Source organism: Dermacentor albipictus, chromosome 3 (genome assembly GCF_038994185.2).
Source record: "Dermacentor albipictus isolate Rhodes 1998 colony chromosome 3, USDA_Dalb.pri_finalv2, whole genome shotgun sequence".
NCBI classification, from domain to species: Eukaryota; Metazoa; Arthropoda; class Arachnida; order Ixodida; family Ixodidae; genus Dermacentor; species Dermacentor albipictus.
In genome coordinates this window covers 1,430,211-1,564,129 of record NC_091823.1, presented here as the reverse complement: position 1 = coordinate 1,564,129, position 133,919 = coordinate 1,430,211, and the positions used below count along the sequence as shown (strand labels likewise).

General features: G+C 47.2%; 1 protein-coding gene and 1 pseudogene across 2 annotated transcripts; one reads left to right on the top strand and one right to left on the bottom strand.

Moving 5' to 3' along the window:
* Nucleotides 1–28,584: 28,584 nt before the first annotated feature.
* On the bottom strand, nt 28,585–124,731 carry larp (La related protein). 2 transcript variants are annotated; one of them, XR_010570108.2, is made up of 13 exons: nt 124,239–124,731; nt 113,419–113,450; nt 96,064–96,114; nt 95,885–96,002; nt 95,770–95,826; nt 87,747–87,890; nt 74,378–74,556; nt 71,680–71,769; nt 71,287–71,627; nt 47,006–47,691; nt 42,084–42,469; nt 41,565–41,672; nt 28,585–28,777 (listed from the first exon to the last, which is right to left on the bottom strand). XR_010570108.2 is itself a non-coding variant. In XM_065453944.2 (12 exons), the coding sequence occupies exons 1-12, from the start codon at nt 124,549–124,551 to the stop codon at nt 28,742–28,744; spliced, it is 2,433 nt and encodes an 810-aa protein (XP_065310016.1). In that variant the 5' UTR covers nt 124,552–124,726; the 3' UTR covers nt 28,585–28,741. The 2 variants fall into 2 exon arrangements, 1 of the variants encoding a protein (XP_065310016.1); XM_065453944.2 differs by lacking the exon at nt 41,565–41,672 and having other exon boundaries at nt 124,239–124,726.
* LOC139057158 (tigger transposable element-derived protein 6-like) lies at nt 28,785–41,549 on the top strand (annotated as a pseudogene).
* Nucleotides 124,732–133,919: the final 9,188 nt, after the last annotated feature.

Sequence of the window (133,919 nt, the reverse complement as noted above, 5' to 3'; positions counted from 1 at the left end):
CCAGGACCACAGGGGATGCCCACGGGCTTTTCGAAGGCTGGATGATGTCGTCGCGGAGCATTTCGTCGACTTGTTGCCTAATAGCTTCACGTTCTCGCGTCGAAACACGGTAAGGGCTCTGGCGGAGTGGTTGAGCGCACTCTTCGGTTATTATGCGATGCTTTGCAACTGGTGTTTGTTGAATCTTTGATGAAGTCGAAAAGCAGTCCTTGTATCGTCGGAGTAGATTTCTGAGCTCTTGCTGCTTGCTTATGGGGAGACTTGGATTTACGTCGAAGTCTGGTTCGGGGACAATGGTCGGCGGGGTAGAAGCGGCAGAATCTGTGAGGATTAAGGCATTGCTCGTTTCCACAATTTCCTCGATGTACGCGATTGTCATGCCCTTGCTGATGTGCTTGAACTCTTGGCTGAAGTTGGTTAGCATCACTTCCATTTTCCCTCCGTGGAGTCGAGCGATCCCTCTTGCGACGCAAATTTCACGGTCTAGCAGTAGACGTTGGTCGCCTTCGATGACACCTTCTACGTCAGCGGGTATTTCAGTGCCGACCGAAATAACAATGCTGGAGCGAGGCGGGATGCTCACTTGATCTTCGAGCACACTCAAGGCGTGGTGACTACGAGGGCTCTCCGGCGGTATCGCTTGATCTTCAGACAGGGTTATCGACTTCGACTTCAAGTCGATGACTGCGCCATGTTGGTTTAGGAAGTCCATGCCGAGAATGACGTCGCGTGAACACTGTTGGAGGATAACGAAGGTGGCAGGGTAAGTCCGGTCATGAACGGTAATTCTTGCCGTGCAGATTCCAGTCGGCATAATCAGGTGTCCTCCAGCGGTCCGAATTTGAGGGCCTTCCCATGCAGTTTTAACTTTCTTCAAATGGGCGGCGATGTGTCCACTCATTACGGAGTAATCGGCCCCTGTGTCCACTAAGGCGGTAACTGCATGGCCGTCGAGAAGCACGTCGAGGTCGGTGGTTCTTTGTCTGGCGTTGCAGTTGGGTCTTGGCGTCGGATCACGGCTGCGTCGTGTAAAACCGAAGCTGGAACGTCGCGTCATCAGCTTGTCTTTCGTCGTCGTATTCTTTACTTCCAGACTTCGTCGGGACGGCGGCGTGTCGTTATGTCGTCGAGGTAGTTTCTTCGGCGTCTTCGACGGCGGCGGAGGATCTTCGTCAGTTCGACGAACAGCAACCGCACCTCCATCGGTTGCTGCTTTTAGTTTTCCGGGTATGGGCTCGCAGAGCGGCCCCGAGCTGGGCCGCTGTATGGTCGGCGCTGCGGTGAAAGGTAGCGGCCTGGTGACGGCGAACGGGATGGTCGTCGAGGGTTCCACTGAGTGGCGGCGAGGTAGTCGGCGATATCGCGAGGGCGTTCACCTTGCTGCGGGCGCGGAGCGTTCACGGCGAAACCTCGCAGTCCCATCTCCCGGTATGGGCATCGTCGGTAGACGTGGCCGGCTTCGCCGCAGTGGTAGCAGAGCGGGCGGTGGTCGGGGGTGCGCCAAATGTTCGTCTTCCTCGCGTAGGTGCGCTGGGCGACGGGTGGTCGTGCTGGCGGTGGCGGCGGCGGCGGACGACGGAACTGCGGCGTGACAGGGCCCTGGCGCGGTCGCGGCGGGGGACCTTGACGGCGTGCGACGGCGGCGTAGGTCATCGCTTCTGGCTGGGGCTGCGGTAATTCAGGTTGCACCTCAGGAGCTCCCAGTGATCGCTGAACCTCATCTTTCACGATGTCAGCAATCGAGGCTACTTGAGGCTGCGACGAATTCAAGACCTTGCGGAGTTCTTCGCGCACAATGGCCCTTATGGTCTCTTGGAGATCAACGGAGCCCAGCGCTTGGACGGCGCACTGAGGCGTGAGCACTTGGCGGTTATATTGCCTAGTACGCATTTCTAACGTTTTCTCAATCGTCGTAGCCTCTGTCACGAACTCGGCTACGGTCTTCGGTGGGTTTCGGATTAGTCCGGCGAAAAGTTCTTGCTTTACGCCTCGCATCAGGAAACGCACTTTTTTCTCTTCGGACATTTCCGGGTCGGCGTGCCGGAAAAGACGGGTCATCTCTTCTGTAAAGATAGCGATGGTCTCATTAGGTAGTTGGCCTCGGGTTTCCAGCAGAACTTCGGCCCTTTCTTTTCGGACAACGCTCGTGAACGTCCTCAGGAAGTTACTGCGGAACAGGTCCCATGTTGCTAGGGTGGACTCCCGGTTCTCAAACCAAGTCCTCGCGGCATCTTCCAAGGAGAAGTACACGTGTCGTAGCTTATCTTCAGAGGTCCAGCTATTGAAGGTCGAGATCCTTTCGAAGGTTTCGAGCCAGGTTTCAGGATCCTCCGACGTAGCTACACGGAAGGTAGGGGGCTCTCTGGGTCGTTGAAGTACGATGGGTGAGACTGGGGCAGCCATTGTGGTTGTCTTGGCCACAATCTTGGTCTTCTCAGGCAGAAGTCCGTGCTCCGGGGGCAGCTGTTGGAGACGACGGCTTACTCGATGGTCCGTGACTACGTTGGTGCTCTCTTTACGGTCCGGGCTTGGATCACGGCTTGTCGGGGGCGTGCGGTACATGGACCAAAAGCACCTCCACCAGATGTCACGTGGTAGTGACGGCGAAGAAAGAAGCAGTATGGTGGAATACAAAACTAGCTTTTATTGGGCGAACCTGTGCCCACAAAACAGGCTACACTTATAGCACAACGAAAGCGGCGAACACAGTCGGCGATCGTCGAAAATCTGATCTGCGGGTCAAGCGCGTCGGCTTTTATACAGCAGTCATCGAATGTTCTAGACTAAACGTTGGGACCCGCATGCCTTCTACAAAGTTCTACACCATTCGCGTCAAGCGATGAAATCAGATAACACAAGGTTCCGCGACAACAGACAGCGGATAGAAGCATCGATAACTTTCTAGAAAGTTCGGATACATGCAAGCGCGTCCCGCGCTGTGCGATAACATTTGTTAGGCGGCTAAACGTGGTCGCCCGATAGAGACAAGTACACGTGTCAATATTTTGGCCGGACCTCGTGGCGGGAGAGCCGCGAGGCCACGCGCCGGAGCCGGCTTCCTCAACATTTGCCGATCATTTTCTCAATGATGGAAGTCACCGTAGAGGGGCGCAGCATATCCCAGGAAGAAATGGATACAAGCAAGGGATGGAAGGAGGTCAGACACAAAAGATCAGACCGGCGAACCTCCCAACATCGCGAGAGCACCTTGTCGCCGACGCGGCTCGACAAGCGCAACAATAACCCATGGAAAGGCCGGCTAGAGCAAATACGCAAGGCAAGCAAAATGCCACATTTGCCAAGAGGGGATTACAAGGTTGTGATCAGACCACGTGGAGGACTCAGATTATCCGAGCACGGTATAGTTCCCCTCACAGCTGCGGTACAAGATGCGGCAGGTATTCCTCGAGACGAAAGGGAGGAGGACATTGTCTGCCCCAACAATTATCAAAATATCCTCATCGTCAGTACCTCGGATCAAGAGCGGGCAAACAAATATCAGGAAGTAGCACGTATCAAGATTCAAGACAAGTTTTACGAGACCAATGCTTACGAGACAGCGCCTGACATGACGGCCAAAGGAGTCATCAGAGGAATCCCACTCGACGAGGGCCCAAGAGACATCACAGCAGCGGTGGTTACGACTAAAAACCCAACGGCGATAGCAGCAAAAAGACTCAGTAATACTACCACAGTGATTGTGCTCTTTGAAGGACACAAAGTGCCCACGTACGTCCGATACAGGGCAGCGCTACTCCCTTGCTCCCTGTACAGGAAACAAGTGGACTTCTGTCATCAATGCAAAAGACTTGGACATAGAGGAGATGTATGTCCCAACCCTGACAACAAGATTTGTGCGGGTTGTGGAACATCAAACCCAAATAAAGACCACACGTGCCAACCTAAATGTCAGTTATGCGGCGAGGACCATCCGACCGCAGACAAGACGTGCAAAGCCAAATTCAAGAAACCCTTCATCGTTAAACAAAGACAATGGCACAGACTGCAACGAGAACGACAAGAGGAACATGAAGACGCTATCTCAAGAGAAAACAGAGCAGAGTCTCGCGGAACGCTTGGCCTCCTAAACGCCAGGGAACGACGCTCCAGATCGAGAACAAGGTCTCCATCCACCACCAGATCCTTATCCCGGTCCGGCTCCAGGACACCGGGTACACGATCCAGATCCAGGTCCAGAACTAGGCCATCCTCTTCAGCAAACCAGACTAACACGGTGAGCTGGGCAGACGTGGTCGATGGCGTGCGCCCGGGGGCTGGTGGGGAGACTGCCATTAATAACGAGATAAAGCAACTAAAACACGAGAACGCACAGTTGAGGATTTTGCTAGCACGTATGAGCGATGAAATCAAAATTCTCAAGGAAGGAAAAAACCAAATAAATCAGGTAACTCCCGCTCCACAGGCGAGCACGAAAGAGCCATTTGAAATTCCGGACAATAAGATGGACGAAGGGGATGACCCCCCTCCACTCAAACGCAAGGCCCAAGCCATCAGTGATAAACAAGATAACGCAGTGGTAGATAAAGCATTAGCCGATATTCAAAAGAGCCTAGGAGAAATACAAAAGTCAAATGAAAAACGGGACGAAATGATGAATCAAATGGCTAAGGCAATAGCAGCAATTATGAGTAGATTAGACATCCTAGAGGCAAACCACTCACCAGGTAATGGACTCCCCTCCGTTGCGTCAGAAGCACCACCATCCTTACCCACTTCACAACCACATAATTATATAGGATCAGCTTCTCTCCAACCTCCCGTCTCCCTCCCATGGTCGCACCCGAAATGAGGCGCGCTAAAGAAGGGTTCAGGATATGGCAATGGAATTGTAGAAGTTACGAAAACAAAAAGTCAGTTTTGCAGCAGTATTTGAAAGACAAGGATACACCAGACGTCATAATTCTGCAGGAAACACACGGGATTGCGAAGCTAGCAGGATACAGATCTTTTGGCTATGCCGAAGGGGACACCAGGGCATTAACTACGCTGGTAAAAAGAAACATAACTTGCATGCAGCACAACACAGGAATAACGCACATTGACAATATTCTATTGGAACTCATCCCACAAAAAAAGACAGGACATAGCTTATTTATTCTCAACATTTATAGTAACCCCATGCTACATAAACACAAATTCAAGAACCTATTCCAGAAAACACTCAGACTTGCTGGAGAAAATCCGGTAGTTATAGGAGGAGAATTCAATGCCCCACACACCACGTGGGGATACTTATATACCAGAGCAAAAGGAAGGGACTTATGGAACGACTCGCAAGAATTAGGCCTCACGCTCGTCACAGACCCCGCCACTCCAACCAGAGTAGGCACGGCGCTAAACAGGGACACAACCCCAGACCTAACCTTTACCAAGAATATTGAAAAGGCGACCTGGCACAACACACTGGAAGACTTGGGTAGTGACCACCGCATATTAGAGTTACACGTCAGAGAAGGGCCGAATAGACCCAAGGAACGACAGATCAAATTAGTAGACTGGGAACTATTTCGTAGAACGCGAGAGAAGACACAGCAACGATCAATCGCAGACATAGAACAATGGACTAGGGAGCTCAGTGATGACGTCAAAGCTGCCACAAAAAGAGCACCACATGAATCTAACTTGGATAAATGCGACAGCAGACTTCTCCACATGTGGGAAGCTAAGCAGTCGCTTCAGAATAGACTTAGCGGTCAGAAGCATAACAGAAAGTTAAGAAAGCGCATAGCACTCCTTAACAAAAAAATAGAAGAACATGCTAAGCAATTGACCAAACAACAATGGGACGAGATATGTAATTCCATGGACGGACAATTAAGCACCGGCAAAACGTGGCACATGCTCAGGTTCCTGCTTGACCATGACAATAACAAGAAAAATCACATGCAAGCCATTAATAAGTTAATACACGCATATGAGGGTACAGAAGAGGAATTTCTCAATGAATTACAGCAGAAATACTTAAAACAGGCACCCCCTTGCATCTATCCTATCTACAGCGGGAATACAAACGCAAAATTAGACGAGGAACTCACGGAGGCAGAAATCCGCGCGGCCCTACAAAAGTTAAACACCAAATCCGCCCCAGGCCCGGACGGTATAACCAACAAGACTCTCAGGAACCTGGATAATGAATCGATAGCCAAACTAACAGAATACATAAACGAGTGTTGGGTAAAGGGAGAAGTGCCAGCTCAATGGAAGAAAGCGACGATAACGCTTATTCCGAAACCTGGTAAGAAGCTTGAGATAGACAACCTCAGACCAATCTCCCTAACATCCTGCGTCGGAAAATTAATGGAACATGTCATTTTAAACAGAGTAGACAACTTCTTAGAGGATAATAACATATACCCAGATACAATGATAGGATTTCGCAAAAATCTTTCGACACAAGATGCGATGCTCCAACTTAAGCATCAGATAATCGATTATAACACGCGCTCGACAAGGGCCATCTTGGGCCTTGATCTTAAAAAAGCTTTCGATAATGCCAACCACGCAACCATATTGGAAAACATCGAACGAATAGGACTAGGGCAACGGACGTATAACTACATCAAGAGCTTCCTATCAGACAGGAAAGCAGTCATCTCCGTCGGAGGGCTCAAGTCGCCCGAGATCGACATAGGGGGGGCCGGCACGCCTCAAGGCGCTGTCATTTCGCCGATGCTGTTTAATCTCGTCTTGATGGGACTCCCCGGAAAATTAAATCACATAGAGTCCCTGAATCACACAATCTACGCGGACGATATTACTATCTGGACCTGTGATGGCAGCGACGGATCAATAGAACAACGACTCCAGACTGCAATTAACACAGTAGAGGAACACCTCATAGGAACAGGCCTCACATGCTCTGCAGAGAAATCTGAACTTCTATTGTACCGCCCCACACTTAGAGGCAGGCCTCCCAAAGGATGCGACAGAAACAAGGCTCATGAGGAAATCAAGCTACACACCAAGAACGGGCGGATTATCCCAATAGTCAACCAGCTCAAAGTGCTGGGTCTGGTAATCGAGAACAAAGGCACAAATAGGGAAACCATAAAGAAGTTAGACACAAAGGTAACAAACACCATGAGATTAATCAAACGAATTACTAACAAGCACCAAGGTATGAAGGAAGAAAGTATCATACGGCTTATACAATCATTCGTAATCAGTCCGATCACATACATAGCAGCCTTCCACAATTGGTTTGCAGCTGAAAAGCGTAAAATTAACAACATGATAAAAAAAGCATACAAACTAGCTCTGGGGATTCCCATCAGTACGAGCACGGATCTCTTGCTAAAGTTAGGACTCCACAACACACTGGACGAACTCATAGAAGCACAACAAACATCTCAAGCAGAGAGACTAACCAAAACCAAAACGGGACGGCATATACTAAGCAAACTAGGAATGAATTATCACAATCTATACGGGGAAAAGAGGACGATAACGATAGAAATTCGTGACAAACTCCTAGTACCAAATATACCCAAGAACATGCATCCAGGTTACAACGACGGCAGACGCAAGAGTAGAGCAGAGAAAATTATCCGAAGCTTTGGGTCAGACGACAGAGCAATCTTCGTAGACGCGGCTGAATACCCAGACAGAAATAGCTATGTAGCAGTAATCGTAGACCACACCCAAAAACCCCTTACAAGCGTATCAGTTAATGCCAAACATTCCGAGACCGCAGAGGAGGTAGCCGTTGCACTAGCATTGGTCTCCACGAATGCTCAGTACATCATAAGCGATTCTCAAGCGGCCATTAGAAATTATGCAAAAGGTAGGATCTCTCCTGAGGCATGGCACATCATCAGAGTCAATGAAGCAAAGTTCTCCGATGCAGAGAAGAACGGCAGGCAATTGCTCTGGTTCCCAGCGCATACGACTCCAGACATTCCCGCAGTCAACCTCAACGAGGTAGCACACCGCGAAGCTCGAGGTCTTACTCGCCGAGCTGAGCAAAGAGTGACTTCCATCGGTCAGGAGAACGCGGAGGAAGAAATCTGGAGAGAAAAAGATATATTAACAAGATTTAGTGATATTACCAAATTCTATCAAAATCGGAGGCGAGTATTACCACCGCCTCACACTAAACTGAACAGAGCTGAGTCCGTTACTTGGAGGCGACTACAAACAGAAACTTATACGAGTCCCGCGCAACTAAAAACTTTCTACCCCGATATATACGAGAGCGATATGTGCAAGCTATGCAAGTCTGTTAGAGCCACCCTTCAACACATGTTGTGGGGATGTGAAATATGCCAAAATAAAATGGCAGTCTCCCCAGAAAATCTACGGGCGCGGTGGTCGGCCGTGCTGCTCAGCTCAGAACTCCAAGACCAACTTTGGGCCGTCCAGCGAGCCAAGGAAGCCGCACGGGAGCAGCAGCTCCCAGTGGCCATCTAGGCGGCCCCAGGCCCGGGCCTCCCAATCGCCGGATTCCAAATAAAGTTATCACATCACATATTTCCAGATTAAACATACAGCTAAGTGTCGAAACCATCACCCGAGCGCATAGATTGGGCAGGTATGTCCCGCATGAGTGTAGTCCGGTGATAGCCAAGTTTTCAAGCTTTAAGATCAGAGGCCATTTTTTCCAATAGGTCAAAACTAAAATCGTCGGGCGTCACTGTCTGTGAAGACTACTGCTTGGCTACTCGGCCAGCACGTAAGAAAACTACACGATTTTGGTAAGGCCAGCGGCCAGCAGCTTTAGCGCAGCACCAAGCAGCAGCAACAAGCGATAGATCAACAGACAAAGCTGCGTCTACCTTCCCTCTACGGACAGTGGCTGCGAATGTGAATTTGAAAATCCCAATGATGGTTCTGCGCATGTGAACGCTGCCAAATCCGCTTCTGCGGGTAACGACTCCTCCTTATCTTAGCAATCGGCATGTGTGCGCGATTCTGCTAGAAATGTTTGCTTTCTTTTTTCAAACATTCGAAGCCTTGTGAACAAACATGATGACCTGTGCTCTCTCATTGACACTTGTAACGCTGATTTTTGCATACTTACTGAGACTTGTCTTAACGCAAGTATTTCTAACAATGAAATTTTAAACACCGACAATACTTTTAAAATCTACCGATGTGATCCTGCTTACAGATCTGGAGGAGGTGTTCTCATTGCTATTGCAGATTACATTCACAGTTATCATATTCCTGTCGCCTCCGCTTTAGAGATCGTATATGCGCATGTGTACGCTACCCATTAACCATAATGACACAGTTTTCTACGGCTGCTACCGCCCTCCTAATGTCCCTTCCTCATTTTACGCTGAGTGAGGGCACGGGAAAGCGGCAACCGTGCAGTTGCCGCTAAACCCTTTTTGTTTCTACATGCAGTTGCGTGCCTCATAATCAGAAAGTGGTTTTGGCACGTAAAACCCCAAATATTAAAAAAAAAATTACATGCAGTTCATCGCGCTTCTTGGAGCATGGCTGTATCCCTCGACCTGCGCATATGCGGATTCACCAGTGCTCATCTTAAATGACTCACCGACACCGCTGCCAGTCCTGCTATCTGACGCAAGTTAAGATCTTTGGTGCCAGCAAGTAATCCAGGGCGCCATCTTCATACCTTTGAACACGGATTCACAGCCGCCAGGAGCGACATCTCCCTTCTGGCTCTACTTAAGGGGAAGCTGAAACGGTTTTCAAATCCCATGAATTGCTGGGATTGGGAAGAACCGACCTATTAATTTATGGTTCTGAATTTTTTTTCTTCGTTTTGTTATTATAAGGGGCGGAAATTGCTTTCTAAATCCTCCCCGCGTTCACGTCCCTGTCGCTTCCCGGAGTGCCGGGCGAGGAGGCCGCCGGAGGAGAGAACCGGCGAGAGTGACGTCATTCCCGGGGAGCGTGCCGGCGGACCGTCTTGCTGGCATGTGCTGGCGTGTTTCTTTCCGTCCTGCGCTTTACTAGACGACGCTACGAGAGATCTGCCGCCGTTGACGTTTGCTTTCTTTTGCGATTTGCATGAACTGTGCTTCCTTTCTATGCTGCCTGAGTGCCTACAGCCAAGGGCGCCCAACATGCCCTCGTTCTGTGCAGCATTCGGGCGTGCGAACACAGGCGGGCGAGACGATGTGGTGCTCTACATGTTCCCGAAGGACAAGAAGCTTGCAGCGCAGTAGGTCCGTGCGGGGAGGAGAATTTCGTGCCGACGAAATCAACTGTGCTGTGCTCGAACCATTTCCGCGACAGTAATTATCATCGGAGCTTTACATCGATGCGGGCAATCGGTATTCCAATTCCGGTGTTCCGGTGCCCACATTGATGCACTCGAGAAATGCGAACATTTGCAGCCATGAACGTCTGGTAACACAGTTTTAGTATAGCCGGATAGCCTTGCGACCAATGCGGAAACGTGTTGTTGCTAGCGTTGCTAGGCTTGCCCAGCAACATTCGATGTACGGTTGCAGTTACCGTAAGGTTACCGTGTTTACCACACGGCGGTGCTAAAACTTCCCAATATCTGTATGTCAGCACTAGCATGCAGCACGCATACCGATTCTTGATCGAGCCACAATGGCAAAGTCGTCGAACCACAGTCTGAATATTGCACATATAATCCACCTGGCCATCTCGATCTGGATGTGTATGATGAGCAACTTTCATGACTGTACCTCGCAGCACTGTATGTGCGCGCTTTGAAACGCGGTACTTATGTTCGCGATCGTGTATCAACACGCAAAAAACCACCGAAGTTTAGGCAAGCAGCGGTAACGTGTTTGACATCGCGGAACGTCAAAGAGGGCAATGCCTTCATGAAAGCGGTCGTTTGAAGGAATACACTTCACTGAGAAGTGGAATGGGTGTACCTTAAGAAAGCAGAATGTGCAATTTACTCAAAGCCTAATGCTCACTGTCTATTCCTCGTAACCACTACACAGTAATGACAAAAATAAGTTGCGTTCGCAAATGTTATGCCGTGACTGAAGGGGATATTACGAGATTCGTAGTTTGTTTCTCCGGTGTTCTCGGTGAGCTAAAGAAGGCATCTTGTTTATTTCTAGGGGAAATTAAGGACATGGTATGGATGAGGTATAGGCAATGGTCCAAATGGGTGGGTTAAATGCGCATTTTAAAGTAGAATAGGTATGCAAGTGGTCCATAGCCTTATTAGTCTGTTTTACGAGCGGTGTAAGACTTAGACGGCTGCGCTTGCATAATTACAATAACAACTGAGATAAAATTATCCGAACATAAGGCGAACAATATGCCGAGTTTATGTGGGATGGTAAATACGTGTTGGATGAAATACAGCATCAAAAAATTGTGAACAAGTGCTCGAAATTATCACACTACTGCTATTGCCCCAGAGAGTTTACGATACTTTGTACTTTGAAGGAATAGGCAGCAATTCAAGTGGAATGTGTCGCATAGTTTTAATATTTCTGGGTTATTGTGAAGGGTTACGAATAATCATTGAACCCTCTTTTTTTTGTTCTTCCTTTGTCATGCGTGACATATTAATTTCGGCTGGTGTTCTCACTGAACTACAGAATAATAATAATAATATTTGGGGTTTTACGTGCCAAAACCACTTTCTGATTATGAGGCACGCCGTAGTGGAGGACTCCGGAAATTTCGACCACCTGGGGTTCTTTAACGTGCACCTAAATCTAAGCACACGGGTGTTTTCGCATTTCGCCCCCATCGAAATGCGGCCGCCGTGGCCGGGATTCGATCCCGCGACCTCGTGCTCAGCAGCCCAACACCATAGGAACTACAGAAGGCAGCTTCATGAGGTTTGGTGACTGTAAGGACAAATTAATGGGTGGTGTTGAGGTGAAGTTCAAAATAGATGGCTTTCGTAATAAATTACGTATGCAAGCACTCCAGAGTGTTTGAGCATGTCTAACGAGAGCGGAATAATTGAGCCCGCTGTTCTGGCAGCAATATACAAGCCGCCAAGACCAAATTTAGTGAAAATTGGCGGTGCCCAATGGAAACTTCCTGTGCGAAGTGGTTGGATCAAATACAGCCTTTGTAAAATTTTCTTATTCAAGCATTAGAGCGTGTCATATGGCCGCTATCAACAATGCTTCCCAGTGTCTCGACATAGCTGTAGTTTACAACAGGTTCACATTTTGTGGAAAGTGAAGGGGGGCCATTGTAACTGCAATGTGTGACAAAATTTTTACGTTCCTGGTCCGGTTAAAAGTGTATATAATAATGAGCCGTCGTTTTTCTTTCCTTATTTTCATGTGTCATAACACCTACCGTCTTTGTTTCAGCGATGTCCTCCATGAACTAAACAATACATTTTGTTTATATTTGGCGAAAATAAACATCTCGTTATCACCAATATGTAGGCAAACTTCAAAGATAGAGAACTAATTATGATATTTTTAGTACATTACGCATGTAATCTATTCGGAGCTTTATGAATGTGTTTTGCGAACAAAGAATTTATCCAAGTGCCCTTGAATAACTATGAACTCAACAGATATCAAATCTAGTGGAAATTGAGTGTGTGGGAAGGGTAGGGGGGGGGGGGGGGAGGCGCTATAAAGCACTAAAGTACTGCATACTCTCCTCAGCAGTTGTAGTGGTGGTTTTTAACAGCTTCGCTGGTCATCCACTGTCGCAGGGCCGGGATGGCGAGTCAATTTTTTTGTGTGTGAACATTACAAGTAATTTATGTTGATTGCACGCCGTTACGTATAACCTTGACAGTACTATTACCTAAACTAGCGATACATTTATGTTGTAGACTTAAACAGCAATTACAATTCTTTGTTGAATTATTTAAATTCTTTGTAGCAAGTGTGTCTTTTTGTGTACTGCTGCTAGTGGGCGCGATTCGAGACCACTGTGGGTGCACTCATTGCCTTTTGCCCCTGTATCATCTTGAGATGTTATATAGTTGCAAGAGATAAATGCAAATTCAGCTCATTTTTCAGGCCCTCATAGTTCACCATGTGTGATTGATAAATAGGTCCCTGTCAGTTAAATATACATATAACAAAAGCATTTCCAGGCTATTTCACTTATTGTAATAGTATTTGGCAATATATATATATATATATATATATATATATATATATATATAGAGAGAGAGAGAGAGAGAGAGAGAGCGACAGGTTTGACCGTCTGCGGTATGCCCTCGCCCTTCCCCCCCACACACTCTAGAAATAGTTGGTGCGCCACTGCATGTCTTTTGCTACCGCAGCACATCAGAAAAAGCTCTGAAGGCATGTCAGTACACGTATTAGGCATATCGGTGCTCATCCTGCGACAGGACGGCGCGGGCTCACGCGCGTTTAATTAAGGAATACATACTATGTCCCATGCACGGTGCAAGTATGGTATATTCTTACACCGTGGTCCCATGACAATTGCCCCTTCCCGCGCTTGTTGAGCTTCACCCCAATAATTTACGCACACTTCACCGCGTAATATTGCTGTTGTGAGGCGAAGCTGACTTTCGGCAACCAGCATTATGCAACGAGTCGTGTTTCCAAGCTTCGAAACCAATCGCGAGGACCACAAAGGCAGAGTCAGTGCCATTGCTGACAGCGGAGAATTCTTTCAATGAAAAACGCGGCACAGAACGGCAAGAAGCTTAATAGCCATAGAGTTTCATATTAGTATACCTAGAGGAAAATCTGGCGCTGCGATCGTTCAACCATCATGGAAATGATGGGAAGTACAGGCTTCGGATTGGCATTCCGATGACTGGCAAACTAGTCTACAAGTATTTTTTGGTAGTTTTGGTTTCGGTCCAAGCGCAATTGCTATAACCTGCAGTGTGCGACAGTGCAACGCAAAGCTCTCTGGCTTTGCTATGTTGCTCGAAGTGGTAAGCGACTGGGACGATGTTTCTGTCGCGGTGAGGTGCCGAAATCCTGACGGGAAAGCGACGGCATCGTAAACATTGAAAGAACATGTTTTGAGCGTTTGGACCTTGGTTTGTGAAGTGTGTTAGGCTGGCGCTGTAGCGTTACGTGCTTTATGAAACTTCAGAATAGGAAAAAGAAGGCACTACTGGTACAAGACATATACAGTTGTACTTTAGTGGCTTGACAGTCAAATTTTATTGAGGGCTTCATTATGCATTGCTCGTTTATGTGCTCATTGAAATGCGCGTTTTAGGACTTTGAGAACCCAAACTTACTTGTAATAGAAAAGGTTGCTGCTTCCTGGCTGTAGTGTAGTGTCGCAAAATGGGTACGTGCAAAGCCACGCCGTAACGCTTCGTAAGCGGTACGTCAATATAAAATATGATGAAACATACTCGTAGGAGGCCACAGGCGTTCCAGCTAGCAGTGCAGCAGATGTGCTTAAATCTACTTGAAGACGTTCAGCACTCGTGACAGCCGACGCAGCCTTCCGAAAGAGCGACAGAGTCCGCAAGTGCCGGTCGTCTGCGAGAAAAGTCTCGCATTTGCAGCGAGCAGGCGTCGCAGCAGACACTTGTAGCATTCCGCTCAAGGGCGCAACACTTTCTCACAATACATTTCTATTTCCATAAGTACTTGATGAGTATCTTTATATAAGTACATGCACGGTTGTTATTGCTGTTGCAAAAATAAATAATTATTCTCGGGCGTTAAATCGGGAACAGAATTGCACGAGTATGCATACCCTGGTGTGCTCTGGTGACAAACCATAGTAAACCATGCTTCCATCTCAAAGTCATACAACGTTTATGTAGGGCGTTGTACATTATATAACATACTGCAGAAATAAAATTAGATTTTACGCGATAATATTTGAGTATAGCTTTGTTTACTGCGCCGCGAGCAAACGCCACTAGTGTAAAGATTGAAGTCAATCCGAAGCCTGTACTTCCCATCATTCCCATGTAGGTTGAGGTAGAGTTGAGGCAACGCTCATGAGAGCCCCCGTAGACACTAGCGCCACATTTCCCTCTAGGTTCTCTCATAGGTTCTATGCTTAATAGCCACGGAGGAAGGAAACTAAGGAGAGGCCCTACCCCCTCCGCGCGCTAGGAGAAAAGCGTGGCGGAAATGACGTTTAAGTTCTCATTTTTTGCTGCTTTTTTATTTTTTTTTTTGCTGCATGGCCACGCCTTTTGGGCCACAATGGCGGCGTTCTGATTTTTTTGAGCGCTCACACGTGTTGCTCTGGTAGGTTTCGTGCCGTGGCAAAGGCGCTGTGTGGGCGGGTTTGCGTTAGTCACCGTGTCTTGTTGCGCTGTGTTACCTGCGCCGTGCTCTGCCGGATGTTGCGCGAGCGCGAGCGCTCCGCGCGCGAAACCACGCGCAGCGCGGCGTGGTTTCGCGAACGATGTAAACAAGAGAGGAGGGTGGCACAAAAGGCGGAGCATCGCCATGAGCAACGCCAACTTCCGGCTTCACTTTTGCTTCACAAAGAGTGACGTCAGGGCCTCTCCTTAGTTTCCTTCCTCCGTGTTAATAGCGAACGCAGAAGCAGCGAGGCCTAGCGTGGCTGCGGTGGTGGCTACGGCTTCTTGCGGATCTGCGTGCGAGCGCCGGTTCGAGGAGCGACGAGGTAATCAAAACTGCGGCGGCGGTGGTGGTTTTATTAATGCCGTTTCGGACCAGCCATGTCGGCAAAAAGTCCAGAAAATCGGATGGCGAAGGGTTCTTGCATCCGAAATTTCAGACGTTATTATACATAGGCTCTATGGGGCACGTGGTGGTGCCGCGAAGCTGTCCGAATTATCGGGCATCCGGAAAGTCGGTCGTTGACTAAACACTGACAACTCCTCCTACTCAAGCCAGCTTTACCGCGACTTTCTTTCCCTTTCAATAAAATTACGGATAATTTTCCCTGATAGAAGCGCAAATTCCTTGAGTTTTCCCTGAGCTTTTCCAGACTTGGAAATCCCTGAGAATTCCCGGTTTTCCCGGTTGGCAGACACCCTGACAACGGATGTCTGCCGTAGAATTCCGGTGTCGGTCATCAAGAAAGCCGCTGAAGATGTGATAAAACGGACACAGTATTGCGTAGCTGCAAAAGGAGACCTATTTGAACACTTCCTCTAGGCTGATGTTCAATGGAGCTTATGAATTCATAAATAAGGGCACACGGAAGTGTTTTTTTTTTTTTGTGGAGACATCCTGATCGAGAATTCGGCTCATTTAGTAATGGTATATTAATTTTATTTGAAATATTGCAAGTCAATGATTTGGCCCGAGCAGGAAGGGTTTCATGTACAATACAAAAGTACATAAACAACGCAAGGGATGAACACAGGAAGCAAATACATATAATAAAAAATGTCATGAAATTTGTTTATTAAATGTGGTCATTAAAAGAGAAGAGCACAATACACAAGTAGTAGGAATGCTTAACAAATTCACCAGATGCGTAAATAACTAATAAGGCTAGGAATTTCAAACATGGCACTGCATTTCACTAACAAAGTCATCAGTTGTAGATATGCTAGGTGGCAAAGAATTCCATTCCGCGACTGCGTGTGGGAAGAAACTATATCGAAATGCGTTTGTGCGAGTGAAGATTGGTGCTAAAGAATTTTCATGACTGTCACGTTGTCCTCCTACTAAGACGCCTAACAGATTTTGGGAGAGCTAGTTTAATTTTTCCGGAAAGGCAATAGTGAAGAAATGATAGGTGACTAACTTTTCTACGAACTTCCAACGTTGGTATATTCTTGAGTTTCATTAAATCTGAAGGGGAATTTAGGTGTTTGTACTTTCCAAAAATAAATCTAACTGCTTTCCTTTGAATTGTTTCAAGTTGCATATATTTTTTGTAAAGCAGATCCCATACGACAGAAGCATACTCGTTTTGACCTTATGCAAGCATTGTAAGCTAGAAGTTTTGTATTAATAGGTGCATTTTTAAGTTTTCTTTTGAGGAACCATAGTTTTCTGCGGCCGGCTGTACACAGATATCCTATATATGTTCCGACCACGTGAACTTGCTTGTTAGCGTGATGCCACAATATTTAAACTTGTCAACTTCTGAAATGGGATTGTTATGAATTGAATATGCGAATGTGCTAACTAGCTTTTTTCCAGTAACACGGAGTAGTACTGTTTTTTTCAGAGTTTAAAACCGTTACCCAACAGATTGCACCAATCTCCAATTGCACAGTTAGTGTTTTGTAGCAAGATGTGATCATTAGCCGAGGATATACCTTTGAATACGACACAATCATCAACAAACAACCGCATAGACATTGTACCGGGAACTACCTCAACTAAATCGTTGACATAAATAAGAAACAACAACGGGCCTAAAACACTGCCCTGTGGTACTCAAGAGGTAACAGGCAGTACAGAAGATGTGTACTTTTTTATTTCTACAAATGGGCTTCTATTGGAAAGATATACACTAATCCATCGGATAATGAACGAAGGCAGGTCGAGGCATTCTAATATGTACAATAGCTTACCATGTGGCACTTCATCGAAGGCCTTCAATAGAGTATAGGAACAGAATATCAACCTGTCCAGCGATATCAAGTACACCCAAGATCTGATGTGCAGTTGAAACGAGCTGAGTGACTGTGGACAGAGCTTTTCTGAAGCCATGCTGATGTGATGACAGCACTTTACGCTCGGCAAGAAACTCTTGAATGTAACATGCAATAGCATACCTGCTAACCTGGCAAGTTCAAGAATCAGGAGATTCTTTACTTGCGCCAAGGGGGGGGGGGGGGGGGGGGGGGCTGGGTTGGATCACTGTTCAACTTTTGGTGGGACCAGGGGAAAGGGAGGGAGTGTTTTGCTCAAACTTTCAGGCAGTGTTCGGTGAGTCCTTTTGCGTAACCTTGCAGTAATAGACTTTGCTCACTTCAAAAATTTGTCAGAGTAGCTTTGCTCAAAACATGGTCCAGATGAGCCCTTCACTAGCAGCAGGTGTTGGAGGGTTGTGTTGCACATTGATGAGCGGAACTCGGTCCTAGTTTATTGCACCACGCTAAAAATCCTCTCACACTCTGCGTTGCTATGTGGTATCATGAGTAAATCCAGCATCGCCTTAGCAACTCTGTGAAACATGTTTTCCATCAGCGTTTTTCATTTTTCCAACCATAGACCACTGCATGTCCCACCTTTCTTCATTCAGAATGTCCTCTGGAAGACTGTACGCCTGTAGTGTGGCAAACTCTGCTTCAAGGTAATCTAAAGCATATTCAGCAAATTCATTGGAATCTTGGGGCAGCAGCTGAGGTAAACTCTGAATAAAGAAACGAAGACTTGAGAGCAATGCCTGTAAAATAAATTTCAGGTTGGCCACCTCCGCATTCTTCATGGTTGCATCCACATCCATAGTGCTTCGCCTCATCACATTTCAGAAATATTTTCCATAGGAGAGGCCCAGCGTAGTCGCTGACAGTAAGGGGTAGGTTGTGTTCGATGACGAATCCTGTAAACAAGCACTCCACAAGTATGACACCGTCGTCGCACTTGTTCCAGAGAAAGTTCACCATGTTGCCTTGCTGCTCAGCGGTGCAAACATAGCTTTTATGCTCCGCCGTGGAAATGTGCAAGTTTCAAGTTGCCGTTGACACCGTGAGACATGCTGACGTCCCATCCAAACATTGTACAAAGTGCAAAATGTTCTCCTTTTCTTGATGTCAAAAAGCACGGAAATTCAGAAGTATAAGTTCGCAAAAACTTCTGTAAATACATTTTCTTGGGCTTTGATAATGCCATGGCATCAAGCACACGAGAATTCTAACTTTACGCGGCGCACCGCACACAGACGGCCTCGCCAACACTAATCATACACACAAGCAGCAGCAACAAGATGCACCATGGAGGAAGGCATGCATGAAATGCAAGAACTACATTGGCTCTGGCTTTGGTCGGCTTACTAGGCACTGTAGTTGGTTGCTTAGTCGATGATACCGATGGTGCTAGTGCTGCCGTTGTTGGTGATGCTGACGATTACAATGTGGCTGTAGATTCCGCGATGCCGGTTTCGCAAAAACCCTTATTGCGCTAACAGAGACCACTTTTCGGGAGATATAAGATAGTGATCGTACAATCGGAAAGTTCAGTAAAAAATCGGGAGTCTCCCGGACGAATCGGGAGGGTTGGCAGGTATGCAATAGCATGTTCCAACAGCTTGCAACAAGTACTTAGGACCGAGACAGGGCAGTAATTATTCACAGAAAGCCGGTTACCTTTTTTGTGTTTGGGTGTAACATTTGCAATGCACTAATCACTTGGGATGACAGTTGTAGTTACCAGCAGGTTAAACATGATGGTCAAAAATCCAGAAATCTGCTGTGTAGCATCTAAGAAATGCGTTTGCAATGCCATGAGAGCCTGCTGACTTTTTAATATTTAATATTTAATTAAGAAACATAGCAGTGGCACCTCCACGAGTAATTACTAGTGTTTTCCCCATTGTCGCCAGAGATCCTTGATAATCGTATTCGTCTAGCTCAGGAAATAGTCTGACAAATACCGATTAAAAATTTCTGCGATTTCCCTTGGTTCATATATAATTCAGTCATTTACTTTTATGTACATCTTCATTAGTTTCACTTATGTGGCACCATGTTTCTTGCATGTCTAACTTTTTCCATTAAATCATATTTTAATTCAATGAACTGAGACGTAGAAGTTTTGTGCCGTTTTCTGAGGCGTTTTATCCGCTGTTTTGTCTGTATTATAGCTCTACTGATCCAAGCGTTTCTGCAATGTTTGTAAATTTTTTTGTAGGAATGAAATGACCAACACAGTAGTCTGTAATTGAGCGAAAAATTTGCCACAAACGCTCAACATCACGACTGAGAATCAAGATGAGTGTCCAAATAGTCAATTACGGCTGTGTTGTCAGTTTTGATATCTATAATTACAGTTGAAGAAAAAATTTTCTTATTTTCAACAGCTTTTTAAAAAAGTCCAGTTATACGATACTAAATTATGGTCTGAAATTCCAGTTTCCACGAGAACAGTACCATTGCTAGACACTTCGGTAATAAATAACAGATCCAGAATTGAATTTCCGCGAGTGCAGTGTTTTACAATTTGCCCAACATTAAGAGAGTGCATAATATCCCCTAGAATGTCACTGCTAGTGAAATAGCCATACTGTAAACTCTTCCATTGAATAGAGAGTAGATTAAAATCTCCAATAACAATCTGGTTTCTACCGGACAGTTTTAGGAGATGATAGTATAATTTATTCAGAAAGGCATCGCTAGTATCCGGAGGTCGATAAACAGCACAAAGAAAAAACATGATTCCCCAAAATGACACCCTCGAGATTAAATGTTCATGTTGACTGATTTGATCTGTAACCGCTATCTCAATACCATGTTTTACAATTGCTACGCCCCCACCTCAAGATCCCTTATCTCTTCGGAACTGGTAACACTGCGGAACAATTTCATCATCGCGAATCAAAATGTGTAACCATGTCTCAGTGATAATACAGAAATGAGGATTATGTAACAAAAGCAATTCTAAATTCTTTACTTTGTTAACAATGCTCGTAGCATTAAAATTGAGCTGACGAAGATGATTTAGTTTTGATTGCTAGGCGTCTGGTGGTGATCTTTTTTGGTTTTGCTGTCAATTTAAGGGAATTAGAGGCGTCGTCCCATGTGCACATCTTGCCATCAATACGGATCTTATCATGTACAAGCGACACTTTCTTGCTCGTGACTTTATGTTCCCTCGCGCTTTCCCAAAGCAGTTTTCTCTTTTGCAGTGTCTGCACAGTAATCATTTTGAATGCTTACGCCCGTCTCTTTGAGCTTCTTTGAATTTTTAAGGACTGCTTCTTTTTCGTTACAATACTTAAAAATAGAGGATAACTGGTCGCATTGAGAAAGGTCTACCAAGCCTATGGATTCTAGCAACCGAGGTGCAGCTTAATCCTAAATTTATTTCGAAGATGTCTTTAATAACGTTTTTACACAAAACAGATTGTTTCATTTGGCTGATCAGTTTTACCGAAGATCACCAGGTTAGACCTATGGTTGCGATCTTCTAGGTCCACAAGTTTCATTTGTTGCAATTTTAGCGTCTTTTGCATAGCTTCCATGGATGCGCCGATACCTTCAATTGTGGAAGCCTCAAGTTGCAGTATTTGCACATTGCCCTCTAGGTTTACTAACCGTATGCCAAAACCGTTTATAGCCTTTTCTGTAGTTTCAAGACGTGATTTCATTTCGTTATTTCAGATAGAATAACCTGTTGGCCATTTATTATAGTTTTGAACACATCTTCCACTGATGGCCCTGGGTTCACCTAGACATCACCGTACAAAACAAGTTTACATACACATAAACAATCATACACAATATGCAAACCTCTGCGTGGGCACGGCAGAATGACAAGAAACCGATTGTCGGTGCGTACTGAATGGCAATGACCAACCTGTACAAGAAGTAGACGCATGGTGAACACATGGCGTTTACGCCGGGCCCACTGGTGTAGTTGATGAATGGCGGTTCTTTTATAGGGCTCGTTGATGACGTGGTGAAGCCCCTTGGTGACGAGAGTAGCATTGGTTTATCCAGGACGATAGTGTCGCTTCCTATCTTCATTGCGCTGACTGATACTGCTGTAACTGGTAGTTGTGAGGCCAGCGCGACCGAGCAGGCTTCGCTGATTTGACGAGAGCAAAGCCTGTATGAAAAGATACCGCAGCCGTGGTCTAAGAAAAGAACTAGACGCATGGCGAACGGTGTGCTCGTGGCGCATGCGCCGTGCGGACTCATTTCCTTGAATGCATCAGTTTTTCCTTTTTTTCTACACGTTGGTCACTTCCCGGTCTGTTTATTACGCTTTTATTTTTTTGACGTGAACCTGTTTTTGCAGCACGTATACACTTTCATGAAAAATAAAACGGTCACTATAATTTGGCTTTGGTCTGAAGTAAGTTTCTGGTGCGAAATATAGCTTCGCGCACACTTTTTTGATGTGGTGCGAGCAAAGCCGGAATTTCGAAACCTTTTATGCCTATTACATTGCTTCTCGCATTTCGTGCGTGGTCGGAGTGGAACTTCAGCCGCATTATCAAGGGGCTTTTGTTATTAATGTGATCAGTCAGCCTTGAGAAACGGAGAATAAGTGTGACATAGAAATAAGAGGAAGGAATAGCTTCGAAGCTGCGAAACCTGCTGTTGGTGCTCCTTCTGTACCATTGTCAAGAATATGCGCCGTCTCTTTGGGTTGGCGACAGGCAGTGCAGTTGCTTTGAATCAGCTTATTTGAGGGCGCTGCTTTATGATGTGGGTGGGAGCGCACTCACATGGTATTTTTCATACTTCGCGAGGTTTCTTTGCCAGTTGGAAAAAATTGTACACAATTAGTATGTTGCTGAAAACACCGCAATTAGATGTTACTTTGGGGTGCCTACAAATGCATCATTGACATTCTGAAAATTAGGGCAGTACTTCTCGCGTTAGATAATTATTTGCATTACCAAATTAAAGCCGCCAGTAACGAAATTACCAGGGGCTACTCCACTTTACTAGAAACAATATGCACTAGCTTTTCTTCGACTAACGCAACTGCTCTTCTTTTAAGCCTTCCTACATGATAGTTGGGGAACTGTATAATTCACTCAGTAACCGTAACGAGGCCAAGCTGGATTCACTCGAAATTAGAATCGACAGCAGTCATGCGCATCAGTGTTTATACTCAGAATCACAGAAAAAAAATATAGAGAGAGAGAGCGAGGCTGCAGTTTCGCCGGAATAACGAAGCAGTATTAGCCAACAGTATCAGCCGAGAGGACTCGGACTGTGAAACTGAACTGTCTCCTACTATGAGGTCTTGTATATACTCATATAACACCATCACTTCAGTGCTCAATTCTTCGAGGTGACACGGAGTTTCTTCAAGTGCAAGAAATTTATTTATATTGTACCAGAGCACTTCGGCGCCAGTTCTGTGCTAACACATGCAGAGAAAGAAGTTGATGTTCATGTGTGTTTCGCTCTGTCAGTTTTTTGGGCTGTGGCTGCCTTGTGTTGGTGGCCCTTTTCCAGATGCCGTGCCCATGTTGCCGACACGAACACAACTGTTACATTTGGTAGAGGTGCTGGGCAGTCCCCTTCCTCATCCCGGAGCTCCGCCGTCGTACTTTACCATCTCCCGCTGCAATGACTGAGGATGCCACTACCTCTCAAGCCGTGCCCATCCCTGCGCCTGCCATGTATCCTGGTGTCGTTCGTCAGCGTGACCCTCCGACATTCAACAGTACTGACAATCGCGATGTCAAAGATTGGCTGTCCGAGTATGAACGCTGTAGCGCTCATAACATGCGGGATGACACTGCTAAGCTGACTCACGTCATCTTTTATCAGACTGATGTGGCCAGCTTACGGTTTAACAATCATGAAGCCGATTTTACGACCTGGTTGGTTTTCAAGGAAACCATCACTTCGTTCTTCGGCCGGCCAGCCATACGAAAGCTTTGCGTTGAACACCACCTGTGCGGCTGTGCTCAACAAAATGGTGAGACCTTCACGAGCTATCAACCTCTGTAGGCAGGTGAATGCTTCAGTGGCAGAAACCAAGAAAGTAAAGCAGATCCTGAAAGGCATAGACGATGCCTTCCCAAGGTGTCTACCAAGTTGACATTTCTAAATTCCCTGACTTTTCCAGGTTTTCCCTGAGTGCCATTGCAAATTTCCCGGAGTGATGCAGAACTATGTTTTATGTCAAGACGGACTGAAACTATATCGCCTGATGCTGTCTCTCTCTAGTAAGCACATAAAAAAAATAAAAACGTGACTTAATACAATTTGAATACTAAGGAGCAGTGTTTATGTTATTCAAAAAGAGAATAGAAGGCATGGGTTAGTAAAATGCACAGCAAATAAAGTGTCTTAAAAAAAATTGCAAATGGGGTCGGACATTATCATATACTAATAAAAAGGAGATGCATATAGAAGCTTTTCGAATATGAGCTGTTTCTATCAACGGATAGCAACCTCAGCGGGATGAGGCCTGAACTCTGTCGCAATTGAGATTTTCTCTCAACAGCTCGTAAGTCAACCTCAACTGTCCTGACAAACTCAGCCCGCGCACGACGCCCGAGTGTTCTGTTTCACTGCCTTAAAGAGTTTATTTTGGTTTGGATGAGGGACACATGCATCTCGGCATCAGCCAAAACTTCATTTTTTGAGCTCAAGCTCCTTCAAAACAGCGGAAGCAAGCTTCCATTCCTGTTTATTCCTCAATGCGTAGGTCATTTCTGTTATTGTCCGCCTTCCGCCACTCATTCGCCCCAAGGACCATTTGAAGCATCTTGGTCATTTGCACAGTCCACGACCGATTTTTCGAACTCCCAAGGGGCCGTGAAAACGTCCGAAAAATCGGCCAGTTGGAAAAAAATAAATCTGTGTCATTTACTGCCCTTAAGGGCTCAAACCGCCACAGGCACGTTCGAAAACGCTCTCAAGGCCTGTCGGTACACATATTAGGCATATCGATGCTCGTACTGTGACAGGAAATACCGGGTGCCTGCGTGTATAATTAAGAAATACATACTGTATTCCGTGGCCCCTTCTCACGCTTGTTATGCTTCACTGCAATACTTTTGCGTAAGCTTCACCAAGTAACATTTCTGTACAGAGACGAAGCTGACTTTCAGGAACCAGCATTATGCAACGCACCATGCTTTCCAAGTTTCTAAGCCAATCGCGAGGACCACAAAGGCGGAGTCCATGCCATTGCTGACAGTAGCTAATTCTTTCAATAAAAAACTCAGCACCCAACGGCAAGAAGCTTCATAGCGAACGTCGAAGCAGCTAGGCCTAGTGTTGCCGCAGTGGTGGCAACGGCTGCCAGCGGATCTGCGTGCGACAGTGCCGGTTCGAGGTGGTGAAGTAATCAAAACGGCAGTGGTGGTGCCTTTGATTACTGCTTCAGACCTGCGGTCACGGCAGAACATCCGGAAATTCGGATGGCGAAGAGTTCTTGCGTAGGAAATTTCACACATTTTTATACGTTGACTCTATGGGGTATGTGGCGAGGCCGCGAAGCCGTCCAAATTATCGGGAATCCGGAAAGTCGCTTGTTGACTGTACACTGGCAACTCCTCCTGCCGACGACAGGGCATCAAAGACGATTCATTACGATTCCTGTCTGTTGCTCGATCCAGCATTACCGCGACTTTCGACCCTTTCAATAAAATTGCCGCTAATTTTCCCTGATAGAGGCCCAAATTCCCTGAGTTTTCCCTGACTTTTTCCCGACTACTCAAAATCCCTGAGAATTCCTGTTTTTCCCGGTTGGTGGACGCCCTGCTTCCATATGCTGGTAGCCCAGAACCCTCGGACAATCACTCAAGCAATCGAATTGTGCCAAAGTTTTGATGAGCTGTGCAAGGAGCGCCTTTTCACGCGTCGTACCACTATGCAATCCACGGAAATTTCAGCCTTGGAAACCACATGCACTGGAGCTGAATATTCTGCCCTGCTGCTGCAAATTCAGCAGTACATCTGCGAGGAAGTGGCCTGCCAGCTCTCCCTTGTGGCATCTGATACTGAGACCCCTACCAAATTGGACAACCCACTCCGTCATGTCATTCAGACGCAAGTCGCTGAGGCACTGCCATACCCTGCGGCATCAACGCATGTTACAGTGCCTCTGACTTACGCTGAAGCCATGACTCGCTCATATGCGCGACCGCCGCCAGCCCTAAGCAGCCCAGTCACCAGCTTCTACTCGCCGCCATGTTCTGAACGCTCAGTTCACGTACTAGCGTACCCACCTCCCGGACCCTCTCCCAACCCATGGCATACTCCAGATAACCGCTCTGTCTGCTACGCCTGCGGTATTGCTGAGCATGTTGCGTGCCACTGTCGCCGCCATGTAGGGTAACATTGTGCCTCGCTTTGAATACATACTTCAATGACCAGAATGCAATGTTGACGCTGACGCTTCGAACTCTTATTCACATCGTGCCACCTTCAGCTCACGTTAGTCGCCTTCATCTTGCAGCCGCTCCATTTCCCCCATGCTTCGGCGGTCCAATTTTCTGCCAAGGGAAAACTAACAGCCGCAGTTCCTGAGGCAAGAACTGCGCTGTCGCCGAAATTTTTAAGGCCTCATACTTTACCCCCTAATGAAATCGCAGTGTTTATAGATGTTGTCGCGACCAAAGCTCTTGTCAACACAGGAGCCGCCATTTCTGTGATAAGTGAACTGCTGTGCCGCAAACTGAAGGAAGTGACAATACCGGTTCCTGACCTGTCCTTGCAGATGGCGAGCTCGCAGCACGTTAAGCATTTGGCCGCATGCACTGCTCGTGTTTTGATTGAAGACATACCATATGTTGTTGAATTTGTCATTCTCTCGCATGCATCGCATGACGTTATCTTAGGCTGGGACTTCCTTTCCAAACATTATGCTGTAGTCGACTGTGCTCGTTTTCCCTGTATCCGTTCAGTATGATAACCGCAGGCCCTAAGTGCCCGTCTCCTAAAGTGGTTGTTGCTGCCGACGTCTTCATTTCTCCGTTCCCAGCCGCCTCAGTGTTCATCCACTGTGGCTCTTTCACTGCTTCAAGTGCTTTTTTTATGCCGTCTGAAGACTGCCCGTCGCCGAAACCTCGTACTTCCGTTTCCTTCCTTTCCCTGCCCTTGAACTTTATTACACGGCGAATCCCTCGGCCATCTGGACACTTTTCATGCCTTTTTCCCATCCCAGGCATCTTCTGATGTGGCACTACTGCCTCTTGATGCAGTCACTTCTGCCACCGCACCTGCCAAACGTGACCTGGACCTCTTGTCGCGCAGCATAGATAACGCCCTCACTCAAGCCGAGTGCACTCAAGTCGTTCAACTACTTGAATGTTTTCGTGCGTCTTTTGACCTTGATCAACCTTCCTTGGGGCGCACGTCTGCGGTTGATCATTGTATTGACACTGGTGACCATGCTTCACTGCGCCGGCCTCCCTACAGGGTCACCGACCGAATGCCACATTATCAGCGACCACGTCGACGATATGCTGAAACATGGCGTGATTCAAGAATCCCACAGTCTCTGGGCTTCTACGGTTCTGATGGTGTGCAAAAAGAATGGTTCGATCAGGTTTTGCGTCGATTACCACCGACTAAACAAGATTACACGAAGGATGTCAATCTGCTACTGCGTAACTTTTCGGTCCCCCTTCCAAACACTCCTGATGGCGACTGATGGGCCATTGTCGCCGTTGCTGGTTGCTGGAAATGGAATTGCTCGCCGTTGCTGGAAATGCTGGTTTGGCTATGGGTTCCATCCACCACTCTCGACCTTTCTACCAAGCTCTTGTCCAAATACTACAGTCCTTACAGTCCTAGCGCAAACGTCGCCCGTGAACTATGTCATCAAGCCGATCGAGCCAGCTCCCAACAATCGTTTCTGAGGGCGCAAAACAGTTCATGTCACACGGCTTAAACCGTGCTATGACCTGCCTGTGCTGTCTTCTGCATAGATCGCCAGGTTGGCTCATTTCTACCCAGGGAGTGTTGTATCGGAGCACTTCGGCGCCAGTTCTGTGCTAGCACATGCAGAGAAAGAAGTTGACATTCATGTGTGTCTCGCTCGGTTGGTTTTTCGGGTTGTGGTTGCCTTGTGTTAGTGGCCCTTTTCCAGACGCCATGCCCACGTTGCTGAGACGAACATGCCTGTTACAATATATATACATACATGCCCATGCAATATAGGGATTGGAAAGCTGATCCCCCCCCTCGGAAAAATGAAAACTCTCCATCTATGCAATCACGCATACAATAGACAAAACAGCATGTTGAAAACTCATCAATGGCTCAAACCCCCATAAGCATGCAAAATATGCAATGACTCATAGTCCTGTAATGTTCATGGCTACTCACTTTGTGTAAATTAGCTGTGATGACGTTACCCCTGTTGTCGTCAGTGATTTCAATGTTGATGTGTCGGTATTGAAAAGGAAGTGGTTTATGTTTTCCGTGTTACAGACATATCCCTTGTGATGCCACACCGATCCGGCCCAACCGACCACCCAGCGGTGTACGTGCATCGATTTGACATTATCAAAGAATGTGATTGCAGTAGCGAGTGAAATAATGACCACCAATCTACACAATAAATGAGTGTGCGTACCTTTCGTGACGATAACCACCCATCAAGAGAATAAATAAGTTCGTACCTTTGTTTCAAATTATGTGTCACCTCCATGTCATGTGCTAAACAGCTTCACTGGTCAACCACCACCAGAGTGGAATGGCTCATGATAATTTTTGCCTCTTAGTTCTAGTAGACTTTGGGCTGACCGAGGGCCTATAGGTAAAAACGACGCAATGCACTTGAAATGAGAAGCATGGTTCTGTCCCCTCTGTTTGGACACATACAGGTGCAAGAATAAGCCCAACAATTATCCTCATGAAACAAAATAATGGTACGATTCAAGATGATTTTTGCTGTTTGCCTCATCTTTTAAAGCCTGTCCTGGGCACGATGCCCTCAGTGATATTTATTACATTTTCCTTTGTACGGGTGTTCTTTCCATCCAAAACCAGCTAAAAGTAACAGCACTGTTTTTGTTTTCTTGCCTTGGTTCTTGTTCATGGTGTTGCTTGAAATTTTATGCAGAGGAAGCAGAAGAAACAATTTAAAACAATTCATTTCTAAAGCCACCAACCAGCTCGCAATATACGAAAACTAAAACAGGCGTTGGCATTTATTCTTCTGAGCACAAAGAAGGGTATTTTATACAATGGCGTGAAAAAAGGCTCTACCACCCAGGAAATAGAGGAGGAGGCTTGCAGCCTGGCAGTGCCAGGTTGGGCCTACAACAAGGCACACATTTCTCACAGGGCTCCAGTACGCTGACGTGGCCTCTCCACCTGCAATTATTGGAAATAGGCGGTCAGTGAGACATACTCCGAAAGCTCCACTTCAATGGAATTTCTGTTACAGGTATTTTGCTTCCCGAACGGCATTTTAGCAATTAATACACCTAGATCGATGAGCAATTCTCGCAGTTCGCCAATAAAGCAGAAGTCTCTCTCTGTGTGTGTGCGTACACTTATATAGCCTAGGTTAATTGATTCCTACTTTTGAACATTGTTTATACGTATTTTAACAGATGTCCTAATATTATTATTACTATTGTTTCACTTATTTTTTAGCCCATGTTAATTTATTCATGCTGAACTTCGTTTATACAGGGTGTTCCACGTAACTTTAGCCAAACCTTAAAAATATGTGAATGCCACGTAACTCGGCAGAACCAAGATAATGTTGCTTGCCGTTGCTTGGAGATACTCAAATTATTTTTTAAATTCTACCTAATTACATGATTAGCCTTAATTAATTAATCAGCTTCTCAAATATTATAGTAAGTTTAAAAGTATCAATGAGAAAATTATGGAGCAACATGAAAAACTCCCAATACAGCTTTCTGTTGCTCAATAGGTGCTACATAGAAGTTATTCTGAATGTGAATGAAGCCCGCAAATACAAGCAAAGTGTCTCGAGAGGTGAGTCGCGTGGCATGGGAACATGTCTGCAGTCAAATCCCAGCACAACAAAGTCTACTTCAACAAAATTTTTGCCACATCGAATATTTTTTAAATTCCATTTCGAAATTCCCTCCAAAGCAAACTACTTCACAGACACATTTTTACTTCAACAATGTTTTTACAGAGCAGCCATGAACAAAATTATTTAAGCCTTTTCATGCCTTGACAAACCATCGACCTTGATAGCATAAAAGAAACACAAACTGGAGCTGCTCGGCCCATGATGCAACATAAACAAAACAGAAAGCCGCCATGCTGCATTGGTAATGGCGATGCAACGTGCTCTAATGGAGGAGCATCCAAGCTCCGAGGAAACCTTTTAGGTCATATTGGTTAGGAAAATGCTGTGCGTACAACTAACATACACGTAATAGGTTTATTTTTATATTATTTCTAATTGTTCATTTTGTACGTTTTGTGAAAATGGCTCCAGTGTACAGCACCAATTACCATACGAAGTAGTGGTTGCGAAGTCAAATCCCGGTAGGGTGCGACGAGGTGTTCGGGCGACACACGCTTGACAATGAACGACTTGCACGTCCTTTAGTTATCGTCTCTCGAAGCTGCTGGATTGTAAGCTGAAGTATGTTGCAGCTGACAAAGAAACGCAGGTTTTTGTCAACAGAAGAGAAGGCTAGAGTTATCGCCCAGGCTCAAGCTAGAAAGAAAAAAATCAGACTTCGCAGAGGAATTTGGAATTCCGGCAAGCTACCTTTCAACAATTTAGCATTTCGCCCTCATCGAAATGCGGCCGCCGTGGCAAGGATTCGATTCAAGAGCAAGGATGCTATAATTTTTTTTTAATTATGGGGTTTTATGTGCCAAAACCACTTTCTGATTATGAGTCACGCCGTAGTGGAGAACTCCGGAAATTTCAACCACCTGGGGTTCTTTAAAATGCACCTAAATCGAAGTACACGAATGTTTTCGCATTTCACCCCATTGAAATGCGGCCGCCGTGGCCGGGATTCAATCCTGCAACCTCGTGCTCAGCAGCCCAACACCATAACCACTGAGCAACCACGGTGGATAGCAAGGATGCTATAGCCAAAGCGCTAGCTTCAGGGACGTCAGCAAAGCAGAAGAAAGCGACTCAGCCGGTGCACGAGGCCTTGGTCAAGGCAGGTTACACCTGGTCCGTGGAGACAAGGGCCAAGAAAATCAGCCTTAGCAGTAATATTGTGCATCAAAAAGCACCTGATTATGCCTGCATGTTAGGAACATGCAACCTTAAGGCCAGCATAAGTTGGCTGAACAAATTCAGGTCACGCCTAAGCCTCATCAGCAAAGTTTTATGCAGTGAAGCCGCTTCGGCAGATATCGACGACGCCACTGCGTGGATGTCAGCAAACCTTGCACGCATCCTGAAAGACTACACACCATCGGATATTTATAATGCCGATGAGACCGGGCTCTTCTACGCGATGCTGCCCACCAGGACCCTGTATTTTAAGGGCCTGTGCTGCCATGGAGGCAAGCACAGTAAGAAGAGAATAACCGTGCTCAGGGTGTCTACCAAGTTGACATTTCCAAATTCCCCGAGTTTTCCAGGTTTTCCCTGAGTGCCTTTGCCCATTTCCCTGAGTGATGCAAAACTATGTTTTATGTCAAGACGGGCTGGAACCATATCGCCTGATGCTGTCACTCTCGAGTAAGCACATGAAAAAAATTAAAAAGCGACTTAATCCAATTTGAATACTAAGCAGTAGTGTTTATGTTATTCAAAAAGAGAATAGAAGGCAGGGGTTAGTAAAATGCACAGCAAATAAAGTGTCTTCGAAAAAAAAATTGCAAATAAGTCGGACATTCACAAATACGAATAAAACGGAGATGCACATAGAAGTGAATATATTTGAATATATGAGCAATCTCTATCAACTGATAGCAAGCTCAGTGGTATGAGGTCCGAACTCTGTCACAATTGAGATTCTCTCTTAACCACTCGTAAGTCAACCTCAACTGTCTCGACATACTCTCAGCCCGCGCACGACGCCTGAGTGTTGTGTTTCACTGCTTTAAAGAGTTTATTTTGGTTTGGATGCGGGACACCTGCATCTCGGCATCAGCCAAAACTGTTTTTTGAGCTCAAGCTCCTTCATAACGGTGGCAGCAAGCTTTATTTCCCATTTATTCCTCAATACATACATCATTTCTGTTCTTGTCCTCCTTCTGCCACTCGTTTGTCCCAAGGACCATTTGAAGCATCTTGGTTAGTTGCACAGTCCACGGCCGATTTTATAACTCCCTAGGGGTCGCGAAAACGTTCGAAAAATCGGCCAGTTGGAAAAAAATAAATGCGTGTCATTTACTGCCCTTAGGGGCTCAAACCTCCACAGGCACGTTCGAAAACGCTCTGAAGGCCTGTCGGTACACATATTAGGCATATCGGCGCTCGTACTGTGACAGGAAATACCGGGTGCACGTGTGTATAATTAAGGAATACATACTGTTTTCCGTGGCAATAGCCCCTTCCCACGCTTGTTATGCTTCACTGCAATACTTTCGCGTATGCTTCACCATGTAACATTTCTGTACAAAGGCGAAGCTGACTTTCGGGAACCGGCATTATGCAACGCACCGTGTTTTCTAAGTTTCTAAGCCAATCGCGAGGACTACAAAAGCGGAGTCCGTGCCATTGCTGACAGCAGCTAATTCTTTCAATAAAAAACTCAGCACCAAACGGCAAGAAGCTTCATAGCGAACGTCGAAGCAGCTAGGCCTAGCGTTGCCGCAGTGGTGGCGACGGCTGCCAGCGGATCTGCGCGCGAGAGTGCCGGTTCGAGGCGGCAAAGTAATCGAAACGGCAGCGGTGGTGCCTTTGATTATTGCCGTTTCGGACCTGCGGTCACGACAAAACGTCCGGAAAATCGGACGGCGAAGGGTTCTTGCGTCCGAAATTTCACACGTTCTGATGCGTTGACTCTATGGGGTACGTGGCGGTGCCGCGAAGCCATCCAAATTATCGGGAATCCGGAAGTCGGTCGTTGACTGCACACTGGCAACTCATCAAGCCGACGACAGGGCGTCAAAGACGATTCACTGCGATTCATGTCTGCTGCTCAAGCCAGCATTACCGCGACTTTCGACCCTTCCAATAAAATTGCCGCTAATTTTCCCTGATAGAGGCCCAAATTCCCTGAGTTTTCCCTGACTTTTTCCAGACTACTCAAAATCCCTGAGAATTCCCGGTTTTCCCGGTTTTCCCGATTGGTAGACACCCTGGTGCTCCTCTGCACTAATATGGATGGTTCAGACAAGCGGCTGCTTTTGGTCATCGGAAAAAGTGCCAAGCCATGCTATTTCAAAGGAAATCGTGGCCTTCCCGTGAAGTACATGACTAACACTTGGGCATGGATGACCTGGGCTATATTCGAAGAGTGGGTCGAACCCTTTGACCTGGATATGGGCAGGCAAAGCCGAAAGGTTTGTCCACTTTTAGACAATTGTTCCGCCCACATCATAGAGGATGCCGAGCTGGAAAACGTGCAGTTAAAGTTTTTCCCACTGAACTGCACCTCTATCCTTCAACCCTTGGACCAAAGGGTCATCCAGAATGTAAAGTGGGCCTAGAGTGACTGCCCTATTCAAAGGCTGCTTCTGAACACGCTTTTGAGCCGTGAAACAAAAGTGGATCTTTTTATGGCGCTCCAAGTGATTGCCACTTCGTGGTGCACAACGAGAAACGCCATAATCTGCAAATGCTTCCACCATGCCGGGCTCGCTGCGCAGGCTGCAGAGACTTGGGAGTCTGAGAACAATGGAGACAGGTCGCTGTCCTATGAATTTGCAGCCACGTGGGCAGCCCTGCAGGAAAGTGGAGATGTGCCTGCCGATGTACATCCCAACGAGTACATCCAAGCCGACTCGCGCGTGGTTGTGCGTGAAGAATTGACAGACCAAGAAATCCTGAAGGGCATCTGGGAAAACTGTTTCGTCAAAGATGAAACAGTTGCGCTACGTGAGCCCGGACCACAGACTACATCGCAGGTCATGGACGCATTCGAATACAATCAGGCGTTGATTGGGTCCCAGGACAACGATGAGGCAATGGCTCTGCTGGCAGCATGTGAGAGTCACATGCATGTGAGAGTTGTGCCATCGTATAGCAAGTGCACATAAGCTAAGCTGACCAATTTTTTGAATTAAAGCTTGCATTTTGTGTCAGCGAGTCACATGTTGCCTATGTATTCGATAATATCACGACAACGAATTTCTGCGACAACGAAATTTTTCGTGCACCCTGTCAATTTTGTTGTAGCAGGATTCAATCGTGTAACGATTAAACCTGGCTACTGGATGTCTGCAGTGAAAAGGAAAAGAATGCGAAATCTAGGGGGAAAAATACAATTGAAATTTAGCAGTAAATGTGAGGGAAATGCAATAACATTTCATCACACCTCTTTGTGGTCCTGGATTTGGAGTCCTGGATTTAAACCACATTCATTGCATTGCTAAGTAAGAAGCTCACTCGATGCACGTTTTGCCTCTTTCGGGAGTGAAGTGCAACTGACGGTGGTCTGGAGCAGATCCACTATATATAATGCATATAATGTGTGTGTGCATGTGAAGTGCAGAAAGCCGGTCATGCAGTAGAGGTATATCTACATCTACAGTAAAACGTTATTTCTGATTTCGCGGGACCCAAAAAAGAAATGTCTGAATTAACTGAATGTCGAATTATCAAGGCTATCAATAAAACAATAAGCGAATGCATACTACGCCAACATGCTTTAATTTACTGAATGAATCAGCAAACCTTGTTTCTATTTTGCAAAAAAGCAGTGCAGAAGCTGCAATTCTCATCTCGTGACTGATGAGCGCTCGCAGCAGCTAAGGCCTCGCGACTTCCTTCACAGTGCGGCCTCAGCGCAACAACGAGACACTCAGCGCGTCTTCACCTGAGACACTTTTCACTACAGTGCGCGCATCCCGATTATTTTTTCACCAGTGGCACCAAGTCGCCACCCATTGCGATGTAGACGGTGCTCTTCACCCTCGACATGGCAGCTCTGTACCGAGTAAAAATGAAACTACTATTTGCTGCAACCGCTGCGGGCGAAACCATGGCTGCTATCGATGCAATGATGGTGACTATGCACTCATGAAGGCACACGGGCAACAAGATGCTATGCGCGGTGGTAAGCACAAAAATTAAGTGCAGTGCAGATTGCGCTGACGCGCGCTTGGGGAAGAATAGGTGTAAAGGCTTTAAAGGCACAAATAGGCATGAAGTGTTCTGGTGTTACTATAATTCATGTACCATTACCACTGATGACTATGGCAATGCAAACTCTGCCGCATTGTTTTGGGTGGACGCTAACGACATTTTTGCTCTTCTTTTTTAACGAGAGTTTCGTTGCATTAAAGAATGCATATGTCTGCCGAGACCAGAGGACAAGTCTGAATTATTTGATTTTCCAAATTAACGAGGCTCGAATTAACGAGGTTTTACTGAGCCAATTTACACTTAACCCACAAATACTTTCTTCCGTTTTGACAGTCCTATTGCTAATGCATTAAGCAAATAATGCATGCTGCTTTGTCGCGCTCGCCTTTGTGCTCGGCATCACACACTGCATTTCAATTACAACTTGAACCAGTTACTTAATACATTTAGATGCTGCTCGCCATTTGTGGAGTAAAAATTAGGCCAGGAAGTCCCCATTGGGGAACCGTCATTCTTTGTAATCATTACTTATGAAGCCAATCCTCTACCTTTGAAACCAAGGCTGCCGTATTTTGAAACAAGGAATTTCAAAGAATACCATGCATACTATGACAACCTCCCCAGTAAGCTCATTTTTACCACCAATCTTGTATTTGGTCAATGAAAGAAATGTTGATGTAGTACTTCTTTTTTTACAATTTTCCCGCCGACATGCTTGCCTGCGTTCCAATGCATCCACTTCAGAAGCTTCTCCCTGTTGTTGCAGACGCAACTCTCTGGTTGCTTGCGTTTTCCGTGTGTTCCTTGCCCATGCAACGTCTTGCCTGAGTTATAACGGTGCCTCGGTAAGGCCAAATGGAAACGCGCCAAGCGTTTCAATGTGCTCGCTTGCTCACGAGAAATTCGTAAGGGTGTTTTATGCTGCTTGACAATGCATGCAGCCGTCGCGCAATGGTTTCAATATCAGGTTTCAGTACTAGACATGTGCTCGAATCTTGCCGTCGGACAATTTTAATAGCCTTTATTTAATTATTAATAAAACAGTGCTTTGTTTAAAAAGATGACTTTGACAAAGTCACGAAGCCGTTTGAAGCCAGACTAAGCACAATGTCGCAGGATCGAATCCCGGCTGTGGGGGCCACATTTCGATGAGGGCAAAATGCACACACCCATGTCTCATGCATTGGGGGCACATTAAGGATACCCAGGTGGTCGAAATCTGCAGAGACCCTTCGCTACAGCATGCCTCATAATCATATTGTGACTTTGGCACGTAAAATCCCATATATTAAGTTTGTTTTGTTTGAAGCCAGAAGGTCAAAGTTTAGGCAAATATATTTACAAACCATCACGCCATGCTAGTTTACAAAATATTGCATTGGAGGCCCTCGGTGCCTAGCCAAAGAATGATATAGATTATAACAATATTTTTCACAATAAGTAGGCCTGAGTGTAATTATATAGGTTAGTTGCAAACAAAAAAACTACCTTTGTTAATTTTTTACAAGTATGCCCACAGTTGTGTTCAAAGTGTCATGGCAATCACAAAATTTAAAACAATGCGTCTCAGGTGTTAGAACTGTAGAAGCAATTGCGGCTTTCTTTTAAACAGAGTCGCATATCTTCGATGGACCTCTGTAGCCCTCTAACTTATGGTGAGAGGGCTCTTAGCTGGCTTTGTCTCTGACAGCAATTGCGAGCTTCTGGCCGTGGTCTTCTATAGCCTTCTGAGGAAGCAATGTTCAGGTTTGCGTGTTTTGCTTGAATGTTGTAGGTATTTGTCTCTTCAAAAATAACTTTGAAGATGAACTCAGGCATGTGCCCCAAGAAGTGTGTGGTGCTGGGGTGATGTCCGCATTGTGACGTTTTGGCGTATCATCAGCTAAAGAGCTGAGGCCGGGGCCATGGTGGCGTTAAATTTAACTCAAAGTAGACACCGAGATGCTGACAAATTCGGCATTCCTACAAGAGGGCACCTCTCCATTCCACTCCAGCGACTTGCTTGTGATGATTATCGGATTGTTTCCCCAGCCAGTGACCTGGGGAAGACGGACAGGATACAAGCCATCAAGTGCGCTGGCACGTGTACTCTCTCAGAATGATTTAGTCTGCTCTATCATCACGTAGAAGTGCTCCAAGAAAACTGAAGCTGCATGCGATGATGTAACATGCTGTGCTTCGAAGTCCTGCAAGTATGACTTTGTCTATACCTATAAGCAAGTTTGGTGTAATTCTTTTAATTCTCCTACGTAAATAAATTTCATTACTCCAAGCTCTTGTCCTCGCAACTCAACATGAAGTAACTCCTGTCGAGGAGGCACAAGACGCCATGGGCCCACTTAGCCTCTGTACGACACCCTGGTAGCATAGGCCAGCTGCCCCTTTGTAATACACGCTTGTGGTTGTGCTGGTTGTGCTAGTGTTGTTGGCGTTGTTTCCTACTGGTGTGCTCCTGCGCCTATCCGAGATGGCGGATTCGCCAGCGTCTACTTCGACAGTGAAGCTAAAAGCTTTGGACCTGGCCACGAAACTGTTGATTTTGAAAGACCTTTGCCAAGGCGCGAAAAACCGTGAACTGGTGGAAAAGTATGGTTTCTCGGAATTGACAATATCCATGATACTGAAAGAGAAGGACAAAATCTACAAGAGTGCCGCCACGGACTCCGCGACGAGGAAGCGCCTATGGAAAGCCACATATGCAGACATTGAAGACCTGCTTCTAAAGTGGTTCCTTGATACTTGAGCACGCAATGTTCCCATCAGCGGGCCGCTGATGTTGTCCAAAGCAAAGGACTAAGCGTTCCTCCTGGACTTTCCAAATTTTTCCCCTCGCAATGGCTGGCTCCATCGCTTCAAGCTCCGCCACAGAATTATTTTCCAAGACCATCAACGGCGAACCGGAATTGGTAAGCGACGAAGACATCAACACGTTGATGTCTAAAAACTTGGCCCGTGTATCAAGTTATGCTGAAAGGGATGTGTATAACGCCGATGAAACGGCCCTATTCTATCCAATGCTGCCTGGCAAAACGCACACTATGAAGGGTGACAAATGTGCTGGCGGCAAGCACAGCAAAGTTAGCATAACTGTGCTTTTGTGCACCAACATGGATGGAAGCGATTGATGCTTGCCATTTGTCATTGGCAAATCAAAGAGGCCACATTGCTTCCGCACATATGTACCAGTGCGTTACAGGCATAACTCGAAGTCGTGAATGACACACGAGTTGTTTGCGGAATGGCTAATTGATTTTGACAGCAGCATGGCAAAGAAAGGGCCCAAAGTTCTTCTGATTCTCGACAACTGTACCGCCCACCACGTCCAAGCTGTCTTAACGGCAGTTGAGCTGCTTTTTCTGCCGCCAAATGTAACGTCAAAAGCACAACCGCTGGACATGGGCATAATACAGTCGTTTAAAGCGGCCTACAGGCGCCGTGTTGTGCAGCGGATGCTGATTGTAATTGATCGCCCCACTGCCAATGTGCCTCTGCAGGTCTCGCTGTACTCGGCGGTAGAAATGATCAAAGTGGCGCGGATGGAAGCGACACCCGAATGCATCCAGAATTGTTTTCGCAAAGCCGGCTTCGCTCACGCACCTGAGGCATTGAAGACGCTCAACAAAGCCTGCCTGACGGGTGACGCGTTGTTGACGCTAACCTGGCTGGCTGCGATCTTGATTGGCAAGATTTTGTTTATGTAGACGACGCTGCTGAAGTAGTGGAGTCGTTTTGCGACGAGACCACCGTCCCATCAAGCGACGCCGAAGCATCAGACGACGAAAACAATCCATCGAAGCCAGCATCCGTAAGCACAACCACAGCAGTGAACCATATTGAGGCACTTAGAAATCTTGTGTATTTTAAAGGCCTTGGGTGACGAACACATCGCAGCTTTGAACAAGCTTGAAACCGCCGTCATGGATGTGCTCTGAAGAGGCAGACAACGATCACCTATTTTTATTTCGCAATAAATTTTTGTTTTGATTGATGTCAATTTTTGTGTGTGGCCCACATATCACGAACTTCTGGATAGAACGAACGAATTCCGCTTGACGCTCGGGTTCGTTATAACGGGCTCAGCTGTACACTCTAAACCACCAAACTCAATATAGTCACTCAAACTAAAACACAATGTTAGAAACACTAACACTTATGCAGCCTACTTAATAATCACTAAACATGTCCTCACTACTGGCTATGTTAGTCCTTGGCGTTTGCTACGCAAAGTCAGGCCACCCTAGCCTATGGCTGCGACGCTGCTAGAAGGGACTGTACTGTTCTTACTGACTTTTGTCGTCGCACACATCTTCCGAGTACGAAGTGTGTCAGGTCTTCATCATAGTTGGTGCTCCATACATGTTTCTACCTTCGTGTTGGCCAGTCAACTAGTCTATCTCCGATGCCGGTGTCTCAAACTCCGTCGGTGATGTGGCACCCTGGCCTCACCGGTTAGGCGTAACTCTGGGTTGCGCTGCTACTTCTTCAAGTGCCGACGAGACGCCCCGGGGACTATCGTATGTGCTGGTCTGCCTCTGAAGGGGAGTCCTTCCTCGAGTGCCCAGCACTGCCGTGAGAGGCTGCAGCAGGTCCAAGGAGCCTTGCTCAAACGTTGCCTAGGTCGACAGCCACACCTTGGACCATCAGCGTCACGGACTTGACCAAACCTCCATGGATCCCGTCGCCAGTGCAATGGTGATGCTACAACCTTCTTGACCCAGAGCCATGTCAATAATCCCAGCTCGGCGCTGCTTCTCTCTCGATCACAGCTCAGGTCACAGGCCTCGGGGGCTCGTGCCATTCGGACCAATACGTGCACATAGCCCTCTTCTTCCTTTCTGCACCGCATGCCTCTTACATATGACAGAAAGATAACTCACCTGGCACGGCCAAGCCACCTGCTGCCATGCTTCCTATGTTACGCATTAGTTTTGTGTGCATTCGCTATATGACACAGAACTTGAAAGCGCTAAAGACAGGATGAGGAGGAAAAGCACAAGCGTCATGTTCGTCTTTTCTTGTCCATCATGTTGTCTTACCTTCAAGTTAAGATGTGTACCAACCAGCCCAAATGAACAGGCTATTAGAGTGGACAACTTTGCTAAAACTGTGAAATTGGGGCATCTGTAGCATGCTTGGAAGAAAAGGTTCACAATGTACACAATTCTGTACACAGCATCTGATAGAGTGAAAACTGCAACTTGCGGGAATTTGTGAACACCCAGTGCAGCATGACAAATGCCACAAGAGCAATGAATTTTCAAGCTTGTTACAATCAAACAAGGATTCTCTTCACTCACCATTCCATCTGAATTTCTCTAAAAAATGGGAAAATTACCTGCATGGTTTCCTTACATGACAATTTCATTACATAAACAATGTTGCTTTGTGCCACCATCATCCGTCGAGGAAAAGTTACAAGAGTCACTAAATGCACCTTGTATCCTTGAGCACGAACCATACTGCAGCTGTCCATTAGTGTGCCAGGTATATCACTGCTGGTAGACCCACATACGACACAGTGACCCCACCCCCAACTTGTCACTATCAACACATTAACAAGCTTCTCACAAATTCCCTGCTGACTGCTTGTAGTTTCAATGTAAAAATATTTCAGTACTACGAACTTCAGAATACTGAACTTTCAGAGTAACAATCGTTATTCAGTTTCCTAGTCGTGTTAACACCTCAGTACTACGAACTAATGTTCTGAAATGTGGGGCTTCTCATATATCCATGTGTCCTTTATGGCAGCCGTAACAGTAGGCTAGCAGATGTTAAGAATGGCGAGCTGCAATGCAGGATTGCCACCCAATTACGACTGGGGAACAAGACGCGCATCCCCCACTCTCCGTCGCTTCAGCTAGGATGCATTCGATGAAGCGGGCTTTGTGCTGAAACCGCCGCCATCCTCTAGCCCCATCGCTGTTGTGACGGAATGAGTTCGGCGGACGAACTATTGTGCCCGAACTCCCCAGCGCGGACCTGATCTGCTACCCGTGCGCGAGCTGCCGCGGAAAAGCCGTTTTTTGTTGCTTCCCACGCGCCAACCGGGACGCAGGACAACGAGCTACCCAGAACGGCTCCGAGTGCTACGGGGCCCCTATGACGTCGGCTCCGGGCATTGGAATGTGTGTGCCTTTGTGTGCGTAGGCCGTCCTGCGGGAGGCGGCTAGTTTTGCTATGACGAAACGAACATTCGCCGCCTTGTATCGCCGGAGCACCGAGTGTTTAAAAATTGCTGTTGTGCGGGTGCTCGACACACTTCTCTTGAGCAGTCATGTTGGACTGACACTTCTCTTGAGCAGTCATGTTAGACTGATGCACTTTTCTCAAGCAATCATGTTAGACTGATTTAAATACTGTAAATAAACCCATATTCCTCGTTCTCTATGAGAAGCAGTTCTTCCCTTCATCAACGTCCTCAGCGTGGATAAGTTGGACGACGGCATGGGCCAGCTACCTTCGAATTCCTGCCGGACTCCAATCTTGACAACGGATCACGAGCGATGGGATTGAGCCCCCTATCCTGACACAGATGACAAGGCGCAAAAAGCGGACGCCACAGCACGTGGGTTCGGAAGACTCGAGATGGTGGCATAGAAAAAAATGTGCCAAAAGGAGACTCCACCCCTCCACCTGCCTCCTATTGTGGAGGCAACGATGCATCAGGTCTTGCGAGCGCATATTCCGCCCAGACAAGTTCGCCTAAACGAAACCGCGTCTCTTCCGTCTTTCGCCCTTTTTTCTGCAGCCGTACTTAACTGTGCGCACGGAGGATTGCAACCTCCATGCTCGTGGAGATGCCACATGGTCACACTTTCTGGACAGTGTTGTTTACATGCACTTGTGCTTTGGAACAGTTCAGGTGTCTGCCTCGAGCAGGAAAGTTGCGGTGTCCACAGCAAGCAATGAGAAAAACAAACAAACAAAAAGAAACATTACGCTTTAAAGGTGATATGGAGCTTCTTTGTCAGTGGCAGTCTCGGCATCAGCATCTCTCTTGCGCACGCCACTCTATTACGGTGCTGTGGTGGTGCCTGGTGGCGGAATCTAGGGAAAATAGGAACAACGCAGGCCAAGAGCCAACAGCGACGTTTTTTGTGTATAGCTGTTACGGTGACAACTGATGAACTGGCGGGTTGATGATCGAAATGATTAATTTTGGGGCTTTCACTACAACAACTTTTCAGAATAACGAACAATTTACTATAGTCCCCTGAAGTTCGTTATATCGAGATTTCCCTGTACTTAAGATAATAATGTGCTTCTGCTGCCAATACTGTCTGTGCTTACGGCATGAAAGCAATGCCTTGCGAATGCTGCTAGTTCAGCGTGAATGTTGTATGGGAACATATCATTTAAGTGCAGATAAGATCTCTGCCAGTAGCTACACTCATTGTATTCCTGGTCTGCACGAGTGGTGCACCATTTAAGATGAGAACATGAATGATTCACACATACATCTATCCTGAAGTCGTCGATGCTGCGGTATCCCTGCAGGAGGGACTCCAGCCGGGGCTCAACGTGGCACTGGTGGCTGAGGCGGTAGTACTTGCGGAAAGCCCAGAACTTCTCGAGGCCATAGAGCTGTCCCTGGTCACAATCGCGCAGTGTCTCCTGCTGGAAGTCCTCATACAGGTCTGGCCGGAAGTGCTTCTCCAGGCCATAGCTGTAGAAACGGAACAGACACTCCAGGCCATACCGGTAGCCTGCGCGTGCATCCTCCAGAGCCAACCGACGGAACTCCTCATACATCTTGCGGTTGAAGTGCTCACGCAGGAAGAATGACCAGAAGCGAAACAGTGTGTTCATCTCCTGGCTCTGGCCTGGCCCAAGCCGCTTGCGCTCTGCATGCCCCGTGCGAAAGAAAGACGTCATTTTCCCAACAAAACTTCTGAGCACAATCCGTTTTTAATAAATAAAGCTCTTTGCATTGGTAAGCACTTCCAGCATCACATTTGGAGCATTACAAGTAGCAGAAAATTTTGCCACATGTGTTTCATGTTGCTAGGAAAAGTTTAATATGCTTTTAAAGCTGTACGCTGTGTGCAAAAGATACTGCCGAAGTACACTTAGCAGTATCCCCATTGAGATATGAGCACTCACTTATCTCATTGCACAAATGCAAAATAATCTTGTGCAGTGGCTTTGCTGTGTATAAGGTGCCCATATGACCGCATCTTCATGCACTGGTTGCTAACAGCATACTAACATTACCACAGCTGGCTGTACAGTTCAACTGCGATGAAACCAATGGAGCTTCCATTATCCTCATGTTCTGGCTGGACCATGATGCATGCTACGATCTCAAAGGAGGCCACGCTTACTGCAGCAGCCCTTATGTTTTGAAATGATTGAACGCACTGGATATTTAAACTCAGCTGACAGTGCAACCGACACAGGTGTCAAATCAGCAGGCTCTTACAACAGTAATAACAGTTACTGCACTGAGCTTGCTAAGGCCTGATTTAAACCCACGAGCAGTGGAACTGTTTGTCTATATATAGTACAAAGCAAGGGACCACCATTGATGATGGCTTCAGGAATTTGGAAGAGAGGTGCACGCTAAATTAGATGTGTGGCTTCAAATGGTGTACAGTAAAACCTTGTTAAAGCATACCCACTTAAACAGTAGTTTCGTTTTAAAAGTAGTAAAGTCAAATTCCCGACTCAGTGGCCATTGAACATAATGTGTTTTGTATCTGCATAAACCGTACCAGCTTATTGTGTACGTGCCGGTTAACACATAGTGTTTACACTTTTCGTCGCGCAAACACGACGTCCATCGGGCGGCTCGGCAGAACAATAAGCCTCAGAGATCGGAACGGCCTCCAATAGAAAAATAGGAACAGGGAACAGGGTACTATCACGTGCCCTGTGCGTTTGCGCGTGAAGCCACATCAATATCAACATCATTTCGGCAACGTGCCAGAGAGCATTGTGGCGTCCTGCAAACGAGGACTCGTGTCATGCCGAAGCTCGGATAAAAAAGACGCCGGGTGCTCAGCATAGAAGAAAAATTAGACATTGTTCGTGCTATCAAATGTGACACGAAGAAGTCGGCACTGGCACGTGACAGGGATCTGCTGTTGACTACGATGTCTGGCATTTGGAATGCGAAGAAGTTACTCGGCAGCGCTGCTGCGACCGCAAAGAGATGTCAGCTACAAGGTTTGACTTTTCGCCATTGTTGCCTCTGTTGTTGCCGAAGTGCCGACTAGCAACAGTGATGAGGACGACACGGAAAGTGACAGCACAGGCGATTCAGGCCCAACAGTGGCAGAAGCTGCGTGTTACGTCAGCCTCATGAATGCAATCGTAGCGACGAGAATGAAATGAAAAGGCACCCCGCGACTTCTGCAGCGCTACCGCATGCGTGCACGGAGAATACGTAACGCCAACGAGGAATCTGCCATGCCAGTGTTTGCCGAGAAGAGGGGGCTGGCTGAAAAGCTGGCACGCAGCTTCAGTAAGTTTGAGGCCGCTGACGTTCTGCTAGGCCGCTGCGGTATCAAACGAAAATAACACTTTTGTCGCGCGAAGTGAATAAATACTACATGTTCTTTTTCCCCTTTCATCGCACTCTCTCTGAGTTCCGTTTTCAACAGGTAATTGGGCGATCTCATGCTAATTCGGTTAAACAGTACGACCGTGTAGTACATTTGCCGAGCTCCGGCCAACTACGGTTTAACGACGTTTCACTGTATTCAAATAGCAAGACAAGATTCCATTTGCATCTGTGGTGAAGCCCATGGGTACACCAATGCAAGCACATGCAATGCCACACCCACCAGCAAATGTGTTACAACATCTGGAATCTCCAACTGCCCTTGTTGTCAACTTGCATCTACAGCAACATGTTTCCCCTTGAAAGCCATTGGCACCTATTAAACACATCAAAAGCTGTGGCAGTGCACTATTGAACCATTACTGCCTCTTTATTATGGAGTCAAGTGACAAGGATTCTAATAGCAATGTCTTCCCCAGAGTATTTGGTACGAATTGTTGGCTAGGATTCAAGCTGAAAAAAAAAAAAGACACCTTATTAAAGCGCAGTCTTCCACCGCTGTCAGACTGCACAAACCTCGTAGTTGCGGGTGCACTTAAATAGGCAGCAGCATCCACTATCCCAAGGTTTGTTTATAGCCTCTAACCTGCTTTCGGAAGGGTTGCTATCTCCACACCTTCATCAAGCCCTAAAATATTATTTGATTCTGAGGCATACTATCTACAGTGGATTTTCTGACATGCTCCAAGCTGAAGCATGTGGTGTGAATACATCAGGGCAAGCAGAAACGGGTGAATGTCCAGTGAGTAAAGGCACAGATAACAATGTTTCAGTACTTTTCATGCATCCATATTTCTTTTGTGACAGTATAACCTCATAATAACAAATATGAATGGGGAGCCACAATTACTTCATTATATCCATTACTGCTCGTTACTGCAAAATATGCTTACTGGGATGCATAACTTTAAACATGCATAAAAAAAAATACGACCTTGCCATCCACGGAACCGCTACACGGCCACGTTTGCAATTAAATTTTGATAAAACAGCAAAAGAATCTTCGGCGTACGCAACACAAAACTTCTTAGCTCCCGATGTGACTACATTTGTGATAGGTGCCTTCTGTTCCAATGTGATGGCCTTTCATTTCTACTTACCACTTGGCCTATATCTAAAGTGTTGTGAAACCGGGAAAATGCCGATACGGTCAAAGAAAACAACTTACCCGCTGGTATGCGAACAAAGTCTATCATGGTATCATAGCAGCACACGGCACATAACACTGTTATGCACCTGAGCCATGCTGATCTTGCATAGCTCCATTGTGTGAATGCCAATGAACCTTGCCGCGCCAAATTGGCTTGGCCGACTCATGGCCTCCGAAATTGTACTGGCGCTTTGACGTTGGCTACTAAGCTTCCTGCTGTTTGGTGAAATGTTTTTCTTTAAATGAGTTCTTGTCATTGAGCAGGATTAATCAGAAAGCAGACATCACTAGCATGAGAAATCGGAACACATATTCAACTAAGTAACAAAAATGGACTGATTCCTGATTAATTACTTCAAGGCACATCGCAATTTACGAATTGTAACCAGTGAGATTGCAAGATGTATCTGCTTGAAATAAGATTCCAGGATGGCACCAGTTTCAAAATATTATTTCCCAAAGTGTTGGATGAAATATATTGGCATTCTAGTTACTATTGTGGCTCAATGCATAAAAGAACTTTTTGTGAAAAATTAAGTGAAACAACAGTGCATTCTTACGGCGAGTTTGATGGCGGATATCTCTAAACTGGTGTCCTTCTGGAACTTCATTCCATGTAGATATGCCTTGTAAACTCACTGGCTACAATTCATAAGTTGCTATATGTGGTGTAAAGTAATTAAACGAGCCAACACAATCAGAAGCCGGATCGAGGAAGAGGGTGGGGAGAAGAACTGGCCTCCTCACCATTATAGTTTTCTCGGAACAGCTGCTGCATTTTGAAGGGGGATGGCGAGGAACCCAGTTATAACAATGATCGGTTTTAACAATAGAATTTTTGTGGCACTTGAATATTAGACAGTTTTAGTTTAGCGTACGCAACTATAGCGTATGCTATACGCTATAATATAATGTATGCTAAGCAGTGCACGCTTTCTACAATTTTAGTTGGCCGGCGATATCTTCAAATCTCAGAGGCCATATGCCGTCGTTGCGGCTATTTAGCGCCTGTAGCGATAGGTGGCGCTGACTTCTCGAACGTTTATTTCGTTAGGCTTAGACTCGTTCGAAACGAGAAGCGATCTCGAAAAAACCACGAGGTTATCCATAATACTCTGTCGTCGAAGCTGCCTGAGACTAAGCGAAAGCCGTTTACACAGTCATTTGCTACGAACGAAGTGCATTGTACAAAAGCAACGCCAAATTAAATTCGAAGCGGGCAGCCGGGACCGCCGCCATGTTTCCCGCAAACTCCTCAAACCATGAAAAAACGCTAACGCTAACTCGTTTGCGTTACGTACGCCCGCTATTTCGTTTAGCGTTCAGCACATGCGCAGTGACGACCCGCTATTTTTTAGCGTACGCAATGGTATAGCGTACGCTATACTAAAACTGTCTATTGTTGTAAGTGGGTTCGACTGTATTAAGGTTTAATTGTATCATCATCCCTACTTAGGAGCCAAGGAGGCAGTGGGAACATGGTGCATTTATTTGCTACTAAATCCCCGATTGTACAAAATCTGTCTGCTCAAGTTTTTGTGGCAATTTGCTAAATTGGGGTTTGGCTGCATAGAAGGAAACTTGAGATTGCTGAAGTGGCACTAAGTTTACAGAAAACCAGATACGTGTGTACTCTTGCAGGAACAACAAGCATAGCAAACTAACCTTTGAGGCAACGTGACCGGTACTTGTGGTAGACTAACTGGGTGAAGCCATTCTCCTTGAGCAGGGCGTGACTTGGGTGCTCAAAAGTGGGCAGAGAGTGTGGTGTGCTGCCATGCACCACATCGGCGACTGCTGCTTCCCCAATGGAGGCTGCTCGTGACCGGTGTTCCCGGACGTCCAGCACCCAGCCTACATGGTGCTCTGTTGGAGGGTTGCTGCTGTGCCGCGTCTTCTGCTTGCGCGGTGTGTCCGGCTTGCCCTCCTTCACCACAGGGTAAAAGCGGGGGGCCACCCGGGGGTCCTTGCGCGGTGTGCGGCCTGCCGCGCTGCGCGGTGTGCCCTCTGGTACGGGCGGAGGTGGTGGGGGTGGTGGTGCCTGCCCACCCGCTGCCCGCTGCTGTGGGCCTTGGCGTTGGGCAAACTCCTCCTCACTGACTACCTCGACTGTACGGTATATCTGCTGCTCCTGCCTATCCACCTGGTTCCACAGGTCATCCTCGTAAAAGTAGAGGCCATCGTTAATCACCTGTGCTAGCTCTTGGGTCATTTTCACACGGCTGGTCCAGTCACCTGTCCGATCGTAGCCTTCGTGCTTGCGTAGGCCAGATGGCGGTGGTGGCGTCTGGGTCACAATCAGGATTTTGTTCACCTCCGTGTCACTGAACTCATAGTCCGAGTCATCAGACCTGCATTGCAATGTGTGCACTTCAATGCTTGCCCAGAACACATCTCCACGAGAACACCACGCACTGCCACAGTGGCTAGAATGCCGACCAAAATACATGAGCATTGTGTGCTCTGTCCCCATGGGAATGCGGCCGGTAATTAGAACTGCGAGTTCTTGTTTGGCTTCATTACGAATTACAATGCACACTGTCAGAATAGACCAAGACAAGTGCTGTTAGCCTGGTCTCAAAGCTTGTTTAGCAGCAAAACACACCAAGGTATCAAGGCATTTAGGCCACTCAGGTTTACACATAAAGGTGAACTTCCATAAATCTCCTGCCTTTCCTAAAGGATTGTAAAAAACTTTCACTGCCTTTGATGACCAGGCTGGCAACATTTTCTTAATATTAAGAAAAAGCAAACTTGCCTTTCTCGTGTTACTGTGCAACCACTGTACCATGTTTCCTGTGTGCAAAAGCGCTACTTTATTGATAGTGGAGGCCGGTATTACAGCCTTTCACATAAACAGAATATGAGGCAGCCATTGAACCTTCCACTGCCCAATGCTGCGACTCCAGCTCCGCAAGTGTAGGCACAGAAAACTTTGTCATTAGACTGCAGGAGCAAGGCGCTAAGAAGCATGCACAATCTTCATGCATTTTCAGTGGTGCTTGTGGCCTTAATCAGACTGTGTAAAAAAATGGGTCGGCAACTACACTTTGCATCAAAAATACAATTTCAATGTAATGAAATTTCAATACAAAGAACAAAAGTGTCAATTTTACTAACTTCGTTATATTGAGGTTAGCTACTGGAGTGGTACCTTTTCTCATGCTCAGCATGCCACTGCCGTAAGTCTCCTGCTTACCATTATTGTGGTTCCTTTCCTTGCAGCCAAATTCTGTGACCTCATCAACCATTTAACTGAATTAGAATTCATCTTTACAGGCCTCTTTCCTGCCTCTGTTAGAAACCACTGCATTGCTGTCGCTGCAGACCATCTGACATGGCACAAGAAGTCACCGGCTTGTATGGCACACACAGTCACAGCTGTGTAAGCTGGTGGAGCAGCTCCACAGGAGCTCTATTTTCGGCACCATGCACTGCAGCGTCTTCGTGGTGAATTCTCTTCACTTCGTTTTCATGGGAACGATCTGAACTGCCTGCCTGGCGTCGATGGTGAGCTTGTGCTGCAGCTTGTCCTGCTCTCTGCACAGCAGCTTGCTGAGCCCATGTGGCCTGGTTGCCACCATGCACACAGTTCCACGATTTGCTTCTTCAGTAGCGGTTCTCACCTTGCGAGGAGGTGCCATAATGTGTACCAAAAAGTAAACACAGGTATCCAGACTACGTTGCGCACATGTCAAATCTATTGACCCGTGGCACGGTACGTTGCTGATGTTGTTAATTATGGTTTATTGGCCTCTCCTTCGAAACGGGGGGGTGCCATCATCATTATCATCAGCCTGGTTAAGCCCACTACAGGGCAAAGGCCTCTCCCATACTTCAACTACCCAGGTCATATACTAATTGTGGCCATGTTGTCCCTGCAAACTTCTTAACCTCAACTGCCCACCTAACTTTCTGCCGCCCCCTGCTATGCTTTCCTTCCCTTGGTATCCAGTCCGTAACCCTTAAAGGGACACTAAGGTGAAAAATGATTTCTTCTGCATCAGTAAATTACCGTTCTACAACACCAAAAACACCACTCTTACAACTAATTATATATAGCCGTACAGGCTGACTACATTGTGTTCTAAAGGAACGAAATATGAAACGTGGCAAGTTTCGGGAACCTTTACTCAGCCAACGCGGCCCAAAGGCGAAAACATACTTTGGAATCCCTCACGTCACACTGACGTAGCGGCGTCGGGGTTTCGGCAACAAATTCAAATACTGATACTCAGACCTTCATTTCCTCATCTAATAATCAAACTATTTTTTTGAAATGACTGCCTCCAGGGTTCTCAAAGAATGCTTCATTAGTCTAAACTGATTTATTGCTTTGCTTTAGTGTCCCTTTAATGACCATCGCTTATCTTCCCTCCTCATTACATGTCCTGCCCATGCCCATTTCTTTTTCTTGATTTCAACTAAGATGTCATTAACTCGCGTTTGTTCCCTCACCCAATCTGCTCTTTTCTTATCCTTTTCTCGCTTTTCTCTTGAGGGATAACAGCAACCTGCTGTTCACGATCTGAGAAACGCACCTGCCAAATGCACCCCAACCCATTCTTATTCTTCTGATTATGTCAGTCTCATGATCCGGATCTGCGGTCACTACCTGCCCTAAGTAGATGTACAGTAAAACCTCGTTAAACCGTACCCGCTTAAACAGTAGTTTCATTTTAAATGTAGTAAAGTCAAATCCCCGACTCAGCGGCCATTGAACATAATGTGGTTTGTATCCACATAAACCGTACCAGCTTATTCCGTACGCATTGGTTAAAACGTGGCATTTCAACTTTTCATCTCGCAAACTCGGCGGTGCGTCGTCTCCATCGAGTGGCCCGGCAAACAACAAGCCTCAGAGATCGGAACAACAGCCTCCAAGGGCCCTGTGCATTTGGGCATGAAGCCACATCAACATCAACATTATTTCGACGCCATGCTAGCGAGAACTCGTGTCATGCTGAAGCTCGGATAAAAAAGACACTGGGTGCTCAGCATAGAAGAAAAATTAGACATCGTCCATGCTATCGAATGTGACATGAAGAAGTCGGCACTGGCACGTGACAGGGATCTGCTGTTGACTACGGTGTGTGGCATTTTGAATGCGAAGAAGTTGCTCGGCAACGCTGCTACGACCGTGGAGAGACGTCGGCTACAAGATTCGACTTTTCGCCATCGTTGCCTCTGCTGTTACCGAAGTCTCGACTAGTGACAGTGATGAGGACGACTCGGAAAGCGACAGCACGGGCGATTCAGGCCCAACAGTGGCATAAGCTGCGCGTTGCATCAGCCTCATGAATGCGATCGTTGCGACGAGAACAGCACCTGGCAATGAAAAAGGTGCCCCAGAACTTCTGCAGCACTACTGCGCGCGTGCACGAAGAATACGTAATGCCAACGAGGAATCTGCCATGCCAGTGTTTGCCAAGAAGAGGGGGCTGGCTGAAAAGCTGGCATGCAGCTTCAGTAAGTTTGAGGCCGCTGTCGTCGTGCTAGGTTGCCGCGGCATCAAACGAAAATAACACTTTTGTTGTGCGAAGTGAATACTGCATGTGTTTTTTCGCCTTTCATCGCACTCTCTCTGAGTTCCGTTTTCAACAGGTAAGTGAGCGATCTCATGCTAATTCGGTTAAACAGTACGACCGTTTAGTACATGATTTTTCCGAGCTCCGGCCAACTATGGTTCAACGGGGTTTCACTGTATTAGCATGTGCCATGCATGACGTAATTATTGGTTTTGACTTTTTACAGTACTGTGGAGCAACATTACAGTGCAGGGCTGGTGAAATTTCACTCAGCTGAGATGTCAGACCAGCACTTGACGAAATTCCATTCGATTGTCAAGAAGTATTTTCTGTGTCCACTGATGTATGTGTGCCTGCTCACACGGCAATGTTCATCTCAGTGACCTCGTCGCGCATTTGTGCTGGTTTCTGCTATGGATTAACTGAACCAGAATGTGTCAACACTCTAAAGAAGAATGTACTTGTCCCCTGGTCACTTATCAAAGTCATAGAAGGTTATGCTCATGTGTAGTCGGTGAATGGTGTCCTCCGAGTCATTTACTTTGCATGCTAGACTGAAGGCAGCAAGCTTTGAAGATGGTGTTGTCAGCATTCGTGCGGTTGCTACTTCTATGGATGCAAGCTCTTCACTTAGTGACCATTCTTCAAAATTTAGGAACACGATTTATAAATCGCACCCTCTTCCCACCAACAAGCACTCCAAGAGCTCCCTGCCTGGTATGTGTCAGTGTTTGACTTTGCACAAAGGCGTCTACATTCACCACCAAACCCCTGCGTACAACACAGCATCATTACTGGAACAGCGTCGAAAATACAATGGAAGCCATACCGCGTTTTTCCTTCTGAGCACAAAGTGATCGCCAAACAAGTTAGAGAGAGGCTACAGAAAAGCATCATCCAGAAATTAAATAGTCCCTGGGCAGTTCTGGTTATACTAGTCGTGAAGAAATATGATTCGTGGTGATTCTGTGTGGACTACAGACACCTAAACACAGTGACGAAGAAGGATGTGTATCGTCTCCCACGTATAGATGACGCCATTGACTGTTTACATTCTGCCCCGTACTTCTCCTCTTGATCTGCACCAATGCACCCAAATGCACCCGCCAGAGAAGGAGAAGACTGCCTTCATAACACCAGATGGACCCTTCCATCTTGAATGATTGAATCTTGAATGATTCCCGGACACGATCCTGCATGGACTTTGATGGGAAATAAGCCTGTGTTACCTGGATGACTTCATTTATGGCAAGGCATCTCACGAGCACAACCAACGACTCGATTGTGCTCAACTGCATACGACGAGTAAGACTGATTTAAAATTTTAAAAAGTGCCACTTTGGCGAACGACAAACACTTATTTTGGGCTTTCTCGCCGACAAAAAACGGCATCATCACAGACCACCAGAGGCTTGCAGCTGTTCGTGACTTCACCCAGCCGAAGATGGCAAAAGACCTCCGCAACTACCTGGGACTAAGTTCGTACTTTTGCTGTAATAATAAAGACACTTAGCACGCCTAGCTCATCTGCTCAAGTCACTCCTTCACGAGGACACGCCATTTACATGGACCTGAGCAGCCGCGGCACCATGGCTGGCCAGCTTAAATAAATCGTGGCTATGGCGGCTACCTCTTCGTGCCATCTCCCACAGCTTCCACTGAGCTTCTAACCGGTGCTAGTGATCTGGGCATTGGAGCAGTACTTGTACAGATACATGGGGAACGCCAGCAAGTTGCCGCCAACACAAGCCGTACTCTTACCAAGGCTGAGCGGAATTATACAGTAACCGAACTGAAATGCCTCGTAGTATTCTTTGCACCCAAAAGTTTCGACCATACTTTTATGGCCGCCACTTCCCGATAGTGACAGACCGCCATTCTCTTTGCTAGTTGGTTGGACTATGCAATCCATCTAGCCAATCAGCTCATTGGTATTCCGACTTTAAGAATATGACTTTTCTATCACCTACAAGAGTGGCCCCTGTCGGACCGATGCCGACCGTTTATCTCACCTTCCGTCAGCACGCATACGAGATACAGACGATGACTTACTCTTAAACCTAGATGTAACGAACCTCTATGAAACGAGTTCCTGGATTTAACAATTTTTTTTGTTCCCCAGCGCCACCCCCATAGAAGCCCATTTGTTTCTGACCTCCACGTAGCAAAGGCATTGTGGCAATTGACCTTGCTGTAACGAATTTTCAATGCTTATCATTTATAATTGTGACTAGTAGCTCTACCGAAAATTCCGGTAAATAATGCGTAACTTTTGGAATTCAAAAGTAAGGCAAGCAGCCGACCACGAGAGGGCCGCATGCGATCCAGAGAGCAAGCGATCCAGTGGGCCGCAATGACGATGATGAAAGCCGCTAGCTCCCCTAGTGCCGCTCTGTGACAAGCTGATCAGCCTCTGCATTTTTCACTTATGCGTCATGAAGCCAGGTGTCACTACCATGCCTGCCTGTCTTAGTTTTCTTTTTTGGCTTATGCATGCTGGCATGGCACGGTGCCAGGTGTGTGAATGTGAGAGCTGACGTGACGCAAGTGTTTACTTCAGCAGTATATTGCACATTTCTCACACTGTTTGTTCACTTCCTGTTTGTTCACTTCAAAAACAAGTTCGGTGAGCAAGCACAAAGTTATGTCTTTCGAGGACAAGCTTTCAGCTGTGAATGCAGTTGATGAGGGTGAGAAAAAGGATGTCGCTGCGCGGTTCAACTTCCCAGCCAGCGCCCTGTTGACTATCTTGAATGCAAAAGAAAGCATTCACAGTGCAGTGGACTCAGGCACAGGTTTGAAGAAAAAAACGATGGCGTTGTTGACTTATGCCGATGTGGACAAAGCCGTGTTAACGTGGTTTTTGGACATACGAGCCCGAAACGAGTCCATAAGTGGCGTGGTCTAGCAGCAGAAAGCAAAGGATTTTGGGGGCATCCTGGGCCATGAGGACTTCAAACCTAGCAAAGGCTGACTGCAAGTATTTAAGAGCCAAAAGGCAGTTGTCAGGAAAATCATTAGCGGCAAGTCCGCCACTGCTGACAGTGATACTTCTGCATCGTGGGTTGCCAAAAAGCTGCCTGGCGTTTTCAGCTGCTACGAGGCTGCCAACGTCTACAACGCTGATGAGATGGCTGTTTTATCAGGTGTTGCCAAATCGCACACTGGAGAAGACTGCCGTGGTGGCAAGCAAAGCAAACTTCGCGTGACAGTTTTGCTTTATGCCAACAGCGATGGCAGTGACAAACGAATACCATTAGTTATCGGGAAAAGTGTCCAGCCCAGATGCTTCAAGGGAACGAAGCGAATGTCAGTTAAATATGCGGCCAATTCTAAACCATGGATATCGCGCGGGCAATTTTTTCCGACTGGTTAAAAGAAATCAGCGAAGACAAAAAGCTACAAAGCAGCCAAATCTGCTTGCTGCTAGACAATTGCTTAGTGCACCACATCGATGGCCTTCGGCTGTCAAACATTGAGTTGATATATAGACATGTGATCTTTGCCAAGTGACCACTTTTCATCATCATCACCATCATCATCTGGCTGGCTACGCCCACTGCAGGGCAAAGGTCTCTCCCATACTTTTCCAACTACCCCGGTCATGTGCTAATTGTGGCCATGTTGTCCTGTTAGGTGGTGAAAAGTGGTCGACCACTTTTCACCACCTAAAAAATGTTATCACACAGCACATGGCGCGCCTGCATGTATCGGAAGTTTCTCGAATGTCACCACTGGTTCTATCTGCTGTCTGTTGACACCGAACCTTGTGTTATCTGATTTCATGTATGCACAATGCGAATGGTATAGAAGTTTCTGGAAGACATGCGGGCACCAGCAATTACTCTGGAACCTTTGATGACTGATGTACAAAAGCCAACGCGCTTGACCCACAGATAAGATTTTCGCCGATCGCTGGTTGTGTTTGCCGCTGTCGCCATTCCTTGAGTGTAGCCTGTTTTTGAGGGCACAAATTCGGCCAATAAAACGCTAGTTTTATCATTCCCAGTTTTGCTGCTTTCTTCACCTTCACTACTACGCGACATCTGGTAGAAGTACTAGCCCGTTCATGTGCCGAATGCCCCCGTAAAGCCGCGATCTAAGCCCAAAGCCAGAGGACAGCACTAATGTTACCCAAGACCATCGAGCTAGCCACAGACTGCAAAGATTGCACCCAGAGCACGGTGCGTGACACCACCAGGAAGACCATGGACAACTCAACAACCACAATGGCAGCCCCTGCGTCACCCATTGTGCTTCAACAACCCAGAGAGCCCCCTACCTTCCGTGGAGCTACGTCAGAGAATCCGGAAACCTGGCTCGATACCTTCGAAAGGATCTCGACCTTCAACTGGACCTCTGAGGATAAGGTATGCCATGTGTACTTTTCCTTGGAAGATGCCGCAAGGACTAGGTTCGAGAACCAGGAGTTCACCCTTACAACGTTGGACCTGTCCCGCAGTAACTTCCTGAGGACCTTGAGGAGCGTTGTCCGAAAAGAATGCCCAATGAGACTATCGCTATCTTCAAGGAGGAGATGAGCCGTCTATTCCGCCACGCCAACACGGAAATGTCCGAGAAGGAAGTCCGCCTACTCAGGCGTGTTGTGAAGGAAGAACCTTACGCCGGAATGGTACGAAAACCACCGAAGACCGTCGATGAGTTTCTTCGCGAGGTCACCAGCATCGAGAAGACACTGTAAATTCAGCACCAGCAATTCAACCGCCGCACGAACTCAACAAGCTACGCCGGAGTTCAGTCACTGGCCACCGATAACCTGCGCAAGACTATCAGGGCAGTCGTGCGGGAGAAACTTCAGAATCTGTTCCCTTCATCACAGCCTCAAGTGGCTTCGATTGCCGACGTCATACGCGAGGAGCTCCAACAATCATTTGAAGTTCCTCAATCGCCATAGCCTCAGCCGGAAGCAATGACGAACGACGACGCAGCTCGCCGTCACGTTCCCCCTTCGCGTCTTCACCAGGGTTCGGTAACGCTCCAGTTCTGTCGTCCATCACCGCGGCCACCTACATGCCAACCCATCTCCTCGCCCCGCGCAGCATTCCAAGGAAGAATGACGTTTGGCGCGCCCCCTACCACTGTCCGCTTTGCTATCATTGCGGAGAAGCCAGCCACATCCACCGCCGATGTCGTTACTATGAGATGAGGCTGCGAGGGTTCGCTGTCAGTGCACTGCACCCGCAGGAAGGTGAACGCCCACGTGATATCGCAGACTACCTCGCTACCACTCAGTGGAGCCCTCGACAAATGTCCCGTTCGTCGTCACCAGGCTACTACCTGTCGCCGCAACGCCAACTATACACTGGCCCCGCCCGGGGCCAGTCTGCGAACCCGTATCTGAAAAACTAGAAGCAGCGACTGATGGAGGTGCGGTTGCTGTTCGTCGAACTGACAAAGCTCCTCCTCCGCCGCTGAAAGCACCGACGATATATCAACAAGACGCCGCCATCCCAACGAAGCCTAGAAGCAAAGAATATGCCAGCAAAAGAAGACCTGACGATGCGATGTTCCAGCCACATGTCAACACGACCCAGCCGTGATCCGACACCGAGACCTAACTGCAACGTAAGACAAAGAACGACTGACCTCGACGTAATTCTCGATGGCCATGCAGTCAATGCCTTAGTGACCACAGGAGCCGACTACTCCGTGATGAATGGACCCCTTGCCACCCAGTTGAAGAAAGTTAAGACTGCATGGTAAGGCACTCAAATCCGGACAGCTGAAAGACACCTAATAACTCCGACTGGAATCTGCACGGCAAGAATTGCAGTTCATGGCTGGACCTACCCTGCCAGCTTCGTTGTCCTCCAGCAATGTTCACAAGATGTCATTCTCGGCATGGAATTCCTGAACCAACACCTGAAGTCGAAGTCGAAACACCTGAACCAACACCTGAAGTTTGACCTGAAGCCGAAGTTGATAATGCTGTCGGAAGATCAAGCAATACCACCCGAGAGTTGTCGTAGTCACCACGCCTTGAGTGTACTCGAAGATCAAGTCAGCATTCTGCCTCGCTCCAGTATTGTTATTTCCGTCAGCACCGAAACACCCGCAGATGTAGAAGGAGTCATCGAGGGCGTCCAACGACTACTGCTCAACCGTGAAATTTGCATCATAAGAGGGATCACTCGACTTCACGGAGGGGAAGCGAAAGAGATGCTGACAAACTTCAGCCAGAAGTTAAAGCACATGAACAAGGGCACGACGATCGCGTACATAGAGGAAATTGTGGAAACCAGCAATGCGTTTGTCCTCTCGGATTCCCCTGCATCTACCCCAACAACTGTAGTTCCTGAACCAGACTTCCGACATAAAGCAGCGACAGCTCAGAAGTCTGCTTCGACGATACCAAGGCTGCTTGTAGACGTCATCAAGGATTTGAGAAACACTAGTTGCAAAGCATCGAATAACCGAAGAGTGCACTCGACCACTCCGCTAAAGCCCTTATCGAGTGTCGAAGCGAGAACGTGAAGCTATTAGGCAACAAGTTGATGAAATGCTGCACAACGACATCACCCAGCTGTCGAATAGCCTGTGGGCATCTCCGGTAGTCCTGAAGAGAAGAGCGGAACCTTACATTTCTGCTTCCATTGTCGTCAACTGAACCAAGATACTCCCAAGAACCAAGATATGTATACTCCCTACCATGGACAGACGACGCAGTTGATCGGCTCTGCAACGCTAAATACTTTTCGTTGATGGATCTCAAGTGTGGCTACTGGCAAATAGAAGTCAACATATTGCATAAAGACCCTCTTTATCACGCCAGAAGGCCTCTACGAGTTGAAGGTCATGCCGTTCTGACTGTTCTCGGCGCCTGCAACGTTCCAGCGCGTCATGGAAACGGTGTTAGCAAAATTGAAGTGGCAGACCTGTCCAATTTTCTTGGATGACGTCGTCTTCACCGGAAATTTCGACGATCACCTTCGGCGGCTTGCGACAGTACTAGAGGCCACCAAGTCATCGGGCTCACTCTGAAGCCAGAAAAGTGCTGCTTCGCTTATGATGAGCTTCTGTTCCTGGGCCACGTCATCAGCAAATCTGGAGTCCACCCCGACCCACAGAAAACAGCCGCCATCGCATAGTTCCAGCAGCCCATCGACAAAAAGGCAGTGCGTAGATTCCCTGGCATGTGTGCCTACTACAGGCGCTTTGTCAAATACTTTTCATGCATCGCTAAGCCATTGACACATCTAACTAAATGTGATGTTGAGTTCCAAGTGGGAAGCGCCGCAGGCTGACGCATTTTAAGAACCCAAACGACGCATGCAGTCGCCACCGATACTTGCGCACTTCAACGAGTAGTATGCCGATACAGAAATCCATACTGACGCCAGAAGCCTAGGTCTCGGTGCCGCTCTAGTCCAGAGGAAAAATGGACTTGAAGAGGTCATAGCTTACGCTAGCCAGTCGCTGTCAGAAGCGGAAGGCAATTATTCTACAACTGAAAAGGAATGCCTCACCATCGTTTGGGCTACAGCAAAATTTTGCCCTTACCTATATGGCAGGCCACCTAAAGTCGTCAGCGACCACCACGCGTTGTGTTGGCTAGCGAATTTAAAGGACCCTTCAGGACGGCTGGCGCGGTGGAGCCTGAGACTGCAAGAATGTGATATCACTGCAACCTACAAGTTCGAACGAAAACACTGATGCCGATTGCCTATCACGCACCTCCATTGACGCACCACCGCAAGATGACGACGACGACGACGACTCAGCAACGAGCAGACCCGGAGCTAAAAGGACTCGTTGAGTATTTGGAAGGGCACACCGACGTTGTCCTTAGGGCATTTAAGCGAGGATTGTCTTTGTTCTCACTTGAAAACAACCTACTCATAAAGAACTTCTTAACAGTTTGCGCAAACTACCTTCTTCTTGTTCCCTCAGCGCTGCGTCCATAAGTACTGCACGCCTTATATGACGATCCAACTGTTGGGCAGCTCGGATTGTCCTGGACGCTATCGAGCATACAGGAAATACTACTGGCTGCACCTGAACGCCGACGTCGTCCGTTACATTAAGACATGACGAGACTGTCAGTGATGCAAGACACTACCGGCAAGGCTATCGGGTTTACTACAGCTGATCGAGCTTTCTTGCCGACCATTTCAGCAGACCGGGATCGACTTGTTGGGACCCTTTGCGGAATAAGTGGATCCTCGTGGCGACAGACTATCTCATCCGCTTTGCTGAAACAAAAGCTCCGCTGAAAAGTAGCGCAGCTGAAGTGGCGAAATTCTTCGTCGAGAACATCCTGCTGCGACATGGCGTGCCAGAAGTCCTCATCACCATGAGAGGTATAGCCTTTACAGCGGAGCTCACTCAAGCCATTCTGCAGTACAGTCAGTCAAGGCACAGGAGGACAACTGCCTACTGCCCACAGACGAATGGTCTTACGGAGCGCTTGAATAAGACCCTCGCCGACACGCTAGCAATGTATGTCGACGTCGAACACAAGAGCTGGGATGCCGTCTTGCCGTATGTAACTTTCGCTCACAACACAGATCACGCCGTTCAAGCTGGTTTACGGAAGGAACCCGACGATGACTCTCGACACCGTGCTGCCGCACCTCAGCGACGAAGAGAATCTTAATGTCGCCACCTATCTCCAGCACGCCGAAAAAGCCTGACAGCTCTCCCGCCTACAGATCAAGAAACAGCAGAGTACCGACAGCAGACCCTACAACCTCAGATGACGCTACCTCGAGTACAAGCCCGGCGACCGTGTTTGAGTTTGGACCCCGATATGACGACGAGGACTCGGTGAGAAACTATTGCGACACTATTTCGGACCCTACAAGATCCGGCGTATTGGCATACTGGACTATGAGGTCGTGCCAGATGGCATTTCGCATTCACAGCGGCGCTGCGCACGATCTGAAGTGGTCAACATGGTGCGTCTTAAGCCCTTTTACGCACGCTGACGAACTTCCTTATTTTGTTTTTTCGTTGCTAAGGGTGTTTTTTTTGTTAATACTTTTGTTTGTTTGCAGCATCAGATCGATGCTATTTAGGAGGGGGGTATTTACACATGTACTTGTTTATCATTATCGAGTGACCATGTTTCACCGCCTAACAAATGTTATCGCACAGCGCAGGATGCGCCTGCATGTATTGGAAATTTCTTGAATGTTACCGATGGTTCTATCCCCTGTCTGTTGTCACCAAACCTTGCGTAATCCGATTTCATGTATGCGCGACGCGAATGATGTAGAACTTTCTGGAAAACATGTGGGCACCAACGATTAGTCTTGAAGCTTCGATGACTGATGTATAAAAGCCGGCGCGCTTGACCTGCAGATCAAATTTTCACCAATCGCCGACTCTGTGCGCCGTTGTCGCTGTTCTTTGAGTGTAGCCTGTTTTTAAGGGCACAAGTTCGGCCAAGAAAACACTAGTTTCGTCATTACCAGCTTTGCTGCTTTCTTTCAGTCACTACTACGCGACAATATTTTCGTAGTGATTGCACATTTTCGTTATCTTTCAGTCACTACTACGCGACATTATTTTCGTAGTGATTGCACATTTTCGTTAAAGTCATTGGACAAAGGAATCATCCACAGCTTCACATGCTGCAACCGCCATTGAGTGATAAATAAGATCCTTTTGGACATTCGTTTTGAACAGCAGACAAGGATAAACATGTATTAAGTGACTGAGATGCATGCTAAGTTGTGGCAGGAAGTTGGAACCCAGACGGTTTCAAGTTGCTTTGCCAAGGCCCAAATAAAGTTCGTTCAAGCTGGAATATGCGACGACGAAGACGATCCTGAAAACCACACCTGACGTTACTGAAGCGTGGGATGTGCTACGTGCGAATGGTAGAGCGCCAGACAAAGTCGAACTTTGCATATTTTTGTATGCTGACAATGCCGCTGTATGTACTCAAGGAATGTCAGATGCAGCGCTTGCTGAAATCATGCAAGATCACGGTGATGAACAAGGTGGATCAGAGGCAGATACGCTGCTTGCAGTGCCTGCCGCGAGAGAGGTGATGGACGCCGCTTGTGGTCATCAATCATGCAGAAGGAACAAGCTAAAACCAGTTCTTTCTCCTGAATAAATATTTGAGAGGTGAGCTCACCTGAAGTGAAATCCGCCTCAGTATGGTATTGTTCTTGCATTATACTTCCCAGTTTTCACATGAAACTGCATGTAATGAAAACCTGCATCTAACAAAATATAGCGGACTTTCTTCAGTTTCGTTGCATACAGGTTTAACTGTATATGAATACCTCCTTGCCGTCTCCACAGAGTTCCCTGATGCCACCTTCATCATCATGATGCCACCTAATGGATGGGCAACAACATGGCCCATCCATTAAAACTATTTTTGACGTCGCTTCGTCACCAGCACACGGCTCACCTTTTATTATTTTTGACCATTTACTGCATAAGAAGAAGTATTCTGCTGAAGGTACTCCACTTCTGCGTGTAGTTCCCTAGACATTGAGACCTATGATCCTTCATGCCATGCACGATGACATCCCATCAGGCCCCCTTCGCTTTGCTCGGACGCTCCACCGACTGCGCCAGTGTTTCTATTGGCCCAAGCTCTGAAAGACGCCGAAGCAGTACGTTTCCGGCTGGGCCATTTGTCAATTCCCTAAACAGTTAACACCGCCTCCTACACATGGCCTGCAGCCAGTTAATCTGCCGACCTTGGCATTTGAGAAAGATAGTGTCGACTTGCTGGGTCGTTTTGTTAAGTCTACTACCGGACGTCGCCGGATTATTGTATATGTGGACTATTTGACCCGGTATACTGACACGGCAGCGCTCGCTTCGGCTACAGCAGCTGCCGTTTTATATTTCCTGCTGTACTCCGTGATTCTGTCACGGTGCTCCATGCATCGTGATTAGTGATCACGGACGGCAGTTTACTGCGGATGTTGTTCAGAGAAAGGAAAGCGAAGAACGGAATGCAAACACTTAGTGCTTAAAGGGGATTTTGGACAACACCTCGGGCTTGCTGAAAAAACATAGTCCGTGGATAGCATATGCTGCTGTGAACATGTCAGCCAAATTTTCGCTGTCATACACGGTGCATGGAGCTCGCAAGCAGAGCGCAAAATCACCTTTCTTTCAAACGCACTCCTTTCAGCAGAAGCCTGCTCCTCTTCTGGACACTTTATTTCATAATAAAGTGGATTCCCATATGCGGCTGTTATTGGCCAATAGATGACGTTGATCAAGAAGGGTGTTTGGATCAGTGTACTTCTTACTGTTACTGTGTTTATTTATTGACGAAGTTTGATAAACAGGCTGAAGTAAGCAAAAATGTGCTTTTGAATTTTAATAATAATTACGTACTTCTGGGAGGTGACTTTCGTTTGCTTACACTCCGCCGCAGCTGCCCACGTAGGAATTCAGCTTTGCCCACCCTGCTTATCGGTGTCGTAGCTGGCAGGTCTCGCTAATTTCGACTGTACTCCGTTCCATGCATAGCAGTCAACGCTGTGGAAGCTACGCAAGAAGTTCGGTGTAGAAGAGTTATCACTCCGTGTGTTCTGTCCATGCTTTGCTGCACGCCAACAGCATTCACTCACGCGAGCGTGCACGTGAGGCTCCACGAGACAGGTTGCAAATAAAAAACCCAAAAAGAACAACAAAAATAAGAATGATCTAAAACAAGGGATTAGCAGCCATATATCACAGTGTGTTTGTTTCTAAGGAAGAAAACTTGTTTCATTCAATAGTGAGCTTATATAAACAACAATTGTGCAGAGGTGCGGTAAAAAAAACACGTGCGACCAAAAAGCCACTGCAAGAAGTCTCTAGCCTCCACAGCGTTGACTGCTATGCATGGAACAGAGTATAGTTTTGAATGCTCAACTAGCCTGAAATCATGCAAAACTTAAGGTTAGACCACACTCATGCTTGCCAGTGGCCATTCACACCTGGCCGCTCCTGGTTATATGCCTTGGCAGACTTCAAAAACGTGTAAGTTGGACGCGGCTACTATCCGTCGGTCAAACTGGTGAAGGACAAAGCCGGTCCGCACCATGTAGCATGGTCAGACTATAGCATATGAGCGCGAGCATGCACTCAAGCCCTGTTATGCACAAAGCAAACACTACGCATACGCACTACAGTTGCATGTAGCTGTGGTCTTCTACGTAGCGTAGATACCATGGCCGCCGTGGGGTGCCGTGACAAGTCTACTGGATAAGCACACTGCGGCTTGCTGAGGTCAACCGCATTTGCCTTACGTTTGGCGTGTTGTAGGGCGCCAAAATCGAAAGTAGTGCCGTTTATGTTAACATCCAAAATCAAATTTAAACTGCATGCCACAGTGACATGTAGAAGGCGGACCACTATGGGCTCCGCATTAACCTTCGCAGTTCAAGGCATTGAAGAAGGAGCGGAAGCACCACAAAGGCTGTGTTTGATTGCGATTAACTCCGCTTCTGCTGAACGCATTGAAGTACTTTTCGTGGCAAAGTATTTCTGAAATATGCTATTTTAACCTCAAATGCACTTCTCCTCTTCGATAAAAAAATGGTTCAGGGCCCCTTAAGAGGTCTTTAGTGGTGATAACTTAGCTTTCGCATTCAACTGACATAGGGATACCTAAGTGACTCAATTTTTTAGCTTTCTTGTAATGTTCACAATGCCTCAGTACTTTTTAGAAACCCCCTGCTAACTGATTATTGGGGGGCGAGCTCCACACTGGTAAAGCTGGTGCTGTCGTCAGCCTGACGTGATATGACTGATCACGTGGACACAGAGGCCGCATTGTTTAAAGTCCCACGTCCGCTGCAGTTCTGGTTAAGTGGGAAGGTTTTCCACTTTTGGTGCCTGCTTGACAACACTTGAAAGCATTATAATAGGTAGTGACTGCCTTTGAAGGCATCCAACATGGTAGGCTACTGCTCAGTGCTGCAGTGCCAGATGTACGCAACGGAGCCAGAGGTTAGCCTTATTTGCATGTATACCCACAGGACAAGGAGCTGTACTTAAGCTTTGATCAGGAAACAACTTAGAACCACTCAGGTGTGCAGCAAGCACTTCCGCAAGGAAGACCTCTGCTGTGGCGTCGGACCTGCGACATTTGGCGAGTAAAGAAAGGTGCACACCGAGGCGCTCGCCTGTGTATGCTGCCCGGCTAATGTCATGAAGCTTTGGTCTATAAACTTGTTGATACTAGATACTGGCAAGTTCCCTGGAATGGAAAGGGAATAGTAAGAAGCGCATTAAAAGAGGCATGGCATATGCTCATGCTTGTGTAGCACCAAGCAATGATATGTACTGGATTAAGGGGGGCCACAGCCTTTGAAAACTGAAAAATCACGAAAAAGTCGATTTTTGAAAAACCACATATACGGGCAGTATGTCTTATAAACTAGCATTTCTGTAAATATCAACGTCTAATTTATCGCGAAACTATTTCAAATAAAGTTTATAACGAGCCATGGCAGCCCTCGAGCGGCGAGCAAGCGCTCAAAATACCACTACTTGGCGCGAACGCCATTTCTCCAACGCTCCCCCAAGCGCCGCCATTTTGGTGTTATTTTTTTTGTGCATTCTTGTGCTTTCTTTTTCCTGCCACCTGCGGCGGCGGCAGCGCGGGAGAGGCGTAAGTCGCTCATGGTTGGTGGGCTCGTGAGAGATTTCAAGTATCCCGCAGCTGGGATGCGAAGCTGAGATTGGGTGAAGCGCGCACCTCAAGGACGCGAGGGAGCCCGTGACTCCCATTGGCTGCTGCATGCGATGATGTAGTGGTCTCCTGCATAATGCGTCCGGCCGTCGTCAGCTTCGGGTCCTCCATCGCCGGTGCCCTTTGTGTGTTTCGCTTGCCGTCGTCTATCTTTGCAGCCGTTCGCATATTCTCCAAGTTTCTACCGTCTTTACGAGATGATTTTCAACCGTCTTTACGAGATCGTTATTGCGTTTAGCCTGCCGATTGTTGCGTGGTCAGCCACGATGCACCCAAAGAAACTCGAGACACTACACGCGTTCGGTGCAAGGAAGCGTTCTATGAAGCTCATCCGCATGGCGAAGCTCGCCGCTCGCCTGCGCGCCGACGAAGATCGCACCGATGGTTCCCGTGGGGCAGCTTCTGCTTCATCTACGCAAGAGCGTGGTTGCGTCGATGCTTACAGCAATGTGACTCTTGCTCCACCGGCGCAAGAATTTGTTGTGACGAGTGCCCCTGGTGTCTCGTGCTCATTGACAGTGACTTCCACATCCTCTCTTTCATCTGCCTCGGACAGTGTGATCGCGTCATCCACTGTGCACTTGAAAACGTTTCCCGACGTGTAAGGAGAAAGAGGCAACGGATAAAAAATGCGCTGCTGTGCAACGAGGACTTGGCACTATGTCAGCGATGGAGTGAAAATTTCAAGCAATGGAGCGCGATCCTGAAGCTGCCACCGCATATAAGAGCCATTGTGGCAACAAAACAGATAGGGAAAGGACAAACAGCCCTCAATTACTTTTGGGCAGCGATGAATGTGTCCCATTGTGGCCTGCATCATAAGACTTTTCAGAAGCACTTGAAGAAATTCAGGGAACCACAGACACAATGCATAAACAAGTACTATGCAGAATCTGCTTCTGCTGTGAAAACCACCTGGAAATGGATCCATATTTCAGCAGGGATAACACAGTAAACTTTGATAGAACATGGCACAAACGTGGCCACACGTCCCATATTGGAGTTGGTGCAATAATTGAATATCATACGGGCCTCATCTTGGACACCATTGTTTTATCAAACCAGTGCCTTGGTTGCCAAGTAGGACCAAAGCCTGGAGACCCAGGCTACGCAAGCTGGCAGGAGGATCATGTGTGCCAGAGAAACACTGACTCTAAGTCTGGGAGGAGAGAGGTTTAGGCAGTTGTCATCCTTTCCTCACGTTCGGTGCCAAAGCACAACCTCCGTTACACAACGCTCGTGTCTGACGGAGAGAGTGCCAACTTCTCTGCCCTTGTGAAAAAAAATGTTTATGGACTGGTCCCCATTTTGAAAGAGGAATGCGTGAACTACATCCAGAAGAGGATGGGGACAGCACTGCGCAACCTCGTGCAGAAAAGTACCAAGGCTTTAGGAGGGAAGGGCAGGCTCACAAAGGCCCTCAACGACAAGTTGACCGACTATTAAGGCTGGGCCCTACGTAACAATTCCAACGATGTGGCTGCAATGCAGCGTGCAGTGATGGCATCGTACGACCACGTGACATCGAAGGACCAGGATCCTCACCACGACTTGTGCCCTGAGGGTGCAGACTCGTGGTGTTGCCATAACGCCAGCAAGAGTGATGGTGTGCCACCTCCGAAGCATCGATACAATCTTCAAGGCTATGTTGCAGAAGCACTGCTACCTGTTTATGAGCACCTCTCACGAGCTTCTCTTCTGCAACACTGCCTGGGAGCACGACGCAGAAGGCATCAGAATCATTTCACTCCGTGCTGTGGTCCCTGATGCCCAAGCAGCAGCATGTGTCACTGATTGCTGTGGAGACAGCACTGCATGAGGCAATTTTAAGATATAATGCTGGCTGCCATAGGGCCACCCAAGAGCTATGTTTATCAGTGGGTCTAACACCTGGCCATTCAACGGGCAACCGCAAAAAATTCTCTGTGCTTGGAAAAGGCCAAGAAGCGATCGCAAGAGAAGGTGGAAAGGCAGCAAAAGAAGAGAGTGCCAAAGGACATCTCCAGTTACGCTGCAGGGTCATTTTAGACCAATATATGTGCTCAAAACTTTCAAAGCTCATTTTCTCAAAATGACTTTCTTGGCTGGTGTGGCTGCTTGTTCAACCATATCTCTGTAACCGCTCATCAGATTTCTAGAGTTTTGTTTTTGTTGTGTATCTGAATAAATTTCTGAGGGCAAGACAAGCCCATTTTTTATATATTGTGTCTGTGATTTGTGATACCGTATTTACTCGCATAATGATCACACTCTTTTATCAGAAAAATTGATGCAAAATCAGGGGTGCGATCATTACACGAGTTAAATTTCCCGCGTAAAGAAAAAAATAATTTTTTTCGTACCGCGTTTGCTGCGGGACACCAAAACAAAAATGGCGGCCGGCGGAGCAAGCCGAACGCTACATGTACTTTTTTTTCTTCTCGTGAGTACATTACATGCATTAAAATAGTTTCTTCTGTATCAGTAATGAATAATATCATTAATATCGGCACGTTTGCGGCGATAACGTAGTCATGTTCACTTTGAGGAGACAGAAACGGATGGGCGCACTTAGCTGCCAGCGACATAGAAACACATGGCTGGCATGCTGCGGAAACTGCGGCATCTGTCTTCACTACTATCCTAATACGGCACGTTTCCGCTAAGGGTGGGTGAATATCTTAGCTGTGTTACAATCGTCGGCGTATGAATAGGGTACACTTTTAACACATAAGTGTAAACGTGGCTACTATCGTTTCCGCTCACAATTTGTTGCGTGCCCACAAGTGCATATGAGAAGAATCGAAAGGCGCCTTTTTTGTTTTTGTTGACCACAACCATTATAAAGCCTACACATAATAAAGGCAAGTTTAGTTCCAGTTTTTTTTTAATCGTGGAAGCGCGGACAGTGATGAAAGTAATGAAATGAGGCATCTACTTAAGAATGTTTGGTGCGTGCAAACCGCTTGGTTTGTCTTGAGTCGTTCACGCAACATTCGACAGATGGTAAGCGCAATCATTATTAGCTAGACTTGGCACATGACATATCCCTGCGGCAAGTTCGGGGTGCGATCATTACACGGGAAATTTTTTTAAAAATTGAATTTTGACAACAAAATTCAGGGGTACGATCATTAAACGAGTGCGATCATTATGCGAGTAAATACGGTATATAATCAAAATTTGATTGATAAAATAACACAAAATTCGGTGGTCTGCTAAAATTTTTCAGCAAGGAAATTTTAAAAAAAGGGGGCTCTGTCTTGCCCTGAGGTATCCATCTGGGAATCATCATAGTGAATTTCACAGTTGCAGCACCTTTTGAAAATTCTCCAGGCCTGGAATGAGAAAACCATGTGCACCATTCTGACATATTGCTGTAACTTGAGAACCAGTGAACACAACTGCATGAACTTTTGTAGTTCTACTAATGATTTTGCTATGAGTCCATCCTGAAAATTTCATTAAGATATCTTAATAAACAGAAATTTTGGTATCCAAGGGTAGCCTCCCTCCTTAAGAAAAAGTGGCAGGAAATTGCTTGCCGAGAAGACTGATAAACATATCGTGCGATGCAACTTGCAACTTGAGAAATAATGATATTGAAATGTTCAAGAATTTAAAAGAAAAAAAAGAAAAGAAAACAGAAAAAAGACAGAGTAAATCGTCGTGACAGCACATCACAAGTCACTGTAGGCGTTAAGGTCCCTATGCTGCGACCTAACGTTCACGGCATGGGGCAAAAATGCACTCGCAGCGAAAATTAAACATTGTGCGCGGACATGCACACAGACGCATGGTCACTCGATGAAAATTTGTGCGGTCGCTGCATTGAGGCTTCATTCTGTTATGCTCCATTTGGTTGTACAGACAGCTCACTATAACAACACATTTCATACAGTTAGCTCTCAGCATTTGCCTACCTTCCACGCAGGGAACCGGTTCAGGGTCTCGATCGCGGCGATCACACGTAGTGGGCGCTCACTATATGTATTCGGTGAATAGATAGCGGCGGTAAGCCATACTGTTTTTGGTCGCTTTTTCCGTCTCTGTCACCTTTTCTTGTGGTTTTCTTTTTTTTAATGCACAACTTGGTTTTTCAAAGCAATGCACCAACTAGCCCAGCAAGAATTTCTTCTAAACCATTCTGTGCTTTCTGTTTGGCCAAGATGATTATTCTGACAGTAAAAGACTGTTGTTATTTTGAGATTACTTACAGAAATGTCCAGGAGGGCTCCTGCGTGGTGTTTTTATTGAGTGTTGACAGTCAAACCTATAAGGAGTGCGCTGCATTATCCCTCATACTACAGTTGAACCCAGCTATATCGAACTTGCAAAAAAATGCCTATCAGTTCGATACAGAGCATAATTCAATGTAAGCCGGCTAAATAATTGGATGTCATAAAAGCACATACACCATTTATAAAATCCCTTTAGTAATGAAACTAGCTTAGTTTCACAAGAAATAGTCCTGCATTTTCTTCTGCTTGGGCAATTTCGCAACCTGCGATGCACACACTTCTCCACATTGTCTAAGGAGTCGGAGCAGCTGAGGCCGCAACCTTCCACATTCACACAGAAGCACCAGACTAGTGCGAGCACACCAATCACTTCACAAGATGTGGGCAAAGGATCGTCATTGCTTTCCTCATTGTGCCCACTTTCACTTGTGCTCGGTACAATGTCAACAATGTAGTCTCCGTTTTCGAGCTCTCCCGTGGTCGCGATACGATCATTTGCACTCACAAACTCGTCCACCGTTGATTCATCAACAGCTTCCAGAAATTCTGACAGCTTGCTCCAAACTCCGACAACGGCTTTGTCGCATTCATCAGAATTTATAGTCATCACCAAGCATGCGGAAGCCAGCACGTACCGACGCGTGCGCACAGCCGTGCGTACGTGTCGGGCGGCACGGGCACCAGGTCACGAGTTTGGCTGCTTTAGCCCTAATCTCCCCCTTATTCTTCGAGATTGTGCTGTGAGTGCTCCTCAGAATCTTTCACGCTGCGGGGACATCCGACTTCTCACAGCGTTCGACTCGATTTATTATTTCGAGCTTCACGACGAAAGGTGAATTCTGCCGCTTCATCATGGCAACACTGCGGGAGAAGGCCCACAAGGCTTACACACAATGAACCAGAAAAGCAGCAAGACAACTTGCACTTTCGCCATGTTGCACGACGAGGGCACAAGAGCCTCGATTGGCTGTCTGAGCAAGCACTGCGGGCGGGCCAGGATCATTTTTTGCAGGCGGGTGGCTCGTCGTTTGATGGCTCGTCCGAGGCAGCGCGGTCACGGTACGGAGAGCACTTGGTTGGAGCCACGCCGCCAGATTTCTCGCCACCGTGAGGGAAAGCCAACTTCTGGGGGCACTTTCCCGCCGCTCGACATTCGATATATCAGAAGTCGCTGCTATTTTTGTTCGATGTAAGCGTAACTCTTGCTATATATACTCATTGTAACAATACCATGTCCAAGAATTGTTCGATATATAGAAGAATTCGATGTAAACGGGTTCGATATAATCAGGTTCGACTGTATGCAAGCGAGGCGCTTCTGACAGATGGCGACTCCGTATGCAAGCGAGGCATTTCTGACAGATGGTGACTCCGTAAGTCTTTGCTGCCAGTAGTTTCAATCAGAAACTATTACCGAACTTTTCAAAAATACCGAAATACCAACCACCAAAATACCGAACCACCAAAATACCGCCACCAAATACCACCAAAATACCGAACTTTTCAAAATAATGATCGTTATTCCGTTTCCGTATCATGTTAACAATGCCTCAGTACCATGAATTAATATTCCGAAATCTGGGGATTCTTAGATTTCCATGTATCCTTTACAGCAGTTGAAACAGTAGCCTAGCAAACGACAAGGCGCAGAAAGCGGATGCCGTGACGCACAGTTTGGAAAACTCTAGATGGTGCCAGAGAAAAAACAAAAGTGCCTGAAAGGGACTTTTTTTTTTCCTATTGCGGATGTGATGATGCATCGGGTTTTTCGAGCACATGCTCCACAAGGACAAGTGTCGCCTAGCAACTGAGGTACGCCTCTTTCCTCTTTCACCCCTCTTTCTGCGCACGCCTCTTTTTTCTCTCACACTTGTTTCTAATGTCGTGTCCACTATGCGTGAGGAGAAATGTAACCTCTGTCTTCGCGGGGGTGCCACACGGTCACACTTTCCCGATGGTGCCGCTTACAAGTGCTTGCACTTTGGAATAGTTGACGTGTCCTCCTCAAGTGAAACAGTTATGGTGTTCATGGCAAGGAATGTGAAAAATAGGAACAATTCACAGTTTCACCCGAAAGGAAAAGCATTGATTGCGATATCAAATTAGTAGACAGGTATACAAAGTAAGGATCTAAGCTTTATCAGCCATATAAACTTGGAAACATTTGCTTACTAAATTTAGCACATCTCACTGCCTTACACTTCAACGCGTGCTGCCTCACACTTCAACATGAACTAAGTGGCAAAAGCGCAGCACACACAAAGCCATCAGCACTCTCACTCTGCTCCCATTGCAGATCATTGTCAAGATAGAGCCCACGTAGCCGTGCCATATGCAGTTGCTGTAGGAGTAGAGCCCCCTCCCCCGCCCGTGTCTTGTGCGCGATGAAAGATGGCTCGCTTCCTCCCCACTTTCCTTCCTTGCGCGTGATAGATTGAGCCGCCATCACCGACTCACCTTCCCACGCTTTAACTCCATAAAGTGTCTACATGGCAGAGTGTTGCACTCTCTCACCAGTCAGTGAATGTGTTGTTGCGCCCGTCGGGGGCTCGCTGTAGCTCCTCATCAAACTGGAACTCGAGCTCCTCACGCTCTGGGGCTGCATGGCCTTGTGACGCCGTGCGAGCCCGGTGTGACCGGTTGCGGCGCCGCACTTCCTTCCAGCCCTCGTCCTCAGGTGGCTCCTCAGTGTCAGCCTCGTTGCCTGCATCCGAAGTGGGCGGGTATGGCTGGCCTGGCACAAAGGCAGGCACGTCCGGGTGCAGCGATGCTTGAGGCAACGGCCAGCGCGTGGGGTCGTTGACTGTGCGCACCTTGACATCATTCAGCTCCAGCAGGGGGCTCTCACGCACCGCCTGCACACAAGTCACGTGAGGTCCACTGCCACCCTTCCCCAAGAGTCCCCACCTCCATGACAAGCGCCACGTCCTGGGTCAGTGCCTGTATCCTGTGGAACGATGCAATCAGGCTCAATGGCAGGTACCCCTGGGCATCCATCTGTACAGTGAGAAAGAATTGTTTCATAAGCAGTGTTATCATGACATCCCTGCTCCCCTTCTGGAACAACACTGCAACAACAACACTCTTTCATAGATTCCACCCTGCGCATGTACAACAAATCCCAACACGACTTCTTCTTGGGCAAGTTGGTGCTTAGATTTCCTAGGTATACATTGTGGCGCAAAATACATTTCTTGAAAAGGGACAAAAGAAAGGAAGACAGTGAAGCACCAAAGCGACAGTTGGCAACAGTTGGTAAAGTGACAGTTGGCGCTTCACTGTCTTCCTTTCTTCTGTCCCGTTTCAAGAAATGTATTTTGCGCCACAAAGTATACCTAGGAAATCCCAACACATATGACAGCAACCGAACACAAGAAGCCGTGCCTTTTCAGAACATCTAGCATCACTCTGGAGGGACTGTAACATTCTGCGACTACCAGGGAAAATGATTATTCTGCTGCAGGCCGTCGGCTTCCACTGAAACAGATTTTTCACTACGTTCTGCGGTGGCTGTTACTGCAGTAGTTCAAAGGTATTCCTGCTTAGTCTAGTTATGTTCAGGAACACACTTATACACTTCGTAATCTGCACCCTCACATATTTTGTTTCAATTAAGGCCGTCAGGAGAGGTGATTTGTATCTTGTTCTTTATCACTTGAGGCATTACTGCAAGATGCTCACTCACATGGCTCTCCCGTAGGTGTGCAATTACTTTGTTTACAGGCAGATGCTCACAATCTAGCAATACTGCAGCACGTCTCTTTCTGTAAGATGCGCTATAACTAATAGAATTTTACCCAGCAGTCTAACAACTGATTACAACAGCAAAACTTGCTTTGCTTTTTTGCCAATATGCACAACCGAGATTGCCAGTGGACATTCACAGGGCATTTGCCACTTTCACCATGCGATCGCGTCTAAGGGCTCTAACCATCCCATTTTTCCATCTCACGGCTCGGCTCTTCATAATTGGTTCGGACATGGCTCGGAGTCTGCCGCACCACCACTTTTGCCGAGGTTGCAGCATCAATGCAACCCATAATTAAAATGAAAAATTTAATGAAACATTTCAATATACAAGCTTAGTTGTGTTAAACCTATTTAAAACGTAAAGATAAGTTCTCTGAATTTTGTTGTACACTTAAACCACAATATAACAAACTCAGGTATGAAGAATTATCAAATATAACAAAGTAAATCTTGAACCTTTCTAGCCAATATCAGCATTTAAGAAATATATGCTTGTAATGAATATAGGACATACATAACAAAAGTATTTTTCTGTAGGGTGTGACTGTTATAGTGAGGCTAGTCTGTACTTGTAAAATGTTGATTCTGCCAGTGTTTCATGTATTCAACAAACTACGCATAAATCTGTGCACTTCACCCATTTTCCCAGACTCTCCCATTGTCTTTGCATCTACAGCTTCCATAATTTCTCTAGGCAGCCGATCCCCACAGAATGCTAGCTTCTTCCTTTACAATGCACTCTCGACATCTGAATGTGCATTGTAGATGAAGAAGCTAGCATTCTGTGCAGATCGGCTGCCTAGACAAATTACGGAAGCTATAGGTCTAAAAATGCTGGGAGAATGTTGTCAGCACAGCCTCCGTTAGAAATGGATGCATTTCCTGTCAGGAAACACACATTAATTTTTGCTCCTTTTTGTGTAGTGTATGTTTGGTTTATTGCTTGTCAGCCAGCATTTACTTGGTGTGTACATTAAACTTTTGGTTGTTAGATAATCTCGGTTTTCTTGTTCGTGCGGCGATCAGTTGTTGCCATAGCGAAAGTGCATGAGTGTGCGGCGAGTGAGTGCTTCTTTGATGGGCGAAGGCCTAAACGCAAAACGCTCTCTTTAGTAAACCCACGCACGATGCACCCTGTTTCAGCGGCTCCAGCGTGGGATAGGACATGTTCTATTTCCGCGCCAGCCACACCAGGCTCTACAGCGTTCAATTTCCGCCAATGCAGTGTAACTGCGCCACACCTGGACCGCATCTGCATTAAGCGGGGATATATGCGCGCATTTACCACCCCAATGTGCTCTTTTCCGAACCAAGGCAGAACGCATCGACACCATACTCTTGAACATAAACAGCCAGATAGAGAAAATTGGCTTGACTTGGAGAGCAGTTTGCATTAAAAGGACATCAAGGGTATGCAAACGGCATTGGCACAGTGCACAAGGCAGCTAGCAAAGTATACCAACTCTGTGACTAGCAGACACGCGAGACTCCTTCACTGATACACAGTGCACAAGCAAGCGAAGTGGACGATCCAGGCGCTGGTTCTCTACAGTCTGTATAATACGTCACTGCCAGTAACTGGTAATGGCGGCCTTTCTTTCCAGTTTTGGTATGAAAAACATTGATTTTTAAGAGCATCTTATGAAGTGCCCACTCGCATTTACAGCGTAAAATTTTCCACAAAGATACTGATGTCTAAATTATCTGAAACTGAGCTTTTTATGTGGTCTATAACATCATTGCAGTTGGCCTTTAATCGAGCTGCAAAGCTTCATTACAAGATATGAACTAGAGAAAGGTTCATTATATCAATGTAAATGCATATAGCAATTCATTATAAAAAGGGTTGGCTCACTTTTCGGCGCAGAAAGAAGTCCCGCTGAAGATTCTCCTCGGAGAAATAGTACTCGACCTGCTTGCGTACATACTCGCGTAACGTTGCCTCGTCCACACGTATGTAGCCCTGGTTGAAGTAGTATGTGCCCAGGAATGATGAGGCAATCGGAGCCGCAGATGAAAAGCCCTCCTCTGGACCTGCAAAACAGCTACACTTAGTATGCCCCTGCACAACCAACTTAACTGCAACACAAAGTGAAAGCCACTAAGAGTCAATGTGTACTTTTGTCGGAGGAGACATGCCATCCAAGGCATTGCTGCCCATCCTTCCTGTGAGGCTTTCCATTCGATGCTACGCTCTGCTTTGCATGCCCACGCGGCTCCAATGCAAGCACTTCAAGGACATGACTCTTCACCATCTGGTATATTGTGATGGTGATTTGCACCGACACTCAAGGTGTGTTCACGCTGTTAGAGTATCAACGGCTCACAGAGGGTTCACGAATCACTAGAAATGCATTGTGCGTTTGGCTGCCAGAATGAAGTGGACACACAGTCGCTCCGTCGGCTCTGCAGGGGAGACAGTGCAGCTTTCGGGCTTCCGCTACTGTGGACACGCACATTCCTGCTGGGAAGCTGTGCACACACTAACATTGGGCACTGAGAAAGCTATTCCATCAGTCTCATCTCATGTACCAACGAGGTGCAACACCTGTAATGCTGTCACGTCACAATTGACAGAGCTATCACACGGCAAAAATATATGTGAAGAAGATGAAGACGACAATGCCGGTCGGCAAAACGAAGCGGGAGTAGACATGTTATGCGCGAAGCACATGAAGTGTGCGAAGCACAACAGGAGTGGTGAAAAAGGAGGCATAGGCACATGAGCTGGCATTTGCTGACGTAGACGAGGAGCAGGGCAGATGCATCACCAGCTGTGCTCTGGCCACTGGAAGCGGCAGCTTCGATGACCACAGACAGGTGAGGGGGCATCCGAGAGTTGACTAGCAAGAGCTCCATCTCCAGCCCCACACAGCCATACCCAGCCACGTCAGCGACCCGGCACACTGCCGACAGCGACCACGTCCTAAGCCACGTGAGTCCCAGGTGTACTGCTGCCAGTGCGGAAACCACCCTATCAAGCGAAAGCAACTGAGGCAGACATCTGCGTCATGTCGGACCGGCTACTGCCACATCGTGACGGTCAGATTGTTTTGTTTGTCATTTGTTTCATTAGGAATTGAGAAGTAATAGTATAAGTGTTGCTGGACTGTGTATGAATACCTAGGCTAACCTTCACACCACTTGGCTCTCACGAAGGCACAGGAAATGGCCCAGATCATTCAAATGCATCATCATCATCAGCCTATTTTATGTCCACTGCAGGACGAAGGCCTCTTTCAGCGATCTCCAATTACCCCTGTCCTGTGCCAGCTTATTCCAACTAGCACCCGCAAATTTCCTGATTTCGTCACACCACCTAGTCTTCTGTCGTCCTCTACTGCGCTTCCGTTCACCTGGTACCCATTCTGTCACCCTAATGGCCCAACGGTTATCTCATCTGCACATTACATGACCTGCCCAGCGCCGTTCTTTTCTCTTAATGTCTATTAGAATATCATCTATACCGGTTTGCTCTCTGATCCAAACCGCTCTCTTTCTGTCTCTTAAAGTTATGCCTAGCATTTTTGTTTCCATCGCTCTTTACGCAGTCCTTAATTTGTTCTCAGTTTCTTTGTCAGTCTCCAAGTCTCTGCCCCACATGTCAGCAACAATAAAATGCACTGATTGTATACTTTCCTTTTCAATGATAACGGTAAGCTTCCAGTCAGGAACTCACTATGTCTGCCGTATGTAGTCCAACCCATTTTCATTCTGCTGTGAATTTCCTTATCATGATCAGAGTTCCCTGTGATTAGTTGACCTAGGTAAACATACTCCTTCACAGACACTAGAGGCTGACTGGCAATCCTGAATTCTTGTCCCCTTGCCCAGTTATTCATCATTATCTTTGTCTTCTACATATTAATCTTCAGCCCCATTCTTACACTCTCTCTGTTAAGGTCTTCAATCATTTGTTGTAACTTGTCTGCAGTGTTGCTGAATAGAACACTGTCATCGAACAATGCGCGTGGTCTCCTGTGTCCTCTAGAGTGCCTAAATTCATGACAGACAGGAGGCCATGCACACAACAGAAAACATCACACAAGTTAGACACAAAAAAAAAGAACAATGAAGAAATGCTACAAACAGTAACTGTGTAAACATATGCTAAATCTATAACCTCGCTACAGTAGAACCCCGCTGTTACGTTCCTCACTGCTGCGTTTTCCCGGCTGCTACGTCATTTTCATCCGGTCCCGGCATAGCTTCCATAGGATCCAATGTATAAGGAACCCCGCTGTAGTAGCTGTGAAAACGTTCCCGTGTGATACGTCACAACTTAGCACCCCGAACCCTGACTAAAGTAGGCAACGCGCGCCAACCGCCATTTTGGCTTTTGACGAGTTTTGGCTGGGCTTGGCTATAGAACTGGCTGCAAGAAGCCGCACGCCAGTTCGAGAGGCCGCCACTAAGTGGCCATTCGTGAAAAATGCTCTCACTATCATCACTGTGATTACGGTCACCGCATGGTTTTTGGACGGGTCGACTCATGGAGGAAGGAAACTCGGGAGAGGCCCTGATGTCACTCTTTGTGAAGCCGGAAGTTGGCGTTGCTCCGCCTCTCGGGCCAGCTCTCCTCTCTTGTTTACATTTCTCGCAAAGCCGCGCCGCGCGCAACCGGGCTGCTCGGACGCGTGCGCTCCGCAGCAATACTAAACAATCGCTAGCACGTTAGCATGATTACGCCAAAGAGGGCAAAATTTCCCGCGGGTATTCCTTTGTCCGTTGCCATTGCCGTGGCGCGGTGACGACAAGGAGCACGAGCCGCATGATGCCGGGGAGTTGCCAAATCCTAGCTTTGGAGAAGCCGTCGCGGCTCTGGAGTTCCTCCGCAGGTACGTCGCACCTCACAGCGACGCTGACAGCAATGCGGCCTTCCAGGCTATTGAGAAACGTGGGGCAATTTATAGCGAGCGTAAGAAACGGCAAGCCACCATTCCAGACTTTTTTAAGTCCTAAGCGCACTCTGTGGAAATAAATTGTCTATAGTGGAAGCTGCACTTTTTTCATTCATTTTCGGAGCTTTCCTCACTGTTGCGTTTTCCCGGCTGTTACGTTTTTTTCCCCGGTCCGGTGAAAAACGTATGAACGGGGTTCCACTGTATTCATACACAACCCGCCAACACTTAAACCATAATCTCTCAGTTCCTAATAAGGCAAATGACAAACAAAACAGCCTGACTGTCACGATGTGGCAGTACATGTAGTCGGTCTGACATGGCACTAGACGTGGCTGTTGTAGCTTGGACATGACGCAGATGTCTGCGTCTGTCGCTGACGCTTGACTGGGCTGATTTCCACACTGGCGGCAGTGCACATGGGACTCTCGTGGCGCAGGACGTGGTCGTGGTCGGTAGTGTGCTGGCTTGCCGACGTGGCCGGATGATTGCCTCCGTAGCACTGGGCAGTGCGGGAACAACAGCATGGGCCTGAACCAGGGCCGTGAAGCACTGCCACAGTAATGTAGACGGAGCTCAGGGGCTGGAGCTGTCGCCAGCCAACTCTCGGACGTCCCCTCTCCAGTCCATGGTTCTCGAAGCTGCCGCTTCCCGTCTCGTGAGCACAGCTCATGATGAGTCTGCCCTGCCCCTCGGCCACATCGGTAATGCCAGCTCATGCACCTTTGCCTCCTTTTTCTTCACTCTTCACATGATTCGCACGCTTCACGTGTCTACTCCCGCTTCGTTTCGCCGCTGACTGGCATCTTCGTCTTCTTCACATATATTTTCGCTGCACGATAGCCCTGTCACTCATGACATGCTGCCAGTGCTGTGCCACAACTCAACTTGAATAGGCCACCACTACCCACATCAAACATATATCATTGCACTCAAATCAGTACAGAATCATGCAAGTAGATTCATTCTTTCTTCATATTCATAGGACACCAGCGTTTCATTGTTAAAAGCAGAATCCAGCTTGACAACTCTTGTTTTTCGTCACCTCACTGCCATACTCTCTTTACCACAAGTTCTTTTACAGCTCACCAAATAACCCTCGTTACAACATACCTTGCTGGTGAAGCAGCGCACAGACACAGACGCAGTGAAGACAAACAGGAAAAGACGACACTCGCTGCACTCGCAACTATTTTATTTCAGAACACATACTTCATGTTTATATACCTGCGCACCCTCAGGCGTGAAAGAAAATCAAGGCAAGATTAAAGGCTTCTTTTTCTTTTTTTTTTTAATCATTTGCCCGTGCATACTCGGGCGTCAAAGGCATGGCACTTATCTATCATAGTGTGCAATCTTATCGTAATTTGTTGCGACCCTAACAACCATTTTTATTACACATTTTCTTTTCTCTTCTTTTTAGTGTACTTCCAAAAAGGCAACCTCACCATGGCTTAGATGTACAGATGGCTGACTGATACAACCCTCTCCCCTCTTGTGAATATGAAAGGCTTCGATTATTTCCCTGGTTAGCTGATCCTTATGGTGTGATAAAACTGTGGTATCATTGTAAAGTGGCCAGCACCCATGTGAGCAGTGCCCCTTAATATGGGAATGAATGTTTCCCCCCAGTGACCTTTTGTGCTCCAAAAGTCTCGTGTTTACACACCGACCCGTTTGGCCGATGTATACTTTCCCACACGATATGGGCAAACAGTAGACTACAGATGACCTGCACTCGACAAGTTTTTCTTTATGCTTGACTGTGCACTTACGACCATTTACTTTTACTTTTGTTGAAACTCTGCGATCCACTCCGGCACATATTTTTCCGAATTTGTTAGGCGCTGAAAAAACTACTCGTAGACCATATCTGCCACCTACGTTTTTTAAGTTATGCGCAATTTTGTGTGCATATGGTAGTGACACAATTTTTTTGCTGTCAGTCTCTTGTCTGTTGCGCTCTTTCTGATAGCCATTGCGCACATAACAAATCAACTTATACGCTGATGTACAGAGTACATGTTTTTCATATCCTGCATTCTTTAGTCTGATAACCTGTTGGCTGAAAGTTTCTTTTATTTTTTCCGGGCAAGACTTAGCTAAGGCCGCCCTCAGGCACAAGAAAGCTATGCCACTTTTTACAATCTTAGAGTGTCCCGAATTATAACTAAGCAAGGGTTTTTCTGATCGTGGATTGTATGACCAGCAAACGTGGTCCGGTGTGGAAGTTAACGCCAAATCTAAAAACTGTAGCTTGCCATTCTTCGGCAACTCAACAGTGAAAGCCAGTCCTTGGCTGTTGTCCTTGAACACTTTTAAGACTTCATTCACTCTTACGTCCAAAACAACATGTTCGACTATAACCGAAAAATCGTCCACAAAGCGGAACACTTTTACCGCTAGGTTCTTAAGGTTTGCAACTATCGCTTTGTCTATGCTACCTAAAAAAATTGTGCTAAGTACCGGAGCTACTTTTGAGCCTATACATATACCGGATTTTTGTCTGTACATAACATTATTCCACATTACAAAGGTGGACTCAACGTAAAATGTTTATAGTTCAAGAAATGTATTAACTGATACGTCACATTTGCTGACAAACTCCATCTTGTCGTTGTCTTCCGTTATACAGTGCCTAACACTCGATAATAAGGGACCATGCGGAATATTGTAATACAAATCCTGTACATCTGTACATCGATGCTGAAGTCCCGTATGGCTTGAACATTTGGCGATCAGCTAGCATAACTCTGCGGCTAGCACAACTTTTTGCTTAAAAGCAGCAGCTTAGTGACATAGCCTGTATGATGCCATTACGATAATGCCATGCTGCACGTCGGTACGACACAGGTCAAAATCATGACATCACCCGTGTACTTCAGTTGGTTACTGGCACGGCTAGTTGCGGCTGCGATACTGACTTCTTTAGTTGGCGCTAGCTGGAAACTGACCCTGTCAACCTTTAACAGCTGAACTCTGTTGAGTGAGACTAGCTTAGCAGGACTCTTTGAGGAACTATCAGACATTGTTTGGGATATCATCTTAGTCTTAGTGAGATTAGCAGAACTGGTGAGGCTTACACATAGCTGAATAACGGCCATGTCCTCTACTATAGAAGTCTCCTAGATAAGAAGCAACATGGGGTAATATTCCAGATCCATAAGGGCATAGCGGGCAACATTGAAGAATTCTACAGCATTAATCATTAATGAGAGGGTAGCAGCCTTCGTAATCATACTTAATAAGAGGTATAGATAATAAGATAATAATAATAAGATAGTAAGAGCTACTACAAGCCTACGCTCCAAGATCCAGTCACAATGATGATGAAGTAGATCAGGAAAATGTTGAATTAGTGATAAGAAAAGTGCAAATTCAGTATACCATAGTAATGGGTGACTTCAATGCAAAAGTGGGGAAAAAGCAGGTTGGTGAACAAGCAATTGGCAACTACAGCGTCGATTCTAGAAACGCTAGAGGAGAGATGCTGGTAGAATTCGCAGAAAGGAATAAGCTTCGAATAATGATCACCTTTTTCAAGAAGCGTAGCAGCAGAAAGTGGACCTGAAAATCCCTAAAAGTGAAACAAGAAATGAAATTGATTTCATACTTGAGGCCGATCCCAGCATAATGCAGGATGTAGAAGTGATAGGTAGGGTAAAGTGCAGTGATCATAGGTTAGTGAGGGCTAGGATTCACCTCAATTTGAAGAGAGAAAGAGTAAAATTGGTCAAGAGGAAACAGGTCAACGTAGAGGTAGTAAGGGTAAAAGCAGACAAATTCAGGCTGGTGCTTACAAACAAATATGCAGCCTTAGAACAGAGAGATGACGATGACATAAAGGTGATGAATGAAACCGTAACTAAGTTGGCTTCAGAGGCAGCAATTAAAGTGGGCAGCAAGGCACCAAAGCAACCAGTAGGCAAGCTCTCCCAAGCAACAAAGGACCTAATAAAGAAACGACAAAGAATGAGTGTCCAACTCAAGAAATAAGATAAAATTTGCGAAACTGTCAAAATTGATCAACACGACAAAAATAAGTGATACTCGAAACCATAACGTGAGAAAGACTGAAACCGCAAAAAAATGGACGCAGTCTAAATCAGTGAAAAGGAAACTTGGCAGAGAACAAACTAAGATGTATGCACTGAAAGATAAGCAGGGTAATATCATCAGCGATCTCGAAGGTATAGTAAATGCAGTGGAAAAATTCTATACTGACCTGTACAATACCCAGAGGAGTCAACATACCTCCATTAGAAACAGTAATGAACAGGATACAGAAACTCCTCCTACAACTAGCGATGAGGTCAGAAGGGCCTTGCAAGACATGAAACGGGGAAGAGCGGCAGGAGAAGATAGAATAACAGTCGATTTAATCAAAGATGTAGGAGACATACTGCTTGGAAAACTGGCAGCTCTTTATTCAAAGTGTCTATCGACTGCAAAGGTCCCAGAAAACTGGAAGATTGCAAACATTATACTAATCCACGAAAACAAAGACAAAGAATTAAAAAACTATAGGCCCATCAGCTTACACCCAGTATTAAATAAAATCAAAATAATCTCCAATAGAATAAGGGCAACACTGTACTTAAGTCAACCAAGGGAACAAGCTGGCTTCAGGAAGGGCTACTCTACAATGGATCCCGGCCATGCCATTAATCAGGTAATAAGCCTCTCTATACAGCTTTCATAGATTACAAAAGAGCATTTGATGCAGTAGACATACCAGCAGTCATACAGGCATTACGTAATTGAGGAGTACAGACCGCTTACGTAGACACCTTGGAAAATATCTACAGAGATTTCACAGCTACCTTAATTCTACACAAGTAGGAAGATACTTATAAAGAAAGGGGTCAGACAGGGAGACACAATCTCTCCAATTGCGTGCTTGGAAGAAGTATTCAAGCCACAGTCGAACACGGATATATCGAACTCGAAGGGGATCACGAATTAATTCAATATAAAAAATACAGGCCCAGAGGCGACCTGTGGCGGACGATGACCTGCCGATCGGCACATTAAAAAATGACAACTATTTCCGCACACACGACGCAACGTAATGCTTTATTTGCCTGAAAAAAAATCGCTTATGTTGATCTGCTTCTTCGCCTTGCAAATGAGATTAAAGACGCCAACCTCGATCTTATCGAGGCTGTTCAGGTGCGAAAGCCTGGTTCCTTCCATGTCACCGCAACAACGGCGAATCAAGCTGAACGCGGCCGCCACTTCAGCGGCAGAGTACGAGCATGTAGCCGCCCCCTCGTCCGGACGATCTTCGTCGCCAGTAGGCCTGGGTCCCTGCGACTGCAGCTACAATGTTCTCGTCGGCGAGGCTCGCAACAGCCTGAACATTGGTGTCACCGTTCACAAAATCGTCAGCAGACACTTCGGCTGGAACGGCAGCCTCCGGGAAAAGGGACGACAACGCGCAAAACGCGTCGTCCATGCACTCGTTGCCGTCGCCGTCTTCACAGGTTTCGGGAAGTCTGGCCGTCACAAGGCCTGCCTTCCGGAAGCAGTTGGCCACAGTATCCTGCTTCACGTCTCTCCAGGCGCCCGTCATCATTTGAATGGCCTCCAGCAGGTCAACCTTAAGCTCGGTGCCCATGCGGAGATTCACCAAAAGCCTATCAATGAGTCGCCTCCTGTAGCCGACTTTGAACGACTTAATGATGCCCTGGTCGAGCGGCTGCAACTTCGCTGTCGTGTTCGCCGACAGAAACTTGAGCGCAATGTTTTCGAGCTCGCAGGTGGTGTGATGGGCCGAGCAATTATCGACGAGAAGGCAAGCGTGACGCCCCGACTTGCCCAGTTCGGCGTCCCACGCTTGCAGCCATTCTGTAAACAGCTGACGCGTCATCTACGCCTTCTTATTGAAGGCGTAGCGAACGGGGAGCTGCTTACAGTTTTTGAAGCAGCGCAATGCCCTTGCTTTGCCGATCACAAAGGGCTGGAGCTTTTGAGAGCCATCCATGTTTGCAGCGAGCAGAACGCTCACGAGGACTTTCCTCATCTTGCCCCCGTGACACGTGCTGCCCCGGACGTCGAGCGTCTTGCTGGGCAGCATCTGCCAAAACAACCCGGTCTCATCGGCGTTGAAGATTTCCGCGGGTGAAAACTTCGCGCAAATTTCCGGCCATTCCTTCGAAATCCACTGCTGGATATCCTGGCTGATGACAGCTCCGCTTTCCCCAGAAATGGTTTTGCCAACTATCTAGTGGTGGTTCTTAAACCTCTGCAGCCACCCTGTGTTGTCGGAGAGGTTGTCATCACCGAGTGCAGCGGCAAACCATTTAGCTTTAGCCATTAGCATTGGGCCATGCACCGGAATGTTCTTAGCCCGCACCTCTAAACCCCACGCATAGAGGGCCTTTTCAACTTTCTCGTGGGCAGGAGTGCGCACACGACAAGCTCCCGACGTTCGTTGCTCCGCCGATTTCGACTTTATGTCCGCCTTGTTTTTTAAAAAGGTGCTTAGAGTGCTCCGAGGAATCCCGAAGTCATCTGCCACCGTCACACTTTTCTCGCCCACCTCAACACGCTGAATGGAGTTCAGTTTTGTCGCAATGTCCAGGTTCTTCTGCTTCTTGACGATGCTTGTGCTTCCTGCGGCCATTGCTTCCGCGTCAGCCCACCACAATCCAGTCACACGTGTCGTGAGACGCACGCAAAACAATAATGAACACGAAACACAAGAATGCGCACAAAACACAAGAATCCACGTGCGCAGCCTCCGCCAACAAAGCGCTCGCGATGGCCACCTCCGAGGGCGACAGCGACGTACGAAAGGCACGAGCTGTGGTTGGCTGAGCAAAACTCGTGAAAAAGCAACAGGAAAAAAAAAGGCAAAAGGAGGAGGCCGTCGGCGCTTTCGTTCCTGGCTACCTTTTCCGAGCCGAGGGAAGGATGCGAGGGAAGGATGAGACATTGGGAGAGAGAAAAAAAAGCAGTTCCGCAAGTCGGAGAGCGTGCGCAGCGGGAGTACAGTCCGAGCCTCCCTCTCGCTCTCACATTTTCCGAGCCTTTCGGTGGAGGTGCGGAGCTCGCGGGTGCAGCGAGTTCCGAGATCGCGCGGTGTTCTATATATTCAATGGCGGGTAAAAATATCGTTCGATATAAACGTACGAATTTCTATACTTTAACACAGAATTTTCAAGGGGATAATTTACGAGTTCGATACAGACAATAATTCGATATATGTGGGTTCGATATATCCGTGTTCGGCTGTATTAAACTGGGAAGGTTTAGAAGTAAGGATCGACAACAAATATCTCAGCAACCTGCAATTTGCCAATGAAATTGTCCTGTTCAGCAACACTGGGGTCAAATTGCAACAAATGATTGAGGGCCTTAAGAGAGGAAGTGTAAGAGCAGTGTTAAAGATTAATTTGCAGAAGGCAAAGATAATGTTCAATAGCCTGGCAAGAGAACAAGACTTCAAGATTGCTAGTCAGCTTCTGGAGTCTTTGAAGGAGTATGTTTATCTAAGTCAATTAGTACTCACAGGGAACCCTCACCGTAAGGAAATTTACAAAAGAATAAAAAGGGGTTGGATTGCATACGGCAGACATTTTCAGCTCCTGACTGGAAACTTACCATTATCATTGATAAGGAAGGTGTAAACTCAGTGCATTTTACCGGTGCTGACATATGGGGCAGAGACTTGGAGATTGACAAAGAAGCTTAAGACCAAGTTAAGGACCGCGGAAAGAGTGATGGAAGGAAAAATGCTAGGCATAAAGTTAAGAGATAGAAAGAGAGCGGTTTGGATTAGAGAGCAAACGGGTATAGCCTATATTCTAACTGACATTAGGAGAAAAAAATGGAGCTAGGCAGGGCATGCGCCGGTTAGATAACCGTTGGACCATTAGGGTTACAGAATGGTTACAAAGAGAAGGGAAATGCAGTCAAGGTTGGCAGAAGACTAGGTGGAGCGATGAAATTAGGGAATTCGTGGGCCCTAGTTGGAATCGGTTGGCGCAGGACAGGGATAATAGGAGATGGCAGGGAGAGGTCTTCGTCCTGCAGTGGACACAAAAAAGGCTGATGATGATGGTGATGCACCATATTTATCATTTTCAATTACAAACTGGCAAGTTTTGTTAAAATCCTCGAATCTAAGCCGATCCTAGAGTTTGGTATACGATTATTGGAAAAAAATCTATCGGCCTAGATTCGAATAAGTACAGTATTATTACCAAACCGGTGTAACCGACTGTAATTGCAATCAGCAGGAAATGCACCATCCATGTGATGCCCTTGCTTGGTTTCTGGCTGCAGTTTCGCATGTTATATAAAAAAAGGGAGCGCCAGCTCTCAGGCATGTTTTACTTAACAGAAAGGTGGTGATGACATTACCAGGCTTGTGGTGAGCAATTCGAATTACGCTGTGTGGCCCTTTCAGTTACGATTTCATCTGAGGAAAGTCTTGTCATGGCATGAAATAAACACATATCGGTATCGTGAACAGCATTTCAACAGTCTTCATTGACTTAATATTTGACTAAGATGTTCCTTTAATTGCTTCTTTTAGGAGCAATTTCACATTTAAAAAGAAATTTCGTGGGAATAACTCTTCTCACAGGGAGTTCATGACAATCCCAAACTTTGGGCTTGCAGAAACAAATCCCAACTTCTCCCCGATTTTTCCTTTTAAACATAACATTTGTTTTTGAGCCCCCGAATTTCAAAAAACATATACTCAATAACAAAGCACTTTATTTATGATCAATGAATTGCATGTGCTCATAGCAAATCTAACTATGGTGTTAACCAGAGAAAACATGTGCACGCAAGATCTCCTCAAGGGTCCTTTATAGCTGCCGCGTATTGTGCCTGTATGCCTGAGAAACATATGACTGTTACAAATTATGACATCTGCAGACTTGACAAACGTAACCAGCAACTTGCTTCCAATATTACAGCAATGATAGTAGCATTAGTTGCAGGGTGTCTACCAAGTTGACATTTTCAAATTCCCTGAGTTTTTCAGGTTTTCCCTGTGTGCCTTTGCAAAATTCCCTGAGTGATGCAGAACCATATTTTATGTCAAGACGGGCTGAAGCCATATCGCCCAATGCTGTCACTCTCTAGTAAGCATATGAAAAAAAAAAATTATTAAAAGAACGACTTCATTCAGTATGAATACTAAAGAGTAGTATTTATGTTATTCAAAAAGAGAATATAAAGGAGGGGTTAGTACAATGCACTGCAAATAAAATGTCTTTGAAAAAAATTGCAAATAAGTTGGAAATCCTCAAATACAAATAAAAAGGAGATGCCTACAGAAGCAAACATTTTCAAACATGAGCTATTTCTATCAAGTGATAGCAAGCTCAGTGGTATGAGGCCCAAACTTTGTCACAATTAAGATTCTCTCTCAACAGCTCATAAGTCAACCTCAACTGTCCTGACATACTCTCAGACCGCGCACGAAGCCTCAGTGTTGTGTTTCAGTACTTTAAAGAGTTTATTTTGGTTTGGATGAGGGACACCTGCACCTCAACATCAGTCAACTCCTTGTTTTTTTAGCTCAAGCTCCTTAAAAACGGCGGCAGCACGTTTCCTTTTTCGTAAAGAGGCAAATTTCTGTAAAGAGGAGAAGCTGACTTTCAGGAACCGGCATTATGCAATGCACCATGCTTTCCAAGCTTCTAAGCCAATCGCGAGGACCACAAAGGTGCAGTCGGTGCCATTGCTGACAGCAGTGAATCTTTTCAATGAAAAACACGGCACCCAATGACAAGAAGCTTAATAGCGAATGTCGAAGCAGCTAGGCCTAGCATGGCTGCAGTGGTGGCTATGGCTGCCAGCGGATCTGCGTGCGAGAGCACCGTTTCGAGGCGGCGAGGTAATCAAAACGGCAGCGGTGGTGGTTTTGATTAATGTTGTTTCGGACCTGCGGTCACAGCAAAAAGTCCGGAAAATCGAACGGCGAAAGGTTCTTGCATCCTAAATTTCAGAAATTCGAATTCATTGACTCTATGGCGTACGTGGTGGTGCCGCGAAGCCATCCAAATTATCGGGAACCCGGAAAGTCGTTTGTCGACTGTACAATGGAAACTCCTCCAGCCGACGACAGGGCATTGAAGACGATTCATTACGATTCCTGCCTGTTACTCGAGCAAGCATTACCACAACTTTCAACCTTTCCAACAAAATTACCTCTAGTTTTCCCTGATAGAACCACCAATTCACGTAGTTTTCCCTGAGTTTTTCCATACTACTCAAGATCCCTGAGAATTCCCGGTTTGTAGACACCCTGCTTTGGCAAGCAGCCTCTGCACACTGTTCGAAGGAAACAGCACTCACCCCGACTGCCTAGTGAGCTGGGCTGGGGACGTGGGGTGCTCCAGGGCCGGCCCGACCGTCCCCCTCGCTGCCGCCCACGGAAGCTACGACCTCGGCGTTCACCTCCTTCAACCGGCCGGCTGCCAAGCCGGGCCTCATGTCCAGCTGCACAAACACGAGGCACAGTTCAGCACTTTCAATGGCAAATTCATACCTTTGACATGTAATCAAGCAGCAGTTGCTGCTTCATTCAGCATCAATTTGATTCAGCTCAGCATGTTGCCCTGCTCCAGATTGACACCAGTATAAAAATGTTAGCACAGAGATCGCATATGTTCAGCCCTTGGAATTTCGGCTAGCTGCCTGTCACTCTGCATCATCGTCAGGTTACACCGTGAAACTATCGCTTGATGTCAACAAAGTTACCAAATTTTTCCTGCCCAATTCATTTTTGCTGTAACACATGAGACAGGTTTAGTCTACTGCAAACATCAATTTAAAAAGAAATTCACATTAAATGTACACAAAACATTTTTGCTACTCATAAACTAGATAACTATGCAACTTTACAAAAAAGAACTGTAATGAAAACTAACGGACTAAATTTTTTGCTGTTATTGTTAGACACAACAAATAGAAAAGGAATGTATAGGAAAGATTAACTTTTCTTTTTAATTGAAATGTAATACAATTTGTCGGTAGGAGCTGAACTGACAATCTCTGCGTGATGCATGCCTTGCAACACCCATTAAGCTACAGCAGCAGCTGTTGCTCCATCCACCTTTATATATACAGCTGCAGCTGCGGCCTCATGGTTCAGTGTCCGCCTCAGTTTCAGGAGGACAGGATTTAAAAACCACACTGCCATTGGTCACCCACTATAGCAGATTACAACTTTACAAAAAAGGGGCGTTTATTCCTCCAAGGCGGACGCACAAAAGTCTGCACCAATGGGCACCCAGTTTAGACTGACGTCACGTGCTGGACGGCTGGTGCCCCCCCCCCCCCCGGATGGTGAAGATAGCCACCCGCACTTTGACCTGGGCCAAGTCCCGTCAGCCGTGTGTGTCTGTCTCTTGTCAGAGTGAATTCCTAATTATTGTGAGCTTACGATACATAATTTGTGCTGTGTGTGTTTATTCTGAGCCGTGATCTGGTGATGAAAGATTGCAGCGAGCATCGCTGACACTACACTACGTGAACTGGCGAAACTGCAGACTTGCAAAAAAAAATGAAGGAAAGAAAGAAAAAAAAAAGAACCAATCACATTCTTGAAAAGTGTGTGTCTGTCTACTTCTTTCCTGGTGTTTCCGTCTTAAAGGCTGGGTTCCATTTTTTCTGAAAGTTTGTACCAACAGGCCCAGCAAACGACTCTTCTTGAAAATAAGTTTGTGAAAACATAAAACCAAGAAAACATATCTCTTATGCCACTTAAAACCAAGAGTATCTATTTAAAACTGAATGGAGCATTCTTGCACCTTTCCTGCCTTGATCCATCTTCTTGCCCCAGTATTTTCTAAATACTTCTTAAATAGCAACCGATTCATTTTAAATTCGGAAAACGAGTAGTAAATGTGCCATATACATGTAAACCAGCGCAAAAGCCATGCAGAGCTGGTCTTTCTTCTTTTGTCCCTTGCAATGAAGCTAAAAAGCAGACGATGCGCAGCATTGTAGAAGGCACAGCATTACGTTTCTCTTTCGATTCAGCAGGTGCTGTAGCATTCCTATCCCGAGAGCTTTACTAAACCAGTCATCAAAATGCAAAAGTATTTATACTGAGAATTACGCGTTTTAAAGGCACAGTCTTTTGAGCGAACTATTTTAGTCACGGAGGCAATCGGCTGTCACATTTCAGTCATCTGGGCGGGACCTCCCTTTTTTTCTATAGTTGTACCCGACTATAGTTAACCAAATGAGCCCAGGAATCACCTGACCCAACACTCAATTTTGCCCTGGGGAAGGAGTCCTCACCAAGCAACCATACTTACACCCTGACAGCGTGTCTATCAAGTCCTTATTTCAAAATTTTCAGACATTTTTCAGGAATTCCCTAACTTTCGCAGTAAAAGTTTCGTGACAAAAAAATCTGGCAGAACCCACCTCGGGACAAATGTCCACATCAGGCATGTACCCAGGATTTTTTTTTTTTTTTTGAGGGGGGGGGGGGGGGGTATAGCAAAAGGTAACTTTTCTACACAAATGAGGAGGGGTACCTTTCCTAGTAGAAATATTAATAATGTCCACCATTCGCCACAAAGACATGTAAACCCGCAAAATAGAAATGAAATAAGGTGTGTCTCAAAGGTAGGCATGCAAGGTATACCCCTCCTTTACTTGGAAAACAAGGAACCACATCAAATGGCCTCTCTAAGGAAAGAAGCACAGGAAGAACACTGCCACGAACAAGGAAAGAAGCAAAAGTGTAAAATAATGATTTCTATAGTAGAATACAACCTAAGAAAAACAGCAGTTAGCAACCAAGGCACACGGACCACGTAGGGTTGTGTTACTCCGCCTACCAATTATAGAAGCAAACAAAATCATCGTCATGCGGGCTTTTCAAATTGGTGTCGTACTTGATAGCTCCAGAGCATCCACTGTTCTTGAAGAGACTTTTCATCAGCAGAAGCAACGAGGTGTGCAACAGGGCAGAAGCAATGAAGTGTACAACAGACATGGACAAAGTGTATGGAGTCTGAGCATTTCACTCTTCAAAAGTCTGCGGTACAGTTCATTTAACTGCTTAGCCTGTTTTACTCATGAAACTACTCTGCCAACTTAAGTGAAAATTGACAATAAATAGTTGCGGTGGAGCAACCATTTTATTTCAGTTCAATAAAAAATTAGGCTTTCACCCATCTACTATAATAAAGAAAACATAAAATTATGCACTAATAATTTTATTTTTGTGGTTGCCATTTTACTTTGGCAACAGGAAATGCTTTAAGTACAAATTATTTGCAGCCTCGTGGAGGAACAGTGGCTGGCGGTTATGAGGGTGTTTCATCGGACCTCGCTGCATGCTTTGTCAACATGTCTGATAGTGTGTTAATTCGACTTGTCTCGCATGGTTTGATGTAGTACTTTAAAAAAGTCAATGCACCTTTGGCGTCAAATGTTTATATTAAACCCACAAAGATCTGGAATTTCAAATCTAAAGCCCGACTATGGAAATTTCAATGCACCTTTCGCATCAAAAGTGTAAGTGACCTTTACACCCACATAGTTTTGGAATCGAAATCCAAATCCAAAAATTACCCCAGACAGTGGAGCTTATTAAAGATTCCCCCAAAAATATGCAAAAAAGTTTTAGGACCCACGTCCCCCCTTAAGGAGGGAAGAGTGCTACAAAGTGAAAGTGATAATCAGGAAAACCGCATTTGCCATGACGTCAGCACACGTAGCATAGCTGCTTGATAACGGCTTTAAAAAGGCTAGTATCACTGAATAAACTATGCGTAGTGTTCCCACTCTTGTGTGAGCATTATAATGCGCTTGGCCGCCTGGCAGTATGCCATAAGCGTACCTGTCCACTAACAGTTGTAACACACTCATTATACAGAGGGCGGATGTCAGCGCCATTGAAATGATGACATAGACAGTCTTCCCCTGAGCCAGCGTGAACACAGTAGTTCTGTCAAGTAAGGCACACCTACAGAAAGGGGTGCATCTGTTCTACTCAAGCAACTTGCCTGTGATGCCACTGTGAAGCTGTCTTTGGAGACTAAGTGCTTTTTAAGGTGCAGGTGAATTGTCAGTGTTCATCATAAGGGTGTAGCATCCCAGGAATTCTGTGAATGGTCCCACAAAAAGGAGATAAAAAAGGGGTGCATGCTTGTTCAGCAAACCAACCAAACCTACCACACACAAGAGTGCCAAGTGGCGACGCCAAGGGTCATGCATCATGCCAACCCATCAAGCCAGTCATGAAGCAGTCAGGCATTTTGGGGAGGGTGGGGGGGGGGGGGCAGCAGCTTTCCTTCTGGCAGGTTTGTGTTGTGTTCCCCTCTCCCCATCATTGCTGGGACAATTAATATGGTGTACAGTCGCCGACCGATTTTCCGGACTCCAAAAATTCGGACATGCCCGATTATTCGGTCAGCTTCGCGGCACCGCCTTTCTCTCCATAGACCATAATGTATAACAACTGCCGGAAGTTCGGACACCTTGCAACCTCTCGTCTGATTTTTCGGTCACCCCTTGAGCCCACTCGGTCGAGAGCACCATGCGCCCCCTCTGACCGGTGCATGGTTCGACTTGCTGAACGCCATTTTTGTTTTGAACGGAGCTTCCTTGCTGCCCCATCGAAGTGGCACTACTGGAAATCCCCACTCATCGCCATCGTTTCTGCCTGGTTAGATAGAGCACGGCCTACTGAACTCCAGACCTGCACAGATCTCCCTCCTCCAGCACGCCTGGTCTAGTTTGCCCCTTCTACCGCTAGGGAAAGGACGTACGAGCAGAGTGGCGCTAGTTATGACCTGCTCGCTGTCGTCTGCTTCTGCGATGTGTTCAGCGCTCGTGCTGCCATTTCGGCAGGCACAAAGCGCTTGTATTGGCGGTAAACGAATAAATTCACAAATATACAAAAGAAAAGATATTTGCGAATGCTTTGCGTTTGACTAGTGAAACTAGAAGAGGAGGAGCGGTGCAAGAAATGTAAACAACAAGCATAGGTGGCAGCTGCAATGCTAGATCGACAGCATAAATTTCCCTTTCCTAGCCTCCGTAAGAGACTGGAAAATTGTTTTGAAAGATTCATAGGATAATCTAGCTTTTTTTAGTTGATTACAGATAGCCTAATGTTGTAGATGACATTAGGATTAGGAGAAAGGGGCCAGGTGCCGCGGCGGAGTTTGACAACTGAAAGTAATCTAGTAACGTTGCTCAAAACTACAGAACATGCCTAGAGCATCTACAGTCGCCGACCGATTTTCCGGACTCCAAAAATTCGGACATGCCCGATTATTCGGTCAGCTTCGCGGCACCACCATTCTCCCCATAGACTATAATGTATAACAACTGCCGAAAGTTCGGACACCTCGCAACCTCTCGTCCGATTTTTCGGACACTCCTTGAGCCAACTCGATCGAAGGCATCATGCACTGACTCTGACCAGCGCTTAGTTCGACTTGCTGAACGCCATTTTTGTTTTGAACGGACCCTCCTTGCTGCCCCATGAAGTGGCGCTACTGGAAATCCCCGCACGTCATCATCGTTTCTGCCTGGTTCGATACAGTGGCCGTACAGCAGTTCCGGTTTCAGCGTAGTAGGCCATGTCAAGACAATCCAGCAGCTGATTTCTTTCTTTCACGCACGACGCTGCGAGCAGGCCACGTTTTTCGTTTGTGCGACTGGTGTCAGCACGGTGGTGTTTGTGTGCTGTGTCGAGGTTTCGGTGATCCAATGCGGCGTACGGAAACATCGCGTCAAGTGTCTAATGGCGCCGACAGTGCCCGCGCAGACTGCGCTGGGGAATGCCGGCAAGCAGGTGCTGGGAGGCCCAAGATTTGTCGCCTTCCGATGTGCTCCCTACTGACACGGAAAATGTTCTGCCGAGACCTGCGCAGTGGTTGCATTGCGATTCCAGACACCGTCTCATTTGACAGTTTCACAGGTGCTGACACTGCTGTACTGACATGCACAGAACTCGATGACAGCGAGATCATTCGTCAGGTTTCTGCTGCACCACGGGACGATGACTCTGAGTCGGAAGATGACGCACCATGTGCTACGCTGCTGTCGCATCGGAGCGTGCACAAGCAGTGACTGTGCTTTCAGCCGCCTATAGTGACCGTACGACCCTCTCCGTGATTCAGGCTTATCGGATTGCGCGTAAACGGAACAGCGTGCAATGGCACACTCACAATTTCTTCAAGCCTACTGCCGAGCCCGAATAAATGCGTGGAAATAAAGGATTTCATCGTTGCTTTTTTTTCTTAATCTGCTTTTTCAGACACCTGTTTATTCGGAAATTTCCGCAGTCCCCTGTGAGGTCCGAATAAACGGTCGGCGACTGTACCTGCAATATGCTGTGGAATGACACTCACTGGCAGAGCATTTGTCTAACGTTTATCTGAAAAGGTTCTATTGGCACCCTGTCCAAACCCTTGTCGTCAGCGTGATGTTTTAACCCTTTGAAAATCTTTTTTTTTTTTCGCCATATGCGACCGCCCAGGGTCGATTTCTTTTTATTGCAGATTCCACTTCTTCTTACAGACTAATTACGAAAAACATTTACCGCAATTTTTTCTAGGGTGACCGTAAAGTGAGAAAAAAAAATTGGAGGACGCTTAAGCTTCGCCTTCAAGAGTGGAACGCGACAGCATTCCCGTCAACCTGCCAAGGGGTGTAAGACAATGGGCTACGGCGCAGCAACCACTTACGAGGCGCCCTGCATCGGACGCGGTGAGCGTCGAGCAACGGAGCGTTCCGCACGGCAACGAAACATGCGCCTGAGCAAGCGTAACGAACCAAAGAACTCGGTGTCTCGGAGCCCCGGGGAAACGATGCACGCCAGCCAAACGTCGTGATCGGCACGGGCAGAGAGATAGACAGATAGCGATCTAAAGAATGGAAGGACGCTTGATTCTGCAACCCGTGAGGGAGCAAGGAGAAACGTCGGCAGGAGAGAGCGAGTCCGGGACGCGACGCGCCTCGCACCTGTCCCCGCACAACCCCAATGCGCTCGTGGCGCGCCACCTGTCGGGGCAGCGCCGTACATTGAGAGGAGGGGGTCTTCTGTGTTTGCGGCAAGATGGCTCTGCGTGTGCGGAAAGCGCTGAAGAAATGTAGTTGAAACGCACTTCGCTACTCGTGTAACTGTGACTTCTGTAAGTTACATGTTCATAATTACCGATATACACCACAGTATAACTTTCTACGGCTCGTTTCTAAGGCAACACCGCATCCACTAGAGGCGCTTTTGCACTGCTTTAAAGCATCGAACTCGTGGCTCAGTGGTAGCGTCTTCGTCTCACACTCCAGAGACCCTGGTTCGATTCCCACCCAGCCCATCTTGCAAGTTGTTTTTTATTCATGAAGTGCCTGCCGGGATTTATCGCTCACGGCCAACGCCGCGGACACCGACACGACGCCGGCTTTTCTGCGACACGAGCTCCTTAACGCTCTCGCGTTAAATCATTTTGCGTTGGTATATTTGTACCCTTCGTTCATGAATAACAATAAAAAAGGAAATAAACTTATAAGGATTATAAATTTGATGCATTTTTCTACACATAGTTCAAGGCCTTAAAAATGCACACACGAGAATATTTTGCAAAACTCAAATGTTCCTGCTTTCACACTAATATGTACATCCATAGCGTAATCGAACTGCGTAGGTGCACGCACTCAAGAAATCTGCGTAGTTCCGTGCCCGTCAAAAAAGCACAATGTGTGTCAAACTTCCACTAATATTAATCTTACCGCCAACTAGAGGCAATTAGTTTTCACGAGTGTCAAAAAAAAAGGCAATGGAAACGCATGCACGGCGGCATCCTTTCTATGCGCACCCCTGTGAGCACTAAACGGGAGAGAAAGAGGCAGTCGCCCTTGGAGCGATTAGTAACGAGTTAGCCATCAGTTTTGCAAGCGCAAGAAGCCGACACCACCCGTAGAACAAAACCCGAACTGCTGCCCGCCCACGCGTGCACCAATGCGCCAGCGGTAGTATATAGAGGCGCAGGAGCAAACAAGCTCTAAAATAAACCATGCGACGAAAACGAAGAGAAGGAGGTGCGCGAAAAAAATTCCCTGTATTCCCATAGTGGTAGCACATGACAGAAAAGAAAAAGTTAGGAAATTGGCACGCTTTTTGAACGTACAGATGGCGCCGTAAATATACGGCATCAACCATTTTGGGACTTGTTCGTGGCGCCGTATATTTACGTCATTGACCCTCAAAGGGTTAAAGGCTCTCAAATTCTTGCACGTGTTTCAGACTTGGAAGAGCTGAGATGAGAACTTGTAGGCCAGTCCATCACTACAACAAATACCAAGAGCAACTATATGCAGAGATGCAGTAAAGCTTCCTCCTCACCTGGTTTGCGGGGCTTCGCTGGCTCAATGTCCAGGGGAACCCACTTCTGCTTGCTGCCTGCATGAGAACAGTGAGTATACACGACTGTTACATAACTGTATGAAAGGGACACCACCTTTACGGGGACCCGAGCGGGGTGTATTGCGAGCTGATGAGTCAGGCGTGGTGCTGGTTGTGCCGTCCCGGTTCTCCTTGGCCGAGTCCTCATCATCACTGTGGTGGCTGACCTCGTTCTGCATGCACAAGTACCAGACACTGCAGTGACACCAGTTTCCAACAATGCCATGCACCCACCTGAGTAGCTGACGTTGGTCCAAGGCTAGGCCAGTCTTCTTCCTCGTCCACCTGCAGAAAAATTTTGCTTCCTTTGTGCTGTACTCCTCTTTTGATTCTCTCTTCAGTCATTATTTTCATCCAGTGAATTCGTGCTGACCAGTACGTACTTTGCACCATCTCTATAATTCCCTCAATTGAGAAATAGCCAATGCACAAAATGCCACAAGTGACACCACTAGGTCCCCATTCACAGCAACTGTGCTTCTAAACATTTGGGTAAATGTGAGCTGTATTAAACCTCTTTAGAACAGTGAGACCATACATCCCACTTTGTGAAGTACACAAAAACTCCTCTCAGCGGCAAATGGGCACGTTCGGCTGATTTGTTTGGTGCCACCTTCTATTCAAAGATTTTCAACACTTCAAGAGAGAATAGTTTTCGAAGTACGTACTAAGCGGCCCCAAGTGTGAGAGAGCTAACAAAATGTTTTCGTTCTTGCGAGGCCTACGAGACACCGGAGAACTGGAGACACCTTCGCAAAATGGCGTAGGGGTGGTGAGTGGATGAGCGGTAGCGGTGGTGGCAGCGGATGATAGCACAGTACCGCCGCCTAGTAGCACGCGCGCCCAACCATGGCGATCGCTACAACAAGCAGACGGCTCGCAGCAGTAATTTTGGGGGTGCGATGATTATGCGGGGGAAAAAAATTTACCAATTTCTTTATAGCCAATGTGGGGGGTGCGAGCATTACACGACTGCGAGCATTGTGCGAGTAAATACGGTAGATTATGGGGTTTTACGTGCCAAAACCACGATCTGCTTATGAGGCAAGCTGTAGTGAGGGACTCTGGAAATCTGGGCCACCTGAGGCAACGTTACTAAACCAGCTTCAGTTTTCAAACTCAGCGCCATTGCGTGGAACCGCCACCAGCCCGCGCCTTCGTGGCGCTGCAGTCGCGCCGGACTAAGCATGCGGTGCAACGTTGGTGTATTGTCGTTTGTTGTTGACGGCGAATTTTAGCAAGCACGTCATCCGCGAAACTGTAGCCTTGGCTGAGTCTGTTAAGAATATCAGCAGACAATCCCGACGTGCTGCGTACCTGGCTGCATAGGCGGCTATCGGAACGATGTCAACAGTTCGGCGCGAAACTTTTTCTGTGCTCCCAGCAATGCGATGCTCCGCTCAGTGTGGAAAGAGCGATTCCCCGCGCCAACCGGGAACTCTCTGCGAAATCCATGGCACGCGCTCGTGCCATTGCTCCCACGTTCATCGTTGTCGTCGTCTTCCACAGCTGGCTGCGTTGCCGTTCATCATTCCAGCGTAGAATTTGACTTCTCTTCTGTCGTCGTAATGGGGAGGCCGCGTTTACGGGGTATGAGCCATTGCTTCAGGGAGTATGAGCCACTTATTGTCTTACGTAATGGACAGATATATTTTGAAGAAATTTAATTTCGAAGGATCACAAGCGGCAAATGGCAGCGAAGGCTGCTCACCACACCGCCATGCAAACTCGAGACATCGAACGCAAGCGACAATGGCGGACTGCGGGCATACTGTCAGTGACGTCATTCTCTCCATTGCAGCCGATTGTGTGTGTGTAACCTTATAATTGCGAAATACTTTAATGAACCCTCGGGGTTGACCCAGTGATAAACACAGGGGCCGCGCATTTCAGCTTCGCTGGTTAACCATCTTCACAGGGTGGAAGAGCCGATAATTTCTCTCCCTCTCTCTTTTTTTTTTTGTGGCTTGTGTGTTCAAAGACTGACCTCATCTTTCTGTAACGCTTCTTTGGTGTGGTGAGAAGCGTCGGTGAGGATGAAGATCATCCTACAATCATGCAGTTTGGCCAGACCTTCAGGCTCCCAAGCATAAACTGTGCGAAACGTTATGACAACAGGAAGAAACGACATTTAGAATCGCAGCTTCTGCGCTTCGCTGTATGCGTTTCTTCCTTTCGTGCAGTTTACCCTTCTTTCAGTATGGACCAACTGGCCCAATAAATTTTATTGCTGTAGGTGGATACCGCTTTCTCATGGTGTTACTAATTCAGACAAGGGAGAACGCCAGCAAGTGTGAAACACGGGCAAACTGCCCGTCCGCACGAGCTCAAGGCTGCTGCGAGGCGTCTGCAGTGGAGCTCGATGGAACGGCGCTGCCATCTGGTGGCTGTCACAGAAGTGGCGACAGCGGCTGTAAGCGCGCGGGCGGAGAGTTTTACAACTGAAGCTAGTCTAGCAATGTCGACCTGAGGTACTTTTAACATCCACCTAAACCTCATGCTTTGCAGCGCAACGCCATAGCCACTAAGCAACTGCAGTGGGTCTAAATTATTCTTTATTGCATTCACATTTACATTTTCAGCTTACAATGAGCACCCATTTTTGTGTCTTGAGGAAATAGCTAGCCTATGAAATTTGCCCTTGTGAATGCATGAGCAAGAGCAACACATACAAGCAGAAAGGTGCTGATGCCGACACGTGGGAGAGAAGCGCACACAAGCATTTTGTGCATGGCCTCGACTAGGCCACTTTGTCCATCCGTTTTATGAGGGAAGTTCAGCGGCTCACTTCAACGACGCCTGATCCTTCCCTTCGCATGCTTGAACTCCAACATGGTATATTGTATCTCTCTAACATGCGCCCGGACGGCCCTGCCCGACTCTTTGTTGTGCCTGAGCATCTGCATCAGACTGTTCTCGCCCAGCTTCATGATGTCCCAACTGCCGGTCACCTTGGCATGTCCCGGACCTATGACCGCGTTTATCGGCGCTTCTATTGGCCTGGTTTATACCGTGACGTCTGCCGTTACGTCGCTGCGTGCGACCTTTGTCAACAATGCAAAAAGCCGACCACAATCTCTGCTGGTCGCTTTCAACCACTTGACGTACCATCAGAACTATTCTTACGAGTAGGTGTTGATCTTGTAGGCCCTTTTCCTACGTCTGATTCGGGAACAAAGTAGATTGCTGTAGGAACAGACTGCACCACTCGATATGCAATCACACAGGCTCTTCCGACAAGCCGTGCAACCGATGTCGCCGACTTTCTCCTAGAGAACGTCATCCTTCACCACAGCGCCCCTCGACAGCTCCTCACTGACCGCGGCCGCTACTTTCTTTCTAAAGTTGTCAACGGCATTCTGAATTCGTGCGCAACTAAACACGAACTTGCTACTGCCTACCATCCACAAACGAACGGTCTAACCGAGCGCCTTAACCGCACCCTTACTGACATGCTGTCTATATATGTCTTCGCTGACCATCGCGATTGGGATGTTGCACTGCCGTTCGTTACTTTCGCCTAGAATTCATCTCGCCATAATACCGCTGGCTGCTCTCCATTCTTCCTCTTGTTTGGCCGCGATCCTACCCTACATTTTGACACCATTCTGCCTGCTAGCTTGATTTCCACATCCGAGTATGCCCGTGAAGCCATGCTCAAAGCTCAAGAAGTACGCCATATTGCCCAACGTCAACTTGTGAAGTCCCAGGACAATAAGCGGCGCTTATATGACGCCCACCATCGTGACGTCCATTACACACCGGGCACCCTGGTTCTCCTTTGGTCGCTGTCGCGACGCGTTGGCCTCTCGGAGAAGTTACTTTCGCGCTACCCTGGCCCTTACCGTGTCGTGCGTAAAGTAACTGACGTCACGTACGAAATCGCCCCTCTTGAGCCAACCGTGGCTCAGCACCGCTCCGACGTGGTCCATGTCGCGCATCTTAAGTTGTATCACTCGCCCGCCTCCTAACTGGCACCGAGCCAGTGCTTCCGCCGCCGGGAGTCATGTGACACGCTGACGAAGAAGATGTCAGCTTGGTCGGAAAAATACGACGCTCTGGACTTCGCGAGATGTCTACCATCTTGTCAGCCGCTACGATTATTGTAAATATACGTCTGACTGTTTTTAACCCCGTAACAATATAGTCAGGGTGTCTACCAAGTTGACATTTCAAAATTCCCTGAGTTTTCCAGGTTTTCCCTGAGTGCCATTGCAAATTTCCCTGAGTGGTGCAGAACTATGTTTTATGTCAAGACGGGCTGAAACCATATCGCCTGATGCTGTCACTCTCTAGCAAGCACAAGAAAAAAATGAAGAAGCGCCTTAATCCTATTTGAATACTAAGGAGTAGTGTTTGTGTTATTCAAAAAGAGAATGGAAGGCAGAGATTAGTAAAATGCACAGCAAATAAAGTGTCTTCGAAAAAAATTGCAAATGGAGTCGGACATTCTCAAATACGAATAAAAAGGAGATGGATACAGAAGCAAATATTTTCGAATATGAGCTATTTCTATCAACTGATAGCAAGCTCAGTTGTATGAGGTCCGGACTCTGTCACAATTGAGATTCTCTCTCAACAGCTCGTAAGTCAACCTCAACTGTCCTGACATACTCTCAGCCCGCGCACGACTCCTGAGTGTTGTGTTTCACTGCTTTAAAGAGTTTATTTTGGTTTGGATGAGGGACACTTGCATCTCGGCATTAGCCAAAACATTATTTTTTGAGCTCAAGCTCCTTCAAAACGGCGGCAGCAAGCTTCCTTTCCCGTTTATTCCTCAATGCTTAGGTCATTTATGTTCTTTTCCTTCCGCCACTCGTTCGTCCCAAAGACCATGTGAAGCATCTTGGTCAGTTGCACAGTCTACGGCCGATTTATCGAACTCCCTAGGGGCCGCGAAAACGTCCGAAAAATCGGCCAGTTGGAAAAAAAATGCGTGTCATTTAGTGCCTTTAGGGGCTCAAACCGCCACAGGCACGTTCGAAAATGCCCTGAAGGCCTGTCGGTACACATATTAGGCATATCGGTGCTCGTACTGTGATGGGAAATACCGGGTGCACGCGTGTATAATTAATACATACTGTGTTCCGTGGCAATAGCCCCTTCCCATGCTTGTTATGCTTCACTGCAATACTTTTGCGTATGCTTCACCAAGTAACATTTCTCTACAGAGGCAAAGCTGACTTTCAGGAACAGGCATTATGCAACGCACTGTGTTTTCCAAGTTTCTAAGCCAATCGCGAGCACCACAAAGGCGGAGTCCGTGCCATTGCTGACAGCAGCTAATACTTTCAATAAAAAGCTCGGCATCCAACGGCAAGAAGCTTCATAGCGAACGTCGAAGCAGCTAGGTCAAGCGTTGCCGCAGTGGCGGCAACGGCTGCCAGCGGATCTGTGTGCGAGAGTACCGGTTCGAGGTTGCGAAGTAATCAAAGCGGCAGCGGTGGTGCCTTTGATTATTGCCGTTTCGGACCTGCGGTCATGGCAAAACGTCCGGAAAATTGGATGGCGAAGAGTTCTTGCGTCGGAAATGTCACACGTTCTGATAAGTTGACCCAATGGGATACGTCGCGGTGTCGCGAAGCCGTCCAATCGGGAATCCGGAAAGTCGGTCGTTGACTGTAAACTGGCAACCCCTCCAGCCGACGACAGGGCGTCAAAGACGATTCATTACGATTCCTGTCTGTTACTCGAGCCAGCATTACCGCGACTTTCGACCCTTTCAATAAAATTGCCGCTAATTTTCCCTGATAGAGGCCCAAATTCCCTGAGTATTCCCTGACTTTTTCCAGACTACTCAAAATCCCTGAGAATTCCCGGTTTTCCCGGTCGGTAGACATCCTGTATAGTTTTTCATTCATAGCCTACATGTGCACTGATGTGCCCCATTTTTCGAAAAAAAAGAAAAAAGCCATTTACCGTCTGTGGGACATGCGTCACACTCTTTAAAAATAGCCTGTTGTATTGAAGTGAAATTAGTTGCAACACGCTCCTAAGTGCCTCATTTACTTATACCACACAAAAATTGTAAAAGGTTTTGTTTTACAAAGCAGTCAGAAATAATTTTGCATTGAGAAAGTCAGTGGGACCCACTTTTTGAAAGTGCGTTTAGCGTCAGGATACATGCGTCTCACTTCTTTCTTTTTAATCAATGGCTTGGTGTAGAGAATGTAATTTGTTGTAAACTATTTCTAATAGCATGTTCGGGTGGTCGAAATTGGGTACTCCAAGTGTATTTGGATTGCTCTCCTCTGGCAGGGAGCACTCCAAGGCACTCACTTCGAGATCCGGGGAAGCGCGACATTCGCAGCTTGTCTTAGCGTGAAGAAAGAAAAAAAAAGGAGGTAGCATCACATGACAATTCTGAAGTCTAGCCATAAATAATATTGCTGTGAGGAGAAGACAAGCACCAATGTTGTTTATGCAAGGCAAATGCTGAAGGCACCAGCTGACACTAGAACATGGAGGCGGAAGCGCCCCAGCAACAACAATTCTTCGTGATCGTCTCTTTCTTGCACGTCCCGTTCTGCATCGCAACACTACGTCGCCAGGGTTGGAGCGCCGGCCCGGGGCAAGCGATTATGGCCCAGCAAAGGCGCACACGTAGGGCTTTAAACGGGCCTGGCTCTTCGGGAGCTATCTCATACGTCACATCCAAAAGCTGTCGCAGGATTCGGTAGGGACCTGAATATCGCGACAGAAGTTTTTCCGATAGGCCCACACGACAAGATGGTGACCCCAGGAGCATGAGGGAGCCAGGTAAATACTGCACGTCCCTATGGCGCATAGCATAATGGGACTTCTGGGATGCCTGGGAATCGTTGAGGAAATGTGACGGGCCAGTGCTGCCATAGAAATTGCATCGCATGCATAAGCGGTGTGCAACTGTGTGACTTGTAGAAGTACAGTCTCCAGGGGCGAAAAGGGATCACGGCCAAACAGTAGATAAAATAGTGAGTAACCTGCTCTACCATGTGAGCTAACCAGGCGGCTAGCAGATGGCAGGGCGAAGTTGAATTTGTCCACAACACGAAGCAAAGGCAAGAGTTTGATGTAATAGTTCTGCGGAAACCCGCAATGTGGAGAGAAGTAACGAATAAAGGGAAAATGAGACATCCACCCGTTCGTAGCAGTTGCTACAAAGGAAACCCATATGGGTTCCTCGAAAGAAAAGCCTCATAGTTGAAGAGAAATTCGTCCTGTAGCAACTGCTACGAACGGGTGGATGTCTCATTTTCCCTTTATTCATTACTTCTCTCCACCTTGCGGGTTTCCGCAGAACTATTACATCAAACTCCTGCCTTTGCTTCGTGTTGTGGAGAAATTCGACTTCGCCCTGCCATCTGCTAACCGCCTGGTTAGCTCAGATGGTAGAGCGGCTGCCCCGGAAAGGTGGTGGTCCCGGGTTCGAGTCCCAGACCAGGACGAATATCTCTTCAACTATGAGGCTTTTCTTTCGAGGAACCCGTATGGGTTTCCTTTGTAGCAACTGCTACGAACGGGTGGATGTCTCATTTTCCCTTTATTCATTACTTCTCTCCACCTTGTGGGTTTCCGCAGAACTACCGTATTTACTCGCATAATAGGCGCACCCCCAGTTTGGTTGCGGAAAATTTGATTTTTTTATTTCCGCACATAATAGGCACACCCCGAACTTGGCACTGTGATCAGTAACGCATTTACACTATTTACGCATTTACGCACTCCTGGCCCTCCATCTCAGGTGAAAAAAAAAAAAAAACGCAAACACATTTCACAACCCAAGCTTATCAACACATTTGCTGGACTACTAGACTCATTAGTGTTGCTGCCGTCGCAGCTGCTGAGGGCCCACAGCACATAGAACATTGCGAAAACTAGCTCTTCCATTAACTACCGACACCCCCCTCCCCGAACCGCCGCGAAGCCAGTGAGCACGACGACCTAACGCGTCCGTAGAAGCAAAAAAAAGGAAGAAAAACGCATCAACGAGCGAAAAATAATTCTTCCATCTACTATCGATAACACCCCCCTCCTCTCCAAACCGCCGCGCGGATATAAGCTTTTCGCTACCTTCGCTTAGGCAGCTCGGAATGCTGGGCGACTCTCGGAGGCCGGGCGACTCGACACAAGCGACAGTGCCATTGCCATCAATGCTCTACACATGCTGACACAGGCAAAGAAAAGACAAATCGCCACATCTCGCCATTTTGCAAACGGCGTGCAGTTCGTGTGGTCGCGTGTTCCGCAATGGGCAAGTACGGCAGCTACACGGCTGCATTCAAACTGAAAGCTGTGCAGTATGCACTCGAGCATGGGAACCGTGCTGCAAGCAGGCATTTCAGTGTCGGAGAGACAAGCATTCGCTACTGGCGAGGTCAGCAAGAAAAACTTCAGGCAACAAAGAAGTCCCGACGGGCCTTCCGCGGTGCAAAGTCGGGAAAGTATCCGCAAGTAGAAGATCAACTAGTTGAACACATAAGGGGCGTTCGACAGGACGGTTGTGCAGTGTCTCTCGACATAGTGCAGACGGAGGCGCGCAGAATTGCCCGAGCGCAGGGCATCGAAGCGAAAGACTTCAAAGCAAGCTCCGGATGGACAACGCGCTTCATGCGACGCCACGGACTTACCCTGAGGAGGCGCACAACGTTGTGCCAGCGCTTGCCCTCAGCATACGAGGACAAGGTACTCGAGTTCCACCGTTTCGTCATACGGCTCCAGCAGCAGAAAAACTTCATTTTGTCACAAATAGGTAATGCAGATCAGACTCCTCTCTGTTTCGACATGCCGAGAAATACAACAGTAGAGGAAAAAGGTGCACGGAGTGTGCTTATTCGAACATCTGGCGCTGAAAACCAAAAGTGTACTGTCATGTTGGCAGTGACTGCGGATGGGCGCAAACTACCACCTTATGTTATTTTTAAGAGAAAGACGCTCCCAAAGGGAAATTTCCCTCGAGACATACACGTGAGGGTCCAAGAGAAAGGTTGGATGTCCGCGGAATTGATGGTAGACTGGGTCAAGACCGTCTGGGGCCTGCGGCCGGGCGGCCTGTTGTATCCGGCCATGCTCGTTTTAGACAGTTTTCGCGGGCACCTCGTAGAACGTGTACGAGAGAAGTTGTCAGAGGTGCGTATGGATATTGCCGTGATTCCGAGAGGCCTCACTTCCGTGCTGCAACCTTTGGACGTTTCCCTAAATAAGCCTTTTAAGGACAACGTTCGAAGGCTTTACACCAATTGGATGGCTGGAGGACAGCATCAACTAACCCCCGGTGGCAAAATTAGGCCTCCTATGGAAATGCTGTGCGAATGGATCGTGGAAGCTTGGTGAGAGATCTCAGATGACGTCGTCAGGAAAAGTTTCAAGAAGACTGAGATCTCCAATGCACTGGATGCAAGCGAAGACGACATGCTGTGGAGCTCAGACAAGGTAGACGAGTCTCCACCCGACGGTGATGAGGATGTTCTCTCCGACTCGGACTCTGAATGGTCTTAATAAATTTTACGTGTGTGTTCAGTCAACGTCTCTCGCCTGTTCATTAAAAGGTAAGTAGGTAGCTTTTATTTTCCCTTTTATGCTGGATTTATTGGTGAATTATGTGAAAGTAGCCATATTCCTGACATATGTTAAAATTTAAAGCGCGGGAATGCGAGTTGAAAAAATTTCGTAAATTTTACCCCGCGTAATAGGCGCACCCCGAACTTCGAGCCGGATTTTCTGAAAAAAAAGTGCGCCTATTATGCGAGTAAATACAGTATTACATCAAACTCTTGCCTTTGCTTCGTGTTGTGGACAAATTCGACTTCGCCCTGCCATCTGCTAGCCGCCTGGTTAGCTCAGATGGTAGAGCGGCTGCCCCGGAAAGGCGGTAGTCCCGGGTTCGAGTCCCGGACCAGGACGAATTTCTCTTCAACTATGAGGCTTTTCTTTTGAGGAACCCGTATGGGTTTCCTTTGTAGCAACTGCTACGAACGGGTGGATGTCTCATTTTCCCTTTATTCATTACTTCTCTCCACATTGCGGGTTTCCGCAGAACTATTACATCAAACTCTTGCCTTTGCTTCGTGTTGTGGACAAATTCAACTTCGCCCTGCCATCTGCTAGCCGCCTGGTTAGCTCACATGGTAGAGCGGCTGCCCCGGAAAGGTGGTGGTCCCGGGTTCGAGTCCCGGACCAGGACGAATTTCTCTTCAACTATGAGGCTTTTCTTTCGAGGAACCCATATGAGTTTCCTTTGTAGCAACTGCTACGAACGGGTGGATGTCTCATTTTTCCTTTATTCATTGTTTCTGCATCTGTGTCAGCCATCGTGCACCGCCAGAACAGCATCGTCTGACTTGTCTGTACTGCACTTCACCATCAACCGCTCAGCACCAACCACTACCACCAAAAATTGTCACTTACACAAGGCAACATGCGATAGCCAACAAATAGTCAACAAATATCGCTGCACAAAACTACAAACAAACCACCATCAAAAATTACTATAAACGATCAATTCTCTTGTCTCTACTAAACTACACCGCCAACCGACCCCAAAAAGACGTGTTCGTTTACTCAGTATATGTTGGGCGCACCCAAAAACACCCCGACGTCAAATTGACGAAGACCGGAACAACTAGAAGGCCCTATTCATTTTCCGGTTTCGCTAAAACAAGCCAATCGGCGCGCACTGTTGGTGGAGGTGTGGCCAAGGCGACAGTATCGCCTAAAGGATCGTTTCAGAATAGAGGCTTTGATATCTGCAGCCGCCATACAATCTCGTAGGCCATGTCAAGCTAATATGCATCCTCCCTTGTTGAGCCTAAAGGGCCAAGAAACCGAGCACAGAAATTGAAAACGACCCAGTTGTAACTAATACTTTAGCAGGAGATCACAGGATCAAATCCCGGCTGCCGCAGCCTCATTTCGATGGGGGAGAAATTCAAAAACGTCCGAATGTCCGTGTCCAATGCATTGACGGCACATTAAAGAGCCCCTGGCGGCTGTGGGATCGCACGCACATCCCGATAGACGACCGCACGCCAAGTTTCATCCTAGACGCCAGCGCTCGTTTCTCCCCTGGCGGCACGATTTCATCTCCAACGGTGGTTTCCGTCGCCGCTTCCCTTCGCGGTCGCGCCCGCGTTCAGTTCGCGCTGCGCGCGAAACGTCTCATGTTTGCGACGGCGCCTCTTCGGATGACCGGAAATTATTATTGTGTTGTTAACTGTCACGACAGCAATGTAAACATGAAAAGGTTGATGCCACCAGTGAAATTCTGCCGATTCACAAGAAAATGGTACGAAAGAAGCAGACGACAGACATGGATTACTGCGGTGCGCCGAGCGAAGTAAACATCTGGCAAACGAAGCGAGCTCGTTCATTGATCACTCCTGAGTGTATGACGGTTTCTACATGTAACCCACGTGAAACTAATAATTACTCGGTACATAATCCTTTTATTCATAAAAAACTTTAAGTTCAACGAGCGCTTGTCCTGTCTTCTTTCTCGTGTTTCGTTTGTGTGTGCGCTGCCCAAGAATGGAAACCACGTCTGTTGTATGCGCTAGCAGTCGCCGAAGTTCACGCGTGCCGAGAAATTGAATATGTGCATGATGCATTGAACATGACCGGAGTTCATTCCCGCTTCACCACTGCACCGATCGATCGAGTTACTGGACGATACACACCCATGTCTTGGTCGCGCCGGCATTGCTGAAGCAGGAATGATTAATAATACTTTCAACTTCCGTCTCTTGAGTACTGTTAAAAAATGGCCAAGCTGTCTACATTGCTGCCTCTATTCCATATTGTAGGGGACATACTAGTTAAAGTTGTGTGCGCATGTCGTACTTGTGCTATGCAGCGATATATCTTGTTTATTTCCGCACAGTGTCGATAGAAGTCCGTTGTCGCCATCAGAGACAACACGGATTTGTAGCAAACATAATGTGAGAAACTGCAAAAATGACTTTAGCTCGTAGGTGCCGTATGTATGTGCCGCATCGTATGTGCTGACGATTTTTCCGGCGGCACATACGATGTCGTTTCCAATTACCTGCTCAGCGTCCCTTACATGGTTAAGCAGACGCTGCCCTTTCGCCGCATTGCAGCCATAAAAAAATCGTCAAGCGTACCTATCTTCTTAAAGGCAAATATAGCGTGTGCAGTTTGTTTCACACTAAGGGGGAAACTCGGAACGTATTGCATCGCGATCTGGCAAGCAATGGAGTCGTGCGGCGGCAGCAGCTCGAGCAGGCGCACACGCTTGAGGGGCGGTGTCGTGATCTGCGTCTGCTACGGCGGCGCGCGCTGGCCGCATTTTCGGGAAGCGTGGTACTGTCAGGGGCAGTGCAGCGATTTCATCGGTACTGCGGGAACTGAGCTGATATTCTTTACTAAACGTTGTGCGTCGCCAAACTCTGATCCTTCATTGGCGATAATGGAGTTCCACGAACTTCTTTTGACAACATTGTTCATTTGTTCTTTCGAAAGGCCGGAGTACTGAGCGTGTGCACGTATATTTCTTCACTGTGTGTGCTACCGTAATGAGCAGTGACAAAACGCACCAAGATGTGCGCGCAACGTGCTCAGTCTTTGTTTGACTCGAAAGGAAAACAAAGCACTCAACAATGGGTGTCGAACACGGTGAAACAAACGGACACGATTAAATGAACGTTTTAGGTTCAGACAATGAGCTGGAAGTGATTTTTCTCGACAATCATTCGCTACACCAGACAGACCCTGCCTGCCGGTGGGGAATGGGACACGTCACGCTCGGAACTTCAGTTAGTATCTCGTCATGTCCCCAGCGGCAGCGATGACAGTGCTCATCCTGGAAGGCAGTGAACTGTGGAATGACTTGATCAGGGATGTGTTCATTCGCAGCACGTCTCAGTCGCTGACGATGGTGGATCGAAGCCTATCCTCGGGCGACTGATAGAGGGGATGTTGCGCCAGCGATACTTTCAACGAGCCCCAGACATTTTAAATGATGTTGGCGCTCGGGGATTGAGGCGGCCGCTCCAAGAGAGTGATTGCGCGCTCTTCTAGCAGTTCTTGCACAGCACGAGCAGTGTGGATCGGCGTCCTATCTCGTTAGAATATATAGTCGCCTTCCAGAAACGGGCCGTCAAGAATGCATGGAATCAGTACGTCGTCTATGACTGCCCTGCAGCGATGAACTTACATTCGAGGCATATCAGTGGGCGTCGCGCAACGCTTAGCAAAGAATACCGGCTCATTTCACGCAGTAACGATGTGATCGGCGCCCTGCACCTGACAGTAGAACGTTTCCCGACAATGCGGCCAGCGCGCGCCGCCGTAGCAGACGACGCCGTTCAAGATCCCGCCCCTCGAGCATCTGCGCGAGCTGCTGCCGCCGCCTGACTCAAGCGCTCGCCGCATCGCGATGCAATGCGCTTCGAGTTTTCCCCTAAATGTGAAACAGACTGTACACCGCCCTTCGAAGGAAATGTCCACGCGCACACACGTAGGCGCACACCGCGCGCGGCACGAAACGTGCCCAAGCACGCGCAGTGCAGGAGGCAATCAAGGTGGCGCGAACGAGAGATGGGAGAGGGGTACCACCGCTAATAGAATTTTGCTCCGCGTGCGGCGCTCTCAACGCTGGCGCAGCAGCGCCGCTCTCGGTGCCGTTCTTGTCTATATCTCCGGAGTGGCCACGCGGTTATTACACTATAATCACGTGCTCGCTCACAGAGGGTAGCGTGGAGAGGGCAAGTTCACCGCTCCCACTGCTCTTCGTGCCTGGCCACGACGCCGTAGCCAAGGCACCCAATTCCCTCCTTTCCCTTTCTTGGAACTGGGGAGACTCCCTCTCCGCCACTCGGGGAGAAGTGCTATTCCCCTGATGGATCTTTGTCTTTCGGCTGAGGAGCGTGGGACTGGCCGCATTTCAATTTAGCCGCTGAGACCGCCACACGCCGTCTCCCTGCTGCGCTCGGCCTTCATGAGCGACTGACCGCCCCAGGGCCTGAACGCGGATCCACTCTGGGTGAGCTGAACTCTTATCAGCCTCTTTTGTGGTTCCAACATTGTGCAGTTTCTTTCGCCTCAGACATGTGAAACGCTCTGCTGCTGTGGTTTTGTATTTGTTTTTGTGGTTGCTGTTGCTGCTTGTTGGTACTTGTATGTTAAGGTGAATAAACGCCTGAAGTCGAAACTCGCCCTGTCCCCCTGGCCTGAACCCGCCGTGGTCGCAACTCACTGCGAACCGCGGGTTAGGGGTCACAGCTCTGACTGTTAGGACTGCTGTGAAAGTGCTAGCGAGCAACTGCCGCTCCGCCGGCGCTGTGCGATCCAGAGAAGGATCAGGTGCACACGCGCGAACTTGAGTAATACCCCTATACGGTAAAAATTAATCCGGAGTCTCCACTACGGCGTCTCGTAATCAAATCGTGCTTTTGGCACATAAAATGACAGAATTCAATTAGCAAATTATTCTGAGCAAGTGGTTACAAACATTTTTTATAGTAAGCACAATTTATTGAGGAATCTGTTGGTAAAATTTCAAGCTGCGTTTCATATCATAAGTGGCCCTATTAAGCCGCTTACCATCACCTAATCGGGACAAGCCTTCCCCTGGAGCCAATTTTGCCACATTGTTTATAGTATGTTATTTTGTTCCAGAAAGGGCTGAGCTTTCATTTGCATTTAGAAATTGCAGCAAATGCATTTGCCTTTAGGGAACGAACAGGGGAAGCGGGGGCACGGAGAGAAGCTTTTGGACAACAAAACAGTGCATACTGAATTTCGATTCTGCCAGTCAGCCAAACTTTTGCTGGCTGGCCCCGTCAAGGGTCCTCGACCTGAGGTGTGTGCACGCCTATTTGCTGCTTCTGTTCTGGAAGCTACGGCAAAGAGGTGCAAGGGTACGCAGAAGAAATAACATTGACCATATTTTTTACCATATTTTTAACCATTCAAAATGTTACTGCATAAAACCAAAACCTGCAAATGATTGGCTAAAATGACTGGGGCATTATGTCAACATACATAAATAAGGTGCCTCTCCTCACATGACTACAGAAACCAGCCTTCACACGTTCAGCTATGGCGGCAGCTGTTGTTCACTCTTAACTGGGAAGAGAGTTTGTAGACAAGTCTCCAAACTGACCACACCATGGGGAGCTTGTCTACAGACAAATGACAGTCTAGCCAAGTTGAAAAGAGCAATTCAAATGAAACGTATCTTTAGTCAAGCAGAATATGTGGCACCTTTTCTCAGACAAAGTAATGAATGGCGGTGACACTTTTGTTTTCTAAATGGCGCCATTTATATTTACTTGACTGCAAAGTGGGGAGCACGTCTACAGAGGCACTAGTCTCCCTCTACACAAAAAAGCAAGATTAAAAAGAACGCACTTGTTCATCAAGCAGGATATGTTCTGCCATGTCTTTGAAAAAAACTGAGAGTAATGTCGAGAGGCTCGTTTTCTGAGGTGGCGCCACTTTGTTTCTGTAGACTAAAGGGGCCAGCCACCACCACCACATCAGACAGCAAAGCGGGGAGCACATCTAGACGTGCAACTCTCTGGGTGCGGGAATGACAGATATTGGCGCAAAGTGTGCTAGACTCCCAAGCACAGGTTTTATAAAGAGGCGAAAGGTTTTGACACGCTGCAAAATGGCGGTGTTGCTGGAGCAGAGTGACGACTCTAACACTGAATACGTGCTGGAGCTCGATGGGGACTTTGACAGCAAAAGTAGCAAAACAGAGAAGAGTCAGTCACAGCACCCATGAATGCCAAAGAACAGTGGAGCCACATTCGTTTTTCAAGGAAGTCCTTGGATGGACTGTGATGCTGGCCTGGGTGCTGCATCGTGTTTCAAGCTCTTTCACATGAAAACAAGCTCCTGAAGTGGTAAGGAGCGTAACACTGTGTCGAGTAACTGCAATCATTTGTTGCGTATCAAGGTCTTGTAAAAGAGCCTTTTCCTTGTTTAAAACTAAACTTTGAGAAAAAAAAAAAAACTCTCCAAGACGTAGTTGCCCTTGAGCAAACAATTTCCCAGTTATGGGGTTAGAGGGCCCCTAAACCACTCTGAGGTCAAAAAATGAAGTTACATAGTGGCTGATGTGTGCCAGTTTACTATGATCCTGTAGCTGCAAGAATTTTTTTTGAAATGGCACAGTAATTGCAAACTTACAGGCATATAATGAACTCTGTTACTCTTCTTCACTACTTTGCCACATACGCTCACCAACTCTAGACAGTGCTGCAGGTTACGTCAGCATGCCAGAAGGCACCTCCATTATCACCATTTATTCGCTCTCCAGGCGAAGCTGACTGAACGGAAAGTGGCGCACAGTAGGTGAGCCCCCCCACCCTCCATTATTGAAATACACAATAAGCTCATCATGTTGTTCCTCCCCAATCAACCAATCGACAGCTTTTACCCTGGATGACATCACCTTCGGCACCCTGTCGACATCACAATGCGCAAAGGAGGCACTCGAAAGGCAGGGGGACGAGCACGGGAATGTTGTTTAAAATTTAGGGGTGTGCGTATATCAACATTTTTTAATAGAAATCGAACATGAATACTTCGCATAGAATATCAAATAATGATATGCACATGCATTTATTGGCAAGCTGGTTTATCCTTATATGATGTTGGAACATTGCAATTACATTGTCATTGGCAAAAAATTTAACTAGTAGGCTGTTATACTAAAAGATTGTGTATTTGGTTCTGTTAGCTTTAGAAAATTGGATCATTTTTATTAGTCATCCGTTCTTGCCAACCTGTGCCTTACTATATCGCATGAATTTCCCGAAAACTCAGAGGCATTTGGCCCTCCGTTACTCATCGCATTTGCTGTCAAGCAATAAGCTCAGGATTGGGGGTGGAACCTGCAAAAGAGCGCACCATCGCTGTTCGCAAACCCGGGTCCTTGCTACTGAGAGGCTGGCTTTCCTGCACAGCTTAGATGGTTAGTGGCTAAGCGTGCTTTCCAGGGGAAATTTTGCCAGCACTATAAAATTATGTCAAAATTCCGCACAAAATTACACACTTCCTTAGATTAGATAGACATAAACACTAAGAACCATGTCTGCTCCCGCAGAGCCAACTATATATTTGATTTGTTTTGAATATACGTATCCAATTGAATATTCATAAATTTTTGAATACCTAGTCTTCGAATCGAATACAAATATTTAAACATAATATTGCATATTTGAAATTATCGAATATTCACACACTCCTATAACATTTTGTAGCGTCCCCATGGCATATAGTGCTGCCGCATTTTCCAGAGGAGATAGTCGCAACATTTTCTATGAAATGCTGCACATTTGTTTGAAATATGTAAATAATGTCGGAGGTTGTTAGGGGCCCTTAAAGACAAAGAGCTGCCTACATCTACATCAGGCTTTTCTATGTCCACTGCTATCTCCAAGTAAACAATAATTAAGCAGTCATTAACAGAGCACCATGGTTGTCACATGCTTCTCAAGTGCCACTTTTTGGTCAATCTGGCAGAAGGGTCCAGTGCCAACCATCAGCCTATTTCCTCATCACACCAGCTAACCCTTCGCCCCCCTGAAAAACCTTCATGGCCTGCCCTCTCAACTAGTATATGACTTGACTGCTCACCTTGTGGGAGGACACACCAGGGTTGCCACCAGCTGCGCACAGAGAAACACAAGTCAGGGAGGCATTCTCAACAACTGCCTCTGAACAAGTGCAGGCAAGCACTCAAGCACACAATGTCTGCAATCATGTCAGGTAGTCATTACTTTTCGATTAAAACTATGTTCAGCTTGCAGAGGGATGTAGGTTACAAGTCAGACACCCGTCAGCCATTTGGCCATGCTAGTAAACAGTTACACAGCATGTTATAATATATCCGCTTAGGGTGGATTTCTGGTTTGCTACATTTTCCCAAGAATAATCGTAGCTGCCACTACATGTGAGCAACATGGTTCGTTAGAGCGGGAAGGACTATGAAACTCACCAGGGTAGGGCTAGTAGCAGGCCACCCAAAAGAGCTGGGCAGGTTCATGACTTTCATGCACGACCAAGAGCACATCCTACAGCAACATCACGAGATGAAGCAGCCAAGTTGACCAATGTAAGCTTACGCCTATGAACTTAAAGGGGCCATGAAACACTTTTGGAACATAGTAAGAAAACATTACCCAACTGTCATGGAGGCTGCTGTGAACACGTGAGCCAAATATTACGTTAAGGGAAGAGAGCAGATTGGGTTAGAGTAGAAACACGAGTTAATGACATCTTAGTTGAAATCAAGAAAAAGAAATGGGCACGGGCAGGGCATGTAATGAGGGAAGATAACCGATGGTCATTAAGGGTTACAGACCGCATTTCAAAAGAAAGGAAGCATAGCAGGGGGCAGCAGAAACTTAAGTGGGTGGATGAGATTAAGAAGTTCACAGGGACAACATGGCCACAATTAGCACATGACCGGGGTAGTTGGAGAAGTATGGAAGAGGCCTTTGCCCTGCAGTGGGCGTAGCCAGGCTGATGACGATGATGACATGCAGCAGCAAATTTAAAATATCGCGTGAAGAACAGCAAAGAATCACTAGTTCTCACTTTCGCAATGCTGTCGTGGAGCAGCATCAAAAGCAGCTGGTCCACCTATGCTATTGGCTGATTTTGTCATTGCAAGAGCATTTTGTGTAATACATAATTGCTAATTTTTCATTGGAACAAGTGGACAATATATATGTCTGCAATCTCATAAAGCCAATAAAATCATTGTCTTTGCGCTCTGCACAGCTGCGTGTGGCCTCTGAGAGGGCAGCAGTTTGCTGCGTAGCGTAGTCTAATCCGGCTGCCCCAGGGTACTGCAACGAGCCCTTTCGACGCAGGGAGACTACTTTTGGCCGGGGCTTTGCTTTCCAGGCTTCTCCACTGTGCCACTTCCAGAGTGCTAGTGAAGATGAAAAGCGGCGAAAAGGTGGCTGTGGGTGCAATAACTCCACTTGTAGTAAAAGGATTTTAAAAAATCTTGCGGCCCGAGAATCACGAGATGACGTCCTTTAATAGTGAAGCCATTCCACGATTTGTTCGAAAGGTGTTTCAGGGCCCCTTAAAAGCGTCCTACAACAGTTCGATACCTGCCAAGTTCTGCACCACAATGCATTCTTTGTGTCAGCCCAAGGTGAATGCAAAAAGAATTACAGAAAGTGATGCAGTCAAACTGAAGTTATTCCGCTTACAAATTTAGAATAAAAGCAGACGACAGAAAGAGGCCAGTGAGGACTTGTGCTGTTTCCAATCAAAACATGGCTTACATCATGCAGTGCTGGGAGATTCCTTCCCAATGTGACCTAATTCGTAGCTTCACTTGATATAATAGCGCCATCTAGTTAGGCGCCTGCAAGCGCATTTTCTCATGTGCAGTACATTTTATGAATAGCCATTGAATGTTTGTCCAAAAGATAAAAGATCGAAGTTTACACGGTTCATACGATGTGCTATGCACAAATGCTTATTCTTGCATTATATTTTGCGTGTAAGCTATGGTGCCTCACCAGGTGGCACTGACATCAAGGCACCTAGCATAATAGCAAGATCTTGGTGGCGCAACCCTACACCCCATTCCAAAGGGGACGCTCATAACATCCATCCATCCTGTTGGTTAGGGTAATTCGTCGTGGTTTTCTTTTCCCCTTTCTTTTTTAACCTAGGTAGGACATTAGGCAGTATAATAGCAAGAGCTTGGTGGCCAACCCGCCACTCCATTCCAAAGGAAACGCTCATAACATCCATCCATCCACATCCGTCTATCCATCCTAGTGTAGGCTGCATACCATAGAGTTTCTCACTACATTACCTAGAGGGAAATCTGGCGCTGCTGCGCTGTGGTATGCATGGGAACGCCGGTATATTATGACTTCGGATTGGCATCGTTTTCGTAGAGACAGAACACCTTGAAGACGCGCTTGGCGAATACCGTTCCGTCTGTCACAATGATTCACTTTCTACTAAAACAGCACGTGAAAAGCTGTTTTAGCTTTATTATTACGGGAAAACATGTTTTGTTTAACTATGAGAACTTGTAATTGTGTGTACGACTACATGTTACGTAAAAAGTATCAGCGTGCCGCTAAAGTTGGAGGACAGACGACAAAGTTCGCGCTCGCTTTGAAACAACTGGTCGTCTGTTCTTGCTTTTCTTCGCTTGGTCATGCATTGTGGGTGAGTAAAGATGTAATATGTGAGAATGGAAGCATTTTATGAAGATTTTACTTTGAGTGTGCGTTATTTGCGTAGCCATAGCCACGTTTTAGACGAAGCCTCTTACAACACCAGCCAATACGAGCCTCGCAGACACATATACCGTCGTTCCCATGACGGCACGGCGCCCCCTTAAGAAACTCCCATAGACGGTGGCGCCAGATTACCCTCTAGTTGTTATAGTGAGAAACTCTATGCAGCATACCTAGCGTAATTAATTTGTATTGCACAGATGTGTTTGCTCCATAGCTTTAGAAAGCAAAATTTTTTTTAAAGACATCATTATATGTATAGGATAAACACACACAATATATTCTTCATGCCCAACTAATAAAAACAAACACCATAAGTTGCCTTGGCACAACATCCGCTGACTAAAATTGTTGATGTATGACGTGGCAGTCGGCGCAGAAATTTATTTCAGAAGCAAATTATAGTATCAAATGCTCCGATTTCAGTATTTTGACTGGAGCTGGAGGCATTGCAAAGTCCTACAGTAAGAAACTGCATAATTAGGTGGGCCCTTTAATGCTATAAACCCCAATGGTGCTCAGATGAAATCCTGCATGCACTGAGGAGAGAGAGAGAACAACTTTATTTAATTGGGGAAATGGGGATAGGGGATTAGGAGCTTGATGGGTGGTGCCCCAAGTCCAGGGCTCGACTGGCTTCTGCTGCTAGCTGAACGTGACCAAGAAGGGCCTTCTGCACCTTCGGGTCTGAGCTGGTGAGTTGTACCTCCCATTGCTCCAGTGTGATGGTTAGATTATATTATTATATGTTGGTTAGGCATTTAAATTCGGCGGTCTATTTTGGCATCCCCATGAGATGTGGTACAAAGACGGTGGTGAGTCGCTACACCACGGACAGGCACGCCCGTACATCGTTGGGAAAATTTTGCTCAATCTTAATAAATTTGGGTAGACCCCCGTTTGAATCCTGCGGAGATCTATTGCGTCTTCCCCTTGCAAAGATGAGTGGGGGGCGCCGTATTTTTGCCGCATGCCGCGCTGGTGAGTAAGAATATCGCGTGGTGCCATACATGCCGGATCGTTATCCTCCTCCTCGGGTCGGCTCTCCTGTGAAGTGGCAGGTTGTGAATGGGAGGGCGATGGTTGCTCCGCTCGGTTCATGAGCTCTCGAGCTAGAGCGTCAGCCCTCTCATTCCCCTCCAGGCCTGCGTGTCCCGGACACCAGACCAGTCTGCGTGTATTCTTGAGTTCCTTTCCCAGGAGGTGGCTAACCTTGAAAGGGAGACAGCCGCTCATAAAGAAGCGGCACGCCTCCTGAGAGTCCGAGATGATGGTGTTGTACGACGGCCCCGTCCGTTCCCGGTCCTTGATTGCCAAGGCGATGGCGAAGCATTCTGCCTTGGAAATAGAGGACGTGACCAGGGAGGCGCTTGAGATTAGGCTAGTCTTGACATTGCCTATGACAGTGACTACTGCACGCTTCCAGTTGTACTGAGAGGCGTCAACATAAACGGTGTTCTCATTATTTCTGACTAGTTTTCCTAGCCATTTCACTCTCTCTTCTCTTCGCTTTTTGTTTCTGTCTTTGTGCATATTTCTTGGGACAGGAGCGACCGATATTCTGCTTCGGACGGGACCGGGAATATCCACCAGTACCTCGTCCAAGTTTTGGGGGTGTGGTGGAATACCCGCCCTCACCAGGATCTCTCTGCCCGATCTCGTCTGGCTAAGTCGGCTTCTTTGTGAAATTAAAGTTGCCGCCTTGAGCTCGGAGTATGTGTTGTATACCCCAAGGCCAAGGAGCTTGTCTGTCGGGGTGCCGACCGGTAAGCGCAAGGCCACCTTGTAGGCGCGTCTGATAATAGTGTCAACCAGCTCCTCCTCACTCTTGTTGAGTGTGTGAAAAGGGAGGCTGTATGTTAGTTTGCTGGTAACCAGCACCTGTACTAAACAGACAGTGTCGCTTTCCCTCATGCCTTGTTTGTGAAAGATGATTCTTTGAATCATCCTTGCCACTTGTTTTGTTGCCGACTTTAGTAAATTGATGGTGTGGCTCGCCCTGCCATTGCTCTGAACCCAGAATGCCAAGATCCGAGCAACAGTGACCTCTTTGATTTGCTGATTTTCGATTTCAACTTCTATGTTCCCATTACTTTTATATCATTTCCCATGGATGCGTATTATCTCCGATTTTTCGGGAGCGCAGCTGAGACCGCTGGCCCTGGCAAAGTTTTCAACTGCAGTGGCCGCCTCCTGGAGGGTCTGCTCCTTCTCTGCTAGAGAGCAGCGCATAGCCCAAAGAGTGATGTCGTCCGCGTAAATAGTATAACCCAGTAGCGGGACACCGTCTAGGGTCCGCGCATGTCTACACATGGCGATGTTAAAAAGTAGAGGAGACATGATCGCTCCTAGAGGCGTACCTTTGTTGGGCATTTGAAACGGATCGGATTTGACATGCGATATTCCTATCGTAGCCTTCCTCCCCGTGAGGAATGCTCTAATGTAATTGAAGACATTTTCTCCGCAGCCAATTATATTAAGCTCGGAAAGTATAGATTCACGTGATATATTGTCAAAGGTGCCCTTCAGGTCAAGAGCTAACAATAGGTGCTCCCCACCCTTGGGTATGCCTTTAAGTACCTCTTCCTGTAACAAGAGAAACGCGTCTTGTGTCGAGAGGCCGTTGCGGAAGCCCAGCATGGTGGCCGGGAACAAACCCCTATCTCAGTAAAATTTTGAAGCCTAGTGTGTATGACCCGTTCGAAGAGCTTTCCCATGCAAGACGTCAGTGAAATGGGTCTGAGCGCCTGCAGGGATGGCTTCTTTCCGGGTTTTGGTATTGTAATAATTGTTGCAGTTTTCCACTCTTCGGGGATCTCTCCCTTAAGCCAATAGTTTTCATTAAATTGCCTAGTGATAGCTTCTATGACTATCGTTAAGGTTTCTAATCATAGCGTTGGTAATCTGATCGGCGCCAGGGGCTGTATTCTTCTTGGCCGCCTGGGCTGCTGCAAAAACCTCTTCCGTGGATATTGGGGCGTCTAGCTTCGCATTTTGGACGCCCGTATAATTAATTTGTACTGTTGACTGTATCGCGCTCCCTCCGACATATCTTTCCTTGAGGGCCAAATATATTAATGCCTCATTCGTGCCTGGAAATTCCTCCGCGATCCTTTGCAATGTTTGGCTGGTGGCAGTTTTGGACTTTTCCGGCTCTAGGATATTCCTCAGGATGGCCCAGGTTTTTGCGGTGCTCAGTGTGTCCTGTAGCGAATTGCAAAACTCGATCCAGCCCTCAGTTGCCAATTTACTGGCATACTGATTTGCTTTCTCTGCCAGAGCTGCGATCCTACATGAAGGTTTCTGTTCAAGCGTTGTTTTCACCACCTTTTTAGCAGCTTACGCCTGCTTTCCCACAAGCTTAGGAGGTGGCTGTCCACCGCTGGTATTTCCACCATCCGTGTAATCTTTTTAGATGCCCGCCCGTGTGCTGCTTTAATGAAATCGAACCATTCCCCCATGGAATCCGGCTCAGCATTGGGTGGAGGTTTGTGTAGTCGGAATTTTGTCCAGTTTGTCAGAGTCATTTCCCTTGCCACCCGGCGTAGTTTGGGAGTCGATAGGGAAATGCTGATGAGGAAGTGATCACTTCCTAAATTTTCATCTAGGTTGGTCCAGGTAGCGTCCGTGATGTTACGTGTGAAAGTGAGGTCCGGGAACGTGTCTCTACTCACGCTGTTGCCGATCCTGGTGGGCATGGTGGGGAGTGTGATCAGGCTCAGTCCCAGCCTGGATGCAGCGCGTTCGAGACGCTTTCCCTTCGGTGTGTCTTTTGGGTAGCCCCATGCGGTGTTGGGAGCGTTGAAATTTCCCAGCACCACGAGGCGATCCTTGGTACCCGAGATTTTAAGAGCCTCCGCAAGGAGTTTGCTAAAATCTTCATTCCTGTTTTTGGAGGGACTGTACAAATTTAGTATTACAGTTCTTGCCTTACCTCTTTTTAGAGGGAATAAGCTTATTATCCGATGATTGATCGGAAGATTTTCTATCTGCTCTGCTTTGGCCGCAATAGTCCTGCTCACCAGGGTGGCAACGCGGGGATAATTTGAATTTTGCAGGGTGTAATATTCCTACAGCTTGACCACTTTGGGGCCAATTTCTTGCAGGCATATTACATCTGGTCGGATTGGTGTACCGTTTATATAATTTTTGAGTGTGGCTGCGCGCTTGTGAAAAGTGCGGCAATTCCATTGCCAAATCTTTAATTGTTCCGCATTTTTCAATTTAGTTTGAGCCATGATGTACGAGAGCTTCCGTGTCGTCCCGACCCGCCTTTGATGGTTTATGGGTGATTGGGGTAGCAAGAGGGCGCTTATTAATTGCTCTCTGCAAGCCCCCCACAGTCTCGTTTACATATTGCTTCTGGATTCTTAATTCCTCGCCGATGAGTGATTTTATGTCTGACATGAAATTTGTTAAAAGGTCGTGGAGATTCGCAATGCTACTCCTATTTTCTTGGACTTGGTTCTGGATTTGTTTTATAAGGTTGTTCGTGTGCGTGGGGATGCCAAGAAGCTCATCACCTCTTCCCCCACCTAGTTCCATTTCCTTTTCTTGGGTGGGAAGTATTTGTGACTCCTGCCCGTTAGGGTTGACCGCCGAGCCAGAGGCCTGCAGCGTTTTAACTGAGTTTTCGAACTTCTTCCAATTGGAATTCTTGGCGCTCTGCCTCCATTTGGATCTTAAGCTGTTTAATTTCTTGCGTTAGTCTTTTGTTTTCATCAATGATTTTTCTATATTGTTGATTGTCTGTTATTGGAGCACTGGGAGACACGACCCCCGCCAAGCTCACCTGATTGTTTGGTCGGTTTGCAGCTGCTTCTTCTGCTCCGGTTCCGGTCTGGGGGGACGTCTTCCTGTCGTTTTTGTTGGTCGAGGTATTCTTGAGGTTTGTTTTCCAAGAGTTGTCCTCGTGTTTGTTGGCGTTGGTTTGGCGTGCCCTCGATGTTGGTCTTGATCCTGATCGTGATCTTGATTGGGACTTCCTTCGACTCATTGATTCCTCCCTTTCCGAGCTGAACTATCGGGGGTGCCTTTGTTGCTCGAGTTCGGGGAAGTCCTTTTTCGAATTAACCCACTCCGATTTCCGTCGAGGCTGCTCGATTCTAGACGTTCGGGGGGCGATGTTCTTTAGCTTCTTTCGGCATGAACTGTCACCCGTCACGTGTTCGTCACCACAGATGGCACACTTTGGTGAGCACTCGTGCCCCTGATTAGGTTCAGTTGCCCCACATTTGAAACACATGCTGATATCGGGTGTTGGGCACACATCGGTACGATGACCCGTTGAACGGCATATTTTGCAAACCTGTATTGTGGGTTTGTATGGGTAGCAGATTGCTTCCGCTCCCATAAAGTACACACACCTTGGAAGCACCTTTATGGTGAAAGTCACTATCGCCGATTTGGACGAGCCCAGCATGCGGGCTCTTTCAATCTTCACACCTTGAGTGCGGATCCGCAGGTTCTCCATTAGTTCCGCCTGAGGTGCTCCGGGTGGTAACCCGTGAACAATGCCTCGCAGAAAATCTTCTGGGTCTGCCACATATGCATTGAAGGAGTGAAGTTGCCCCCTGATTTTTAGTTGTATGATTTCGCGCAGCCTTCCCGCCACTTGTTCGTGTGGTGTTGATAATATGACAATATTAGATCCGGGATGGATCCGCAGCAAAAAACTGCTGCCTCCAAAAGTATTCTGGCAGGCCTCTATCACTGCATAGCGCGCTCCGATCCAAGCAGATCTTTAACCATGAGGCCCTTGTGTGGCCTCAAAATGACCTTGATGTCATCCTTTGGGAGAGGCGGAGGTCCACGGCGTTTCCTACGTTGGAAGTCGCTGTTAGCCTGGCTCTCTCTATGTTTTGTCGAGTCACCCTCGAATTTCTTGATATTCATTTCGGTTCTCTCTTCGGGTTCCTTTTTGCTTTTCTTACAGTTCTTTTTCTTGCGACGTGACAGAACGGTGTGCCACCCATCCTCCGTCCATGTTTGAGACGCTGAGATATCCTCGGCGTTCTCGAGAGACGCGTCGCTATTTCCCCGCGGCTCATTATTTGAGGTTACATGTTGCAGGATCTCCCCCGCTTCATTTGGTTGAAGGTCTGACGCCCGAGAGGGGCCCCGAATCGGCTCATCTACGTCCATATGGACTTGAGAATTCTTAAGCCCTGTCCGGCATGCTTGGTTACCAAAGGAAAAGGATCGACCGCAGCCGTCCGCAGCAGTAAACCTAATCCTAGGCTTGGGCTTTTCCGTCAAAACGTGAGTCTTTTACCACTCAAAAGTCTGAAAAGAGGGGAGAACGGCTCACCTTCGACTTTCTTGGCGTTAGGAAAAGTCTGTAGAGGCCGTAAAATGTTGATTGGAGTCCTGCGAGCACACACAAGCACCGCACCCGGCACAGGTGAGAGTCTTCCCGCGCCGCGTCGCTGGCCAATGTCGACTAGCGCTAGTACTTCCACATGTGCGTCGAATTTTCTGGTGATGATAGTTCTTCGTGAAGTCGTCGTAGGTCCAAGAATTTGGTATCCTCGGAAACCTTGTGACTTTACGAACACTATGATATAATATATTGGTAGTGTTCAGCAAGATTTCCGCATGATAACATTTAAAAAACGGAGCATGATGCGATCTGGTACTCACTGCTCTCAGATGCTTGGAGCGTTCCTCTGCACTGAGGAAAGATCCAAGCATGCCAGAACACTGCCATACTCTTGGTTCACCTATATGACTAAGTTTAGTGTACCAACTTTTGATGCTGCCAGAGTGGGGGGCTCAAAGTCAGTTTTGACCTCCAGCTGTTCTTAACACGAGTGTTATTGCACAGTGAATGCACAATTAGTTATGGAAGTCACTTTGCTCCACAGAAGCTACCTACCGCAGTGCTTAGCCCATCTGCTTGGGGCCCTGAATACCCAGAGACACCCAACTGTCTGCGCTAGCCACACAGAAAGCCTCAATTTCTGTTTTGTAATGATTTTGCAAACGTGGCATATGACATAGGCGTAACATCAGCCAAAGATGCATCAACTACCAGTTGCATAAAAGAGTTGCATTAACATCAGACATTTTTCCAATTGAGTCACGAAAGAAGTCTGTAAACTTCCCCAGACATCTTATAAGCAGACAACATGCAATTAGAGATGTGCAACCTCACTGTGCCATATTCCATGCCTTTGAAGTGCACAAATTTTTACGCACAGCATCTAGAAGAGTTAAATACCGGTGTCACACCGCGCACTTTCGATGGCGATCAAGCCCTATCCGGATCGAAATTGACCGCGATTGACTCCCTCGCGCAGCTTGCGCAAAGGAATCAACCGCGACCGAGAAATTGGATCCGCATTGGGCTTGATCGCCATAGAAAGTGCGCCTTGTGACAACCGTATAAGACATGTCGGGCAAGGATTGCGATATGACATCACAGTGACTTTCCTCACTATACGGAACGCGCCGCCAGCAAAGCAAATCGGCTGTCTCAATGGTCATGTCTCCAAATTAGACCCGACTGCCGGCTTCACAATAACCAGAAGGAAAAGGCACATGACCAAATACTAGCACCAACTGTGTAACGTTTTTCATCGAGAAGGTGTGCGCGCCATGATAAGCTGGAATGCTTCCGTTACAGCTTGCAATGGCTAAGCTTTATTGCCGAAGTGTAAATGACAAAAACAATCGCAAGCAGCGGGTCACTAGACTGGAATGTGGGGTGCGAAAGGTGATCGTTCTGTCATAGTTGCGCAAACCGCCGCTTTAAGCCACTGGGGTATGTGATGTGCGTTTCAATGCCGGCCTTTCGGCGAAACAGCGCGCACCGCTCTACGTGCACGACAATCCAGCTAACACACTTGTGCCTTGTCATCGTGCAAAAAAAACAAAACAAAGGAACCTCAATCTGGCACAGCCGGCTCGTAACACAGACCGGACAAATATCGCGGATACGGCGCGGAAACGGGCTGTCAAGTGTGCGTCACGCACGCTTAGGCGAGGCGAGGCCCTCAGTGTGAAACGACGCACGTGCGGCACCACGCGTGACTTCTCGTCACACGCATTCGTACCAAGTGGGGAGCGTGTGAGACGCCCAGCGGGCCGCTTCGTGGCAGCAACCTACCATTCCGCCTGCGCGCGTGGATCGGGGCCGAGCTGCACGCGCGCGCACTGTACGCGTCCACTCACCTGCGGTGCGGCTGGCGGCGGCGGCAGAGCAGGCTGCTTGCGCATTACGCTTCACCCAGGGGTTAGCCCTGGGCGCATCGGCGGCGACCTGCGCGCACGAACCGGGCCGAACCATATTGCTGCTTAGGCCTAGGCTCTGAGTGGGTCCACCGGATACTGGTTCTGTTATTCCGTTAGAAACAGCAGCTGGCTCCTGGGAGGACACGCGGGCCGCGGCTTGGGCATACGAGGCGCCGGTGTCTTTCGATGCTTTCGGTTCCGTCACATTTCCACCGCCGGACTGCGCGCGGCCACTCGCCACTACCGCCGCCATGACGGCACCAACGGCACGCTGCCAGCTCCGCCACCTGGCTCAGCAACGACACCCGTGGCAGCCGTCGTCCTACGACCGCTACGACTACCCTCCAGAAGTAAATTCCGTCAGCTTCCGTTGCTTCAACAGCGCCCAGGGGTGGCAGGAAAATGTCCGAGAATATGTCCTGCCATGTCTCTCTATACCACATCTATACCACAAAACACATACGAAACTCTATGCCACAAAAAACCTACAATCATAGAGTTTATTCCTATGGCGTCTTGCGCTGGAGTTTGAGGTATAGTGGCGGCGCCTGGTGGCGGCGCAGGAAACGACATCTGGGTCGTACCAGCTTGGGGCGTATTGAACCCTGGCTGTGGCGAAGCACGTTTTTAGGCCGAGTTTTGCGTCGATTCGCACTTTTTTCTGCCCTGTTGCGAGTGCGAAAAGGCTCGTCACTTCTCACAGACCACGCTGCGAGCTAAACGGACTCTCCGTGAGACGTAATTCTGGAAGCAGAAGAAATCGGTGACGCCGATCCGGAGAGACCTAGCCCAGCCTCGAAAAGGCGTCACCGTCATTACTTCTGCGTCGTGGGCTGCCATGAACAAGAAGGCCTGAATCCCAACATCAGATTCTACCGTTTTCCTTCAAGGCCTCACGAAGTGGAGCGTCGGGCGCGCTGCATAACTGCAGTTCGTCGCACTGAGTAAGCGAAACTTCGCGCCATGCTGACTGCTTCGCCTGTCTTGAAGCTTGCTTGATTATCTGCGTTCTAATGTTCGGTCTTTTGCACCTACAGTCCCGACAGCAGACCGACATAACAGCAGGAATGGCTGGTAATTCACGATTCGAGACCCGGCCACAGCGACAATTAACAATTCGACCGATGCGAAGTGGTGAAGTGACCAGGTGTGTGCAAATGAGCACAAATGGTCGGGCTCATTCGATGACCATTCACTACTCCACTACGAGCAGCACGTGCAGGTTAAGAGAGTTAAATGCGCTCATCCTTGATCTCAAGCCAGCACGTTGAGGCAGCGCAGCAATCGATGTTCGAGCGCTGTCATTAAAACCTACATCAAGCGAGCAGCGCACGAGCTCGCGCTGCAGCGCGATTCGCACGTACGTGCGAGCTCATATGCATTGCATCAGTTATTACCAGTTACTAAAAGGGACAGATGGCCGCTACTACAACGCAGGCATAACTACTTGTTTAGCGGCATGCAGTCAACAAAGATTGCAGGAGGCCTGCCGTTTCGCGGCATGTCGAAAGACCGCTGCCATCGCAGTGCGTATATACGATCGTGCGCTCGAGCAGTTCGTACATCGCGGCGCGTACCGTCGTGTGCTCGAGCAGTTCCGTACACATGATCCCTCATTATTGCTGCTGTGGATTAATTTATAGCAAGCATTTCCTCGCGTTTGTGCGCCTGAATCTAGCAGCTAGCGTGCAAACCTTACCTGAAGTTCCACTTCGTACGCGACTCGCTTCACTTGCGATTGACACGGTGCTAAAACTGCTAAAACTTCGCCGCCTAATTCTTGAACGGCGTACACGTATTCGGCACTGCATAATTTCTTGCCTTTACGCAGCGTGCCACCCCTGAAAAAATCTTCGGCGCCCGATATTCGCTGCAGGCCGTGAAACAACACAACCGAAAGTGGCGGGTCCATATTGTAAACGTGCTTTCCGAAGCAGACGACCGAGCTTGGTAGGACCCAATTTAGCACAGAGGGCGCTTTTTAGCACCTTTTTCGCAGCGCCCCCTGGGCAATGCAAGAGCCCCATATGCCTATACCATCCTATACTACTTGCTGGCTCTGGCAGCCGTAAGTCGAAAACCCAAGAAGTCCAGCTACAGAACACTTATTACGGAAGCTGTACCATAGAATGAAGAACCAAATGGCTGTACCATACAGTTTCATATTAGTATAGATAGAGGGAAATATGGCGCTGCGATCGTTCAACCACGACCTACTGAACTCCAGACCTGCACAGTTCTCCCTCCTCCAGCATGCCTGGTCTAGTTCGCCCATTTTGCCGCTAGGAAAAGAACGTACGAGCAAAGTGGCGCTAGTTATTACTTGTTCGCTGTCATCTGCTTTTGCGTGTTCAGCGCTTGTCTTGCCATTTCGGCAGACACAAAGCGCTTGTATTGGTGGTAAGTGAATAAATTCACAAATATACAAAGGAAAACATATTTGCGAATGCTCTGCGTTTGAATAGTGAAACTAGAAAAGGAAGAGCGGTGCAAGAAATGTAAACAACGAGCATAGGTGGCAGCTGCAATACGCTAGATCGACGGCATAAATTTCGCTTTTCTAGCCTCTGTAAAAGACTGGAAAAATTGTTTTAAAAGATTCATAGGATAATCTAGCTTTCTTTAGTTGATTACAGATAGCCTAATGTCGTAGATGACATTAGGACTGCTGTGTGCCGTAGGAAAGGCAGATGATCTGGTAAAAGTATAGTAAAAGTATTCAGGAGTAAGTCCTCCGCCCGAAATGTGCAATAGGCTGATCGATTCTGTTTCAAGGGAAGGTGAGCATATCTTGTTTTTAATGTCGTTGGATGTCTAGCTCAGTAGAAAGCTTGCAAAAAATTAAGCGATCCTGCAGTGCTTTAAAACGTGCTGCACTGCATGCAAGCCTTAAATCGTCGAAACTCTTTTCAAACTGTAAAGCTAGCTTTTCTGCGTGGTACGGCGGCTGCATAACGGTGGTGCCTAAGATACGTACGCAGTGAAGCTGTGTGCGTAATTCACTTTTTGAACTCACGACGCACGGACAACTTTTAAGAGTTAAAATTAGACGTCATTCTGTCGTCGTTATTACTCATCTTCATTGAGTATCAAAATCATTCATTCGTATCAAAGTCAAATCATTCTGTCGCCGAAATATTACGGTGGTTTCAAGTTCCTAAAGAGCGCAGAAGCGAATTTTACAACATGTACAATGAAACTGTTGTGTACGTTGTGAACTCTATACACAATGTGATTTATAATAATCTGCTTGAAAAGGGCAATAGCAGCAGCTATATAACGGTATGTTAGAGAGCAACGGACTACTCGCTCCGACATTTTTTTAGGTCCGGGCAGTCAACTTTTGGAGCCAAGTGACAGATCAAAGCCTTGTGACATCACTGTCACTGTGTTAGCAAAAATCAACTAGACAAGCAGTTCGTCACAACACAACAGCTGACGCCGCACAGCCGCCCACCGCGTAGCTGATGGATGGATGGATGGATGGATGATTGTGGCTCAACCCTTTGAATCGGGCGGCGGCGACGCGCGCCACCTAGCCTTTAATGGTTCTATATGCATGCATACCTATGTATTTACTCCTTTACTTTTGCGTTGATATTGTCCACCAATCAGATAGCCTCCGTTTAGTTATTTATACCTGTTCAAAGTCTATACTACTTTCACTGTCTTTAAAACCCAAGGCTTTGAATAGTTCCCCGTTAGATTCAACTGCAGGGTGAAGTTGTTTACAAGCAAGTATCAGGTGTTCCGCCGTTTCCTCCGCCTCTCCACACGCCTCGCATACCAAATCTATCTCCTGGTATCTGGCTCGGTACGTTTTAGTCCTCAGTACACCTGTCCTGGCTTCGAACAACAATGAGCTTCCCTTAGAGTTATCGTAAATATTTTCTTTGGCTATTTCTTGCTTAAACGACCTGTATGTCTCCAATGCCGATTTGGTTTGCATCTCTGTACTCCACATACGCCTCTCTGCCTCCTTAACCTTTTTCTTGACAGATGATTCCTTACTTGTTCCCCCGCTACTGCCCAAGTATTTGCTTGTCAGTTTTCTAGTTCGCTTCCCCCACCTCGTGTCGACATTCCTCGTGTATAAGTAACTGAAAACCTTCCTAGCCCACCGAATTTCCCCCATTTTTCTCAATCGCTCCTCAAAGGCTATCTTGCTACCAGCCTCTCTGCCCTCGAAAGAAGACCATCCCAGATCCCCCTGAACTCCAAGATTTGGTGTCTTGCCATGTACGTGCTCCCAGAGCGAGCCTACCCACCCCACGTTGCCTAATTTCCAACTGTTGCCGGGTCTCTGTTCTAATACATAGAACTGCATTGGCAAAAGTCAGGCCTGGTACCATTAACCCCTTCCATATCCCTCGTACTACCTCGTACCTATTGTAGTTCCACAGTGCCCTACTCTTCATAATCGCTGCACTTCTATTACCTTTAGTCGTTAGATATTTTTCGTACTCTGTCAGATACTCAATGTCATTATTTATCCACATCCCAAGGTACTTGTATTTATCGACTATCTCCAGCGTGGCCTCCTGTATCTTATGCTCGCCGCAACTGTTATCATTAAAAATCATGACTGCTGATTTTTCTTTGCTAAACTTCAAGCCTAATCTGTCTCCTTCTGTACCACATATGTCCATTAATTCCTGCAGATCTTCTGCATTGTCAGCCATTAATACAATATCATCCGCGTACATCAGTCCTGGTAATGACTGTTCAATCAATTTTCCTTGCTTGAGAAATGATAGGTTGAAGCCGAGTACGCTTTGCTGTATTTTGGCCTCTAGACCTTGTAGGTATACAGCATAAACATCAGAGGCGACAATGGGCACCCCTGCCTAAGCCCCCGCCGAATCATTACAGGCTCCGAAACCTGCTTTTCCCATTGTATAATCACCCGGTTACCTTTATAGATATCTTTTAAGAAATTGGTTACTCCATCTTGCACTCCTAAAGTTTCCAGAATGCCCCACAAGCCCTCTTGAAGTACACTGTCATAGGCTCCCTTGATGTCCAAAAAAGCCAGCCATAGGGGTCTGTGTTCCTTTTCAGCTATTTCAATGCACTCTGTTAGCGAGAACAGATTGTCTTCTAGCCTCCTACGCTTCCGGAACCCATTTTGTAGCTCTCCAAGTACCCCCTCGTTCTCTACCCATGCCTGCAGTCTGTCCTTTATAATCTGCACAACCACCCTGTAAACCACTGACGTCACTGTTATAGGCCGGTAGTTATTTATGTCAGCTTTGTCCCCCTTTCCCTTATATATCATTCTCATCCTACTTATCCTCCATTCGTCAGGTACTTTACCATCCACTAGCATTTTGCTCACCACCTCCCTCAATGCTTTCTTAGATTTCGGGCCCAATTTCTTTATTAACATAATTGGAATACCATCGGGGCCTGCCGATGTGCTACTTGGTACCCTCTTCTCCGCCCTTTCCCACTCTTTTTGTCCAAGCGAAAGCAGTGGGTTGACCGGGCTATCCCTCTCCGACGTACTGCATGTACCATTTGTCTGTTTTGTAAATTTTTCCCTCATCATGGTTCCTATATGCTCCATTGCCTCCTCTCCTTCTAACCGAGTACCTTGAGCTGTTACTATATACCTCTGCTCTAGGCTTGTCCTATTACCCAAGGAGTTCAGATGTTCAGACGAACAGGTTATAAAAGCGCCACCTGCGGCCGTCGGTTGAACGAAAGTGGGCGCAAGCTGCTCCCATAAAAGCCTGATATCTGTGCAAGGCTGGAGTTCCAGTAGGTCGTGCGCATAAATCTGGCGCTACCGTCTATGGGGGTTTCATAAAGGGGCACCGTGCCGTCATGGGAATGACGGTATATGTGTTGTGCGCGTCTCTCTGTTTCCTCCTTCCTTGCCGTTGCGCTGTACACTCTCGAAGATGTTCGTTTATGCAAGTTATTTCTGCAACAGCACAGCCGCTTGTTGACAAGTGCGCTTGTATATACTGAAGCATTGTGTTTTTCACTCTAGACAAAAGAAGACGAGCTAGAGCAACGGAGAAGTTATAACTGCTTTATTGTCCGTGTAGGAAAAATAATACTCTTTGTTGTTGTAATCACAGGCGCAGTACTTTCCTGGCGAGAGGCTTTTGCGCCATGCGTACAAGTCGCTCAACTGACAGGTTAATATCTCCTGCCCAGTTTGCATGGGACCGGTCGCAGGAGCTTTCTCAGGAAAACTTTGCACACTTCCATGGTACGGCCCCTCCGCTCCGCAAGTCAGCTCACGGCATTGCAAAAGGTGCTGAAGAAAAAATTCTATACACCGCCGCTCCTTTATCATCGAAGTGACGACAATTTCACCAGTTGAATGGCCAACATATATCTTTGCAGCGTTGAACGGCAGGGAAGCTTGAAAAGATTTCTGGATCTTACATGGTCATATCCTTTGCTTGAGCAAGCCTTCCAAATTACACACTCCCTTAGAATGACGTTACCACGTTTAGGCTTCTTCATGGAGATACTGCGGACTTGGTTCTTAATGAACTCGGCAGCCTTGTCGCCTTGTGCAACACCATCGACGTACCTTCGTAAAATAGGCAATGTCCTTGTTCTTTAAAAAAAAATTGTGCGCGCGCCTCAGCTCCATCGACTTTCTCTTGAAGTGCCTGTAGCGCTCCTTTAAGACGTGCGGCCTTCGCTTGTACGCGGCGCGTTCAAGCGAGTGAAGTTTGGCATGATGCATCTGCAAATGATGCAATTTCAGCACAGGTTTCAACCACTGGCTGGGTGTTATTAGACATTACGGTTTCATTGCTGTCAGGCAGTGAGCCGGCCGTTTTGACTAACAAAACAGGCTCGTCATGTGAAGCAACAGTGCCCGCCCATTTTGTCCGTGACTGCGGATCACCCTATCTTCTTTCCAAGCGCGGCCGCTTCTTCCTTGGAGCTGACGTGGTCCTCGTGCTCATGTAGCTGTGATAACTGGGGAACACTGTCGGCACCGCAGTTGGCAAAAGCACCGTCAACTTGGCGGTCGCCTTGTAGTGGCGCTCTGTAAAATGCAGAGCACACACCAATGACCTGTCATTTGGCTGCTATATTGTTCCTTTCCCGCCAGGTCCTTCCCGGGAAATGTTTCGCAGCCATGCTGCCCTGCGTTCTGCGTCGCTAGGGAAACTCGTGGTAGCGGATTTGGGTGTTCTTAGCATTCGTCGTACACAGCGGCACGCAACAGTTGCGCGGCATTGTGCCGCAAGCATAAAAGATCACGCAGGCGTGAACTATCTTGAGTGACACTAAACAGTAACGATGCACGCGAATAAAAAAAAATTAAAACGACTGAGCTGCGCGCTCTTTTTAATGCTCGCTCCTTCCCGCCAGTGCCTCGCGCGGGCTGGATGGATGGATGGATGTATGTTATGAGCGTCCCCTTTGGAACGGGGCGGTGGGTTACGCCACCAAGCTCTTGCTACTATACTGCCTAATATCCTACATAGGTTAAACAATGAGAAAAGACAAAAAAAAACACTATATGAACTACCACGCCCAAATTTTGTGATCCCCTATTGCGAACTGTGCTTTTGTACGTCTCCGTCTTTTGTCGTTTCCCTACTTTTCTTCCACCAATCCTCCAGTCGCTTCTTACTAATGTCTATGGCGGACATGTTTGCTTTACCACTGCTCCCTCTGAACCCAAGGGCTTCAAGGAGGCCAGTGGTGCCTAAATCGACCGCTGGGTAGACGTCTTCACATTCTAATAAAACATGCTCCGTAGTTTCCAGAGCTTTACCGCAGCAAGCACATGCTTCCTCTTCCTTCTTATATCTCGCTTTATAGGTGCGTATTCTAAGGCATCCTGATCTCGCTTCGAAAAGTAATGAGCTTCCCTTTGAGTTATCATAAATGGTTTCTTTCCTGATTTCGTTTTTTCCTCTTAAGTAGTTACTCATGGCAGGTTTCTTTTCCATTGCCGCCACCCATGAGATTAATTCAGCTTCTCTGACTTTCCGCTTGACCTTTGTTGTTGTGTTGTCCACCCTACAGGCCGCATACTTGCTGGTAAGCTTCCTAGTTCTTTTCCTCCACTGTGAATCAATGTTTTTCCTGTACAGATACCTGAACACTCTCCCAGCCCATTTACTTTCTTCCATATTCCTCAGCCGTTCTTCATACCCAATTTTACTGCGAGCTTCCCTCACTTCAAAACTAGTCCAGCCCATATCACCCTGCACACACTGCGCTAGTTAGTTGTCGGGCTCTCCCAACAACTAGCGCCCTCCTCGCGAAAAGCGGCGACAACTGTAAACTCCGCTTCCACGCTCTCGCCCATAGACGGTGGTGCGACGCGGCAGGCCGCACCTGTGCGTTTTCATCGAGCGGCCGTGCTTCTTACGTAACATGTAGTCGTACACACAATAACAACTTCTCATAGTTAAACAAAACATGTTTTCGCGTACCCAGGTAGCACACAAAGTCTTGAAAACGTCGTATTAAAGGGACCCTGAAACGATTTTGGCGATTTTCTACAAACGTACTGAGTCGTTAGAGTAGGTTCTTCTGATCATTAATTGATGCATCTAAGTGCTCTGCGTAAAGCGTGTAATTTATTATAAGGTTTTAAAAATACCCATCGCTGCCGATCGCAGCGCACTGCTCGGCGGAATTTTAAGCCGTCCCTACCCATATGATGCAAATAACCCATATTACGTCACATGGGCGAGCTATCTGATTGGCTGACCAGGGCGCGTGGTCGATAATTTTTCCAACTTTACGGAGAACAAATTATGCTCGTAATAGTTGGAATGTTAGTTACTTTGTTTTTTTAAAAAGAAAGTAACTTAAAGAGAATACACAAGAATAGTTTTTTAGTACACTTCAGCACTTCCGGCACACAGCAAGTGTCGTCTGCCTGTGTTACAACGTACTCCATTTTGACGAGAGCTCCGCGGTCAGAGTCGGTCTCAGTCTTTTCGCGAGCACTATGATTCGACTTTGTTGCCTTGTGGACTGCAAACATAGCGACCTGCAAACCGCGAGTCCAGTATTAGGGCAAACGCAAGCGCAAGGGGACAGGGTCTGGCCGCTTGACTGTGCCGGGATGAGCCACGAGATGAGCAGAAGGGCAAATGTAAACGGTCTGCATGGTGCGGCCACCTGGTGGCACAGAGCTCAACCATACACAGTAGCAGCAACGAAGTGTATTCTTTGCTGCTGTTGTGTATTTTTCGCAGGAGTGTAATCATCAACACGTTGATTTAAAAATGTTTAAAATGCTTTACACTTGGTTAGAGCAATATTAGCGCTTTGTTTGACTGGTTAAGCGCTGCGCCAGCAAGTGTCTGGACCGTGCAGACCGATCAGGCTGCTCACGTACGTCTACGCTAAAGTTCCTTCATCAGCTTGAGTTTATGCCTCCAGTCATTTGCCGAAATGACCAGCTTGCCAGTTTTTAGCGGAGTACCGGACACGTTCGGCGCTACGACAGAATGCTCGCAACGCACGCTGCTTCGATAGCTCTCGGCCGACGGCCAAGCGGCTAGCGGAGAGGTCTCGCGCGGGAGGGGGCGTGCTCCTAAATAACCGGAAGTGAGCGATGTGACGTCGCATCGTGACGCTGAACCAGTGAAGGCGGAGCTTAGCGCCGCTCGCTCG

Coding starts and splice junctions, on each gene's coding strand:
- larp (XM_065453944.2), bottom strand. CDS start 124,551: ATGGCGGCGGTAGTGGCGAGTGGCCGCGCGCAGTCCGGCGGTGGAAAT. Junction 96,003..96,063: donor GACCAACGTCAGCTACTCAG/GTGGGTGCATGG, acceptor TTGTGCATGCAG/AACGAGGTCAGCCACCACAG. Junction 47,692..71,286: donor AACAACACATTCACTGACTG/GTGAGAGAGTGC, acceptor ATTGCAATGCAG/GTCTGATGACTCGGACTATG.